The sequence below is a fragment of the Heteronotia binoei genome, chromosome 6 (assembly GCF_032191835.1).
Source record: "Heteronotia binoei isolate CCM8104 ecotype False Entrance Well chromosome 6, APGP_CSIRO_Hbin_v1, whole genome shotgun sequence".
NCBI lineage: Eukaryota > Metazoa > Chordata > Lepidosauria > Squamata > Gekkonidae > Heteronotia > Heteronotia binoei.
The window spans coordinates 101,194,337-101,313,993 of record NC_083228.1 but is presented as its reverse complement, the minus strand read 5'-3'; the positions used below and the strand labels follow the sequence as shown (position 1 = coordinate 101,313,993).

Here is a 119,657-nt window from a genome sequence, read left to right as displayed (position 1 = left end):
CCCCCGGGATGGGGGTTAGCTATTGACTACTAGGAACGTTGAAAACCTGGAAAGTTAGGGCAAAAAGGGTGTGTATGGTGTAGCAAGCCATAGGAAGATATGGGAGACTCAGGTACATATCCTTACTAAGATTGTCAAGTCCTTTCTTCCCACCAGCAGGGGATGGAGTGGGAGGATTTCCAGTTCCAGGCTGGGAAACTCCTGGAGATTTGGGGGTGGAGCCTGGAAGGGCAGGGACCTCAGTAGGGTATGATGCCATAAAGCACCCCCACAAAGCATCCATTTTCTTCAGGAGATCCCATCTTTGTAGATGAGCTGTAATTCTGGAGAATCCCCCGGTCTCACCTGGAGGCTGGCATCCCTAACTTACTCTGCTATGGAAGATTGCTAATGTTAGATGACCTGAGGCCAGTCACACACTCTTAGCCTGACTTACCTAAACAGGGCTTTTGTGATGATACAATGATGAAAGCAATGTCAGCTGTTTTGTGGCCCCCAATGGGGAAGAAGGTAGGAGTATAAATGAAGTACTGTATGTACTTGAAAGAGCCCCATGGTGCAGAGTGGTAAAGCTGCAGCACTGCAGTCGGAGCCCTCTCCTCACGACCTGAGTTCGATCCCAGTGGAAGCTGGTTCAGGTAGCCGGCTCCAGGTTGACTCAACTTTCCATCCTTCCAAGGTCAGTAAAATGAGTGCTCAGCTTGCTGGGGGGAAAGTGTAGATGACTGGGGAAGGCAATGGCAAACCACCCCGTAAAAAGTATGTCATGAAAACGTGAAAGCAACGTCACCCCAGAATCAAAAATGACTGGTGCTTGCACAGGGGACTACCTTTACCTTTTATGTACCTCAAAGATCACACCGAATGTAAGATGACCTCCCCTTTCCATAAATATTTCCCCAAATATTTTTTATTGGACATAATTGTAATTTGAATGCAGGTGTAAGACACCCTCTTCTATTACGGTGCATCTGGAAAAAAAAGTCTTGTATTTGAGTAAATGCAGTAAATAAAAAGAATTTTTTAAAGCTACAAATCAGCTTGCCCAATTAAGTTCCTTTTTTATCCTGTAAAGATCCGCCTCTGTTGCATTCCTACGGAATTTCAACTGTTCAAAGCACTTCTCTTACATTATTTTATAATCCTTAGAACAACTCTGCAAGGTATAAGTTATTACCCCCATATTGCAAATGATGGCTGAGAGATAAGTGTGTCTTGCCTATAAGAGTGTTAGCTTCAGCTGGGGAAATTGCTAGAGATTTGAGGGCAGTGCTTGGGGAAGGTGATGTCATACTATAGAAAGAGTCTACCCTCCAAAGCTCCAGTTTCCTCCAGTGGTCTGTATAGTCCAGGGGTCCCCAACCACTGGGCCTGCTAGCAACTGGCCTGTGGAGCAAGGCAGAGCCACCTCACCACACCCACCCAGGACCTGGGCAGACAAAAGAGGCAGCATGGCTTCACTCCAAGGTAGGGAGGCAGCCTCGAAGCAAGGAAGACGCAGCCCTGCCACCCGTTTCTTCTGCCTGTGTCCTGGACTGGTGAAAAGGGCAGCACTACTGCGACCTTAGCCTACCCCTCATTTATAGACCCCCACCTATCAGCTGGTCGCTGGGAGTCTTTAAATGGGAGGGGGAGGCAGATCAGCCTTCTGCTGCCTGGCCACCTAGTGGGGAGGCAGCAGAAACAGCCTCAGTCTCCTCCCCACCATTTAAAGACTCCCATGGGGGGCAGAGATGGGGCATGGGCTGGGGGGCAGCCTGCGGCAGCAAAAACCCTGGCACTGCCCCCCCCCCCACGGTCCGTGGAAAAATTCTCTTTTATGAAACTGGTCCCTGGTGCCAAAAAGGTTGGGAGCCACTGAGTCTATGGATCCATGTCATTCCAGAACTGCAGACTCGACCTGGACACTGGCAACCCTACCTGCTTTATGTAATCTAATAGGTTCATGGCAGAAGGGAAAATGGAGTTTCTATTTTGTACCTTATAGTCCAATACATGCAGAAGTATGGACAGCTGTGTTCAGTAGAACATACATTTAGTTATATATTTGTTTCAGTCTGGTTTCAGGCTAGGATTGGAACAGAGGGTGCCTTGGTCACCATGGTTGATGACCTGTATTACGAACTAGACAGGGGGGATGTGACCCTGCTAATTCTGCTGGATCTCTCAGAGACCTTTGATAGTATCAACCATAGTATCATCCTGAGCTGCCTCGCAGCATTAGGATGAAGGGCACCATATGATGGTGGTTTGAGTCCTATCGGGGTGTGTGTGTGTGTCTTAGAAGTGTTGGGATATTCATGCCCTGCCCCATGGCCATTGACCTGTGGTGTGTAGCAGAGTTCCATCTTATCTTGTGTGCTATATCTATATGAAACCACTGGGAGAGGTCATCAGGAAGTATGGATGGTGGTGTCACCAATATGTGGATGATACCCAGTTCTTTATTTTCCACATTTCCAAGGATGCTGTTAATGTTCTGAACTGGTACTTGGAATCAGTAATGGGACTATTGAAGATTGCAGTAAGCAAGAGCCCAGAATATTAGAAAAGTACTGCAATAGTGCCAAACTAAATTAAAAGTGTCATTAGTTGTTATTTTCACTAAAAAGAGTGCATAGAACCAGTATCAAACATACATATACAAATTACATACCAGGTTAGGTTCACAAAATAACTGTACAATTTTAACAATTCAATTAGTATCACAAAACAATATCAACACAATTCACTCATTCTTTATCATTACAGTCCAGTAAGTGAATATGAGAATACAGTATCCAAGTTCATTTGTTCAGTTCATTGTTCATACATAAATTCAGTTCCTCAGACCAAGTTCACAAATTCAGCATGTTCAGATGAGAAATCCCAGGTACAAGTCTTGTTCTGGTCATCTTACTCAGTGAACCCATTTGAAGGAGGCTATGGGTCACACCTATTTAGCAGAATTCTGTGTATTAATTCCACAGGTAATAACAATTATTTTCTACATAGGCACCATACAATTGATTTAGAGCACGACTGAAACATTACTTCCCTTCCTAGTATTACGATACGTAGAAAATAATTGCTATTACCTGTGGAACCTTTAAGCGCCTTTATGACCTACAGTTTTATTCAGGATGTGAGCTTTCATGTGCATGCACACTTTGTCAAACAGGATGGCAGAAGTTGAACAACAAATTAGCATACAATATACGGAAATGTTTTAACAGATGCAAACAGAAATAACAAGCTAAGTTCATAAGGTCATTCTGAGAGAAAACATGCAAATAAATGTCTTGGAGTGTTAAGAATGTTGAGTGATTATATAACCCTATTGTCAAGTCTCCTCTCTAGCATGAAGGTAACTGACAGTATCTTTTTCTTAGCTGTGATGTTAGTGTTTGTCTCCTCGGTTGCCAGATCAGAGGAGTGCATTCCAAAATACCATTCTGATTCATTGCATTACAATCAGTATTCTGCTATTCCAAATAAGAAATGCACTAAAATAAAGAGGACGTATAGCCCTTCTTGGTGAGAACACAGATGTAAGGACCGAATGAGTTTAGCATAAGTAGTGAGATTTAAAAAAACTAATATCCCTGGAGTCCTGGAGAGGTTTTTGTTCTAAGTGTTGTGATAATTTGTAATTGGATCTACTTTAATGTTTGTTATGCAATCTGATAACTTTTATTCAAATTGTTTTTCATTTCTCATATGTCTTCGAGGTCTGCAGCATTAAAACAAAACACTGCATGAGAAGAAGATGATGATATTGGATTTATATCCCGCCCTCCACTCCGAAGAGTCTCAGAGCGGCTCACAATCTCCTTTACCTTCCTCCCCCACAACAGACACCCTGTGAGGTGGGTGGGGCTAGAGAGGGCTCTCACAGCAGCTGCCCTTTCAAGGACAACCTCTGCCAGAGCTATGGCTGACCCAAGGCTATGCTAGCAGGTCCAAGTGGAGGAGTGGGGAATCAAACCCGGTTCTCCCAGATAAGAGTCCGCACACTTAACCACTACACCAAGCTGGCTCTCCACAAGAGGAAGAGAGGTGGCCACACGGCTAATGGCATTGCCTAGCCATACTCTGAAAATGGTCAAAGTGCCAGCCAGTCAATGCTGTGGACATCTAGTTTGTTCTGCAAGCCAAAAGAGCAGATTTCTTCTGTGCCCAGTTCAGGAGGCAGCATATGTATCAAAAATGTGATGAGTGCACTTCTAAGTGAGCTTACTGTTGAAATTGTACAGATCTGTATTATCTCATTAAAAACTTTATAAACACTGCAGATCCCTGCAAATAGCAAAAATGTATATAAGCACAGAATTTCCCTCACACCTAAGTTTCAATGAGAAAGATGAACTACAAATGAAGAAAATAAAGTGCAAAATCAAACCTCAAGCAACCACAGTGAAAGCAAACAAGTAGCAATCTGTCAACAATGGGGAAAAGTCTGTGAGTCACCCTCTCCTGCTAGTTATTTTAAGACTATTAACTATGGCAACAGATATCATGTCAATAAACTTATTTAGCTGTTGTTTATTTTTTGCCATCAAGTCACTGTTGATTCATGGTAACTGCATAGGGTTTTCAAGGCAAGAGACAGAGGTGGTTCACCATTGCCTGCCTCCATGTCATGACTCTGATATTTCTTGGAGGTCTTCCATCCAAATACTAGCCAGGGTTGATCCTGCTAAGTTTCTGAGATCGGGCTAGTATGAGCTATCCAGGTCAGAGTGCTGCTGTTTATAGGCATTCCATATTGCTATTTTTTGTTCCAAATTGATGATTTTCTGTAACTTCAGTGTGATTTACTGTAGTCTTAGAAGAGTTGTACTCTTCTAAGCTGATTGACTTCGATAGACTTAAAAGGGTGTAACTTTGCTCAGAATTGCACTGTTGCACAAATATTCCTTGTTGGAATATATGAAGAGGAATATTTGTAGTTGAAGAGGAAGCCCCTATATCATATGCAACTTCACACACTTATCTTCATCTAGTACAAAATGTTTGTGAACTGAGAACTTACCTGTTCTTAGGTCCTGTATAATAAACCAATACTATTTAAAAGAACAAAGCTTATTTTAAGCATGGGCTAAACTGGATTATAGCCTTATTCTTTTTGGATCTTTCTCAGAAGAATATAAACAATTTTAATATATGAAAGAAAGCAATGTATACATTTGTCTGAGGATAACAATGTTATAGCACCACAGTCTATATATATTTTTAGTTGGCATATTGGCTCATAGTAGAAATGTAACATTCCTGCACTAATTTGTCATTGTAGTGGTTGGCAACCCTCCCAGAAGTGCTGATTTTGCCAGTGCAACATGTCTTAGCATCAGTTTGGCAGGAATGCATTACTGGGGTGGGGAACCTTAAGTGAAGAAAAAGTCACTTGGAAATAGAAATTTTATTTTATTTTTTAAAAGCCTTAACTTGCAAAAAATATATACTGGCAACAAAGAAAAACTGGCAGTTTAGTGAATCTGTGAATCCTATATTTATATCATGCATTTGCTCAACTATGCAAGTTAATGAGATTTTAATGGCTAATTATTAAGTCTGGCACTTGTGCAAATATCAAAAGCAGTGGACATGTTAAAAAAAGGTTCATGTGTAGCATTAAAAATACAAAACATTCAGAGCTACACTTTAAAATATATATATTATATTTCTATATAAAGACCCTGATGCACCTGGCAATGTGTTTTGTTGTTTACAGCTACTGGCCCCTTACTGGTGTGTGGATCACCCAGATCCATCAAACAGTGTGAACCAGATTTGCATTTACAACTGGATGCAAATTCATATCAGTGGTGCAGAGGAGGTTTCCTTGCTGAATCCGAAAGACTCTTAACTAAATCCATCTCCACTGAATATTCTAGCATAAATCTTTTTTGAAGATACTATTATTTGAAACTTTGCCAGAATAGTATTCTGGTTGGCTGCTTTGATTTCTCAGGATGAAGTATCATTAAATTCAGCCAGTTCCTTCCACCAATATTTAAGTCACTGAAACCTGAATGCATAGATTATAATTTGTTTAACACAGATTAAATCAGTGCACTGACAGAGGTAAAATGCAGAAGAGAATTAGTCCTGAATCCAGTGCTAGCTCCCAGAGTCTCCAGCAGCTCCTGGCAAAAGGATCAGATAGTAAGTGATGTGAAAAACCTCAACCTGGGATCCTGGAGAGGTGCTGCCCCTCAGAATACTTGACAGATCCATTACTGTGCAATCTATCGCAATGTTATGCACATTTTTTATATTGCATTCCTGCTTTCCAAATAAGTCCACACAATCACAACAAATGTTGCAGGCTCAACTGCACTGTGTTACTTATACTGGTACATCAGCAAACTGGAAGAAAAGAGAACCAATTGTGTCATAGTTTTAAAAAAGCTTTTTCTGTTTGGTCTAACTTGCCACAGCTAACTGGGTGAGGGGGGTCGTTTACAAGCCTGCCATAGTTAGTTTTGTCTCAGTAAAGACAAAAAGACAGCTAGAAATAAAGTTTTCCAACAATTACTTCTCTCAGTATTTTCATCTTAAAGGCCTAGAACAGCAAGACTCAAAAGGCCTAAAGAAGTCAGTAAAAGATCCAAAAATATGCAAACTACACATACTGCACTGGACTTGTGGAACTAAGAACCAAGTTTGTATTGTAAATTTGCATTTCCAGCTTGTCAAGAAGCATGGCTACTTTACTGATACAAAAATGTTACTATTCCCATTTACTAGGGTTGCCAAGTCCAACCCCAGAAATATCTGGGGACTTTGGGGGTGGAGCTAGGGGGAGGGGGGAAACGGTGCCGGGGAGCGTGGCGAATTGCCCCGCAGCTGCCGCCTCTTCTCCGCTCGCCGTGGCTGCTCCTCCAAGATGGGCTCAGCCTGAGCCCATCTTGGAGGAGCAGCCACAGCGAGCAGAGAAGAGGTGGCAGCGGCGCGGTGGCCTCGCCCGCTCCGCCTCTGGGATGGAAGCAGAGGGGGGGGTGGAGGCGGGCCGGGAGCGTGGCGAGCCGCAAGTCCGGGTCGCCATGCTCCTGGCCTGCCTCGCCCTCCCCTGCGCTGCTGCCGCCTCTTGGCTACTCCTCCAAGATGGGCTCAGGCTGGGCCCATCTTGGAGGAGCAACTGTGGTGGGCAGGGAGGGGGCGGCAGCGGCGCGGCGACCTCGCTGGCTCCAGGATCGGGCGGCTCAGCGCCGTTTCCCCCCTCTTCCATTTTTTTGGGAAGCGGGGGAAGAGGGTGGAAATCCTGGGGTCCCCCGCCAGGGCGGGAGGGTTGGGAAGCCTACCATTTACCCAGTTACAGAAAAGATCAACTAGTAAGGATGACATGTGTTTGATAAAATGTCAAAAAGATCATGCAGGGTGGGGTTTTTTTTGTTTTTTTGTTTGGCTGTTTTCAGTATACATGAACAAAGTAATATCTACATTGACAACACTGATGTAAAGTACAGCTATCATGTTTGCTGTGTTCCAGTGGAAAAGCACCATCCCAAGATGGTAGTTCTGTTTTCTGGATAAAAACCTGATGCCCCTTACTTCATAACTGAAATGGCCCCAGGAATTACATAGTTCAGAAAGATAAAACAGTGGTACTGCCAGCACAAACAATTTACTTTAAGAAAGTGCTTTGCATTTCATCTGAAACAAAATAGTTAAAATATTGCACTTTTTCATTACAGCACGACATTGACATTTTCAAGTACAAATACAGTTTAGTTTTCAGTGAAAACATATTATTACAAGTTCAGAAAATATTCTGGGTTTCATTTATTTTTTGCTGTTGTAGGGTGGGCTTGTGCTGCAGCATTTTTAATTGTCCAGTGGCACTTTGTTCAGTTTGATCTCCTCATGCAGACTTGACAGCGGCTGATAATTTCTTCTAGCTCTCCAGCTTTCACAGTTTGTGGCAATGGTTTCCTTATAAAATGAATAAAATCTTTATATAAGGAAAAATCATTTATTTTTAAAAATCAGGGTCATGAACGTTTATTAAAAACTGAGTGAGAGCTCAGTAACAACCAAATTAGTCACAGCAAGTAAACACTTATAATGGTAGGCAGTCAGCAGTGCCCAAATGTGTATGAAATTCTGCACAAACAAGCAGGGGTCCTGCGAAGAGGGCATCTCATTTTACCCACCCACATGATTACCTTTTTCCCTTCCCTGAAAGCCCACAAAGCCTCTCCTGTTTCCCTGCTTCCTTTTTTCTCTTCCCACCCAGCAGCCAATCTCTCCCCCCATCTTCAGCCTTGCCTGCCCCAGTGACCTCTACCTAGGAAAGATATGGCCAAACAGCATGGTGTTGGCCCCTGGATAGGGCACAGTTGCACATTGCCAGTTTTCAGCCAGTCCCAGTTGCAAAGTGCTGGCCACTGAGCTGGGCCCAAGTACACGATGAGAAACCCACAAGGTCTTGGGGCACACCTCACTTTCTCCTGCACTTCCTCCCCAACTCTTTTTCCTCCTGACAGCCTCCCATCTCAACTTTTCCTGCTTCTTTCTTTCCTTCTTACCCACCAAACAACCTACCTTTATCTTTCTCCTATTTTCAGCAACATTTATGATTTATATTACTTACACTCTGTGAGATAGGCTAGGCTGAAAAATACGTAACTGGCAAAAGGCCACTTAGTGAGCTGCCACATCAGACTGGAGATAGTTGCCACAGGGACTGGCCCTGATGAGTCATCCCTCAAAGGCCCAAACAGCCCTACCTTTAATTGACAGAAACTAAAGTTTAAAGGCTGGGCATACTGTTGTGACTGCCTAGCAACCCACATAATGGCCACTATGAGGACATTCATTTCTTAAAACTATTTATTTATTTATCTATCTATCTGAGATTTATATCCCGCCCTTCCCACTAGGTGGCTCAGGGCGGCTTACAACATGTAAAACTAACATAAAATATAAAATTAAGCATTAAAATTAACATTTCATAATTTATAGTTAAAAAATCTAAACAATTATTATATACATAAACATTAAAATCATACAGCGGTCTTAAAGCTACACTCGATTCAAGTTCGATTTCAGATTCAGTATTTCGGTGTTCCGTATTCGATGTTCGATGCCGGTTAGCTGTGGGCCAGCCGGAAGAGGGCTGTCTTACAGGCCCTGCGGAATTGGGTAAGGTCCCGCAGGGCCCTTACCTCTTCCGGCAGCTGGTTCCATCAAGATGGAGCCATTACGGAGAAGGCCCTGTCCCTTGTAGCTTTCAAACGGGCTTCCTTTGGCCCGGGGACAACCAGGAGGTTTTGAGTTCCCGATCTCAGTGCTCGCTGGGGAACGTGTGGGAAGAGACGGTCCCTCAGGTAGGCAGGTCCTAGGCCATATAGGGCTTTAAAGGTAATAACCAGCACCTTGTACTGAACTCGGTAAGGTATTGGTAGCCAGTGCAGAGCCCGAAGTCCCAGCTGAATGTGCTCCCACCTTGGGAGCCCCAATAACAACCGGGCGGCGGCGCTCTGCACCAGCTGCAATTTCCGGGTTCGGCACAGGGGCAGCCCCATGTAGAGGGCATTGCAGTAGTCCAACCTCGAGGTGACCATAGCATGGATCACTGTTGCTAGATCGTCACGCTCCAGGAAGGGAGCCAACTGCCTTGCCCGCCTAAGATGGAAAAATGCGGACTTGGCAGTGGCTGCTATCTGGGCCTCCATTGTTAAGGAAGGCTCCAGAAGTACCCCTAGGCTCTTGACTCTATGCGTTGCAGTCAGCGGCGCACCATCAAAAACCGGGAGGGGTATTTCCCTTCCCGGACCCCGACGGCCCAAGCAAAGGACCTCTTTAGGCACTGCTTGTATTATTTGGCGGTGGGGGGGGGGAGTGTTACCCCCTATTTTTTTTTTTTTTTTTTTTTGCAATCCTGGGGGAGGTTTTAAGGTTTGTAAAATCTGTCTCATCTGTTCATAGCTCCAGTATCTGAACTTAAGTATCCACTGATTTGGCCATGTTGAAAATTAGATATATTGATGTCAGCAGTGGAGTGGATCTAACCATTCCCCAAGTAGCCTTTCTGCAGCCTAAGGAGTCTTTCTTCATCTTTTTCTAATAAAATTTGGATTTAGAAGCAAAGATAGGGTATAAATAATTTACTTAATGAATATTGTTTGCTTAGTGGAATGGTAGGATAGAATTAAGATTCACTCCAGGATGTGAAGCACTCCACACATAATATACAGTACACAGCAGAAGTAATATTCCATAGGGATCTTTTATTCAAAGGTGATACTGATCTAATGGGAATCTATGAAATCAATGGTATGGCTATAATCAATATTATCACAGGATTCAATTTGCTAGAAATATGTCTGTTCGGACCTCAAGGGACATTAGTGAAGTGATATGGGCAATCAAACTAAGGCCCAACACTGTGAGTTAACAGCAGGCAACAGGGTTCCACATAATCCGAGAGGCTGCTTCTTTTCTGTCAATTCTGCCCAGTTATCAGTACTACTGTGCTGGTTCCACTAGACCCCTGTCCCTGCTCAGCTGCCCAAGGAACTTTATGCAGCTATTGACATCCTAGCCTGAGTGAAGAGCAATATGCCCTCTACGCTGTGGAATCTTGAGAGCAAAAATTCTACTTCGTGAGCTACCAGCATTAAAGTTGTGAGCTACTGCATAATGAGTTTGTTCTGAGGCCATTTTTCCTGAGCTAAAACAAAAATGTGTGAGCTAGAGGCTAAAAACCTGTGAGCTAGCTCACACTAACTCAGCTTAGAGGGAGCACTAGTGAGGAGGCAGGGTCACTGCAGGAGATATAATACACATGACATTACCTTTGGTACTAAAAAGCATGAGACATCTTTGCAACAACTGCACTTTGCTTTGCCATAGACAACAGATCTTTGGATCCTTTTTGCAAAACAAACTAGCATACCTGAACATTCTTCTTGAATCTAATGAAGCCAGCCAGAAACTATAGGAGTTCGAGTAATAATTGCACGTTCCTCTGCCATGGCATTCAATAAATGGGATGGCATAAAATTTTTCTAAACATGATCCTGGGGATGCCAGTGCTTGTCCAGATGCTTCCGAGCCTGCACCTGTATACTGTAACAATACATTTCTTCCATGAGAACATGTTCAGTGGTGTTAAGTTATACCTCAGCTGAAACCTTGAGGATAACACAGAGGTTGCTACAGGGTGGTTTTATTGGTGATGCTAGCTAATATTAGGATAATATCATTGTTAATTTCCATCATAAAAATGAAAAGCAGCACACAGATTCCAAAAGGAGTTTAAGAGCATATTACAAGAGGGTTACCATGAGATTCATAGGTGGAATTCATCTCCTGTAGCCCACTGGGCCAGCTATGCACCAACTGGCTGGCTGGCAGCACTGCTGCGACTTCTCCTCCCTATGAGCCTATCTGGTTCATGCAATTACTCCTCCCCACAAACAGTAGGTTTATGTGATATGTGCAAGTGCAGACAATATACCTCTTTTGGGAGGGGAAGGGATTTAAACCCCCACTCCATTTGAGGGTTTAGCTTTCCCTGTAACCTTTGCTACAGGCTGGTGCTTGTCTTGAGTTCTGTGAAGGTCAGGACAACCATCAGGCCACTCTCAAGGGAATATTTATCTCTCATGCTTGTTATCTTCAAGGCCTAAGTTGTTGCCTCTTACCACCAGATGCTAGGTGCAAGATGGCCTGGGATAGCTTGAGTAATGACTTTTTGACTCATAGCCAGCAATGAGGGTATAAGATGCCTAGTGTGAGCCAGCTATGCATCTCTTCTTGGATTCTCGCAAGCTTTGCTATGCATTTGGGTGTTTGAGGCCCTGTAGATGGGAGCTTACCCTGCAATTTCTGTAAGTTTGATTGCTTATTAAAAATCTCCTTGTAAGCAAAACTGGATCTTGCATATAATTTCCCTGGGACTTCTGTGAACCAGGAGCTCCAGGCCAAAGCTCCATACAGTGGTGTAGTCAGCAGGAACTCACAAGAACCAATATACCAAGACTCAGATGGAAGGAGAATGGGAAGGTTATGTTGGCAAGTCAGCTCCCTGGCTGGTCCCAGCAGGGCATGTGGGGCTCAGTCATAAAATACTTGACAGAGGAGGCTGTGTTGGCAAGCCAGCTCCCCAGCTGGGCCCAGCAAGGCATGGACTGGTGGCTTAGTCAGAAGTGGAGAAAAATCGCTCCCTGGCTGATATGTCAGCTGCCATAGAGAAAATGCAGAGTATCAGCCTGCTGGAATGGCTTTTGTTCACAGCTTGGAGAATGGCTGGGCTGTGCAGAAAAAATTGGCATGGAAAGTAGGGCTGCCAATTCCCAGTTGGGGGCAGGGGACCCCCTGGTTTGGAGGCCCTCCCCCTGCTTCAGGGTTTTCAGATAGTGGGGGTGAGGTGGGAAATGTCTGCTGGGTACTCCATTACACCCCATGGAGATCAATTCCCATAGGGTATGATGGAGAATTGATCTGTGGGTATCTGGGGCTCTGGGGGGAACTGTTTTTTGAGGTAGAAGCACAAAATTTTCAGTATAGTATCCGGTGCCTCTCCTTAAAACACCCCTCAAATTTAAAAAAGATTGGACCAGGGGGTCCAATTATACGAGCCCCAAAAGAAGGTGCCCCTATCCTTCATAATTTCCAAATGGAGGGAAGGAATTTAAAAGGTGTGTGGTCCCTTTGTGGCCAGAACTCCCTTAAGAGTTCAGTTGTGCTTGTCACAGCCTTGTCTCTGGCTCCACCCCCAAAGTCCCCAGATATTTCTTGAGTTGGAGCTGGCAACCCTAATAGAAAGAGAAAGTACAAAAACAAGAAGTGGAACTTGGGAATGGAAGGGATTTGGGTGAACTGACATGAGAAACTTTGCAGGATTGTCTCACTTTGAATTAGGCTTGGGAACACAAGGTTGAAGAGCTGGCAGTGCAAGTCATTAGGCAAGTGCATAAGGAGTGCTTCAAGAACCTTCCTAAGCATAAACAAATTTACCCAGGCAATCCAAGAGAGAGTTGCTGCGTCTGGAGCCTCTACTCCTGAGGAGGACAAAACTGAGAAGGGGGAAAGGGAGGGGGGGATTGGGAGGGACTTCCAAATGACCAGGCAGAACTGTTGCATCTTTATTTGTCTCACCTTCCTGGCTAGCCAGGAGTGGAGTTTCCGGCATCCCTTCTGATGGAAAAGCCGGTTCTCCACTGAAACCCAGGTGTGAAAGGCTTGCAGGGGTGGGGAATCGAAGATATAGGTGTTTTTACACTGCCAGTTTGTGACTCTCTATCACTGCATTGGAAATTAACTTTTTACGTTACATAACGTTCTCACAACTGTTTTGCATCGTTGCTGCCCAAAGCATCTACCGGTACATTTGTTTTGGTGAGATGAGTTTTGGAGCTGCTGCTGCAACGTTTTTCTCCACACTAATTTTGATCTGGTCTTTTCTCTACAGGCGTTTCAAACTTGTATTGTAGAAGTTTTCATGCGTTTTAAAAGACTCCTCCAAAAGCCACCACAAGGTGCAGTAACTTGCATGAGAACTGACAGCACTTGAAATTTTTACATATCATTGCTTGCCTCATCTAGTAATTTAAATTTGTATTGCTTTTGCAGTGTTGACACGATTTCCAAGCAATCGTATACATTTAACTAAGCACTGGTATTCCGGCTGCCCTCTCATCAGAGGGTGTTTTTACATTCAGTTTGATCCAGAGTTTTAGAGTCTTCAAATCGCCTGCCACTGTTCTGCTTTAATTATTTTCCTTTACATTTAAGTGTTTCAATTTGTGTGTGTGTGTGTGTGTGTCTGATCAGAGAGCAGCCGGAATACCAGTGCTTAGTTAAATGTATATGATTGCTTGGAAATCGTGTCAACACTGCAAAAACAATACAAATTTATATTACTAGATGAGGCAAGCAATGATATGTAAAAATTTCAAGTGCTGTCAGTTCTCATGCAAGTTACTGCACCTTGTGGTGGCTTTTGGAAGAGCCTTTTAAAACGCATGAAAACTTCTACAATACAAGTTTGAAACGCCTGTAGAGAAAAGACCAGATCAAAACTAGCGTGGAGAAAAATGTTGCAGCAGCAGCTCCAAAACTCATCTCACTGAAACAAATGTAGATGCTTCGGGCAATAACGATGCAAAACAGTTGTGAGAATGTTAGGTAATATAAAAGGTGGGTTTCCAATGCCGTGATAGAGAGTCGCAAACTGCCAGTGTGAAAACACCCAGACACCCCCCCTTAATTGAAATGCTTAAATGTAAAAGGAAAATAAAGTGGAACAGTGGAAGGTCATTTGAAGACTCTAAAACTCTGGATCAAACTGAATGTAAAAACACCCATAGACTTATTACAGGGGTTCACAGCAGAGACTGAGCTGAGAATTTTCTTACTTGGATGAGCCTTCCATAGGCAGCCCTGAGGAAATTGCATCTGTTCCAGCACAGGGAATCCTGGCCTCTAAAAAAAAAGCCAGACCTTGCCCTGGAGAGGTGAGCAAGGACCTTAGCCTTCCGAATCCCTCTCAGACTAGTGGAATCAATCATACGGCAGAAGCCCCCTTTGTACTGGAGAAGAAAGGCAAGGGGCCCAGCCTATTCATATCCTTCCTGGACTACATAGGTTCAGTTGTTTGGCAGGAGCACCCCCTAATGGACCATTGTCTCCATGCAAGATTTGAAAACAGCTGACCCACAAAGAAGCTCCAGATCTGCCTATATTTTCAGCCTGGTAGAACTGTCCTTTGTAGTTACTGTGCCTTATGCATGGTTATTAAAAACACTTTAATAATGATGAATAAGAAAGGAATCAATGCATAAAATGTAATCAAGCCTTGTTGGATATATATTTTGATGCCCACCACTGCAGTATAAAGAGCAGCTGTTTCGCAAACAGATTAGCAGTAGGCATGATCACTGCAGACCAGGATGTTCCAACAAAATTGCAAGAATACTATGTTTATATTCCTGATGCACAGAGTCTAGTTAATCATAGTGAGAGGCCTTATATACTCAGAGTGCCAAAATCCATCATTTAGAGAACCAAACTTTCTTTGATTACATTGCATGATGGTTTGCGGGAATTGGGGGGTGGTAGAAATGGACTTAAGTCATTGGTGTTATGCAGCTTATATGCATGAGCCTATATTGCTGGTGTGTTTTCTGTTTGAATTGTACTAATATAAGAAATCCCAAAAAGCTTTGTTAGAAGTCTACCACTCAGGGGCCAAATAGCAGAGTGTCCTTTGGCTGTCTGAGGTTGATTGTATAACCTTGTTACAAGCTGGTGCTTGCCTTGAGTTGCTCTCAAGGGAATATTTCTTATGCTTATTAGCAGCCCTTATCTTCAAAGACCACGTTGTTGTCTCTCATCACTGGACACCAAGTGCAAGATGGCCTGGCCCATCCTAGATTGATTTCCCACTCACCTTATGCCGCTCTGATGTTCCTCTTCTCAGCGGGGCTTCTGTTAGATTTCACACTATCACACTATCTGCCCCAGGGCTGCAAATAGCGTCAGCTTTTTCACACAGCAAACAGAAACTGGTTTTTAGAGGTTTCTGTTTGCTGCATGAACAAAGCCGAGGCTAGTTGCAGCCCTACAGCAGATAGTATGAAATCGAACAGAAGCTCTGCTGAGAAGGGCAGCGTCAGAGTGGCATGAGGTGATTGGGAAATCAGTCCTAAGCTTGATTAATGACTTTTTAACTCATAGCCAGCAATGAAAGTATAAGATGCCTAGTCTGAGCTATGCCTCTCATCTCAGGTTCTAGTAAGCTTCACTCTGTGTGTGTTTGTGGTCCAGTGGATGGGGCTTAGCCTGCTATTTCTGTTAAGCTTATTAAAATCTTGTTGTAAGCAAACCTGCATTTTGCATATTGTTTCCTTGGGACAGCTGGTTTGCAGAAAAATACCCCTCTCTGAATCAGGTCCCCTTCTCTGGGTCTATCAATCTGAACAGGGGCCAAGTTCAGCATTAGATGTAGGATCCTTTGCTGTTGGGGGTGGGAGGAAACCCTCTTCTGTCATTTACCACCAAAAACACAGCAAGAGCTGTAGGGAAAAAATTAGCTTAGGACTCTAGTAAAAAAAAAAAAAAAGTAGTCCCCTGTGCAAGCACCAGTCGTTTCTGATTCTGGAGTGATGTCGCATCACAACATTTTCATGGCAGACTTTTTACGGGGTGGTTTGCCATTGCCTTCCCCAGTCATCTACACTTTTCCCCTAGCAAGCTGGGTATTCATTTTGCCGACCTCGGAAGGATGGAAGGCTCAGTCAACCTTGAGCCCAACTTAAAATAAATCAATTTTATAGATCAACAGAGCACTTCAACCTTTTTTTGCGATTGTCCAGCTTGCTTGTAAGGTTCCATCCTTTGCCTCCTCTAATACCAGATTATCTAATCACGGGTGTCAAACAAGTGGTCTGCGGGCCACATCAGGCCCACGGATGGCTCCAATCAGGCCTTCCAGCAACTGGCTGTTGTCTGCTTAATTTTTCCTTGCCTGCTTTTTTCGGTGGCCATTTTGTGTTTCTCCCCGGATAAGTCAGAGCAGCAAAGCAACATTTTAGTGAAGGTATGAGCTTTTTGCCTTGCTACAGAGAGAGAGAGAGACAGATTGGTTGAGCTTGTTATGGGGTTTAACTGGGCTCCCCTCCTCTTTTTCACTGTACTCATGCCCTCCAGTCTTAATAGGAAAGCATGTAAACTATTTAGAAGAGAAATATCAGCATTAGGCTGAGAGTGTGTTCCACCCCAGGTTTACGCGGCAAATTTTCCTTAATTTTTCTTTCACATTTCCCTTTGATTGGGGGTCTTGAATGTAGACTTCCCAGATAGTAGGCTGACACTGACCACTGTACATGGCTGTCTCTCTGTTCTTGTAGTTGTTTTGGGGGGGAAGTTCTATTTTTTTTTTAGTTGTAGTCATTTTTCTGGGGAAGATTATCGTTTTGTAGACAAGCACATAGCCCTCAGTCTGTGCCATGGTGCCTTCACATGTTCTTGACCAGCACATGAAGCAACTTGTGTACAAAAGCTTACAATGCCCAGCTGCTTCATGTTCCTCTGGGTCTTAGGCTTAAAGCATTGATATCTGTAATGAATTTCAATGAATCAAAAGTAGGTTTGCAATTTACAGATGTGCACACCTGAACAACACATAATCAAGACTGGTACAGCACAGACATTGTCTGCAGATTTTTATGCAATGATTCATAGCAAGAGGTGACATTTATCAGAGACTGTAAAACAAAATATTGCTAGCATGCTAATATTTTAAGCATATTTTATTTTAAGTTTAAAAAATTATTTGTGTGTCTGTGCCCTTTATAAAGTTTATATATCTGCTACCTGGCATTACATTTTATGATACACATGGCCCAGCCCGGCAAGGTCTCATTTATGTCAAATCCGGCCCTCGTAACAAATGAATTCGACACCCCTGCTCTACATGTTCTAACACAACCCCAGGCCTCAAATTGCTTTCTTGGCTACAAAAAAATTGTTCAGCTTTTGATTATCCTGCTTTCCCAGTCAGCTGTACAGTTCCCACACAGTTACCATCAATCAGCCTGAATCAATAATCTCTAGTGGCCCTGACTTTAACAGAACATAACTTCAGACTTGGTTCCATGTAAGTTTTCTGATAGTCACAGCCTGGCCTTGACAGATGTTTTATGTAATTTGAAAAGGACAAAGCCTCCCTTATTCTGCCTGCAAAAGAAATATGACTAAGGAACATAACCGCTTCAGGGGTTTGCTATGGCTACTGGTAATTGTGCAGTAAGCACAATATGGTATCTCTGTTCTACATGATCCTTTGATTTAAGCACAATTTAAAATTATAATGGTTGATTCTACTCATTAGATGTTTGAATATCCCTGTGGCTGGCCAGTTTCAAACATGATTTTTTGTTGTTGTTGACCACTATGTTACTTTTTCAGACCTGCTGAAATAATTTTTATTTTTCTTACCATTACAAATGAAAATCCTTTCCAAAGAGACTGCCAGCCTTCAGGACATGGTGGGACTGAAGTTGTTTGACTATGGACTGCTATTATCATTGCAGGGCCTTCACAAGTAATGCACCTACAAAGTTACAAAATTATTAGGTTAAATTTACAACAAATTTACAACAAAACATAGTATTTTCCTTTGTAATGAGTATTAAGCCATGTTGGGAATCTGATTGTAGGCTGCTATCCAAAATACATAATTATAATTGCATTTTTATTTTCTACTGTATTTTTAATGGTAAGCTGTCTTGAGCAGGACTGTGAGAAAGCAGCATAGAAATATTCTAAATAAATAAACAGAAAAAATCTTTGTCAAATCACAAGTGTACAGTTATACAGAATGCTGAGATACATACTGTGCACATATAAATACACACACATATATGTAATCTATACACATATACACAATTTATTTGATTTAATTTTTTACTACATATTTTAGAGCAAACATTTTGGTAAAAACATGGCTACACAGAGCACAAAATAGTCCTTGAAAGACCCCAAAAGCTTAACTTAAGAACATAAGAAGAGCCCTGCTTGATCAGACCAGTGGTCCATCTAGTCCAGAATCTTGTCTCACACAGTGGCTAACTGGTTGCTGCATTGGGACAACAGGAGATGGATAGAGAAGGGCACAAACCAGGAAAATGTGGCTGAGTTCAGTTTGTGGTTCATGGTGTGCCTGGCTTGAGAACCATGAGCTTTCACAAACTTTTAGCCACACAATGAACTGGTTCAGGTTGTGAGGTGGTAGAACAGCCCCCGTGGCATGCTAGAGACACCAAACTCACAGGGGATCTCCAGCTGACTCTCCTCTACCTGCCCTTCAAGTATAGTGAGGATTGGGTCTATGGGATTTAGGTTATGGTCACCCCAAAGAAAAGGCCCCCAGGAAAGTGCTTTCTGGGGAAATGACAAAATGTCATTTTGGCAGATGCAGTTCGTGAACCAGTTTGTATAGGTTCATGAACCCTGCTTTCTGCTCCCCACAAAAAGTAGTGGGGAACAGAAAGCAGGGGTTTCCCTGCAAAAATTGTGAGGGAGCAGAAAATGGGGTTAAATGGAGCCTGCTTTCTGCTCTTCATGAATCACCATGAACTGCCTTAAAATTTGTGAAAGTCCATGGTGGCTCTTCAGTTTGCAAACATTGATTTGTGAACCACAAACTGGCCAAACTTGATCATGAACCAGTTTATGCCCATCCTAGCCACCACTTCCTTGTGTTGCTTCAATGATGATGATTGACTCAGCATTTTAAACCGTTTTTTTTTGTTTCAGAACAACCTTTTTTCCTAGTAACAGTGACATGTAGCCAAGGTTGGCTATACTATGATCTTAGACTGATACTAGGAAGAAAAGGGACATTTAAAAAAGTGGTGTTGAAGCAGCAGAAGATAGAGGTTTTTTATAGTCCGCTTTTTTCTTCCTTAAGGAGTCTCAGAGTGGTTTACAGTTGCCTTCCCTTCCCCACAACAGGCACCTTGTGAGGTAGATGGGGCTAAAAGAATTCTGAGAGAACTGTGACAAGTCCAAGGTTACCCAGCAGGCTTCATGTGGAGGAAAGGGGAATCAAACCCAGTTCTCCAGAGTAGAGTTTCTTCAGATTAGGGTCTGCCACTCTTAACCACTACACCAAGCTGGCCTATGAAGAGTTACTCTCTGGAACACTACCGCTTGAATACATGGTACCAGTGAGGTAAGCATCACAAGAGGAAAGCAGCTGAATGTGTGCTGGAGCATCCTGAAGCTGCACAAACTTCACTACAGCCTTTCATGCTCCCTTGAAAAATTTCCCAAGAGGGAACTTTACTTTGTAAGCAGCGAAAAATTCTTTCAGACTTTGAAACCAAATGGATGGATGTACACCAAGTACAAGTATGCAGTTTAAAACAAACAAACAAATATACTTTCTGGCTATGCTCATTCTGTAACCCCTAGCCGTAACTTGACTAAAAATAACAGAAAACAGATAAGTTATTTTATTCAGTCATATTAATTTTTGTCATGTTATAATTTCAATTTAAATTCTCCCTTTATTTAATTTTTATAAACTGAACTAGATATACCACAGGGTTTAGGAACATAAACCATAATCTGTTATATCTTTATCAAAGGAAATATATGTGCTGGCATACAACCAAAGAAGGAACACATCAAGGCATTAAAATATTACCTGCTAATATAGGGCTCCAGAGCTTTTCCAGATATTGGTGCCATATTAGCTGGCATTGGTTCTGCAGTTGACAGCCAGTATGAATAGTCATTGCGAGAAGCAAAACGACACACGTTACTGGGATTACATAATAAAAAGGGCATGGTGCTAAATCTTTGAAGACAGCTGCCTGTTGTTCCTAGAAGATTCAGAAGAGATTATGATGAGTTCTTTTGTGCAGAAATGTTGCAAAACCTTGATAAATGACATGCCTATAGGGAAAGCCACACATTATTGGGAAGCATTAGAAGAGAGTAAAAGTCCAGTAGCTCCTTAAAGACAATTTGCAGTAGGGCATGAGCTTTTGTGAGTCACTGCTCACTTCTTCAGAACAGTGACTCACAAAAGCTCATACCCTACTACAAATTTTGTTAGTTTTGATGGTGCTACTGGAGTTTTACTCTTTTCTGCTGCTACAGACATACTTGATTTACTCTGATCTATCTTCTGGGGAGCAATATAATTAAGGAAGCGTGATTGAACAAGACATGAAAGTTATAGTTTAAAAAGTGAGAGAAAAAGTAAAAAGAGAAGTTTATGATTTAGTAGCATCCCTCACAAACTTTCTGAAACAACTAACACAGATGGGATTAAGATGGAACATAGGGAAGTGAAGATACAAAGTCCAAAAAATAATACTAGTTTCTGCCAGGTGTCATTCCAGGCTGGAGCTTTTGATAAGGTGAAATAATTACAATAGGTTTATTGCACCAAGCTGGTTCTATAGGCATCATCTCCTCTGGTGGGAAAAGTAAAACAGATGTTTAATTGCTTAAATGTTTTGAGGTCTGCTTTTACACAGTAAAGTTGAGGCAGCTGTCATATTCAGCAAAAAAAAGCTCCTCCTCTGCATGAAATGGCCTGCCTAAGGAGGCCATTTTGCACAATGTGTGAAACTAAGTATTCAGGAAGGGATTTCTATAAGCAATTAAAATAGTTATATAATGGAACAACTCAGGAGATGGCTTTTATAAGGGAACTCATGGGAAACTTGTAAGGACCTGGGAAAGGCACCTTATTTTCCCATCTCTATTTTCTATTTCTCTTTCCTGAAAGGAAAAAAAGGAAAGGTCCCCTGTGCAAGCACCAGTTGTTTCCGACTCTGGGGTGACGTTGCTTTCACAACGTTTTCACGGCAGACTTTTTATGGGGTGGTTTGCCATTGCCTTCCCCAGTCATCTACACTCCCCACCCCCAGCAAGCTGGGTACTCATTTTACTGATCTTGGAAGGGTGGAAGGCTGAGTCAACTTTGAGTCGGCTACCTGAAAACCCGGCTTCCACCGGGGATCGAACTCAGGTTGCGAGCACAGCAGAGCAGTACTGCAGCTTTACCACTCTGCAACTTATAGTATCTCCCCTTTTCCTGCTTCCTTCTTTCCCCGCTCAATTTACCATTATCTGCTCTCCTATCTCCAGATTCCCCTCCTTCACTCTTCTTGCAGTTTTCACCCCCTGGGAAGCTCTGTTGTACAGTGCTGGCAACCCAGCTATGCCCAGTTGCACAACCTGCCAGAACTTGCAGAGGTCACCTCATTTCCCCTGTATCCTGTTCTCCATGCTACTCTCTTTTCCCATCCTCTTGGCAACCCCCATATTCTCAAACTTCCCTGCTTCCTTCTTGCCCATCAACCACCTACCTTTTATCTGTCCCCCATCTTCAGCTATATTTATTATTTTATGTATATCCCATCTTTCTCTGTCCTCACTACACCCCTGTGAAGCAAGTTAGTCTGAGAATTTGTAACTGGCCCAAGGTCACCCAGTAAGCTTCCATGGAAGTGTGGGGATTCAAACCCAGATTTCCCAGATCATAACCAAAACAACACAGTGGTTTTCATGGGGTGGCTGCTGTTGAACAATAGCAGCAACTGAGCCTGAGTGAGCTGTGGTAGCAAATTGCACAGCCGTTGCTGCCAGGCCTCTTTCCTCTCCTTCTGCCATTTATTGTCAGAAGCCAAGGCATGAAGACTGGCAATACGGTGGGGGTGTGCAGCAACAGTCACTGAGGGCATTTGTTTCTTAAAACTACAGCTGCTGCTTCTGTTTTTCTGGTGAGTTTTAGCACCCCAGGGTTTTTTTAGATTTTTCTGCAAATATGGGCCATTTTTCAGGTTTGTAGATATATTTCATCTGTCCATGGTCCTAATCTCTGTATTTAAGTAATCACAGATTTGGCCATGTTGAGAATTAGATATATCAATAAGATTGCAGTCTTCGCAATGCTTATTGTATATGTCACTTTGTTTTTTACTGCTCTGTCTTCTAGTTTTGTAACCCATTTTCTGCATTATGATATGTAATGCTTTAGATGAATTTATTGCAATCTTTGAGTTTCACCTAGAAAAGCTGGCTATAAACGAAGTAAATAAATAAATTAAAAATATATTTATAAAAGTACCAAGGTCTTGCCCATGTGCTTGCTCGTTTCCTTGTATAAAAAGAAGAGAATAACCACTATAAATCTGACTTGTCCCAGGTGGGCATAAAGGAATTTTTGCTGACTGGCTGTGCCGTGAAAAGATGAAGCCTCTTTTTACTGTCCCAGGTAAATATATTCCTGGGTATCCAGGTGGTCCCATTATACCAGGTAAACCAAGCAATCCAGGTAAACCTATGAATGAAAAAAAGTTAAAAATAAATCTATTAAAGTATATTTTGCATGTGTGTATGTATGTGCGTATCCTTGAGCAAATATGAGATTGCAATATAAAGACCTTACAATTACATGAGACATATAATTGATAAAGAAGGTGATATTCACATTTTTTGTTAGGTTTGCCACATCAAAACACAATAATTGAATATGGAGGAATCTGGTTTTGTTGCATTATACTGAGTATTCAATAATGTGGTTCACTTTTATAATAAAAGGTCTGAAGTGCCATGATTAATCTAATCAAATATGTATGAAGACTGCAAGGTGCATATAGCATGAAAAAAGTGGTTCATCCCACCTCAAGCAGCTGGCCACTGAAATAAACGTAGAAGGCTTCCTTATGTCTTAATGTTCTTTCCAGTCAGCCCAAAGAATCCCCTAAATATACTTGTATGCTTTCATCTTATCTTTATACATTTGTTATAGTTTGAAAAATGTAACATTTACCAAAAGACTATGAATAAAATAATGGAGTGTATTTTTCCTTTCTTCCCCTTCCTACTGAAACTCTTTACAGGAACACTGTAGAATGCAACAAGAGAAACTGACAACAATGCCCCCTTACTAAATAGATAATGTATTAACTACATCTTACATAAGAGTTCCATTATTAGGATAGCTCACAGAGTTTTAAAAACTTGTTAGCAGCCCTACAAAGTTTTTTTAAGGATTCAGGAAGACTCACTGGGGAGGGAGCTTAACCTTTTCTCCCAATGCTTCTTCTACAGCAGGGGAGGGAAACTCTTTTTCTGCCAAGGGCCATATGGATATTTATAACATCATTCATGGGCCATGAAAAGTTATCAACTTAAAAAACAGTGCTCCATCAAGGGAGAATGATTCAGGGCAGCAAAATTAGTGCAAATAATTGTTTTTCTATTTGAAGTCATGTGGGGAGAGCCTAATCTGGCACACACACACACACCCAGCCCGCCGCCCTAGGCAAATGCATAGGTCTAGGGCTTTTTTGTCGAAAAAGCCCAGCAGGAACTCAGTAGCATATTAGACAACATCCCCTAATGTTAACATACTAGGCAACACCATCTGGGATAATCAAGTGCAAACTGAACTGTGACAGTAACTTTTCCAGGCCCTGCAGCAATTCTGGCCGGCCAGCCAGGCCCCAGTGAGGCTGCCACACAGTACATCTGGGTCCTGTGATCCCTGCTTGGCCCTGGGTAGGCTGCTGCCATATGGCTCGGTTCAGCCCAGCAATCCCTGAGGGCCACACCAAGTGACCTCGAGGGCTGCATACGGCCCTTGGGATAGAGGTTCCCCGCCCCTGTTCTACAGTTTAGATAGCTGCTCTGAATCTGCAATCAGTATGGAGGAGGAGAAAGCCAAGTATAGCACTGTCCTTGTCTGTTTCCTCCTATGGAGCCAACTGCATCTTCAGAGCAGCAACTGTGGAAGACGCATGGAGGAACAGGGTTACATACTTCCTCTCCCTGTGACTCCAAGCATAAGAAACCCATATTACACAGGTCTTACATCTCATCTAGTTTGCCCCCATTCAAAACCTGACAAGAGAATGACTTGAAGACTGAGGGATTCCTTGCTGGGACTGCTGATGGCACTGACATCTTGCATGTTCTATACCATCATCACATACCATTTGAAAATTAGGGAACACACATTCTGATGGGCACTTGTATTATTTACAGTCAGAAGCACAGGATTCTGGCAGTACTTCCATGTCATTCCAATAGCAGCCTATTTGTTATAAACGAGCTATGTTTTAAAATCCTGCAAAAGATCTCTAGAAGAGTTTCAGATCTTGAGTTCTCAAAATAGATAACACTGAAATAATACCAAAGGAATCAGCAGTATTGCTTCAACACAAGTGCTTTATTAGTTGATACCCATATCTTAGGTTTTTTTTTTTTTTTTTTACCTTTTTGTCCTTTAAATCCTTTGTCTCCTTTCAGTCCAGGTGGTCCAGGTCTACCAGATATCCCAAGACTGCCTGGTTTGCCTTTCATGCCTGGAGGCCCTGGATTCAGGTTGGAAAACAAACATTAACAAACAGTGTTTATTAATGTAGACAGAATCTGAATTTTTTAAAAATGCAACCCCTAGAATGCTAGTTCCTCCCCCGCCCCCCATCCTTTACTAGTAGCCATTTTCAAAAGGAAAACTAGGAGCAGGAGAGCAGAAACTGTTTGATTTGAAATACCAAATAATGACAGTGTGGCTGTTATAAAAATGAAAATCAAACCAGTATTTATTTTATTTCTTAAAAAACTGCTGCATTGCTATTCAGTTTTTTCCCCCCCAAATAAAATGGCTTACAAACCACTATAAACCTACATTGTGTTATCTATCTATGCCTTTTCATTTGAAAGCTACATTTAAATACTGGATCAACCACCACTAAGAGAGGGATGTGCAAGCTTTTTAATTACACAGAACTATTCATCAGAAATCAGAATAACTAATATTCAGCTATATAGACACAAACCTTACTTCTCAGCCACTGATACATGTGGCCTTGTACCAGCACGCAAGTGTCTGTGTGGTACAGTAGTCATAATGTCAGACTAGGATATGAAAGAACTAGGTTCAGACCCCCACTCAGATGAAGCTTACTAAAGATTGCTTGTATGAGTTTCATTTGACATCCTCAAGTTACAATGACACGCTACTGATTTGACTTATAGCAAAATGTTTACAATAGAATTGTTCCAAATTCTTAATTATTTCCCTTCTGTTTCTATGTTTCTCTTGGCAGTATCCATGTCTAACGTGAAAATATTATTAAATTTATACCTGGTGGCCCAGGTAACCCTTGAGGACCTTGATCTCCTGGATTTCCTGGGATTCCTGGAGGTCCAGGAGGTCCTGGATTTCCTGGGAAATAGACAGCATGCACAGGAGGTCCAGGCTGTCCTATCAATGGAAGTATGAACAAAGAACTGGTTAGCTTTTATTAAATATCAAATTGGATAAGATGGAACAGTAGAGAGAGGCTATCATTACCAGGTGGTCCCTTTGGCCCTCCAGGCCCTGCCACTCCTGTTGGCCCAGGAGGTCCCCGATTGCCTTTTTCTCCTGAAAAGATGACCAAACACAATTAGGCTATAAATGTCACAGTTTGTTTTGTTATAAATGTGAATAATTTATGCAGTGCTATGCAATGCTATCCTAAGCAAAGTTATGCCCTTTTAAGTCTGCTAAAGTCAATGAGTGTAGAAATGTGTAATTCTGCTTTTTTTTTTTATTTATTTAGAGTCATACTTTAAATTCCTCAATTGCCTAATCCCTGGGTACACAAGGCTCTATGTGATATACAAGAGAAGTTAAAAGCATCATAACATTATTAAAATAAGGAATGCATTTTTAAGCGTTGCTACTAACAGTGCCATCCTAAGAACACCTCTCTAGGAGGAAATTCCATTGAACAGAGATCAGAGTAAGATTCTGTTTAGACCTTTTATGCACATTGAAATTGATTTTATTAATGACAATAATAATGCCTGCTGAAACATTTCTTTCAGTTATCTTGTCTATTTCCGTACGAGTTTTCCTCTTCCTAAATTAAATTCACAATGGAACCACAGTGCTGAAAGAATGGATGTAATGTTTTGCCCTCATGCTGTTTTCCTGATTTAGGTTTAAATTCCTGCCATTTACTTGGGATGTAGCGAAACTATAGATCTTAGCATACAAATGTGTAAATAAAAAACTGCTAAGAGACAGCATAAATTTTAAATGACAAAACAATGTATTGTGAAGGTCAGTGGTGTTCTGACCAGGCTTGCACACAGAACTTCGAATGAACAAAAACATGCTTCAAAAGGATATCCACACAAATCAGTTCAAAAGCAGTTCAGCAAACTTTCCAATCACAAAGGAATATCCATGTTCCAGTATTGAGTTCATAGAGCTAAAGGAAGCCCTTTGTTCTAGATATCAAGACATTTCATCTCTCTTTCTTCAGTTTGGAGGCTTATTTTTCACTGGAACCTAATCTCTTACAATACCTTCATAGAAGACCAACAAGGTTCAAGAAATATCTAATAGATTTCCAGGGAATATCCTTCTGAAGCATGTTTTTGTTCCTTTGAAGTTCTATGTGCAAGCCTGGTCAGAACACCATGACCTTCACATTACATTGTTTTTGTCATTTAAAATTTATGGTGTCTCTTAGCAGTTTTTTATTTACACATTTACTAGGGATGGGCATGAACCAGTGATGAGCCAAAATTGCTAAGCACAGACCCAGTGGGAAGGCGAGAGCAGTGGGGTGGAGCAGTGGCATATGCTTGCACTCCTCAGAGCCTGCCTTCCCTTGCCATGCTGCCCTGCCACTGCAGGGGCAGGGGGCCTAGGGCACCAGAAACCCTGGCACTGGCTCCCCTAACCAGGGACTATTAAGTTTAAAAGACCTGCAACAGACACAAGCATGTATATTCTACTACCGGACTCTTACTCTTTTCTATCCTTTGAACAGTTAGGCCTTAGGTGGGCAGGCACCAAAGAAGACTTCAGGTGCTAGCTATCTGAGTAGTCCTTAGAGGCCAGGGAACAACCTCCATCCTTCAAGTTATGACCCAGATACTCACCAAGATAACCTACTTAACTGTTCTCTTTAACCTCCACAGAAGCACAATTAACAGTCCAAGTATCACATTTCAAATCATACTCCTTGCTTAGCTCATACTGCAATGCATATCAAGCAAGATTTTTTTTTTTTTTAAAAAAACCCTCTTAGACAATTTGGGTGGCACAACAAAGCCAGAGAGCTATTATCACAATGTTGTCTGTGGGGACAAGAGGATGTCACACTGTTCTCAAAGCTCCCACCCTAAATATCTGGCCCTTGCCTCCCTTTCAGTGCACACGGCAGGGGTTTTGGCAGGGTCCTTTATCCTTGATCCTTTCCCAGCAAATGTGTCCATGACTGCCCAGTCCCAACAAGACCATGCTGGTGGGTGAAAGGAACTGTAACAAGAGCTTCTCAGAACTCTGCAGTAGCTCAGAACTATTTTGTTGTTCATTCGAAGAAAATAAATTGCTTTATATAGCTAAGCATCTATTGATATCAATGAAAGCAAGCCAAAAGGCAAATGTATAGTTCAAAGGCACATGATACAGAAACCCATGGAATCCTATCTATGCTGCTTTGGGTTCCATGGTGGAAGAACAGTAGAGTGTTAACATAACAATAACTATAAGAAATTATAACTGAAAAACCAATGCATGTAAGGGAATCAATATAATGTGTTCTGTTCAGTAGTCTAGACACTGACTTTTTAGCTCTAGATGCCATATCAAGGGCAAACCTAAAGAAAGTAGAGAACAAAGTTTGAATTCTGTGGCACTGAATTCAAACTTTGTTCTACTGCTTCAGACCAACATGTCTGCCCACTTGGATCTAAACAAAGTGTGTTTCAGAAATCCATTGTGTGTCATGGATTTAAAATGCCTATAAAGAAAATCGCAGTTCATTCTAGTTTCTTTTCACTACTGGAAAGGAAGCAGCAGTCTAACAATGCCAGGCATGATTGTAATTATAGCTCTTAATCTTGAGCTTATTTCTGTAAATGCCAATAAAATAAAAATACCAATAAGAACACCTGATATCATAAAAAACATAGCTAATTTTTTCCTGTGGATATCAATGACACCATTATTCCACACGCTGACATACTCTTTCCCAGCTCAGTCTCATCATATAGACAGTTTCCCTGCTTGGAGCTAATTGGCCATGGAAAAAACCATGAAGGAATAAAGTGAGGCTGTAACAATTTGGTTTTCGTACAGAATTCTTCCCGGAAACTACCATTCCAGAGCAGCCTTGACTCCATTCCCTATTTTACATGAGACAGTCCAGACATATAACTGTATTCATGAAATGCAGCATACAATATATGAAAATATGATCCTTTTCAAACAATCTAAGGTAGGGAGAAACTACTTTGAAATCCCTTCAGCCTCAGGATTCTTAGTACATAGAAACTGCTACCCAGTCAGTAGGTGGCCCAGTCAGCTTTTGCTATTATTACACAGGGGCAACCACTTTGTTCTTAGAAGGAATTATACCTTTTCTGCCCAGAGGTCCTTGAAATCCTGGCTCACCTCTAGGACCTTGATACCCAGGTATACCATCAATACCCTGCAGGCAAGATAAAAATGGATATATAAGGTAGGTTGTTTTAAGAATCCAGATCCAGCAGATTCTCTGAGAAAGTCAGGGGATGAAGGGAGATAAACACAAGAAAGAGGACTGAGGAAATCACTGTCCCGTGACCAAATATTGGCTGTCATGTGAACACCTGGAAAGCACCTTGACATTACTGGAGTACAGAGTTTAGGAATCGCCTTTCCTTTTTGGTGGATTTTTTTTAGTTGTTACAATAGCAAAGCCTGCTTTTGGGTAGATGATGGAACTAAATGCAGCAAGGAAAATTTATGTATTTTCCTCTTAATGCTAATATGGGACAGTTAGAATTTACAGGGGAGAATCAGCAGGCAGGACCTCCCTCTCCAGTTGATTGAAAGATTTCCCGCCTCTGCCATCTCCAAAACTGGAAGTTCACTATTTGGAGGAAAACACAGCTAGCAGTTGGGTTTTCTATTAAATTTAGTGCAACACGAGAGAGGCAGAGGGCAGGTGGTAGCAACTTCTACCTGCTTCTGCTGACTGCTCATGTGGAAAACAAGCAGTGATGGCTGACAGGAGTGGCATCTACCATCACATATAGAAAGCTCAGGGGAATGAGTGGTAGCAGCTGCTGTTCCTCCTCACAGCCAGTACCATTTACCTGTTTGGCCAACACAGGTGGGAAAATGATTGGTGACAGCAAACAGCAGCAGTCAGTGCCAGCTGCCTTCTCCCTCTGGATGCATCCACCTGCACTTGCATGGCCAGGCAACTGATAAGCAGAACATGCTATCCTCTTCTTAGTTTGGAGGAAGAGGGCAGGGAGCCCAATCTCCCAAATGAAGCTCAGTCCCAGCAGTAGTAGGGGACAACCACAACTACTGCTTGCCTTCTCCCTCTAAGCAGAGGCAGCTACTCCTTATCACCAGGATTGATCCCACTGAGGCCTGCTCTGACTTCACTCATTGCACAGTTACCTATCTTCCCATTTGTGGGCAATGGGTAAGGAAAATTGCAGCTGCCCAGATAGGAGACACTGTTGCTTGGCAAGGTGCAGCATTTGATGACTAGATATGATGCAAGGAAATCTTCAGTTACATATTGTTAGAGCCAAGACATTCATCAATGCTTTGCTAGAACAGGTATTATATATTAAACATTGTATTCCAAAACATATAATTTAAAATAAAGAAATTTCACTTACTGGGGGACCAAACAAACCATCATCACCTCTAGGTCCTGGAAGTCCTGGTGAACCATCTGTTCCCCGAACACCTTTACTGCCTTTAATACTGTAGCTAGGTGACCCAGCAGGCCCTGGAATACCAGGAACACCTATATTTAAAGAGCTGGATTAATAAAGGGAATTAGGAATTATGATGTAAAGAAGGAATCCTATACCAACAGGCGTAAAGAAACCTCAGTGTATCATTTGACATTCTATTGGGTTATTCATTTATTAATTTATTCTATGTTTATTTAAGTGTTCCATTTTGACAATGAGTCCTGAACAAAAGTTAACTCTATTACTGTCCTAACAATGGTCAGGGCAATAAATAATCAATGTCAGTTAAAAATCAATAGTAAGGATTGGGGTATAACAGTACTCATAGTTAACTAATACATTACCAGTCACAGAATTTGTTCTGTGATGCAGAATTTCAGTCGGACTAGAAAATTCATCATAGCCAGCTCTCACCACTGTACAGTAAATCCTAAATTACTTATAGGAAGTAGATGGGATTAAATCTATTGAAATGTTGGAATATTTACATTTTACAGAACTCTCATAGACTTCTAATAAATAAGACATTTCCTCTTGCCTCTTTACAAATAATCAAGCTGCAATGTTGTATCAGTCAAAACATTCATATATTTCTGTGTTTGATTTCAGTACCCAAAATGGGCACACACAAAATGGGAACAAATGTGTGAACTTGTACAACTGCATACAGAGGTCAGTTATAGAGCTTACTGTTTTTAAAAATTGGTCGACAAACCTATTAAATTTTGTGAATACTCTCAAAATGAATATGATTGTAACATTAACTAAAAATAGACTATAACATATTCCTACCTGGTTTTCCAGCTGGGCCAGCAGGGCCTCTATTTCCTTTTGGGCCACTAAGCACTCTCCCTGGTTCCCCTGGAAGTCCTGGTTGTCCAGGTAAACCAGGAGGTCCACTTGGCCCTTGATCCCCTTCAGGACCTTTAACACCTTGCACTCCTGGAAAACCAGCCATTCCCATATCTCCTGTGATACCTAAAGAATATTTAGAAAGCTACATTAGCTTTAAGATGTTTGAGAAAAAATGGCATTAATAGCTAGAATTCTGTCAAAGTAGAATACACTTTAAATGTACTTTGAAATGCAAATCTTGAACAAATATTTTCACAGAAAGGGTATTACAACAAGCCTCTTTGTTACAAGAATGGTTGTATTCTGAATTTGCTACCACACATTTCCTCTTGCCTCTTTGTGGTTTAATTCCCACAGCCTTTCTTGTTGGAATGTTCGTGGTTTCTCAAGAGTATAATTTCCTTTCTTTTATAACACCATCTTAGGGTCAAAAATAACCTTGGGAAATTTCTGTCATTCAACTCTGTACATGCCCTAGATAGTCTTATTCTAAGGCAGGCTCTTTAAGCTTAGAAGCTGCACAATTCTAAAAGCTTCCCATTTCCTTGGAGCAGGCTATTTAAACTTAATCTCAAAAAAAAAAAAGCATTTCCCCATAGTGCTTGACACAAAACAACAATAAAATGCCACCTCACCTTTAGGACCAGGTAGGCCTTGAGAACCTGGAGCTCCTCGGCCTGGGGAACCTGTAGCATAATATTTTTATACTGATTTTTAAAAACCCTTAACAATAGTCATAGTTCAATCAAACACTTCTTAGACTAAGTCTTCAAAACAATTACATACAATAAAATGATAGTAATGATGCAATCATAAGCAGAGTCATATCCTTCAAAGTCCATTGACGTCAACAAGCTCTGTATAATAATAAAAAGTGTAAAAGACAATAAAGTGTTTTCTAAGAACCCTAAAAGCATAGCAAAAAAGATCATAACCAATTTTTAAAGCCTTGGGTGTGAAGGGTATAGACTTAGCCTGGTGCTTAGATGATGGTAGATATGGTAGAAGGTACATATCTTTAGGAAGGGAGCTCCAGAGCACAGGTAGCATGACAAAGAAGGCATTCTTAGCCACAGCTACATACTCAGCAGAGTTTACAGAGAATGGCCTTCAAAGAAGATGTTAGTTTCCGGCAAGTTTATATGAGAGAAATAGTCTGGTTTCAACTGGGGGACGACTGGGGGAGTAATTGGGTCGTGTGTGGTGGGGCGCGGTGGCGGCGGGGCAGCTGGCTTGGGCATGGCGTCCCCCTCGCACAGGGGAGGAACAGTGGCTCAGTGGTAGAGCATCTGCTTGGTAAGCAGAAGGTCCCAGGTTCAATCCCTAGCATCTCCAACTAAAATGGGTCCAGGCAAGTAGGGATGAAAAACCTCAGCTTGAGACTCTGGAGAGCCGCTGCCAGTCTGAGTAGACAATACTGACTTTGATGGATTGAGGGTCTGACTCAGTATAAGGTAGCTTCATGTGTTCGTATGCATAGTAACAACAAGACTTTTAATGGCTGTATAGCTCAAAACAAGCACTTGGATCTGACACCAGAAACAGATGGGTGACCAATGAATATTTTTCCATATTGGTCTGATATAACCCACTTAAATGTTCCTCAGCTAAAACAACCTGGTTTCTATATTCTGGACGAGCTGAAGTTTCTGAATACCTTTCAAGTACAGCCTCATGAACAATGCATTGCAATAATTAATAAACTGATGTGACAAATGCATACAAAATTGTGACTAGATCTTTCATTCCCCGAGGGGGAATGCAATTCCCCAGTAATCAAAGCTGATGAAAGATGCCTCTTCCATATGCAAAGATGGATCTGAAAGTCCCCCAGAATTATGAATCTGATTTTTAAGGGGATAGTTTTCAACATTATTTTGGAAAGGCATCAATTCCATAACAATTCCTGTGACATAATAAAACAGGTTAATAATAAAATGGAAGCTATACCTTGTGCTCCCTTTTCACCCAGGGAACCAGGAATACCATCTCGTCCCTGATCACCTCTCTCACCAACTGGTCCATCATCACCAGGTAATGCAGTTGAACCTGCAGATTGTAAATATTTTTTTTAAAAAATTCCAAGTGTTTCTGAAAGTGCAATAATTGGAAATTGTGCCCATTTGCTAAATTTACACAAACAAAGTTAACATTGGTAAAAAGATTGGTTGGATCCAGTCAGCTATTACACTTCTCCTTGTTCAAGTTCCCTCCTTATTATAGTCCCTGTTCCACATAGCTTTTATCTAGATGTTAACAGTCGGACCCCTCCTCCCACAGAGAGATAGTTTAGCAGTTAGACATAACCCCCCCCCCCCCAAAAAATAAAAATCCTATGGGCAGGGCACTGCCTGGCCTAAAATAAAACAAAATGGATACCAGCTAGGTAAAAGCCTGGGAAAGTATTTTAGAAGCTGAGTCAGAGAGGATGACTGGCTAATAACCCTCTCCACACCTTGGAGATATGCATAATTTAGGACAATGAATTTCCCAGGACCTATTGACTCACACTTGGACTAATCCTATCATTGTCCCACATTGTTAATCAATACATAATTCTATTCACCAAACCCAGTAGCTTTTCCCGTCTTGTACTTGCAGGGTTATTAAACCACATTTACACCTATAGTTCATCTCAGAAAAACCCATCAAGCCTCTCCCATCTTTTTGTCCAACTCTGGAAAAGCCAATTAAGTTATTGTTTTACTGTCAAACATGTCAGCTCGCTGCAGAAAACACACACATTGCACTGAAGGCTTGGTGTTCTTGATATAGAGCACCAAGCCATCAGTGCAATGTATGTGTTCCTTGGCCACACCTTCACTCTGTGGGTTTTCAAAATGCTGGCCATTTTGCTGGTGCTTCCCATACCTCTGCAAGATTGGTAAATATTACCCTTCCCAAAAAAGCTTTCCCTCTTTCCTCCCTGATTTCCTCTTAGTTATGTCTTGGTGTGTGTTTATTGTGTGCATTTTTATTTTCTTTCTTTTTAATAAAAAACCTCTCCAGCTGAACTTCTGCCTGGTTTATTTGAGAGTTCATTTAAGGGAAAAATCCCTGTACACATAGGTGGAGAATCCCAGTTACCTCTCTCACTCTGTTACCATAAAGCCAATTTCCCCAACTACGGTAAGTTCCCTAGAAAGTCAGAGAACCAACAGGTTGAAATTAAATCAGAAAAGTTTCTAGCTAAACATTAGGAAGAATTTCCTGGCAGTCAGAGTGGTTCCTCAGTGGAACAGGCTTTCTTGGGAGGTGGTGGGCTCTCCTTCCTTGGAGGTTTTTAAGCAGAGACGTATTTTTAAAATGGATGCATTAGAGCCTATGGGTTTAAATTCAGCACTAGATTTGCCATGCTTTCTATAATGTTATTCAATTTTGCTTTTGAAATGGTGCAGGGCTTCCAGCTCTTTTTCCTATTTCCGTTTGGTTAAATGTTACTTTAAATGTCACTTTAAATTTTTACCAGCTGTTTTTAATTGTGACAATATAAGTTAGAATGTGCGGGAAAACCCTTTGAGAGTTTCCTCCAGAGCTAGTGCTACGAGAAGTGCTTTCTTTGTGTGTTGGTAAGTTGTTATCTGACTTGGCTACATTGTATTAATTATTGGTAGCATATGTTGGACTGATGTATGTCTTTTATTGCAGATGAGTGGGAAACGTCTCTTAGATGGAGGAAAGTGAAACAGTATTACAGGCAGCTTTACTGTTAGAGGCTGTGAAAACCCACTGAATGTAAAATTGCTTTAAAAAGATGGAAGTTTTAATAGAACACCTGCAACAGAAGAAACATCTTTGAAAAACTAAAATCATCTGCACTTGAAATCTGGTCGGCACTGGCACTTTATTCTTCCCGCGGAGCTGGGTGAATAGTCATTCAGCGATTGAAGTCTGAAACTGACATGATGAACTGAAACTGACATGACGAACTGAAAGGATGATGTAAACTTGTTCTCTTGCACATTTACCTTGTTTTTTTGGAATTTATAGTGTTATTAATGATTACATTGTTTAAGAGTTAGTTGACTAATCACATATATTTTTGAAATAATTTTCAGTCTTTTTCGTTATTTTTGCAGAGTTTTTTGCAGCTTTATATTACAATTCTGTGAATTAGGCAGATCATGAGGAGGGCACAAAGGGTTGCATCAGTGGTTAGTTCTCATGGTCCTTTCCTGCACACCTAGGGAAATGCTGATTGCCATTTTGGAGTCAGTCAGCGATTTTTCTCCAGTCCAGTTTGGCAAGGGCTCCTGGAGGTTTTTGCCATCTTCTATGCATGCAGCAAGGATCACTGGGGATGTATGTATGTGGGGGAAGGTATCTGTGAATTTCCTGCATTGTGCAGGACATTAGACTAGATGACCCTGGAGGTCCCTTCCACTCTTTGATTCTATGAGAATTAGGAGACCGCCTATTTGGATATACAGGATATCATGTAATTAACATTGCTTATGGTAATTAATTACAGCATTCATTCCAAATATTTCTAACATTCTTTATATAAATGTACTTAGGGCAGCTAAAATAAGACTGAAACAACAATTAAATAACAGTTACATATAGAAGAATGCAAACTGAAAAGTAAAATAAAAAACCTCTTAAAAGAGCATCATGATAAAAAAAATAACAGCAGTCTTAAAGAGCATCATGATAAAAATATAACAGCAGTCTTAAAGGTACAGTTTTCCTAAGAGACACAGCCATAAGCATGAAGTCAGGACAAGCATGGTGCCAGACCATCTTCTGTGGAGAGAGAATTCCAGTTTTGCAGCCACCATGGATAAGGCCTCATCTCTGGTGCACACCCACCTTATATCTGTCAGTGGGAGCAGGGCCTCAGAAAATACTCTTAATCAACAGGCAGGGTATTGCAGGATAAGGCAATCCTTTATGTATTCTGGCCACACATCATGTAGAGATTATGCGTAAAAGCCAATAATTTGAACTGTACCCAAAAGCAAATTGGTAGCCAGTGGAGATATTTTAAGATTGACATGATGTGGTTCTTAACATTTATACTTTCTTCCAAAAAGTCTTGAAAGGCAGCCCCGGATCTAGGGAATCAGAACATGGATGACCGTGGCTGAATTACCTGTTGCCAGCTAAAACTAATGAAAGGTGCTATGTGCTGCGGAGGAGATCAGTACCTCCATTAGATGAAGGAGCATCTCCAAGCTATGACTCTAATCTTTAAGGAATATAGCCACCCCAGTCAGAAAAGGTTGATCATGTAAACCCTGACCTCATTATTAATCACCAGCACCTCAGTCTTTTCTGGACTGAACTTCTGTTTACAGGATCTCACCCAGCTTATTATCACTGGCTTAGAACATCCAGTGCCTTATGTAACAACAGAAAAGAAGAAACAGATCTTTGGACAACCGCTCCAGCCTGTCTTTATGTAGCTGGTTATATGGCGCAGGAGACAGAATATAACCTGGTGAGATTCTATGTTTCAGATTTGTTAAACTGTTCTCCCCAGCAGTACCTTTTGGCGCTGGTTCACCAGATAAAATTGGATCTAACAAGAGCATGGTACTTCTGATTCCCACCTCAGCCAGCCAGTGGAGAAGCATATCATGGTAGATGGTATTGAATACTGATGGGAGGTTGAAGGGAATCAATAGGGGCACACACAAGATTTAAAGGTCTGTTCTAGGACCTAACTGTACATTTTGCTTTGCATTGAAAAAATCTGAGAGACCTCATTGGGACTTGAAGAGATAAAAGTAGGTTCTCATTCATTATAAAGTGAAAAGGGCATAAAATTAAAAATACCAACTTAAAAAAAAAGAACAATAAGCCCCACTGCCAATAGGACAACTACTAATTCACAGACCTGGAGGGCCTCTGATGCCATTTTGTCCTGGTAATCCTTTCTTCCCCTTATTACCCTTTTCACCTGCACATCCTGGATGTCCTGTACATAGAAAAAGGTATAAATCATTTGCAGGAGTATTAAAAGAAGGTTCTTTGATTAATGCATCTGTGAATGCTTGCTCATTGCTAAAGAGAAGAATAATTTGAGCTGAATCAGCTCTACTTCCAAGAAAATACATTAATTTATATTATACCCTTCTACAGTGTCCTTTGTGTGATTTAAAGCTGCTCAATAGTCTCAATGACCATAGTGGGCCTTATATATATATGTAAACATTTCTCTATTTGTATTTGTTTATTTAGAATAGTTATTAACCACTTCTCTTCCTTGCAGAGCTCAAGGCAGCTTACAAAAACATATAGGATAAAATACCTTAAAAACATAAAACCAAAATTTAAAATCAGTACTCAGGATGGCTACTAAACTTAAAAGAAATTAGTCCTAATTACAACCATCTTCAACGGCCTGCTAAAAGTTGAAAGTGAGGGGGTCAGCTGCACCTCCCTGGAGAAGTTGTTCCACAATTGTGGAGCTGCCACTGAAAAGGCCCTCTTTTGTGTTCACTCCAAACAAGCTTCTTTGATTTATGGGACAGTCATGAGGGCCTCTCCCTGTGACCGTAATTCCCAGGCAGGAAGAAGATGGTCTTTCAGATAACCTGGTCCCATGGCATGTAGGGTTCTGAGGGTGAAAACCACCTCCTTGAATTGGGCTTGGGAGTTTGTCAGTAGCCAGGGTAATTGCTATAGTATCAGGGTCACATGTTCCTGACAGCAGGCCCCAACCAGAAAGTCTAGCTGCAGCATTCTGTACTAGCTGCAGCTTCTGAACAATCTTCAAGGGTAGGCCTTTGCAACAGTCCAGTTTAGATGTACATAAAGCATGAATCACTGTGGCTAGATCTGATTGAACTAGGAATAGATACAACTGACGCACCAGCCAACCTGGACAAACCTAGGAAAAGCCATGCTGAACCACTACAAGTGACTACCATGTCAAGTAGCACCTCCAAGGTGTGAAAATGACCTTTCAAGGGGAGTATAACCCCATCAAAGACTAAGAAGATTTCAAGTACCAGGTAAGCCTTTCTAATAACGTAAAGAACTTCTGTCTTGTTAGGATTAAGTTTTAGCTTCTTCACCTTCATCTGGCCCATTACTGACTCCAAGCACCAGCTTATAACATCAACAGCATCCTTGGAATTAGGTGGAAGAGGTAACTAGCTAATCCACATATTGGTGATGCTGCAGCCCAAACCTCCTGATGACCTCTCCCAGTGGTTTTAAATAGATATTAAATAGCATGGGGGATAAGATGGAACCCTGAAGCACTTCACAGGTCAATGTCCATGAGGCAGAACAGGAATCCATCCAACACCACCCTCAGAGACTGGTGCCCTAGGTAGAACTTGAACCACTGTAACACAGTGCCCCCACCCAGTGCTGAGAGATGGTTCAGTAGGATTCTGTGCTTGATAGTATCAAAAGCCATTGAGAGATCAAACAAAACTAGCAGAGTTGCATTCCCTTTGCCTAGTAGGGATGGGCACAAACTGGCTCAGGAGTGAAAATTCGGGACAAACTTGGGCCGGTTCAGGGCTTGGAAACCAATGTTAGGGGGAGATGTGCTCCCCAAACTTTGGCCTGTTCAGTTTGGCTGTTCAGCCTTTCTCTGCTGGCTCAGCTTTCTCAGGTTCCCTTGCACAGCCAAGGGACCACTTGAAGGAGCCTGAGACAGCTTGGCCAGAAGAAAGGAGAGTATGAAATGCTCTCTGGAAGGCACTTTATCCCCAAATTTAACCCTCTGGTTTTTCTCCCCCCCCCCACCCTCAAAGTGGCAGGGAGCAAAACCAAAGGGCTAAATTAAGCCCCTTCCTGGGCAATCCTCCCCTTTATCCCAGCCACGGTTTGCCAAGGCTGGGAGAAAGGGGGAAGGGAAGCACCTTCCATGGAATCCACCCTTTCTCCCACACATGGTGTGCCATGGTCAGGAGAAAGGGGGAACTGAACTTGCCAAACCAATTTGGTGTGAGTGTGAGGCTGGTTTGGGGCTTGGTCCGTGGGCTGCCATGGATGCCAAACCACCTTTTTTCAGTCCATACCCATTCCTACTGTCTAGTTCTCAGTAGAGGTCATCAACTAAGGCAGCCAGAATAGTCTCTGTCCCAAACTGTAGCTTGAAGGCAGACTGAAATCGGTCCTGAAAATTAGCCTTTTCCAAGAGCCCCTGGAGCTGAGAAGCAACCACCTCTCAAACATTTTGCCCAAGAATGGAAGACTGGAGTCTGGCTAGAAGTCCTCCAACACAGTAGGGCTTAGGGAGGGTCCCCTGCCCCCAGGTCTATCACTGCCTCCTTGAACATAAGGAATACAACCTCTGCTCTCAAGGAAGCATTTACCACTCCCTTACCCACTCAGCCAGCCTCCCTTTCACAGCTCTTGTCAGCCAGGAAGGGCAAGAACATAGGTGGTAGGTCTCACCTCTCCAAGAAACTTGTCCACATCATCAGGTTCCACAAGCTGAAAGGTATCACAAACTAAAAGGTATCCAAGTAAATGGGACAAGCAGGTACCAAAGGTATATCATCTGGACATACAACCACACTAGCATCTAACCCACAGTGGATCTGGACAATTTTGTCTTCAAAGTAGCAAATTGATCACAGTTAACCATAGTATGGTCAGAATCTAATTCCCTGGGGCTATGATGTAAAAGCCCCCAGACCACACACAACAGCTCAGCTGGATGATAACATGCAGACACAATAGTGGTGAAGAAATATTGCCTTTTCATCACTGTCATCACCCCAGAACAGGCTCTAATATGGGCTCTATGCCAAGTTCAATCAGTCTCTGACTTTTTCACTGGTGGCGCTCTTGAGCATAGGATTGCATTGTAAACTGTACTATCTGCAGCATGGAAAGTTATTGTTTTATTCTATTTAAATATATTTTTCAGCAGGATCTTAAAGAAGAGCACCTGGATCAACTGTATATTAAAATAAGATTTCTCAAAATGGACCAAAACGTATCCCCAAATATTCACAGCTGGATTTCAAGCTGTTATTATGTTCTTGAAGGAATCTTCCACTCATGGAAAAATCTCTTTCTGTAAGCAGAAGGAGTTTATCTGTGAGTTGAAAGATACCTTTGAATTCACCAATCTGAAATCACATGTAAAAGAAGAAATCATTTATTTATTTTGAAAATTTCTAGCTATTCTTTCCCCTAAAAAAGCATTCAAGGCAACTTACAAGTAAAGGATTCAAACACATTTATGTAGCTTTATACTGTTCTTGTTAATGTGCTTCTGTAGAGCAATTTTTAGCATAGGACACATGCCATATAGGGAGGATTATGAGGAAACCAAACAGATCAAGCAAGATCAGTGTGGTCAATCAGTCTGAAAAAAATGCCTTCTCACAAAAATACTCTAATAATTAGTACCTCTTCAAGAGAGAAAATTGCTTTCTGTGTATAATTTTAGAGGAAATTCTTCTCTAGTCCACTGCTCTGCATTGATGAAAAATAGTACTTTACCTGGAATTCCTGGTATACCAGGATCCCCTCTGTTCCCAGGAAATCCAGGTTCTCCTACAAGGCCTGGTAGGCCTGGTGATCCTTTTTCACCTTTTCTTCCTCTTTCTCCTGGGGGACCTGGATCGCCCTATGATGCATCAATGAAATCTGTTTTATTTTAATTGCAGCAAATAATAACTGATCTATGAAGCAGTACATGGTCGCAGCAAAGTTCCTGTTTGCTTTCTATACCTTGGGTCCTGGTTTTCCTGCTGTAACACAAGCTGGTTCTCCTTTATCCCCTGGAGCACCAACAAGGCCAGGTGGCCCTGGTATACCTACAGGTCCAAGAAAACCTGAAGAACCTTGTTCACCCTTAGGACCTGTAATGATAGTATTAGATTATTTGGAAACTGTATGAAGAGATCATAACCACAAAATCAAAGCAAGTCAAAAGAAGTCAGCATGGTGTCATGACTAATTGAATCCTCACTCTGCCATGAAAAGCTACTGGTTGACTATGGGCTAGTCACGTACTCTCAGCCTAACCCCACAGGGTTGTTGTACAGATAAAATGGAGAAGGGGACAATGTTTTAAGCCATTTTGGGTCCCAATGGAGGAGACAAAGGGGTCATAAATGAAGTGAATAAATAGTAAATGATAAAAATAAAATACTGATTGAATAAAGTTCAGAAGCATATATGTTGTAGTCTGATACCCCCTCTTCCAGCACTTTCTTGTTGTGGGCTAATTAGTTGTGGGTTCTCTAACCAAATATCCTTCAACCATCAGAGTTCATTAGCGATCATCAGAGTTCATTAGCTGAATTTATCAACCCCCTTCACTAAGAATATGCCATGTCTCCCACAGATGAATAGCAATTCCCAGAATACAAAAAAAAAACCCCACCCCAAACCCCAAATATCTATGATATTACCATGAGGATAGCAGTTCATAATCTCATTATAACATGAAGTAGGAGAACTAACTCTGTCTTGGATCCATCAATAATTTCTGAAGGTGAAAGGAATCTGCTTCCATGGTGCATGACTTTACCTCCTCCCCTCTCTCACTGTACCTCCAAAAATGCTTTTTGAAACACTTCTCCTGGGAGATGGGGGATTTCCTCAGGAACACATGAGGGAGACTGGCACAAAGCACCCCATTTCTATCCATACAAATCCTTCACTGGATTAAATGTGCTTCAGCACATTTGTTAAAATTATTTACTATATTACATATTTTTATTTTTCCATAATTTAAAACTAGTATAATAATATTTTTCATTTATGTATACATTGCTGCCTTTCAGACCTTAGAAATATGGCCATGAATCCAGCATATTTATTATTCAAGCAGGTATTACAGAAACACCCTCAAGGTGACCATTCAGATACCTGGTACTCCCATGTCCCCTCTGTCTCCTGGGGCTCCTGGCAGTCCTTGTGCCCCAGGAATTCCAGAATGTCCTTTATCACCTTTGGAACCTGAAAATGTAAACAAAGTTGATGCTGCATGCTTTTTTGTGACACCCTTTAGGATTAGCCAGAATATTTTTTATGCAATTTCCTTCATTAGAATATAATCCTAATAAATAGAAAAAAATTTCTGTTTCTTTCTAGCTTCTTCCTTTGCTGCTTCTGCAATGGCTACTTATTCCTTCTGCTCCCAGGATTGCTACTAATAGAATATAGCAAAATTCAGACATCTATAATTCTACAAGTTTGCACTGAAAAATAAAAGCATAGTGCAATGATATCTGTTTTAAATGCCTTTTTACTAGACTAATCTGAGCTGCTCTCTGAAGAGTATTTATTTCTTCGTTCTTTAACCTGGAGAGCCAGCTTGGTGTAGTGGTTAAGTGTGTGGACTCTTATCTGGGAGAACCATGTTTGATTCCCCGCTCCTCCACTTGCACCTGCTAGCATGGCCTTGGGTCAGCCATAGCTCTGGCAGAGGTTGTCCTTGAAAGGGCAGCTGCTGTGAGAGCCCTCTCCAGCCCCACCCACCTCACAGGGTGTCTGTTGTGGAGAAGGAAGGTAAAGGAGATTGTGAGCCGCTCTGAGACTCTTCGGAGTGGAGGGCAGGATATAAATCCAATATCTTCTTCTTCTTCTATATCATATTACAAAAGTCAGTGGCAAGTAACAAGCACACATATATTAAGATGGATACTCATCACACAAAACAAATATCTTTCAAAGTATTCTATTAAATGCAAAAAAAACCCTCTGAAAAAGATCATATGATAAATATTCTTGTACAATTCCCTTTATAAAATACACAGATTTATGTTTTCCAAAAAAATTCATAATATAAATATTATGGCAGCTTTCTTAATTGGTTTTCAGAATAATGTAATTATACAAAAACAGAAAGAAGTCTTGTGATAACTCAAAGGCTAACACATTTACTGTGGTATATGGCTTTATGGATCAGAATCCACTTCATGAGATGCCTTAAGCCATCCTTAGATGTGACAGTGTTCTGGCTACCCTGGAATTCCATTCATGCATACTGTCAAATTTCACACCCTGGCTATATCTACAGATGTAGCCACTGAAATGTGGCAGCAGTTTGCATGACTGGATAGCTGAAAAAACACAGCCTGCTATAGTGAGAATGAACATCAGATCACTATGAGCATATGTAGGGCAGGTTCATCCAACAGTCCATCTAGAGCCAATTTTGTTATAATAAGTGGCGCTTAGCATTAAAAAACGGAGATAAAACTAAAAGATTTATGTGGTTCAGTGTTCTTTCTCATGGTACTGTTTAAGACCCTAAAAGCAGTGCCAGTGGAGTCACAGTAGACGAAGGCAACTCCACCACCACCTCACTGCACCCTTCTTTGCCTGTAGAAATGTAGTCTTGTGTTTCAGTACATCCAAAAGAACAGTGTAGGGTAGGGAATGAGAGAGGTCTACAGGGAACTGATGGAAACTCCTCTCCCCTTCTCCCCAAATGGAAATGCTGTCATCAGAACTCCTGTTCTGCCAAGGGAATGGCAACTTAAGGTCCAGACCGTAACTTATAAGGAAAGCTATATATACCTAATGGACCTGGTGTTCCTGGTGGCCCATGAGTACCCATGCATCCTTGTGCACCTTGCTGTCCTTTTTCTCCTTTGAGTCCCACTCTTCCAGGCATCCCTACAGCAACAGTGACAAGACTTAAATTGGAAAAACAGCAACAGCAGCACACTTTCTTCAACATAACAGGCAAACAAAAACTGTGCAGATTGAAGTTTTATTCCCTAGCTTTGTACAACTATTTGCATTTTTAAAATTTAAAGTATTTATATTCTTGCATTCTACCCGAGGCAGCTCTCCAAGATAGGAAAGAATATGATTGAAAGCAAGCCACAAAAATAACAAAAACTAAGAACACAAACCAATAACTAAACAGAACAAACAAATTAAATGCCACTAAAAGAATGAGCAAACAAGGAAGTTTCCATGAGTACCTAAAATGGATAAGGGCCTTTTTTGTAGCAGGAGCTCCTTTGCATATTAGGTCACACACCCTGATGTAGCCAATCCTCTTGGAGCTTAAGTAGGCCCTGTACTAAGAGCCCTGTAAGCTCTTGGAGGACTGGCTACATCAGGGGTGTGTGGCCTAATATGCAAAGGAGTTCCTGTTACCAAAAAAGCCCTGTAGACATCTAATGAATGAATGCCACAATTTATATCTCACCTTATTTCGAATGATAATATGACATTATATTATAATTCAAATGGCATCACATAGTGCAGTCCTAGAAAGAGTCACATTCTAGCACTAATAGTGTTTAGAAATGGGATATGTGCATCTTTTTATATTTTCATATAAGTAAATATTTACATGTGCTTTTAACAAGTAAGAACATCTTAAAACCAGAAACTTTACCACAAATTTAAAAATTCATCACAAATATAATCCCAATAACAAAACCATAATTGCTTTGAAATATACCAGAAATTGCTATGTACCTTTGGGTCCTTGTTCACCTTTGTCTCCAAAGCTCATTCTGGAATCTGATATTCCAGGAGAACCTTTATCTCCTTGCTCACCTTTCCCCCCAGAAGATCCCATTCTTCCTCTTGGCCCTGGAAGGCCAGGAAAACCTGCAACCACAATAAAAAATAGAATAGAATTAAGAAATTTTTCCATCAGCTATCAAATGTCAAAGGACTGCAATAAATTCCTCTTAAGGAAGCTACAACAACAAAAGCTACTTTTTAGTCTTCTTTCTATTCCTCTTGCTTTTGTTGTATCCAAAGCTTAGAAAGGAACTGGCAGTGTATTTTACCATTATCTGCTTTTCAAAAAGTAGTGACATGATATCTGAAATGCAGACACAGCAAACAAAAGTACTCTGACTGTTTCCTCACTAGCAGCTGCTCCACCCCCAGTCTTCTGTTTTCCCAGGCTCAAGTGATCAGTTCTCCACCAGTTAATGCACAAGTGCATTTTGATCCATGGCTCCCTCCAATTTTCCCTTATGGCTTCCTGCTCTTGTTTTTGTTGGAATTATGTATCTGTTCTGTATGTCCTTTGCAATGTTCTAAAGTTCCAGTCATTATAGGATTAACACTGTGCCTGATTCCCTATTGTCTGCATGACCTAGGAAGAAGATATTGACTGCTGTCAATCAAGATCTAGACGCAGGAAAACTGGTTTGTTTGTTTGGTCAGTTAGTCAGGTGACTTCCTTTGTTCAGGCAGAGAGGTCAAGGAGAAGGAGGAAGTATCCTCCATTAAGCATGTGGTCTTTAATGTGTTAGGATGTAGTTCTTAGAGTTTGTTATTTTCACCTCCCAGCACCCTTTCCCTGTAGTAATAAATATGTTTTTTGCCTTCATGTTAAATGTCTCTCAATGATTATTTGATTCAGCGATCCATTGAACTGTTCGAGATAAAGAAATAGAATTTCAAACAGAATTCCCTACAGTTTTTTGGAGATAAAGAAACTTTGAGGGAAACTGGAGGGAGCCGCAGATCAAAATGCAGCAAATGGTGGGGAATTGATTGCTTGAGCCATCAGCTACTGACCCGCCGCCTTGCCGACATAGGGGTTAGGGGGTTGGCCTTACAATGGCTTTCCTCCTTCCTCAAGGGTCGGGGACAAAGGGTGGCGATCGGGAGCGAGCGGTCCCAGAGGCGCACACTAGACTGTGGGGTGCCCCAGGGAGCAGTTCTCTCCCCAATGTTATTTAACATCTATATGCGCCCCCTTGCCCAGAGGTTTGGGCTGGGTTGCCATCAATATGCAGATGACACCCAGCTCTATCTGCTAATGGACGGCCGACCTGGCTGCGCCCCAGGGAATCTGGATCAGGCACTGCAGGCTGTTGCAACGTGGCTTAGACTGAGTGGGCTGAAGCTGAACCCGACGAAGACAGAGGTCCTTTGCGTGGGCCGCGGTGCTCTGGGGAAGGAAATACCTCTCCTGGTTTTTGACGGTGCGCCATTGAAAGCAGCGCACCAGGTAAAGAGCCTGGGAGTTCTACTGGAGCCTTCATTATTAATGGAGGCCCAGATAGCAGCCACTGCCAAGTCAGTGTTTTTTCATCTGAAGCGGGCAAGGCAGTTGGCCCCTTTCCTAGAGCGTCGGGACCTAGCAACAGTGATTCATGCGACGGTCACCTCAAGATTGGACTACTGTAATGCCCTCTACATGGGGCTGCCTTTGTGCCGAACCCGGAAGCTGCAGCTAGTGCAGAACGCGGCGGCTAGGCTGTTGCTAGGACTCCCGAAGTGGGAGCATATACAGCCAGGGCTGCGCAAACTGCACTGGCTGCCGGTTACATACCGGGTTCGCTACAAAGTGCTGGTTATTACCTTTAAAGCCCTATATGGCCGAGGACTGGCCTACCTGAGGGACCGTCTTTCCCCATATGAGCCCCAGAGAGCACTGAGGTCAGCAGGGAAGAACAAGCTGACTATCCCTGGGCCAAAAGAGGCCAAATTGCAGAACACTCGTGCACGGGCCTTTTCCATCGTGGCTCCATGCCTATGGAACCAGCTCCCGGAGGAGGTGCGGGCCCTGCGGAGTCTTGACCAATTCCGCAGGGCCTGCAAGATCACCCTTTTAAAGCTGGCTTTTATGGACTGCTGATTTATGATCGTTAAATAAATGGATCCGCCAACATGATTTTGTTTTAGGGATCCTCGCTATCATGTAAACTGACAGAAATAGCACCAGGAACATCACTGTCACTGTCAGATTAAGTTAACTGTGAACTGAATTGCTTTTAAATAATGTTAATTTTTAAAGCCTTGTATATTTATTGTACTGTATATTTTATGGATGTTGTTAACCGCCCTGAGCCTGCTTCGGCGGGGAGGGCGGGGTATAAATAAAATTTTATTTTATTATTTTTATTATAAGGAAAGCAGAAGCCCAGGGGCAGAGCAACTGCTAGTGAGGAATCGGTCTCTGTGTAACTCATTGCTTTACCTGCCTCACTACCGTCAACAAATATAAACTGGAAAATAAACAGTCACTTGTGTAATCGAGTATTGGTTCATGTCTACACTTGCTTCAAACTTTATACTGTTATAAGCAATACAAAACACCTTTTGTTACAGCTCTGTCTTACTTTTAACAAGTAATAAAAGACAGCAGCTCAGACTTCCTCAAGCAACTACACAGAGATAAGTGGCTTGCCTTATATTTTGAGAACTGCAGAACATATTAAATCAACACCTGCTCAAGTAATTTATCTACAAGCTACACAAAGTACAAACAAGGCAGATGCTCTATCACTTACCTATGCTTCCAGGGATACCTCGATTTCCAGAGACTCCAGGTAATCCAGGAATACCCACAGGACCTATTAAGCCCCTTTCTCCTCTTGGGCCTGTGGGAAGGAAGCAAAACAAAATAGTGTTCTGAATGGCACTGATAAATAAACTATAAGAGACACAGAAAGCAATTACAACTGATTTAAAAAACAACAACAACCATATGAAGCTGTTTTATGCCAAATCAGATAATTGGCTAACCCAGAATGCTAGCTGGAAGATCTCAGACAAATTTATTTCCCACCCCTGCTGCCTATCTTTACCTGGGTAACCCAAACTGCATCCCTGCTACCCTTCTTTCCTTGACACTCTGGAAGCACAAAAATTCACCCTCACTGGGGATGAGGATAGGAAAGTTTCTCCTCCATACTCCCAGTGGCTATGGCCTTTCAGTGCACCCATTACTCCTTCTGCTTTGAACAAGAATGGAATCAGCCCAAGAGGCTCCAGAGGGCTAAACTGCTAAAGTGGAAATGACAAATGAAATGCCAATCTCCCATGCAGCTTGTTCTTTAGTAAAATATTCATGTTTGGAGTTCCCCCAGGCCATTGGTGGGGGATGGAGGGGTAGGGGTGCCAGATCCAGGTTGGGAAACTCTTTGAGATTTGGCGATGGAGCCTGGGGAGGACAGGGACCTCAGTGGAGTACAATGAAGGGTTGCCATGTCTATGTTGGAAAATACCTGGAGACTCTGTGTGTGGATCCAGAAGATGGTGGGGTTTGGGGAGGGAAGGGCCTCAATATGGTACAATGTCATAGAGTCCACCCTTCAAAGCAGCCATTTTCTCCAGGGGAGCTGATCTTTGCCAGCTGAAGATCAGTTGTAAATGCCAGAGATCTCCAGGTCCCACCTGGAGGCTGGTAATCTTAGTACGTCAGAGAGCCCACCCTCCAAAGCATCCATTTTCTCCAAGGAAACTGATATTTGTAGTCTGGAGATTAACTTTAATTCCATGGGATCCCCCCATACCACCTGGAGGCTGGCATTTCTAAGTTTCCAATCTCCATATGGCAGCTGGAGATCTCCTGCTATTATACCCCACTGAAGTCCCTCCTCTCCCCTAACCCCGCCCTCCTTAGGCTCCACTTCCAAAATCTTCAGGTATTTCTCAGCCTGGAGTTGCAAACCTAGTCTGGGGACTAATGTCATGATCTGTGACAAGGAAATAAAACAAAATAAATGTCAGCAATAAGTATCCCAAGTTGACAGTCAATGCCAACCAAATGTTTGCTTGGCTTGGATGCTGGATGTGGTGTTTCCCCCCCACTGCACATACAGCATTTTTTTTTTGCATCTGCTGAACCTGTTCAGATGAATGATCTATATGTAAAAGGTTATTTTAACATTCAGATCCTTCTTGCTGAATTGGGGGAGGGGGAGATGCCTCATATACAACTCACAGTGCCATTATTCAGTCTTTAGAATGTTATCCCCATTATTTCTATTTACTTCACTTAGGCTGTTTTCGCACTGACCTTAATCAGCAGCGACGCCCCTCTTCACCGCGCAGGATCGGCGCGGATTTCGCACTAATTGCTGCGGAGCACCCGGAAGAGCCGGAAAGTCCCGCGGCTTTTGCGGCGCAAACGGAAACCACCAAAAACCAGTTTCCATTTGCGCTGCAAAAGCCACGGGACTTTCCGGCTCTTCCGGGTGCTCCGCGGCAATTAGTGCGAAATCCGCGCCGATCCTGCGCAGTGAAGAGGGGCGTCGCTGCTGATTAAGGTCAGTGCGAAAACAGCACTTGAGTTTCTCATTGACACTCAATGCAGATTACACACTTTAAAACAATGGAGTAGGAGGAGTTAATACAATTAAAACAATACAGTGTTATGCAAACAACAAACAATACATTGAAAGTCCATTGCAAAGTTAAGAACACACTTCAAACAGTATAGGACAGGGGCCAAATCAGGATCCTATCAGGCCCCCAAGCAACTGACTGTCATCTGCTTCCTTCTCCCCCTCTCTTGCTTCCTTCTGCATCACAACTTGCTTTGCCAGGTTTGCTCAATTGCATGGGAGCTACAGAGCAAAACCTCTATTTTCTCCATTGGCTGAGGCTCCTCCCTTGGGGAGGAAGGGGGGAAGGGGAGAGCTGGCTTTGCCAGGCTCTATCATTTGTACAGCAGAGCTACTGAGCCAAATCTCTCTTCCTTCTATTGGCTGAGGCTCCTCCCCCTCCTGGTCCCCTGAAAGAGGAAAGAGCCAGAGCCCCCTTTGCCCAGCTCCCTGGATTCCATGGGAGAAATACAAAGAAAGCACCTTTAAGACCAACTAGTGCTAATGTTTTAAGTATGTTTTATTTTAAGGTTTTTTTTAAAAAAATCTTTAATTGTGTTTGTCTGTGTCCTTCCTTTATAACATTTATATCTCTGCTACATAATCTTAAATAGGTACACACATTGCCTGGACCAACACAGCCCGGCCCAAAAAGGTCTCATTTATGTCAGATCCAACCCTCATAAGAAATGAGTTCAACACCCTTATATAGGACATAGACATACAATGAACTACACCATGAACTGTCAACACAGACATTTCTTATGCCCTATTGCCTTTACCAAAATGCCCTCAATTTTGTACAGCGCATGGATTGCTAAAAGCATGGGAACCTTCCTGACCTCTTCAGGTTGGCCATTGGCAGGATGGCACCATCAGAAGGCTTCGCTCAAATTAATGAAGCTTCTATAGTGGAGCATATCAAGAGAGATATGTAGGGCCTAAATAATGTACACCAATTGCCAGCACAAGAGTGCCCTTCTGGCAAGAATTAAACACATATACTTTGCTGATAGATCCAGGTGGGCAGCCGTATTGGTCTGAAGCAGTAGAACAAAGTAAGAGTCAAGTATCGCCTTTAAGACCAACAAAGTTTTATTCAGAATGTAAGCTTTCGTATGCATGCATACTTCTTCAGATGAGGGGATGGCCCCTTGCCTTTCCCCATGCATTACACACTGATAATGTCATGCTACTGGCTTCATATTGTTTACAGACTGTATTGGTAATTCCCTATGTAAAAAAAGATGGCAAACAAGTGATACCTGGTGTTCCTGATATTCCTGGCCTGCCTGCCTGGCCTTTGATGCCAGGAAGTCCTTCACTTCCTTGAGGGCCAGGTAATCCTGGTAGTCCAAATTGTCCTTGGGGCCCTGGAATGTCCAATCCTGGAATACCTGGGTCTCCTTTGGGTCCTAGTACACCTTTGGCTCCTAAGGAAAAAAATACATATCATAATGAACTTGAGTGACATGAGTATCCAATCTTAAGCCAGAACCATAAGATTGGAGATGGGCAAATGTTATCCCCATCTTCAAGAAGAGGAAAAAGAATGATCCAGGTAACTACTGACCCATAGCTTGATTGTCTATACATGGAAAAGCTTTAGAACAAATCAACATGGGGGGGGATATGATGGAACCCTGTAGGGCCCCAGAGCATAGATACGATACACCCATCTACTGTATACCTGCTAGTTCTTCTGCAAATAACTTACCTTGTGGGCCTATGATTCCACATGGGCCTGATGGTCCCGGTAAACCAATAAGACAGTCACCCATTTTTCCTGGAGTGCCCTTTTGTCCCGGAATGCCAGCGGTTCCAGGTTCTCCTAAAATATAGTGTTGTATTACAATAGCAGCACATCTCCATTTTTGTCTGACATACACTTACAAACATCATACATGTATCTCAACATCTTGTTCATGCACTTATTTCAGAATCTTGTAATTATCGCCCATGAGTTAGGAAAGATGAATATAAAGCCTGTTGGAAATTGCTAGCCAGATAAAGTCATTTTACAAAAAGGCCTCAGGGGGTTCAAGCACTCAATTCATTCTCCATCTCCCATATCCTCTATTCCCTATTAACATCTCTTCAGATTTCCTGCTCCAGTTAAGCTAGGCTATTCAGGAGATAGTTGGTGATCTTTGCCCTGTTGCCTCAGTGCCATTATTGGTTTACGTACTTTCCTTTTCCTTACATGGCCTGGGACAGACATACCTGCGGGACCGCCTCTCCCCATATGCGCCCTGGAGATCACTGTGATCTGCTTCACATCATCTTTTGATTGTTCCTGGCCCGAAGGACATTTGACTTGTCTCATCCAGGGCTGGGGCCTTTTTGGCCTTGGCCCCGGCCTGGTGGAATCAATTCCTCATGAAGATCCAGGCCCTACCTGACTGGCTGCCATTCTGTAGGGCCTGCAAGACGGAGCTATTCCGTCGGGCCTCTGGTTGAGGCAGCAGATGTCCTTATTCCATCTGCTTGGCCTCCCTCCCTTGCTTGCTATGATGCTATCTTGTTTCTTATTACACCTCGTGCCCAATGGAAATTGCCACCCGTGGTATGTATATTGTTTTGTTTTACTGTATTGTTATGGTTTTAGCTTGTAAGTTTTAACTGCTTTAACCTTCGCTGTTCAATTGTTTAAACCTTGCTGTTATCTGCCCTGAGCCCATTCACAGAAAAGAGTGGAATATAAGTTAACAAAATAAATAAATAAATAAAAAATTAATGCTGGATTCACTCACATTATTAATAACTTCTGATTTTCTTCTATATTTTCAATGTGTAGACATGCTGGAGTGACTCAAAATCAATTTAAACCTCACAATTTCAATTTTCAATTTCATACCTTTATTGGCATAAAAATTTAAACTTCACAGAATAAGTAACAGTCTAACAGTTGATCATCACTGTAGTCTTGCTGCCATCTTGTATCTTAAATTCTTTCCCACAACATATATCCCTTTCTGAATCAAGTCTTTGCAATGATTCTATAACTCCTTACCAGTCAAGTTTATAAGCATTCCAGCATTATCAGCCAGTTTATAAGTATTCCATAAGCATACAATAACTCAGGAACAAACTTGACAAGATGCCAGGAGTTCCATTAATAAAACTCTCAGCAGGCTTGTGGAGCCACAATTCAGATCACAGCAAAAGGGATGGGATAGTTACATGTTTGCACTAGTTGGGTAAATATTCTTGGACTATGCCAGATCAACAGATCCAAGTGGGCAGCCATGTTGGTCTGAAGCAGTTGAACAAAGCAGGAGTCAAGCCGCACCTTTAAGACCAACCAATTTTTATTTCGAATGTGAACTTTCATGTGCTCTTAAGCACACTTCATCAGACGAAGAATCCAGCACAGTGAGCTGGATTCCTTGTCTGATGAAGTGTGCTTAAGAGCACACGAAAGCTTACGTTCTAAATAAAAATTGGTTGGTCTTAAAGGTGAAACTTGACTCCTGCTTTATGCCAGGTCAAGAATATGGTGCAAAGGGAAGGCTTAAACCTCTTCCCCTTGTGACTGCAGTCCATGTCCAAATCAGAGCTTTGCGAGCCTGGTAAGTGATGTAAAAAACAACAACAACCCACCACTGTGAACTATATTCATGGAGCTCCCAGTTTTGTTTTGTTTGGCCATCAGTCAACAGTTACTATCCTCTGACATTAAGGCTTCCAAATGCTTGGCTCTACCTATTATTTCATGCTTCAGTAACAAAGTTGATCAGAGTTGCTTCAAAATAGCTATTCTGTGAGGATTGCAGGATTCCTCAGAAGAGCTGACCCACTATCAGCAAAAGAAGAATAATGAGCTCCTGGACTGAAACACTTACACTACCTTGCCAAAACTAGCCCAGTTGCTAAGCCTCTCTTTGCAGTCAGCTTGTTTCCTGTGAGGCTTCTGGCAATCATGCAACAGAAGTTCCCTTCCTTAGGTGCAAAGGGGAGGACTTCCCACTTACTGTTGGCTTCACTGTCAGCTAAACCAGCTGGAATTGTGATTCTGACTCTTTCCCAACTGTCACTGACTATTTCTATGGCAGGGAGAAAAGAGTGGTAGAATGCTAAAAGCAACAACAACAAAAACACAGACTGGAAGTTGCACAAAACACCTGCTGTGTCAAAGAAGGCAGGACTATAAATGGAGCAGGTATTTTAATTAAAAAGCACTTAGCCTGAAATTATTTGCTTATCCTTGACTCCAAAGCAAGTTGAAGGAATAATCCATTTTCTGGATAACATACCCACTGCAGGAGAAACTTTTGTCAGTAAATGTGCCCAGAGGCAAACAATTTTCTTCAAAAGGTAATTAACCACAAACACCAAAATGCTCTTATGACATGGAATTCAGGCTGCATAGTTCTACCTCTTGACCCATCAGCACCATCATGACCTGGTCGACCTCGTTGACCTGGAAGTCCCGGGAGTCCTCTTTCGCCCTTTTCACCTAACAAGCCCTCTTCTCCTGGTGAGCCTAGTCTACCTTGTTGTCCAGGAATAACTGGACCTGGTTCTCCCTAAAATAAAAAGGAAGAACAATAAATGTTATACTGTAAATTATGTGGAAGAAACATACAATTTTATCGTATCTTTTTCTTACACACACACACACACACACACACATATATATATATATGAAAGCTAAACCCATGTAAGAAAAAGATATGGTAAAATTGTATATAAAGACTATTTAATGTTAGCATACCAGATATCCATAGTCCGGGCGATGTGCTGATTTGCTAATATTGCATATGTAACCTCTTTGCACATATAACAGATCACTTTTAACAAGCATATGCAAACTTATATAAATATCCTATCTTGTACTGCCACTGTCATGTTTAAACTGGCAAAAGTGGAGTATGGCATGTGAATAAAGGTCAAGTTAAACAAGCAGGTGAGGGAAGCCAAAATCTACTTCCTCCCACACCTTACATCACTGTGTTCTGGTTCCTGAAGCATTTTTATTCCATTGCAATGTGGGAGCAGGCAGAATATGCAGCCTGGCTAGCTTCATCCTCTAATTCCAGTGCATGGCAAACAGGTAAACAGTAACAGCTCCAGAACAGAGAACAGAATAGCTATCAAAGAGAGCTCCAAAGCTTTCATAGCGAAGAAAGCTTTCTCCAAGTCAACTGGGACAGTGTGATAGTCTGCAGGAAGTAGAAACACTGAACAGAAACACCTGTCCTCTTTGCAGGAATCCTCTTTGGCAGGAACATTTACTAACTCTTCTGGTTAAAAGACAATCCATTGCTTAAATTATTCGCTATGTTAACTGCCTCTTTGGCTCTGCCTTAACTGCCTCTTTGGCTCTGCTTCTATCCTTTGAGCTATTATGAAAAGTAAACAGTGGGATACCAGAATAATTTTCCATTTTTTCCAGAGATCACCAAATATAGTCTTAAGTGACAGGATTAATGATATTAAAGATACTTAAAAATGTATATTTTGTGCAGACTTTGTTCAGTTAATATCTGACAGCACATCCCTAGGGTGAGAAATGAGTTAGGACAAAGGCGGGTGGGGGGGGAATGAAATGAGTGGTGTTGATGCAAATGCAATCTAAACAGGTACAGCTCTGTCTATTTTTAAAATAATAAAGTCCTTGCTAATGGGCAGACCTTGAACAGGGTGAATGCAAGACATCAAAGATCTCAGATCCAGGACTCTGGAAGCCAGGTCACTTGGGAAGGACTGTGGCTTAGCGGCAGAGCACCTGCTTGGCATGTAGAAGGTCCCAGGTTCAGCCATGGGCATCTCTAGTTAAAAGGATGAGGCAGATAGTAGGTGATGTTTAAGACCATTGCTTGAGATCCTAGAGAGCTGCTACCAACCTGAGTAGACAATACTGATCTTGATGAACCAAAGGTTTGATTCAGTACAAGGCAACATCATGTGTTAGAACCCATCACCTTCCTCACCATTTTACTGAAGCCAGAGGGAAGCCTAAGTTTAAAAGGTAGTAACAATATCATTCTGCCATTGTGGCGTAATGATTAAGAGTGTCTGACAAATATCTGGGAGACTCAGGTTCAAATTCTCATTTGTGCCTTGGAAGCTCTTTGACTGTCCTTGGGCCAGCCATACTTTCTCAACCTAACCTGCCTCACAGAGTTGTTGTGAAGATAAAATGGGTCCCTATGGGGACAAAGGCAGGATACAAATGAAACAAACAAACAAGTGATAATCCCAGGAACTGCAGCCTAGGCCACCGTAGCAGAGGTAGATGACTGATAAGAGAGCTAATCAGGACAGGGCTGAAGCTATATAAGTTCTGACTTGGCTTCTCACTTACAGCAACATTTTCATGTGCATTGTTGCCTGTCAATGATTATGCCTCTTGTCTCTAACCCTTCCACTTGCTCTTGGAGTAAACCTTCTGCCTACCCATGGCCATCCCTCTTGCCATACTGAGTGCTCATCAAATGTGACATCATGTTTGCCAAACAGCCTCACTGCCTGCCTTGACCACAGCTTCTCACCCATGTCTAACTGAACTTTGTTCAAGCAGACTATAACCAAGTAACCGTTTGTCCGACAAACCTTTTCTCCTGGGATTCCAGGTTTTCCAGGTAAACCTGGTGCTCCTAATTTTCCAGGGCATCCTGCTGGTCCTTTAGGTCCTGGAGGTCCTTTGTCTCCTGTAAAGATAAACAATGTTTTTGTAATTATAGTCTCAGTCATGAACAGTAATTAAATTTTCACTGAAATGAGAATAATAATGTGAAGAGAAATACAATTCAGCAAGCAGTTTAAAATCAAAGAAGATTAAATACCCTACAAAGAGGAAAGTGTGAGAAGGAAGGAACAAGATTTTTAAAATGTTAAACCTCCTTTGAAATGAATCAGGACTGCATAGAGGTATAGGATGCCCTTAGTCTGTATGCATTTACCAACTCTGTTTAAATTCAGATTACTTGCTTTCTGAAAAACAGATGATATTGTTTTATATTTGCAGCAGCCCTTTCTAATAAAAACAACTATTCATATACAATAATGCAGATATAATTGGGGTTTCTCCTTCTGATTATTACACCTTTCCCATTTTTATTACTGTTTTAGTACTTATATATTCCTTTAAACTATAAACAATTACATTACCTTTTAGACCAGGTTGCCCAGGAGGTCCAATCCCTGTTAAGCCAGGACTACCTATTGGTCCTGGGAGGCCTGGGTTGCCACGCTGCCCTCTGGATCCAACACTGCCTATCAAAGAATTCAAAATAGTTGTGAAACCTGCATTATGCTGCAACCCCCTGCCCCTCAGCCAGACCTTGAAATCCAAGGGTGGAAGGGGGCTTAGTTCATACTGGGACAAGAGAAGACACAGAACTTTGGTACATCTGGAAATTCCTCTGGTACATCTTAGTCTCTGGTACCTCTTAGCCTCTGATTGGCTCAGAGATATGTTATATATTATAAAAGGATGCCACTAAAAGCTCTCTTATTGACTGGCCAAACTAAACATATATTTTCTTCATATGAAAATTATTAACTCCTTAAAAGCCATTGGATAAACTGCTCTGTACAATTGCTGCTGAATACATTATACGCACTAGACAGACATTTTTAGATGGAAAGGTAGAATAAAAGTAAACCAGCAAAGTCCTGCCTGCATGGTACAGATCATTTGTTCCCCCTTTGGCCTCTCTTTCAGGCTTTGATTGCAACCCTTCTCTTTCTTGTTCTCTCAGGGGGGAAAACTGCATGTTACATTGGAGATCTGTAAACAGATGTTTTGATCCTATAAAATAGCAGTGGAAGGGTCCAGTACTGTGATGATAAACATGGGAATGTTAACTTCCCCATGTAACAGAACTCATGGCAGTCTGGAGGCCTGCTTTCAAATGGGATAATGAACAAGTGAAATGTGCCAACCCTTCCCACTGTTGCTTATCCCCAATCAACTTTTTTCTTTTCCATGGTGGTTGATTTTTAAAGAAAAAAAACATGCTGGGCAGTCTGATCATCAACATAACATGTAGCTTGGTCCTCAGTCTATTCAGCTCATTATGGTTATTTTTATTTAGCTATTTATGCCACACTTTTCTTCCCAGTGGGGACTCAAAGAGGCTTACAGCAACATTCTCCCACCTCCATTTTATCATCATAATCACTCAATGACTGGCTTATGGTCACTCATTCTAATTCCATAGCACAGTATGAATCTGAGCTTGGTTCTCCTAGTCTGACACTCTAACCCAGGAGTCCCCGACATGGTGCCTATCAAAATCTTTCCTGCTGCCCAGCAAGTGTTTCTAGAAAGTGTGTGTGTGTGGGGGGGGAGTACAGGTGGTGCTTTTGTTCAACAAGGCTTCTGATTGGCTACTGGAGACTTGATTAACTTTGCAGATTTAAAAATGTTGATTTGGTAGCAGCAGCCACCTCAGCACAAAGATCTTAATTGTGTGACTGAAGATAAACTGTGGCAGTCATTTTGTGGCTGCACCCACAACACTGTCAGAATTCCAAAGATGCCCTCAATCTTAAAAAAAAAAAAAAAAGGTTGGGGACACATGCTATAATCACCACATTGCACTGGCTCTCATTATTTGTTTGGGTAATGGTTTCTACTTGGTTGACTTGACCATGCCCTTTTGCTTAGTTCTGCAGTAGTGCGGCTTGAAAAGCTACTCTTACCTCTTACTCCTTGTATTCCAGACCTGCCATCTGGCCCCTGAAGTCCAGGAGGTCCAGGAATTGCATTTACTTTACCAGGTTCACCTTGAGGACCTTAAAAGTATATTAAAAAATCAAAAATCAAATATGCTACTTTAAAAAAAAGTCACCAGGAACAACAAGGTTCTTCAAGATACATCTTGTGGGTTCTACTATGGCAGCTACAATACAAGTGAACTGATCAAGGATCACATCCATATGAGGGGGGAAAAATCACAAATTAATGAATTTCATTCTTGAAGGTCAGTAATCAGATGCCCAATAAATTGTTTGCATTGGTTAGTGGGAAAGTACTTCTTCATTAGTTAGGAATGCACTCAGATGCAACTCAGCCCAAGCACAAAATAGATCTTGTTTACATTACTCTATGATTAATCAGATAGCTCCTTTCCTCCCACCTACTTTTTGTTTGCATGCTTGTGAATAATAGAATCCCACTGTAGGTTAATCAGTTTTAAAATGTCATTTGTAGAATTCATCCCTTCCCTCTTAACCCTCACAGCTATATAGCAAATACATCCCTGAGACATTTAAGATCCTGTTGAACACCTGTCATTCCAAAAATCCAAGCAACTGATGTGCCTCTTGTAGCCTTGCCTGCACTCTGAGGAACAGAAAACATCTCATATGTAAGAGAACCATAATTAATATTAGTGTTTACTTGGAAACATTTCAGGACTAGTTGAACACAATTAAAATTTCCTTGATGGGTGATAAATGAGAAATCAACATTTTAAAAGCAAAAGACAATAATGAATTGATATTTGTTCCACAGAATTCTATTAAGTTGTCTAATACATAAAATAAGGACATCTCCTCATTCGGTACTACATCTTTACTGCGCTTGACTTTGAAATCTACCACTGATATCACAATCAAGATGAAAAAAATTGGAATTTACTGACCAGCTATTCCTTGTAACCCAGGCAAACCAGGAACTCCTTGCGATCCTTTAGGGCCTTCCATTCCTTGTAGTCCATATCCTGGTGATCCAGGCAACCCTACATCTCCAAGAAGACCTGGCCTACCAGTTGTTCCTGGAGGACCTCTGTCTCCTTTTGGACTATCAGATCCCTGAGAATAATTTAGAAAATACTGCTTAACATATACTGCTCAAATTCCAGACTAATAGCTATGTTAGGCTGTTTCAGAAGTTGATAATAGCTTGATTCACATGTAACACCAAACCACTCAGACTTGCAGTGCAATCCTAAATAGAGTTAAATCTGTTTAAGCCAACTGAAGTCAATGGGCTTAGATGGGTGTACTCTGCTTAAGACTGCATTGTTGTTCAAGTACTGCCAAATCATGGTTTGCTGTTACATCTGATCTAGCTAAAAATGTCCTGCAGCAATTTAAGGAGTAACTAATGTACGGCAATATGAGTTTTCACACACTGCTCAGATACTCATGTTAGCAAGTACTGCAAAACTGGATACAAAAGATATGTAAATTATTTTCTTCTTGTTACAAAAAACTGCTCTGCTGAATTGGGCTCTCACAAATGCAGTGTAATTCTATGCACACTTATTTGGCAGTAGTCCCTACTAACTCTGTTGTCTAACTCTTTATTAAAAACACTTATATAGTTTTATGTGGGGAAAAGATGTGGTTATGGTTATTACCTCTTAACACAAACTCTTCTTATCCTATATAGAATTGGAGGCTGAGATTCATTTTCCCACCATTTTCCCTAGAAGTCAAAGTTGCAACTTATTATCAACTCTACCCATTGTCTCTAAAATCTGCTGGGTATTTTACACAGGATGCTGATGAAAGACCTCAAGATTCCCCTCCTCTTCCCTTTAACATCCAGCCTGATGTACTCAGGAAGCTTGCACATTGTTTTAGTATTCTGGCTGGTCTTAATTAAAAAGTATCACATTGATTTTGTTTTGAACTACTCTCTATAATAATTGATTTATTATTATTATTATTACTAGTACATGGTACCCCAGGGAAGAAATTCTACTTAGTGCTGGTGATCACAGGAAAGGACTGAAGAAATGTGAAGATATACTTGACTAGCAGAACAGCTCTGCTCGAATAAATACTCTGATGCTCAATGAAGACTTTGCTTTTACTTACGTCACACAACTATGATTGAACAAAGGTATGTGAAGGAAAAAGAAATATCATAACCTTTTATTTGGATCATCACAAGTTACTAAGTATAGCTTTAAAATTCTTTATACCAATGGGGAAAAATCTAAAGTAAAAGGAATAGGTCATTACAGGTACAGTGAACATATCTGATATCTTTATGTATTTTGCAAGACATCTAAAGAAATACAAAATGAATATGGTTATACAAGGTATAACTATTTATGAAAGTGGCATGTACTAACCCGTTCTCCCACAGAACCTCCTGAACCTTTCAATCCAGAGTTTCCAGGTAATCCATCTGAACCTTTTTCTCCTGTGCATCCTCTGTGACCTGGTTCTCCTTTATCTCCACTGGAATCTTCTGATCGTGCATATGCTGGAAGACCTTTCAATCCTTTATGGCCCTTTTCTCCTGGAAGACCAGGAAGACCCTAGGACATGTGTTAACAGTATCTATGTCACTATAATTATAAATCAATACACAAAGACTACAGTGTGATGACACAGCTCTCATGACCTGCAAAGTAGGTTCTCCCAATATTACCTATAGCAAAGAAAAGCCTCCCTGGGTTGCATCCACACTTCATTGGTTATGGCACTACTGTTGCACTATAGCAATCACTTACAGCTGGTTTGGCTTGTCTATACAGGAAAATTCATTTAGCCAGTGAGTGCGATCACGAAACACGCTGTGATATCCAGATATATGGATGTAGCCCATGTTATTCACAAAGCTCCATTTGTCCAGTTGTACAAAGGATTTTGGGATACAAGTTGGCATGGTATAGCCTGAGCAACTCAAATCTTGGAAGCTAAGAAGGGCTGGTACTTGGGAGGGAGACCACCAAGGAAGACTTTGCAGAGGAAGGCAACAGGAAACCATCTGGGGTTGCCATAAGTTGGCTGCATCTTGATGGCACTTTACACACACACATAGAGGGAGTCTAAGTAAAGCCCCGCCTTCCCAACAGAAACCTGCCCCTTGCTTTAAACTAACTGCAAACAAACCATCGGCACAAATATAAATCTTACTTGAATTCCAGGGGACCCCTGACTTCCAGGGGCTCCGTGGGATCCTTTAGGGCCAACTCTACCTCCCACACCTATGATGGAAACAGCATGACTTAGGAGAAGAAATAGGGAAAAAATAATCAGGCTAAAGTAATGGCATATATTATTAGTGTTTATACAGTTTAAGTGCATATTCTTATAGTGACATCAATGGCACAGAAAATTAAAGGCTAATTACTGGAATATTAGTATTTTCTCATTTCGGGGTTCCTAAGAATAAAAATATTGTCTTTTCCATTGTCTTTGGAATGTATTTATCATACTTGGAAAATATTACATCAGCTTTAAAGTATTGCTTCTTGGTATTGCATAAATTATACCAGTATTTCTATGTGAATAGTATACAAGCATAATTTCTTTTCTTTTTTTTAAGCTGTGATAAAATAGGAAATCAGAAATGAGAAATGTATGGGATATATGTTCACCTCCCTGTGAAAATGAAGGATTTGGTACTTGAAGGTCATCATTTGTACTTTGGTGTCTCAAGCTTCAGTGTATTTACTTGAAAATAAATTTTGACTAAATCTAATAAAAGTTTGCTCATAAATGTGGTTATGTACAGACTCCAATCCTGAGGGGGATGTTAAACGGAGGGGGATGGGGTGGGAAGCTGCAGAGTAGATTACAAGTGGCTTGTGATGCCCCAAATGCTACCATCACAAGAAGCAGTGAACAGAACCAAATTGTGATCAAATATACCTAAACAAGGTTCACAGGTTAGACATCAACCAATACTATCTTAAGGAAGAAGAAACTGTTTGTAATTATGAAATGGATAGGGCAGCTGTTCTTAAGACTTTCAGCATCTTTTTGTAGTTCTCAGTATAGTGAGAACAGATTTTTTCTTTATCCACAGCAGTGCTCATTTGGTGCCAGCCTGTAGTCTTTGGGAGGTCAGGATTACTTAAGCTTTCCCTGCTTTTAGTAAAGGTAATAAGGCAATAGTTTCAGAGGCACTACTGATTAATGGCAGCAGTAGTTACATCTGTGGTCTTTGGTGTTATCCGTTATTGTAGTTTCATCTTGTTAGTTTTTTAAATTGGTTATTAATCTTGAGAGCAGTCTTTACCTTCTATCCATAGATTAGAAAGGCTACATAAAGGTATTTTAGAAATAAACTAGAAAGACTAGATAAAGGTATTTTAATAAATTAACAGTTAAGTACATAAGAAAAGCCTCACTGAATTAGATCCAGGATATGCCTATTTCAGCGTCTTATTCAAATACTGGCTTGACAGATGCTTCTGAACCCCTCTTAAAGCAGAGAATGACAACAACAGTCCTCATTATTTGTTCTCAGCAACTGGTACTCAGACAGATCATAGAATTTTTATTTAGCTTTCATAGCTAATTTATTATATCTTGGTATTGTATTATTTCTCCAGTTATACCAGCAGATCTATCAACTACAAATTCATCACATTCCTTTTTAACTAACTTGGGTTTAAGATGGTGCTGTGAATGGCTAAGATGAAATATTCTATAAATTGAAATATATAGTCAATTGAGAAGTTTGTCTCTTCCTTCATATACTAAAAACAGTTCTGCTATAGTTTATCAATGCTGCTGTCATTTACCTTTGACTCCTTGTTGACCTTCTGCACCAGGAACACCACTAGGGCCAGGTGCTCCAATAACATAGGTACACTGGTGACATGGGCCTGCTTTTTCACCTGCAATAAAATTATGTGCCTGTTACTGGTTATACTGGAAAACTGTCTCTGTACAGTTAACACAGAGTGTCTCAGGCAAAGCAACTTATTTAAGAGTAAGGCTGTTGAACTGGAATCATGTTCTAATTCCCTGTTGCAGATGCTTCCTGTATATGCTGGCATAGATGCTCCCGAGAGTAAGTTACTGTGGTAAAATTTTCCCATACTTAATTTTTGTTCATCACCATGGTTTAAAAAGTTGTTAGTGTTATCAGGTAATCTGGCACCACAGTAATTTGCTCCAAGAGTACGTATATCTCAGTATTTTCAACAATGAAAAATAGAAGAGCTTGTATTAGTGACCGTTTAAAACATAATTTACTGTACACTTGGCATGTTAAACTCTTATTATCAACAAACTGTCACTGGGAACTTTAGTCGTCTCTATGGGCTCAGAGTGGAAGTAGACAAATAGCATGACAAATAGGAATAGGAACACATTGGCTGAGTCCAGACCAGCACTTTAAGCCAACACAGGGATGGCCCCTGTATGGCTCAAAAATGCAGGCCACATGCACACATCTGCCCAGTGGCCTGCTCCCATACTCACCTTGTCCCTCACCATCCATAGGGTGCCTTTAAAAGCACTGTGCAGATAGTGAGGTTTTTCCAAGGCACCTTTCCTGGTCATCTGGATGGCTGGGAAAGTGCCCGGGAAGTGTCAGTAAGGCACATGAGCACTGTGGATGCTCCTCCAAGATGCCTGAAGCCTGCCCTTGTTCAAGAGGCAGGCTGCGTACCATTTGGACACCCCAGGGTGCTTCTGTTTGTGCCAGCTTATGCTGTTTGCACCCCAAACCAGTGGTCTGGAGCCTGCCATTCTTTGTCTAATAAATCTTGAGAGAGTCTAAGGGCCAAACTAAATGTGACAACAAACTCATGGATACCACAAGTTCACCAAAGTGATTTTAAAATGGCCTGCAGTGTTGAGATGTTTCCCCCTGTACTTTTTCAAATGCCAAAACTGCTGGAGGATGCCCAACCCTCCATGGCTGTTTTGGCACTTGAAAATGTGCAAGGGGAAGGAAAGAGCTCCCTATAGCAGGCCCTATCAGAGTTATGCCCTTGTGGAATTATAAAATTACTTAAAATAGTGACAGTTTACTATCATGTTTAGTTTGGTCATGGGTAACACCTGTGATTGGTATCTTCATTAGTTTAAATTTGGAAAAATATTTGCTTGTGGAATAACTAGGCTTCCCAATCCCCAGGTCCCAGCGGGGGATCCCCTGTTTTGACAGGCTTTTCCCCGCCCCCAGCCAGCTGGCTGGCGGGGGAAGCCCTGCCCCACAGTCATCCTGTAGTTTTAGAGCTCCTGCAGGTTTAGAAACCTGCAGTTTTTAAAATGTGTGCCTTTAAGACTGAGCAGGAAACAGGAAGGGCTTCATGGGAAAGGATCAGTAACAGTTTCTTCAGAGAACGGCCCCTCCCTTTCTTTTGCTTTCGTTTTCAGAGCAAGTAAAGTTCTGCAGGAACAAGACCCGGTAAGTATTTGTGTGTGTGAGAGAGGGAGGGGGTAGGGGATTCCCTAGTTTGGAGGCCCTCCCCCTGCTTTAGAAAGTGTGAGGAGGGGGGGAAATGTTTACCGGGCACTCTATTATTCCCTATGGAGAATGATTCCCATAGGGAATAATGGGAAATTGATCTGTGGGTATTGGGGGCTCTGGGGGGGGGCTATGTTTTGAGGCAGAGGCACCAAATTTTTAGTATAGCATCTAGTGCCTCTCCCCAAAATACCCCCCCCCCCCAGTTTCAAAATGATTGGACCAGGGGGTCCAATTCTATGAGCCCCAAAAGATGGTGCCCCTATCCTTCATTATTTCCTATGGAAGAAAGGCATTTGAAAAGGTGTGCTGCCCCTTTAAATGTGATGGCCAGAACTCCCTTGGAGTTCAGTTATGCTTGTCACACCCTTGTTCCTGGCTCCACCCCCAATGTCTCCTGGCTCCACCCCCAAAGTCTCCTGGCTCTGCCCCCAAAGTCCCCAGATATTTCTTGAATTGGACTTGGCAACCCTAGGAATAACTAACCTTTAGCTCCACTTTCTCCTGGAAGTCCTGGAGAACCCATGCATCCTGGATTTCCATGTAGTCCTGGTGGTCCTTGTTTAAAAGTTATTATACCTATTTATGGGTGAGATAGACAAAAATATAGTGTTACGCCTTGAAGCAGCTATAAGGCTAGTTTCCATAAAGGTCATATGGATGGAAAAGGAAGCTCAGTTTTAGGCTGCATTCATGCAATATTATTGCATATGGAAGAAAGACAAAGACTAATCCCAAATTATAGGAGCCCCGTGGTGCAGAGTGGTAAGGTGCAGTATTGCAGTCCAAGCTCTGCTCATGACTTGAGATCTATCCTGACAGAAGCTGAGTTCAGGAAGCCAGCTCAAGATTGACTCATCCTTCCATCCTTCTGAGGTTGGTAAAATGAATACCCAGCTTGCTGGGGGTAAGGTGTAGATGACTGAGGAAGGCAATGGCAAATCACCCCATAAAAAGTCTGCCAAGAAAATGTCATCATGTGATATCATCCCATGGGTCGATAACAACTTGATGCTTGCACAGGGGACTAACTTTACCGTTAATCCCAAATTATATGTATGAATAATATAGTAAATGTCAGAAACTCATTGGATGTTGACATTTAGTAGCAATTCTTAGCATTTTGGGAAGATGGAATATCTGACAGCTGAAGCTTTCATTGGTCTACCATCAACGTGCATTTTGATAACTAATGACCAAGTTCCTTTTCTGCAATTGCACATTATACCCGGGGGCAGGGGAGAGTTTATAGCGAGTAAAACAAAGACAATATCTGAACATTAAAAGTTTTGTGTTCCAATATTAAACAAATCTGTTCATTGTTGATTTTCTTATATTATTTTCTGAAACATTATTTACATATTGAAATTATTACACATCAAAAGAATAATCATAATTTTTTTTTTAAAAAAAACACACTACAATATAAGGTTCCCAAATCATTTAAACTTTTGGAAACTTCTGGCCACAAAATGGTGTCTGTCATGGCCAGTGGGGGCAATCAGAAAACTATAAGGCGGTCTTAAGCCATTCCATGATGGAGACAACTGTTTCTGATGACAAAAAAGGTGATGCCTCCTGGACTGCTCTGAAGCACTGCTTACTTCAGTGAGGTAGAGGAAAGCTAGGATTAGCTCTTTGTTCATATCAGGTTGGTACAATTTGGAAAATGTCAACAACACACCTGGGTCTTATTATTGCTTTAAATTTATTTTGTTATTTTTTTATTATGTGAGACTGGACATTGTTCTTTGCTATGAGTCCAGCTGTAGCCAGTACACTAATGCCCGAGTTGTACTGATACAATGACAAAACCATTCTGACCACATACACACACAGGGATACAACTACATTGCTCTACCTGGTTTTCCTGGATAACCGACTGATCCTGCTCGGCCAGGTCTACCTGGAGATCCAGGAGCTCCTGGTGGTCCAATAACATTTGTGCCATGTTTCCCCCTTTCTCCTTTATTTCCTTTGATCCCTGAAGCACCTTGTGGACCTCTTAGACCAGGTCTTGAAGCACCTAGTGACAATTTTTTTAAAATCAGACAATTGTTGAAATGGTTGCAATAAATTAATGCCATATTTTACAACTTCTGTTATTTGTGCATATCAATTTTTGCAGTCACTCAGAAGCATCTATGTAAGCATTTTAAAAAATGATCACTGAATTTCAACTTGAACATATCTAGTTTCAAGGGGTACTCCCATGTTAACAAAGGCCTATCACACACACATCTTGTTGCAGATTTTCAGAGCAGTAAGCTTTTAATCTTGACTTCAGATTCTGTGCCCATCTTACACACTATTATGTGAATTTATTCTGCACCTACAATAAAAAACTTCAACTTCTCTAAATCAGGGTGGAATGCCATTTGTGATGTCTGGGGGATGATGTCCAAAGTCTTTAAATTTACACAATTGCCTTATCGCAGCTGCACAGTAGTGTCCAGGAAGCACCTTCCATTTAAATCCTCATGGTTCATGCATTTTACTGTTAGTTTGTTGAATGAAAGGGAACAGAAAGAAATGCAGGCAAAGGAAGGAAACCAGTGTTGAGATTGATGACTTTTTTTTTTGAAACTGACTGCTTTGAAGGCATCCCAAATGGTTGGGGTGGTGACTTCAGATGATTCATTCTCTTCAAAATAATTTTTGATACCTTGTTCTATGAATTCTAGGCTTAATAAAAGTTTTTTGTTCAGACTCCACTGTGTATTCTTAGTGTTTTGTTCTCCTTGTAATTTTAGGAATCAGTGATCCAGCAGTGATCCATCCATGATTTAAGACCAATGTCAACCTGTGTTAGTGTATCTACTAATGCTTTGGAAATATATATATACACACACACACATATATATCTACACACTGCGGCTAATAGCCACTGATGGACCTCTGCTCCATATTTTTATCTAACCCCTGCTTGAAGCTGTCTATTCTTGTAGCCGCCACCACCTCCTGTGGCAGTGAATTCCACATGTTTTTTTTTTTTTTTTTTTTTTTTTTTTTTTTTTTTTTTTTTTTTGTATTTTATAAATTTTATTCAGCTAGTTTTACCATACAATACAAATACACAAAGAAAAACTTTATGGCATACTGAATCCCTAGCTAATATTGAACATATCAAGCTAACCACAAAATGTTCTTGTCTCTATCATCATGTAGAATTCGAAAGGGGTGAGACAGTGGTATAAACCAGAATCAACTATCGTCATCTTATTATAAACAAAAACATGTACTGTGACAAAAGAAATATCCATGAAGTTATTACATCTCAGTTATCTTTTAACCATAAATAAACCTTTTTCCATCTTTCTGTTGCTTTTTCTTTCGTGTTTCCCTTAATTATATTAGCTAATATATCCATTTCGACTATAGTTAGAATTTTTTGAATTATTGCTTCTCTATCTGGTATGAGATTCATTTTCCAATGCTGGGCAAATAAAATTCTGGCGGCAGTGATTATATATATTGTTATTATTTCGTCCTCTTTTGAAACCACGTCTTTGACTAGTGAAAGCAGCATAAATTCTGGCTTAAGGGGAAAATTGGTCTTCAATATCTCAACTAGGATTTTATGAGTTTCGACCCAATATTTTTTCGATTTATTACACAACCACCATAAATGGAAGTATGTTCCTACTGCTTGACCACACTTCCAACAGATAGGAGAAATTGCTGTGTTGATTTTATTAAGTACCATTGGAGTGATATGCCATCTATAAAAAAGCTTTAGAAAATTTTCCCTCAAACTGACGGGCTTTATAATTTTGAAATTATTCTTCCATAAGGTTTCCCATTGTTCAAGCGAAATATTAAAATCGAAATTTTTAGCCCATTTTACCATAACGTGCTTAACCGTCTCGTCCTCGAGTTTTAAATACAAAAAATAATTATAAACTTTCCTGATCTTCTTACCTGTTCTAGTTGTTATTATTAAATCAAAATCAAAATTGGGTTTTGTAAATCCTTTATGTTTATCGAGGTTATACTTAGCCGCGATTTGGGTCATCATCCACCAATCGATTCTATGCCCACTAACCTCCATGTCCTGCATTTTTCTCATTCTGTCTTCTTCATCTAATATTTCAGTGTATCTTAGTGTTCTATCCGGGTACCATAGCTGTGGATGCATTATGGCCTCCACCGGGGATAACCATCTAGGTGTCTTATCATAAATTTTCTTTCTTATCTTATACCATACTTTTAATAGACCTTTTCGAACTAAGTGTCTTTGAAAATAGGATTGGGGCTTTTGGACATACCATAAATTATTATGCCATCCAGCTTGCAATTCTACGCCCTCAATTAATAACAGACGGGGATCATCTAGCATAATCCATTCCTGCAACCATACTGTTGCACATGCCATGTGGTATATTTCAAAATCCGGGAGGCCGAGGCCACCTTTCTCTTTTACATCTGTTAAATTTTTCCAACTGATTCGGGGTTTTTTCCCCTGCCACACAAACTTTTTACATAGATGATTCAACCTAGAGAAAAAAATATCTTTAACGGCAAAGCTAGCCGTCTGGAACAAGAATAGCACTTTGGGGAGAATTATCATTTTTAACAAAGCTACTCGTCCCATAAATGATAATTTCAAATTTTCCCATTTTTGAAAAAGACTACCAACTTCCTTCAATAAAAATTCAAAATTGTCCTCATAAATTGTACTACATTTTGCCGAGATCGTTAATCCCAAATATCTTATTCTTTTAACTCTCTGAAATCCTGACCTCTTTTCCAACTCTATAATATCTTGTTCTGTCAAGTTCTTAGCCAAAAATTTCGATTTATTAATATTGATCTTTAGTCCGGCTACTTGACCATATTCTTCTAAGTGTTTTAAAGCCTGCTCCATCGAAGCAGCCGGATTTTGCAAGACCAATAACATGTCATCTGCATAACTTAAAACTTTGTAGTTTTCTTTTCTAATTTTTATACCTTCGACCCATTTATCTTGCCTAATCGTTTGGATTAATATTTCCAGCGTAAAGATGAAAAGCAACGGGGACAGGGGACAACCCTGTCTGGTTCCTTTACTTAACGGAATTTTCTCCGTCAGATCGCCATTGACTATAATCTTTGCATATTGTTTATCGTAAATTGCACGGATATTTTTAACGAAATTATCTCCGAAGTTTGATTGTTCTAGTAATTGCAACATAAAACTCCAATCAGCATTATCAAAAGCTTTTTCTGCGTCGAGAAACAAAAAGGCTAGCTTTTTATCATTATATAACTCTGCATATTCTAAGAAATTAAAAAGCATTCTGGTATTTGTTCTTAAATATCTCCCTGGTAGAAACCCTGTTTGATCCGGGTGAATTATATCCTTTAAGATCAATTTCATTCTATTTGCGAGGATTGTGGCATAGATCTTATAATCAATATTTAATAAAGATATAGGACGATAATTTGAGATTTCCTCAGGCTCTTTACCTGGCTTTGGTATAAGAACCACATTACTATTACACCATGAGTCTGGGATAAGAGCTTTGTTCCAAATCTCCTCTAATAAATCCTTGAAGGGATTCATCAAGATCTCCTTAAAGGTTATATAATATTCTGGTAGTATTCCATCAGGACCAGCTGCCTTTTTACTTTTTACTTTGGCCCAGGCTTGTACAACCTCGGCCATAGTTATTGGTGCTGACAATGACTCACTCTGATCAACTGTCAATTTTATCTTATTCTTATTCTGTATATAAACCTTTTGATCTTCTTTGTTTCTCGTCTCCTTGCTGTACAATTCCTTAAAAAACTCTTGAACTATGTCTTTCATTTCCTGTATTTTAAAAGTGTTCTGACCTTTTTTATCTCGTAATGTTTTAATCTGTCTCTTCTCTCTTTCCTTCCTTACCCGGTAGGCTAACCACTTGCCCGGTTTGTTGGCATTTTCATAAAAGAAAGCTCTTGTATATGCTATCTTAGCCTCCATTTGTTCTAAATATACTAGATGTATTTTATGTTGTAGATTTCTTATTTCCAGTCTTAGTTCTTTCAAAGAGGGATTTGCCTTTAATTTTGTTTCATTTCTCTTAATTAAATCTGTCCATCTTAGTACATCGCCCTTCTCCTGACGCCGTTTTTTTGCAGTATAACTGATCACTAATCCTCTAAAAAAAGCTTTACTGGCTTCCCAAGTGATTATCCTGGAAATATCCTTCTGAGTATTTACTTTAAAAAACAACTTCATCTCCTCCTCTATATACCGATTAAAATCTTTATCCTTCACTAAATTTGGATTCATTCTCCAGCCGGAACGCCTTCTTTCTGCACTCAAAACTACCATAATGGGAGAGTGGTCAGCTATTGTTGAGGGGAGAATCTCGGTTTCTTGTACCAGTTTCATTAATCCGATGGAGATCCAAATTGAATCAATCCTGGACCAAGATCCATGTCTGCCTGAAAAAAACGTATAATCTCTTTTCTTAGGGTTAATAGTACGCCAGACATCAGTCAGATGACTGATGTGAATTCCACATGTTAATCACCCTTTGGGTGAAGAAGTACTTCCTTTTATCTGTTTTAACCTGACTGCTCAACATTTTCATCAAATGCCCATGAGTTCTTGTATTGTGAGAAAGGGAGAAAAGTACTTCTTTCTCTACTTTCTCCATCCCATGCATTATCTTGTAAACCTCTATCATGTTACCCCGCAGTCAACATTTCTCCAAGCTAAAGAGCCCCAAGCGTTTTAACCTTTCTTCGTAGGGAAAGTGTTCCAACCCTTTAATCATTCTAGTTGCCCTTTTCTGGACTTTTTCCAATGCTATAATATCCTTTTTGAGGTGCAGTGACCAGAATTGCACACAGTATTCCAAATGAGACCGCACCATCGATTTATACAGGGGCATTATGATACTGGCTGATTTATTTTCAATTCCCTTCCTAATAATTCCCAGCATGGCGTTGGCCTTTTTTATTGCAATTGCACACTGTCTTGACATTTTCAGTGAGTTATCTACCACGACCCCAAGACCTCTCTCTTGGCCAGTTTCTGCCAGTTCACACCCCATCAACTTGTATTTGTAGCTGGGATTCTTGGCCCCAATGTGCATTACTTTGCACTTGGCCACACTGAACCTCATCTGCCATGTTGATGCCCACTCACCCAGCCTCAACAGATCCCTTTGGAGTGCCTCACAATTCTCTCTGGTTCTCACCACCCTTTACAATTTAGTGTCATCTGCAAACTTGGCCACTTCACTGCTCACTCCCAACTCCAAATTATTTATGAACAAGTTAAAGAGCATGGGACCCAGTACTGAGCCCTGTGGCACCCCACTGCTTACCATCCTCCACTGCGAAGACTGCCCATTTATACTAACTCTCTGCTTCCTATTAATTAGCCAGTTTTTGATCCACAAGAGGACCTGTCCTTTTACTCCATGACTCTCAAGCTTTCTAAGGAGCCTTTGATGAGGAACTTTATCAAAAGCTTTCTGGAAGTCAAGGTAAACAACATCTATTGGGTCTCCTTTGTCCACATGTTTGTTCACCCCCTCAAAGAAATGTAACAGGTTAGTGAGGCAAGATCTTCCCTTACAGAACCCATGCTGAGTCTTCCTCAATAACCCGTGTTCATCAATGTGCCTACTCATTCTGTCCTTGATAATGGTTTCTACCAAATTTCCCAGTCTTGAAGTCAGACTGACTGGCCTGTAATTTCCCGGATCTCCTCTGGAACCCTTTTTAAAGATGGGGGTGACATTTGCTACCTTCCAGTCCTCAGGAACGGAGGCAGATTTCAATGAACGATTACATATTTTTGTCAGAAGATCCACAAGTTCAACTTTGAGTTCTTTCAAAACTCTTGGATGTATGCCATCCGGACTTGGTGACTTATTAGTTTTTAATTCGTCTATTAGTTGTAGGACCTCCTCTCTTGTCACCTCAGACAATTGTGATGTGCTGGGTAATAGCTGTAATCAGTTATAATCCGTTGATCTGTTTTTTAAATTAGATTTATATATAGTTAAGATCTCCTATTATCTGTTCTCCTTCCTGAAATTGTTTTAGGAATGTAAATGTATGGGATAAAAATTTAATTTCTTGTTAATTTGGGGCATATAAAGATGCCAGTGTTTTTGATCATCCAATGTTGCTTTTATAAATAAAATATTACTACTAAAATCAGGTTTTTAAGTAAAATTATGCAGCCCCGTGAAATATGTTCATTTCCTCTTATGCAGTTCTGTAATATTTTTTTTTGTGTTTAACAGAAATATCTATAAACTTGTTAGTGTTATTAAGCACATCTTCACAAAATAAACTGACTATGCTGATCTTCCACAAAACCGTTTAGCCCCTCACTCTTTATCTGATGATCCTATTACTATTCAAACAGTTATAATTCCTTAAAAAACTCTCTAATTAGCAGGGCTTTTTTTTGTAGCAGGAACTCCTTTGCACATTAGGCTATATCCCCTTATGTAGTCAATCCTCCAAAAGCTTACAGGGCTCTTCTACCAGGGCCAATTGTGAACTCTTGGAGGATTGGCTTCATCAGGGGTGTGTGGCCTAACATGCAAAGGAGTTCCTGCTACAAAAGCCCTGCTAATTAGGTATTTTAACTATTTGTATTTTATAACACCTCTTCCCTCCCTCCCCTACTTAAATGTTTTACCTTTACGTGCTCTTACACTAGACTATTCAGATATCTAACCCTCCCACCATTGCCCCTTTCCTTTGCCTCTTCAACTGTGAACAAGCACAACAATCAAATAACGTTATTTAACTGTTTCAAAATTATCAGCTAGATACTTATAATATAGTGGGTTCTAAACATTAATGAGGTGAGGTGGTAGTGAACATAGCTCTTTTATTGAATACAGCATGGTATAGCGCTGCCTATGAAGACTGAAAACTAGGGCCGCAGGGCCCACTATATACACACACCCAAAGTTCTCGCACTGCCTGTGACTGGACCATTCAAACCAGTCGGGGGCTCTTGATTGGAGTTCAATTATGCTTGTCACACCCTTGTTCCTGGCTCCACACCCAAAGTCTCCTGGCTCCGCCCCCAAAGTCCCCAGATATTTCTTGAATTGGACGTGGCAACCCTATGCCATGCATGGAGGGATTTCATCTTCATTGAGTGTTCCTGGAGCAGTATAAACTTGTACTAGGTGTGAGTTTGGTTGATTTGTTTTCCTTTTTATCCCTGTGTCACTTTTTTCCCTAGCAGAGTTGCAAGGGTAAAACAGTATATTTTTGCAGAGAGAGACAGAGAAGGTCAGGAGCAAAGAGTTTAGGTATCTGCCATGCCAAGACCACTCATGAAAAAAAGAGGGGAAAAACAGGAAGCAGGTTGTGGCCAGAATAAATGGCAGAACAAGGTGGAAAGTGACTCTATTGTCCTCTCTAATTGGAAAACACACCACAAGCCTGAGAGAAGACAAAATTGGTTGATACTAGTCCTCTTTCCTCTGATTTTGCCCATCCCCCTCCCAATAAGCAGAACAAAACAGGCAAGAGCTAACAGGATTACTGGGATATTAAACTATTTTAGCTACAGTACGTACCTGGCCTACCAGTTCCCCCAGGAGGACCTTGTAGCCCTGCAAAAACAATATATTGAAACCCTGGATTATGCTGGTATTATTTTAGCTTGTTTCACACTAGTCTATTGCAAACGCAACCTGGTGAACATCACTTATACTATATGTTTGTGGATGGGCAGATTATTGAATGACTATGATTCATTGTGCCAGCAGAAAAATGAACCATGGAGAAAAAACAACAGAAAAGAGAAGACAAATCACCGTGGTCGTTTTCGCACTCACCTTCCGCCAGCGCGACCCCCCTTTTCACCGCGCAGGATCTGCGCGGATTTCGCACTAAACGCTGCGGAGCAGCCAGAAAAGCCGGAAGCTCCCGTCACAAAAGCCGCGCAAACGCCAAACTGCTTTTTGGCGGTTTCGGTTTGAGCGGCTTTTGCGCCGGGAGCTTCCGGCTTTTCTGGCTGCTCCGCAGCGTTTAGTGCGAAATCCGCGCAGATCCTGCACGTGAAGAGGGGGGTCGCGCCGGCGGAAGGTGAGTGCGAAAACGACCCGTGAGAATGACTAAAATGAAATAAACTATGAATGAACTATGGTGTTGTGTCCTTTTAATATGTTAAATTCTATTCTATTTATTCATTTATAATATATATATTGTTTTAAGAAATCAGTGATACCACAAAATCATATACATATGAGAAGCCTTTTCTGGCATGACATAGTGGATAACACACATGTAATTATACCAGACACTTAGAATATATTCCAAAAGTCCTCAATGGAAAGAAATACTATCTATAGTCCATTTCAAACATCTGTTCTTTGTCAAGGGTATTTTTGCATGTTTTTTGAGTGTGTCTATACTCCTCCTTGCATTCCTCTGTGCTCCTGAAGAGCTGCAATACTCTGCTAATCTGGACACAACTGATGAGAGATTCAAGCCCAGAGTGGTTAATGTTCTGTCTGGCACGGCACCACGTTGAGATTAGCAGAGTGTTGCAGCTCTTCGAAGCCAGCATTTTGTGGTAGCATTGATTTTAGCTACAGTATGTACCTGGTACCATTTTGTGGTAGCATTGATTTTATACACACACACACAATAAATAAAATATTTTTAACATATTAAGAAGATGCAACACCATAGTTCATTCACAGTTTGTTTCACTGTTAGTTGCACTCATGGTGCGTTATTTATTTATTTTTGTTCATTTCTAGTCCTGCAAGTGGGCTCAGGGTGGATCGCAACAAACTTAAATAATAACAATAGACAACAAAATTAGAAGTAAATAAACAATTAAAACAAGAAAACAATTAAAACAAGAAAATTAGTCCATTTGAGATGGAAGACAAAGGCCATAGTGCAAACAGCTGGAACCAATGTTGTTCCAATAGGCCTGATAGACGATGGAATGCTACGACAGGGAAGCATTCCCTGACTCCATTCCAGACTCGATGTACTATGGACGTCTGCTGCCTCACCTGAAGGCCTGGCAGAACAGCTCTGTTTTACAGGGGTTACAAAAAGGTAGTAAATCAGGTAAGGCCCTAGTCTCCAACGGAAGCATGTTCCACCAAGCCAGAGCCAGGGCAGAAAAAGCCCTGGCTCTAGTCGAGGCAAGACAGACATCCTTGAGGCCAGGGACAACCAGCAGATGGTGATTAGATGAATGTAAAGTCTTTCTGGGCAACTATGGGGAGAGGTGGTTCCTTAGATATGTTGGTCCCAGGCTATGCAGGGCTTTAAATGTCAGTACCAAAACCTTGAAGCGAATCTGGTACTCAATAGGTAGCCAGTGCAATTGCCACAGTGTTGGCTGTATGCTTGCCTGTACAGGCAATGCAGTTAGCAAATGCGCCACTGCGTTTTGCATCAGCTGGAGTTTCCGGATTAGCCTTAATGGCAAGCCCATGTAGAGCAAGTTACAGTAATCCAACCTGGAAGTAACCATTGCATGGGTCACTGTAGCCAAGCCCTGCGGGGAGAGATAGGGTGCCAGCTGCCTGATCTGCTGAAGATGGTAGAAGGCAGATCTGGCAATCATAGTGACCTGGGCCTCCATAGAAAGGGAGGCATCCAAGGTCACTCCCATGCTCTTCACTTTCTGAGCCAGTGTAAGTAATGCACTGTCCAGGGCTGGGAGCCGAATTTGTCTTGACTTTTATGATTCACTGTGCAGCAATGAAAATTGAAAATACTTGAATGCTTTAAGTTACTTTTAGGCCTTTCTAAAGATTAAATTCAGATCCACACGAAGACCACTATGCAGCAGGAATGAGAGATGGCAGAATGAATGTGTTACCATTTCCAGCTGCAGATGAAGGATCACATTTTTCAGTTTTCCCTTACAAAAATAAAAACACCACCCTGTAAACAGAAACTAACTAGTTTCTGTACCTTTCTCCCAGAAGTGCTATGTTTTCCATTTGCAAGTTATATCTTTGAGATGGAGAGCCATGGCTTGCTTTCCAATGAGATGAGGGGACATAATGGCATCAGACAGTGGATTTTAAGAGGTAAGCCTTTGCCTTGCCCTCATCACTTCCATGACTTCTAACTACCCCTAACCTCTATGCCCTATGTTGAAAGATGCCTGGGAAATAAGGAGGGAAGGACCTTTGTCTGATTCAATTTTTAGGCAGTTTCATGTGCTGTGGTGGGAAAAGGAAGGTGACAAAAGGTGGTGGGTGGAGACAGCAGGTCACTGTAAGGAGCATTAAAAATGACTCCCTCCCATCTTCTGAACAGATATAGTAGACCTTTTCATTTGTGGTAGGATTCCATTCCTGGGTGTGAATGGTGAAATCCACCCAGTAGCCTCCCAGTAGCAAAACAACATTTCCCACAAAATTTAATGATGTAATGATAATGAATGATAACAGTGTGGTGGGAGTAAAAACAGGCTGCAGACAAGAACACATGACTGGGCGACCAACAAGTGAAATCACAAGTCACAAATCCACAAACAGCAACTATCTACTGTACAGTCTACTTCTCTACTACCTCAGTCTAACTAGGCCTAACTACAAAGCACGCTGAAAGCCCATCCTCTTTCTCCATTCCCATTTCTTCAACATAAACACTTGATGCAACACGATATCTCCATGCAGATGCTTCTTCCAAGCAGTAACACAGTATAACCAGCCCTTGCTATGTGACTGAAATCTACTGAAGGTTTCTCACCAGGTCTTCCAGGCTGCCCTTTAGGTCCCCGGGATCCTGGGTAGCCATTATTTCCTTTTTCACCAGGCATCTCATTGTAATACTCTGTCTTAAAAAAGAGAGACAGCAAAAGATAGAAGAAAAGGGAGAGAAATAGTAACAATGAAGAAAAAAGGACAGCCACCAGAAACAAGTGCTTGATACTGTTGAATTGTTATTGTGTGACAGCCAGCACCAGCACTAGGGCTTCCAGCACCACAGGCAAGGGGCATGCACCACATGCCCCACTCAGCCTCCTCTGGACTCAGAGTGGGCTGGGCAGGGTGCATAGTGCGTTTGCTCAGCTCACAGGCATTTGGAACTGCTCCAAATGCCTGCAAGCCCAGCAAACATGCCATGCGCCCTGCCCGGCCCCTTGGAGGGAGCTGGGTGGGGTATGAGGCATGTTTGCTCACATTGGAGGTATTTGGAGCTGCTTCAAATGCCTCCTAGGTAAGTGGGGACAGCGCAAGCAGGGAGAGGGAGGGGGCACCTGCCCCCAGCCCATCATCCAGGTGGTGCCCTAGGCGACTGCCTACCTGGTCTACTCCTATGTGCTGGCCCTGTGACAGCTTCCCAATAACTTTCAGAATTCGGCTTACTGCATGTCTTGGAACAACATTCATTGCTTCCGACCCTTTAATTGTTTACAAACCAAACCATAACTTGCCCTTTGCCTGCACTGGACTGTGAATATTGACTCTGCTCTCATGGAAATGAAAGCCAATTATCCTGTATTTTGAAACCTGAGCACTTTGGGCTTGGTCTCTTCTGGACACTCACAGAAGAGTTTCTTGGGCAAGGAAAAGCAAATGAAATATATGCCATCTTTTAAATACATTTTAGCTGTATATGTCTGAAAATGAGGCAGTTATTAACACAATTAATATTGGAGGATATGTTCTCCTAATTTTGAAATATAAGCTGCTATATCAAAGTAGACATAATTTGCACTTACTGGACCTTGAATTCCTTGATGGCCAACTTCACCTTTACTCCCCTGTATTAAAACAACAATAACAACCCCAAAACTGTTCAGAGTGAAATAAATTTTAGTAACAAATTGTTAATCTAAAGCAATAAGAATCAGTAAAGCATATCTGTTTCTCTTCAGATCAGGATTATTAGCACAGGGCTTGTTCATATTGTGGCAAACCATGGGATGGCATTGTATCTGCAATCTATTTATAGACAATGAATTGTTTAGCAAAGCTCATTTAATTGTTAGTGGATATTTTAAACAAACCTGATAAACCTAAAAAATCCAGCTTTCCCAAGGATTTTTCAATTGGGGTGGGCAAAACTTTTAAAAACAATGATTGTAAATTGACTTTTCCCTTTACATTATTGTGAATACAACCAACCCTGTATGTCAGGGATCAGGGAGAAGATTCCACACCAGAGTGTGCACCTTTGCAGCAGGCCTGTGCCACATCTTTATCCGTAATAATTAAGCTAGAGGTCCCCAGTGTAGTGCCCATGGGTGCTACAGCACCTGCTGCCACCTTTCTTGGTTCCCACCAAATGCTTTAGAAGGTGGATGTAGGCAGGTGAGACTTTTATCCAGCAGGACTTCTAACTGGCCAATAAAGATCTGATTGTCTATGAAGATTAAAATAACATTATTTAGCAGCTTCCACCATACTGTTTGTTCTATTCTCTTTTACTCTTCTTTATATTGTATTGTATCTGCCTCTTCTCCTCTGCACTTGGGCTTCCACGGTGTTTGGCTCCATCTCCTGCAGGAGTCATTTTGAGGCTGCACCCACCACTCTGTGTCAGAATTCCAAAGGTGTCCACAGGCTCAAAAAGGTTAGGGATCCCTGAATTAGGCAATGGTAGTCTGTCAGAAACTCTGGTATTCAAACAAGGGTTGGCTAGCACCAAAGCTCGCCATCACTATTGCCATAAAAAAGTTTTTAGCATAAGGTGAATTATACCTCTGCTTTGATTGGCTGCTCACTACATTCCCAGACTGTAACACTCCCTTTGACTGCCTCACATCTATAAGTGACCCTAGGGTGGAGGGGATATTCACAGACTGTCTAAGTGTCTGCTGGGATCCAGTTCTGATCATTTCCTAGATCTGGGATCCAGTTCTGATCATGTCCTCCCTACTGTCTTTGTATTCTCATTCCTTAAACATAGCTACATATCTTTAAACACGATGTCCTTTGTACCATCCTGACAAAGCCATAATCACAATGATTTAGCTCTCTTAGCATAAACATGCATTTGTTTTGGACAGGGATTATTTTGCAGAAAAGTAGGCGGTGGAGCTCATCCAGGGATTGTTATACAGCTGCACATACTATTCAATGGACAAGGAGGTGGAACTCTCAGAAAGGTTCAGGAGCTGTACTCCTGAGAGTTCCCACTGAATCTGAGGCCTGGTTTTGGATGCAGAACTCTGTTTTTATTGTTTCCAGTTTTCTGGTTTCCATTTGTTACCATGTAACTTTTCCAGAACAGCTTGAATAGCCCAATTTAGCCTGAGTTTATCAGAACTTGGAAACTTAGCAGGCCTGGCCATGGTTAGTACTTGGATGAGAGACCATCAAGGAAGGCTTGGGGTTGTTATACAGAGGAAGGCAATGGCTAACCACCTCTGCTTGTCACTTGCCTGGAAAGACCTGGGGGGGGGGTCACCATGAGTTGCTTGCAACTAAAAGCATCTTCAACTATTATAAAGACTCAGTTCTCACAAGTACTTCCCTACATCTATTCTTGTGGCCTTTCTGCCTTTCACAGTTCTTGCAAATTACCTGTTTTATAAACTCTGAAATGAGAAACCATTTCCTTTCATAGGACAAGTATAGAATTTATTAGTAAACCTAACTTTTTGTTGTTACATTGTTTTCTAAAATTCTTGTTGAAGGTCGATGAGCTTTGGAAAACTGAAATATATATTTTTTTAGATAGTTAAATAGGTTATATAATATTGTACTAGAAATATACTCATTGTTAGAATTTGTATTTCCTTTTGTTTATTTACAAGTTACTAGGCAGTGATGTGAACAGATAAGCAAACCATTGCAAGAACAACAGTTTGGGTTTCTTTGTTTTACCTTTAATCCAACCTTTCCAGGCAATCCTGGCGAACCTTGGTCACCTTTTGCTCCCTGCAGAAATATAACTGGTTTAATATTTATTTATTTCATAGACAACTTAAAATACTTGGTATGTGCCATTCAAGGGTTCTGCTTTTATCTGAAACAATACTTAATCTGGAAATGTTACACTGATCATATGCCTACCCTGCTGCCTACTTACTCTTCTCCCACTTGCTCAATTGCAAGCACTCTGGCATCGTTTTCTTTTTTAAGCAAGGAGACATTCAGAGCTAGAATTCATCCCTCACAGTCTGAAGTAGTATAGTCCATTCTATTGCTGCAGAGCTCTGCCACATCATTACATTACATTATACATTTTCACATCCTGGATGTGTGAACTATACTTTGGCTTGTGAGAAGAGGCTTTTCTGCCCTGTACTGCCTCTTTCTCCGACCCTGTATTGAGACACCATCCAGTGATGATGGAGAATAAGATACAGAACTAGCACCCAAAGGTCTTTCCAAGCCTTGAACTGTCATGATCACCACTACACTTTTACTTGTTTGTTTCCTCCGGACTGTCATTCTTCCCTTCTCCATTTTGCCCTCACAATAACCCTTTGACATAGGCTGGGCTGAGATAGTAGGACTGGCCCTAGCTTCACTCATTGAGTTTCATGGGAAACAGGTCTTTGAATCTTGGTCCAGCACTCTAACCATTAAACAACACATCATTAGACAGGACATCACTGAATGATACAAAACAACTTTTAAAAGTTCTGGTTACCAGTATGCCAGGTGGACCAGAGGTGCCATCCTTCCCAGGCTTACCCTAATTTAAAAAATCAAATAAAAAGAATAAGAACAACACCAAAAATACATGCCTATGATAGTTACTACTGAACAAAACAGAAAAATAATGTAAATAGTTCTTCCAATAAACAACGTATAATTATAGTAAAGTATGATTTAATAAAGTTGAATAAAATTAACTATGTATTTGTTTGAGACATTTTATACTGCTGTTCAACCAGTTCTTAAAAGCATATGAAGATGACAACAACAACATGCTATGACATCAAAGCAGTAAGATTAGAATGTTAATCAACAGCTTCATAAGAGGAGAACAGATCAGCAAAGAGTAGGTACAAATTGCCCAGCATCAGCATTCCAGTTTGTCAGCCAGATGAAACAAAACAGCACAATGAAAAAATTAACTCTTTATTCTTCTCCCTAAAGAAGACAGGGTGTGCACCAACCTCTCAGGATAGATGGAATTTCACAAGTTATGAATCACCACTAAAACAAATCATCTAACTCTACCAGCCTTACAAATAGGTATGAACTTTCCCAATATTGCTTTGATAATAATAAATGTATTTAAATGTAAGCTTGACATTTTCTGGGTCTAGTTACATTTCTACAACAATACTGAGTAGCTTTAAAAATAAATAACTCTGTCCACAAAAAAGGTTTACTCACCGTGGAGCCTGAGTCTCCTGTGTCTCCCTTTTCACTTTGAAAATCACCAGGTAAACCCTAAAATTAAGAGCCACCAAATCAATTTCATTCTGCATCAAACACACAACTTGCTCTTCTTGTAATATTTTTACTTCTAAAGTAACACCTTAAAATTGTCATCAGTACACAGTAACTAAAGTTGATGCTGTGTAGTATAAGTCCATAATGCTTCAGGTTCTTGATCCCCCTCCCCCAAATTTAGAGTTTGAATAATTCTGGATTTTAAGTAACAAAGTTTCAGTCTTATAAAACATTCATAAAATGCTTCCCAGCCCAAATTCATTGATGGTCTCTCTTTCTGCACACCCTCCTTTTCAGTTGAGTTCTATACTCTCATCTGTAGTACTACAACTGTCAGGGCCAAACTACATGTTACATTATCTTCAAGTTCTGCCTGGCTGTGTCTTTCAGATATGTGCTGCAGTTTTCATGCTCAGAATTCAATTCCCGGGCATGTGGGGCCTGGTTTGGGGCTGGACTATGGCACACAGGGAGAGAGGACTTAAGCATTTTCCCTGCACCATTTTCCCAACCTGAAAGAGCCCCAGGGTGCTGCTATTCGCCCTGTCAGGGAAATTTACTTGCACTGATGTAGGTTTCCTCAGTGGTGTGAACAGCAGTTCCCAAAACTTAAGTCTTCATTCTCCACACTTCATGGTCCCTATCCTAATCAGGTTCCCCTAAAATTGGGAAGCATGGAATTCCTAGACCTTGCCTATTCACTATACTCTGGATGGTGCTTGTAAACAAGCTGGAGATACAGCGGTGAAATATCAAAGTGACCACTAGAGGGAGTAAAATGGAAAAGGGCCTCCTGCTCCTGCAGTACAGTTACACAAGCAAGGAAATAACATGTGCAGAAAGGCTCTAAACCCTGGAGTGGGCTAGGGCAGTCTAAAACACTAAAAGAACAGAGTTGTCAAAAACACCACACAAACTTACTAATTCTCCTGGTGGTCCAGGAGGTCCCTGAGATCCCTTGTTTCCTTTATCTCCTTTTAATTCCTGTAACAAAAATATTAAAATTGGTGGTAATTTAGTGGATCCAGGAAAAGCAAAACACAGTACACAGTACAAAACACAGTACATAGGCCAAAATGGACCCAATAGTATAATATAAAGGCACAAAGGCATTTTACTTCTTATATTTGCACTAAAGAGCTTCCCATTCCCCAGAAAGAGGGTTGTGTTTTACAACTTCCCTGCTTGTATAGATCAGTTCAGTATACAAAGCGCCAATTTGGAAATTCACAGGAAAAAGTGAATGGTAAGAGCTGGTGTGGTGACATAGTTTGAATGGCATGTTAGATCTTGGGACAAGTGGGTTTGAATCTCTCTTCTGCCCTGAAAGCTCATCGAGGGATCCTGAACCCATCGCATTCTTTCAGTTTAACCTACCTCACAGGGTTGTTGTTATGAGGTTAAAGTGGAAGAAGGGAGAACACTGTGACAAGTTGCTTTGGGTCCCCATTAGGAAAAAGAGTGGATTATAACTTTTAAAAAGACAGTCCTCCATCTTGCTTGCCAACCTGCTAACTGAGAGTTAGTGAGATTAGAGACAACCACTGCTAATCCCAAAATTCACATGAAATACAGAAATAATTTAATGTTGGGAAATCCTATGCTACAGCATTCCTGATTTTCAGGCCTCAGAGCCTTATAACTCTCCCTTCTGTTTCCTGCTGTGCCATGCAGGAATACTGATGGCTTTTTTAAAAAAATCCCAATACCTATTGCAAGTATTTCTGATAAATTACAGTGCAATCCTAAACAGAGCTACATCCTACACCATCATGTTTAAATGGACTTAGAAAGGTATAACTCTGCTCAGGACAGTATTGTTAGTGTTTGTTGTAAATGATTTTTATTGTACTACTACCGTAGTATTTTCAGCTCCAGTAAGTGTTACAATAACAGTTCCTGGTGGTCCAGGGGGCCCCATTAATCCAGTGTCACCCTGTCATTAAAAAGAAAAAAAACTATTGGAGTTAATGAGAACTTCTACTGTATATGATTACAGCAGCTAGAAAGGTATATGCTAAAATAAATAGAGTTTAAGAAAGGTACACATAATAAAACAATGGGAAAATAAGTAGTAAAATACTTTTGGGGGGGCCAAAGCAATAGATAACATGAAAATCAAAGAAGGCTGAAATGAACAAAACAGATTTACTGAAAACTTGTAATTGGTTACAGGAACAGCAGACCACCTCTCCCTCTCTCTGTTCCTGAAGAATTTAATAGAGGATAAAACAGAGGAGGGAAAGGGAAAATGACATATGGGAGGGATAAAAATGTACCAAATAAATAAATTATTATAAGCAACTGATGAACCTGTTCAAGAAACCATGTAACTTTGAAATTTTACAATTAACCCCTTTCACAACATAAGATTGCTTTTGCTCCTTAATAAAGTCCTTGTAGGCAAGTATAACCTAATTTAAACATTCTGTTCAAAATGCTTCTGCAAGATCTAAATATGTACATTGTAACTGTATAATAATGGATTTGCTTAAAATGGAAATGTTCACCATGAGCAGAATTTGGCCATAAACATCTAAAAATGGTTCCTTTATAAATCCAAGAGGGCAGCCGTGCTGGTCCTGCTTTGTTCCCATATAAAGTACATAGGAAAATCTACCATTTTCTAGCACAGAGACTGTTCAGCAGATTTGAATCAGCTGGGTGGTGTTTTAATCTCATTAATGCAAATATATATCAAATGCATTCTTATTTAATTTAAGCAAGGAATGTCCATTGGTCTCAGAATGTAGATTCAAAGGCTTCCTTCTTACTCTAGAACAGCCAGATGTGTAGGCCTTGGTGCTCTTTGAAATCACAGATATCTATGCTCCATCAGCTGAATCAATAATATTATGACATTTAGGCAGTTGATTTGCAAGAAGAACATACTGTGCCATCCTAAGCAGAGTTACACTGTTTTAGGCCCTTGACATCATTGGATTTATATGGGTGTTACTCTGCTTAGGATGGCCCTGAAAAAGACACTGCTGTGATATCAGATGGCCTGCGCAGAATTCAAATGAAATAACTGATTCAGATTTTCAGAGACTAATTTATACCAAATAAAATTTGAATAATGCCACAGAAGAAGCACAATGCCAGAAAGTACCCACCCCACCCACCTCACAGGGTGTCTGTTGTGAGGGAGGAAGGTAAAGGAGATTGTGAGCCACTCTGAGACTCTTCGGAGTGGAGGGCGGGATATAAATCCAGTATCTTCTTCTTCATCATCTACTGCAGGGTATGGCTCAAGCCCATAACAATGGAGGTCTGTGGGGCATTGCCCCTTGACTTCCAGGCAGGGGCACAGCCTGTTTGGGGTTTTTTTGCCATGGCTGAGCAGTAAAGCATCATCAGTGGCAGCCAGAGCTGAGCAGGGCACAGTGCACTGAGGCAGTAAAAGCAGTAGGCAGAGAAGAGGTGTGTGGAATGGGCTGGGAAGGGGGGGATAGATGGAGCTGCTGACTGCAAAGTGCTGGGCTGGGGAAGAGGGAGATGGAAGGAAACCTCCCTGCTTGCATGCAACATGCAGTCGCTTCCTGATGCCAAAGTTTTAGGGTTGGCTGCCTTGACTTGGCCACTTTCAGAGCCTCCAGCTTTTGCCCCCTATCCCAGAAAGCTTCTGAGAGGCTGCAGACTCCACAGTGGATGGGAAAGGGTGCCCCTTGACTTTTTAAAAAGACCCCTGACTTCTAAATTCCTGGTTAAGCCCCCGGTGTGGCTACAACTCATCAACTTGCAAGCTCTCAGTGGCCAGCAAAACAAAAAGAAATCACATTCATATATAGTTACCTTTTTACCTTTCTCTCCAATGACTTTAACACCCATGAGACCCTGCAAAAGAAATACAAATGTGTACTTATTTTCTTTCTCCAAACCACACAACAGAGGTAATTCAAAATTGGTCAATCATATCAAATTAAAAAAAAATACCTTGGGTCCTGGCAATCCTGGTTTTCCTTGTTCTCCCTAAGAAGCAAAAAACAAGCAATAACGCAGATTAAAAGCATTCAGTCCTTTACCTGAACTTTATTATGTTCCATTGGCAGTGAGGTGCTCTACATCTACAATTTACTTCAAGCATGATAATCAGGAGGGATCACTTGCAGATGCAAAACTACATAAAATGTATTTTTAAACACTGATAATAAACAATTTAATAAGCAAATAAAATCTTGTCAGTTATTGCTGTATCATAATCTGGGACTATTTTGTCCTAGTCTTTTCAGCAGTTGACTTTTCAACAGTGCTATGAAGGCTGTCGTGTCATAGAAACTTTTTAAATAATCCCAGTCTTTAATCAACAAATAAATTCAGGTTGTCTTCTTACTAGAAATCCTGGAGGGCCCTCACTTCCAGCTTCACCTGGTAATCCTCGAGGTCCTGGCTCACCCTTCACATCAAATCAAGAAATACAAAATAATTTTAAATTCTTGCACAATTTTGCAAATACAAAACAGAGCTTTACTTGAGTGTGCATCTTGTATTCCTCCCATTTATTTGTATATTTAGGATACTTCTAGTCTTCCTTTTGGCATATACTTATGATTCATAATATAAGACCAATTACTGCATCATAAGACAATGGGCAAAGAATAGTTACTGGGGAATGGCTAGCTCACTACAGAAAATAACTGCCCTGCTTTGTATGCATTGTTCAACTTGCTTTGCTAGTTCATCATTAGATGGGAATGATCCATGTCCACTCGAATGGGATCGTTTACTCTTTTGCATGGACCAATTTTTTTTGCACACATAATAGATATATATTTGATAGCTTGATCATTTAAGGAAGAGAGACAGAGACACCACAAAATCCAACAGTATCCATTGGACACAAGGGTCAAGCCAGCTAGCAGAAAGACCATTAATGGATAGAAAGACCTATCAATGGATTTTGTCACACCTTTAAGATTGGTCCATAGAGGGTTGGGTGCTGGGGATGGAGCAGAGGAGCAGGTGGCAAAGCCCAGGCCAGAGGGACCTGGTTTTGTGGGTCATGTCTAACAATCTGGACATCTTTGTGGGTAACACCACTCTGATTGATGAAGAAGTCTATCAGCTCTGGCAGGATGGGTACTCAGTGAATGACGCTTTGATGGTCTGCCTGCGCAGTGGAATCCTGGAGCAAATGGGAGCTACAGTATCGTGCACCAGGGGGGAAGGTTTCTGTGTTTAAAGAATTGGAAGTCAATTTCAAGAATCTCTTTTGGATGCTGATCAACATTGCTTTGAAGCTTATCCGCAGCGAAGATGTATGGGACCTCTTTTGTCGATCTGGTGGAGAAGTCTGTGAAACCCTTTCAGTCAGACAAGTGGAGCCTGAATGATGTGTGCCTCTTCCTGATGCAGTACACTGTTTGGGCTCACTGGCTAGATGCTTTCAGGCACCAAGCTCTTTGATACATGGGCATATTCAGAGACATACCATGACTGACTAGCTGTGGATAGGTTTTGCTTGCAATTTCCCCTCAGGGAAGAGATGAGTTCTTGGCTAAAGAGTGTACAAGCTCAGCTGGCATGGGTCTCATCGCTGGCTGCATCTCTATCTCTTTCTCTCTCTCCCCCCCACTCAGTCTTCAGAGTAAGGGGCTAAAACGAATTTTTATTAAATAAAAGACTAGTTCTTTTTTTTAATGATTCATAAATTCCCACATGACCAGGTTAGGAAAAGAGCCAATGGGGTATCTGGCCACCATTTTTTCCAGTTATCTGTAAAAAGACACCTAGCCATCATTCGTATTCTATTCTTGACTACTGTTGAAGAATTGAGGGGATGAATCCTGCATTTTCCAGACCTGCAACATGGTATTTTCGACTGATATCCAATTAATTGATTTTAATGCTTTTATTTCAACCCCCCAACCTTCCTACTTCTTGTATCCAACTCAACTTAATTTGATTTTATAGATGTTTCATTTTATATTGAGCTGCCTACACAATCCCTGCAGACTATCCAGCATTGTTAACTCAGGCATGTAAAGGAAGGATTAATTTGATGCCCTTGGTTACTTCTCATTTCCTTTATCCATCTGGCACATTCACAGTTCTCCTGAGTCTTGAATGATCAGGAAACGGTGAAGCAAGGGACACCTTTTGATTTAAGGCACCCTATGATTGGCAGCAGACCTCCTTTATTTCACAAAGTCTTCAAAGTTTCTGTCCCTACATTCCAACCAAGAAATCTCTCCTGAGGTCTCCACTATATTTGTTTAGCCTTTAAGGTATCCCAAGGTTATTTTATTCTTAAGTATTATGTCTGGGGCAACAGCTTACCTGAGAGCCAGGCATTCCTGGAAGTCCAGAATCACCTTTAGCTCTGTCACCCTCATCATATCCATTAGCAGGACATCCCTTGACAATTTAATTAGAAAAAGTGGATTAGTCCAATGTATTATATTTTGTGTTATTCCATGTCTTCGAACAATGGATCATTAGTCCAGCATACTTGGCTACATCTGATGAATGCCCAGACGGTATCAAATAACCCTAATTACACCTGAAAACATAACATAAGTTAACATGATGCATTAATGGTGGCTGCGAAGGAGGGTTAAGAATGGATCTTGCAATAAGAAAAGGAACAATAGAAATTAAAATGAATAATTGAAAGCAACAATAACAGTAGATCAAAATAAACTAGTAAAAACACTAATTGTAGGCTTAGCAGCAATACCACAGACTTTTAGTCACCTTGACTTGCTTGCTACCTAAAGAGCAGATTTGGGGAGTGCAGTGGACTTAGGAGGAAACTCAACAATCCTGGAACCAATGCAAGAGGGCCCTGCAGCCTAATACCATGAGACCTCCAAAGATATTAGAAAAAACTATTTGAAAGCAGTCTTTTAATGTATGTGTGGGGTTTTAAAAGTTGACTAGCACTTTCATCTGGACCTGAAAAAGCACCTGCAAGTGAGTGGTTGTTTATACTTTACAGCAGGCCTTGAATTCAGCAGGAGTTCACATGAGCACAGCTCCTGAACCTTTCTGTCGGTTCCCCCTCCTCCTACCTACCTTGTCCATTGAATAGCAGCTGCATAACAATCCCTGGATGAGCTCCACCACCTATTTACAAAACAACCCCTGTTTTACAGAGTCAGTGCACTGCCTGCTTGGAGCACTGAATCGTCAAACAGAGGTTACATGAGAGGAGGTGAGTGGTTTGCACTCATCACCAATTCTTTGACTTGTATCAGTGCTTTCTGGGTCCTGGGAAGGTTGCAGAGGTGCTGTTTCTGGAGCCCATCCTGAAACCTGCAAGAAAGGGGTCTAGACCCACCCATTCCCACATCCACTCCAGGAAAGCATCAGATGAAGATGTTTATCTAGCAAAAGACTTGAACCAGCCCTGATGCTCCAAATGGCCTGTTCTGGTCAGAACCCCATCAACCCTGTTCTGAATCATTCTGAACTGTTACTGATTTACAAACTTACCCTCTCTCCTTTGATGCCTTTAGGACCCTAGGAGACAAAAAGACAAAAGCCACACTACTATAAATGTATGAAATCTAACAGCAGTAACTTAACAAGGCAGCTTTTAAGGTGGAGAGCCTCATGTGGAAGGAAGGTGTTCAAAACTTCAAAGTACTTATGCTATGGAAGTTAAGTGGACAGTTACAAAAAATGTAGACAAAGAGCAACAGATCTCATTCTTAAAATTGAAATGATCCAAATAAAGAATTATTTGACAATCTGTAACACAATCCCCTGTCTTTTCATCTGTTTAAACCTTGGTGGTATTATAATCAAGACCACACTGTTAAACTTGACCATTAAATATGGAAACTTACTGGTAACCCTGGATGTCCTCCTGGCCCCGGAAGCCCTGGGAATCCCTGTTCACCCTGGAAAATAAAGAGGCAATAAGAGGCAGACTGGCAGAGAAAGGAAGAACAGCAATAGGCCCTTAGAAATTCCTGACTCCACAGGCATGGCTTCTTTTGATTTTACAAGCTCTGGCGCTGGTGTGTCACAGGCTGAGATATTAACAACCATGTGGGTTACCTGAAGGCCACCAAGTGGCTGGTTTTGTTCCTACCTTGGTTCCATTACATCCTGGTATTCCTGGCCATCCTGGCAGACCAATATTTCCCGGTTCACCCTAAAAGCAGTTACAACATTGCCAAATTGACCATTATTGCAAATTAAGAACTCATAAATGACTTTTGATTATTAGCAAAAATACATATCAACAAAACACTGATATCAACAACTGTTTTTAAGTTTTATAAAATTAACAAAGATAAAGTGGTTGATGTAAAAAATAGATTATAAATTTGTTCAACAAAGATTTATTTTACTTACTGGAAGACCTGGAGGACCTGAATAACCTGGTATTCCTGGCATTCCCTAACATTAAGAACAGGGAAGAAAGAGCAGTCACATAGTTGCGCTTAATGAAATAAAACTATTTTAATAACCTAAAATAAAACATTTTTATGAAACTGAAGACAGTGGACTTAGAAAGATTTAACTTTTCTTGGGACTGCATTGTCAGTTGTTCAACATTCCAAAGTACATTGTTTGCTGATTCTAATATGAATGCAGTAATGTCTGGCAAAGCAACATATTCTTAAGATAGATAGCAAATATACAAAACATGAAAACTCTCATCCCAAGAACTTAATGCATCTCCAGTTCAGATTCAGGACACTGTTCAAGCAAGTTTTAGATTTTTATGTAAACCAATGACCAATGTACCCTAGATACATGGGAAAATATTGCATTGTAAATTAACCAAAGGAGATCCCAAAATGACTTTGATTAATATTGAATAAGCTCTATGAGCAATGCCTGTTAAGAGCAGCCATAGAATGAGAGGTGGGTAAATTAGCTTTCTCAAACCACTGGACATCTACTGAATTCTGACAGGGTAGATTTTGGAGTGGGAGTCAGATTTATAAATTGTTTTCCCCACCTGCAATTCCCTTTGGGCCCCCAATATATTGTTAGTATATTATTAAGCAAAATACCAACCCTTGAGCCTTTAGATCCAGGAGAGCCTACTAGCCCTGGAAAACCCTGGGAAGCAAAAGGAGAGCTACAGTCAGCAAAACTAAAACTTAATCTTTCTTCATGGGGTTCAAGAAGGTGATTTCTTTCTTCTTCTGTGGTTCTGTTTCTGTTGCAGTTTAGAGGCTAATCCAGTCAAATTCACTGACATATTGGCTTTCCAAAATGTGTATCTTCTTTTAAGAAAGAGAAATAACAGGTATAACAAAATTACAAAAAAAAAGTAACAAAGAAAACATTTTATTTCCAGTAAAAATCCAAAGCAATAATCTGACACCTACTCACTAGGGCTAAAATATGGCAACAGGAGAAAGATTATACTTCAATGAGAGAATACAGTTTTCACAGAAAAGTGGCAGCCCATATTTTCAACTATGGAATAGCTTTCTAATTATCATTCAATTCTAATTTCTAATTCATTTCATCTCATCCTAATATGTTGAACAGTCAAATATTTAATTAACTCATAAACCAACTCTTCTAAGTCTGGGATTTGAGATATTTGTTGATTTATTAACTGCATCAATTGTAAGACTGCAATACTAGCTGGCATTTACCATGAGGTAATATCCCCTAACCTGCGTGGGGGGAATGCTGGATGTGTTGGTAAATGAACTCTATGAGGCTGAGAAAAATGTAATCCTACAAAGTGCCAAGACTGAAATTTCATTGGAATAGACTACTTAACACAAAGAAAAAAAAATATCCCATACTTAAACATTTCTAATTTTCACTTATTTCACTGGGACAGTAAACTATACTCTTAAAATATAACATGTTGGAAGCAAGTGAGCTTTAAAACGCTTAATTTGTACTGTGCTGTGTTCAGATTTAACTAATATCTTCTTGTTGTTGCTGTTGTTAAATAATAAACAGTACTATTATAAATAGAAAATGGACAATAAAAGTATATGCAGGTTTTGTGAGTCTGACAAAGGCTCAAATTTAAGTTTCTGAAAATAATATGAATCTATCCTAAATATGCTCATTTTACTTTTTTGTTTAATTATACTTTAAACCTAAATATGTTCATTTTACATTAAACTACAAGTTTAGAATGTGTTATTTTTTCAACAAAGTTACTTGTGATTTCATAATTGTAAACACACACACAGTAACACATACAAATATAGATATAAAGTTCTAAGTACCTTAGGTCCTTGTGGCCCTGGGGGGCCTTCTGGGCCAGGGAAACCAATATGGCCAGGTGGACCAAGGAAACCGGGAAAGCCCCTTTCACCCTGTAAAAAGTAATTTGACATATATATATATATATATGCATGCCACGTTTTCTGAAAACTTACTGCAGATGTTGTATCTTGGAATAGAAAGGGTTAAAAGAGATTCCTAAAAAAAAAAATGCAAGCATCCTGCTCCACTACTGTACTACCTTGGTTGTAGCCCCTTGTGATGTGGGTGGGAAGAAAGTAGCAGGAGGATGGCCAGCTGTTAGACTGAAAAACTGAGATCTGAATGTCTGTTAAAATTCTTTTTAGAAAACTTGTCATTGTAATACAATAACAGAAACTATGGTTATGGTGTAAACCAGAGGACTTTTTTTCAGGGTCTGTAAATTAATAACCATACAGTATCAGAACACTGGCTAGTCCTAATAAGCCTTTGCTTTCCCCATATTATGCTATTCCGGCATATGCCACTGGAGGGGGTACAGTACTGTAAATTTTGTTAGCCATTATAATTTCACAGAAGAAAGAAACATGTATGGATTTAAGAGGACGACATCTGTATATTCTGGTGCCTTTCATATACACCTAAGTACACATGGAATTCTGAACTGGGGCCACCATCTAATACACTATAAGCATATATTTCTGAATAAAAACTGTATAAGTGATAGCAGTTTCTGACACATCATGCTTCCCTGGAATTCCTACTGTAACGTACTCAAACAGGAGACGCGAGTAGGGCAACATTCTTTATTCGGAGCATGTTGCAAGAGAGAGAACACGCGGGCCGGGTCCCGCTTATGTACAAATCCCGGTACAGCCTCCTGGACAGGTCAGGCCAATCCTGACCCGTTAAACTTCCCGCCGCAGCTGGTGATAGGCGGGGATTCCGCGCCCCGCGCTGGAGGTGCCTGGGACCGCCCAGTCGCCTCCGCGCATGGCACGTATGGCTGCAGATACACTACACCCCTCCCCCCCTGGTTAATGCACATAGTCCTTAAGGTACGTGGGAGGTCGGCGCTCCCTGGTGGACCTTCTGGGGAGGTCCGGTGGAGGTGGTGCGGCTTCCGCTGCTGGTGCGTCGGTGGGCCGAGATGTGGCCGGGGGCTGCGGATCTGGTTCCAACGGTATCTCGGCCTCAGTCGGTCCCGGTGCTTCGTGCGGCGGTACAGCCGGTGTTGGGGCCGCGTCCTCTGGTCAGCCCTCGGTGGGCTCCTCCCTGGATCTTGCCCCTTCTGTGTCCGCCGGTTCCTCCGGTAGCATTTGGTGGCGTAGCTGGTCTATGTGCCGCCGTAATACCTGGCCCCCCTCGGTAGATATATCGTAGTGGCGGGACCCTGTTACTCGTAGCACTCGGCCCGCCACCCACTCAGGCTTCCTCGCATAGTTTCGGGCGTATACTGGGTCGCCCGCAAAGAACCCTCTGGCCGCGTCCCTGACCTCGGGACTTCCGCGGGTCTCCGAAGCCCTGTCGGGGTGTAGTCTGTCCAGTCGGGTTATGAGCTTGCGCCCCATGAGGAGCTCGGCCAGACTAACCCCGGTGACCGGGTTGGGGGTGACCCTATTATCGAAAAGGAACGCGGCCAACCTGTGGTCCCAGTCGCCCTGCACGATTCGGCTCAGGGCTTGTTTTGTTGTGCGGACCATCCGCTCTGCCTGGCCGTTAGTGGCCGGGTGAAAGGGGGCAGACCTTATGTGCCTAATCAGATATCTCTGGAGGAACGCCTGGAAGTCGGCCGAGGTGAACGCGGTCCCGTTATCAGAGACTATGGTGTCCGGGATACCGTGTGTGCATAAGACCCTGCGCAGCACTCTGATCGCGGCTGCGGACGAGGTGGACCCTACGGGAATGACCTCCAACCATTTGGTGTAGGTGTCCATGATTATCAGAAAGGTCTGCCCCTGGAATGGCCCCGCGAAATGCAGATGGAGTCTCAACCACGGCTTCCTGGTTGACTCCCACCGTGTAGCGGGGGCGCTGGGAGGTTCGGGCCGCGACTCCTGACATATCCGGCACCTCCGGACCCAGCTCTTGATCTCCCCATCCATCCCCGGCCACCAAACGTAGCTCCTGGCTAGAGCCTTCATGTGGACTATGCCGGGGTGAGTCTCATGTAGGGATTCCAGAACACGCTTTTGCAGCGGGGGGGGGGGGACCACCACCCTACTTCCCCATAAAAGACACCCCTTGTGGGCTGCTAGTTCCTCGCTCCCGGTTTTATACGGCTTGAATTCTTCCCCCATGTTCCCTTCTGGCCACCCCCTCACCACCCAGTCGAGCACACGTGCCAGTGTCTTGTGTTTCTGGGTGGCCCTGGCGACCTCCGCTGCGTGGAGGGGCTGCTCCGGGAGGCTCTCCACCAGCATGACCTGGTGCACAGGGGCGGGGTCTGGACCCACTTCGGGTAGCGGCAAACGGCTGAGCGCGTCCGCGTGGCCCATTGATTTGCCTGCGCGGTGGACCAGTGTGTACATGCATGAATTTAGGAACTGGTTCCACCTCAGTACCCTCTGGGACAGAATTTGTGGGGTTTGGCGGTCCGGCGCAAGCAGACCCAAGAGCGGTTTGTGGTCGGCGGCAATCGTGAACCTCCGCCCATAAAGGTAATAGTTGAACTTGTGTACCCCCGCTACTATGGCCAGAGCCTCTTTATCAATCTGAGCGTAATTGCGCTCTGCCGGCGTTAGCGTGCGGGAGTAATAGGCTACTGGTACCTCCCTCCCGTCCGGGAGTTGGTGCCCCAGGACTGCGCCCACCCCATATGGTGATGCGTCGCAAGCCAGTATGACCGGGAGGCGCTCGTCAAAGTGGTGGAGCACCGCATTTGAGACCAGAGTGTCTTTAACCGCCTGGAACGCGGCGACGGCTTACCCAAGGGGCGTGTTTGTCCAGAAGCCGGTGTAGAGGTTCTGCCAGGGCCACCTTGTGTGGGAGGAACGTGTGATAAAAGTTAAGCAACCCCAAGAAACTTTGGAGTTCTGCTTTGCACGTGGGGGCTGGGGCTTGAACGATGGCTCGTGTTTTCTTCTCCGTCGGGTGAATCCCGGCTGCGTCTACGGCGAACCCCAGGAACTCCACTCGTGGGACGCCCAGTAAGCACTTTTCCCGCTTGACTTTGAGCCCCGCAGCCTGGAACTGGCGGAGCACTTCTCGGAGACAGTTGTTGAATTCCCCAGGGTCGGGAGCGGCGATCAAAACGTCATCGAAAAACAGTTGGACTCCGGGGATTCCTTTAAGGAGAGTGTCCATTATGCTTTGGAAGATCCCCGGAGCCACGCTCACCCCAAACTGTAGTCTCCGCACCCTGAAGGCCCTCCTGTGTGTGACAATGGTTTGGGCCTCCACCGTTTTGTCATCTACCGGGAGCTGTTGGTAGGCCTGTGCCAGGTCCAGCTTCCCGAAGATCTTTGACCCCGCTAGTGCTGCCAGAACGTGGCTTACTACCGGTACGGGGTACGGATTGTCTTGAAGTGCCCTGTTTATGGTGCACTTATAGTCAGCACAGATCCGCACCTCTCCGTTGGGCTTGACCGGTGTGACTATTGGGGTTTCCCACGTGGCGTAGTCTACTGGCTCCACCCCTTGGGCCGTTAGGCGGTCCAATTCAGCCTCTATTTTGGGCTTGAGGGCGAATGGGACCCTTCTGGCTTTGAGCCTGATTGGTCGGACCGTGGGGTCCAGCGGTAGGGAGATGGCCGGCCCCTTGTAGCTCCCCAGGGACCCGTCAAACACGTCGGGGAACTCGTGGCAAACATCCCCAACCCCACTGGTGGATAGGATTTGCCCCACCCCTTCCAGCCGTATTCCCAGGGGTTTGAACCACGCCAGTCCTAACAGGGTGGTCAGCTGGCGCTTGACCACCAGAATGTCCAACGGCCCCCGGAAGGACCCCCGCTCAACATGCACCCGGGCCCACCCCGCGATTTGGACCGGGTTCTTCTGGAAGTCCATTAGAACAAAACCCGCCAGTCTTGTCTGCAACGGCCGCCCGGGACGCAGGTTCCTCAGGGTCTCCTCCGATATGATTGAAATGGAGGAACCCAAGTCCACCTCCATTTGACATGGGCCTCCCTCTATAAGGACCGCCATTTTGATTTTGTTCGGGACGCTTATGGGCAAGTTCAGTACCTGTAGTGACGTGGAGGCCGTGGCGTGGAACTCCACCGACTCTTGGTGGGTGGCCGGCCTCTGATGGCTGGTCCTGGCCCTACAGGCCCTCGCGATGTGTCCAGTCTTCCCGCAGCTCCGGCAGTCCCAGGTCCGGTACTGGCAGTCCCGCCTGTCGTGGTGGTTGCCACAGCTGGCACACTTGGTGGCCGGAGCCCTCTCCGCCGCTGGGGGTCGTTCGGGCGCTCGTGGGCGCTGGAATGCTCGGTTGGGTGGCCCGGCTGGCCGGCGCAGCTGGTGGGCTTCTCCCTCCTCCGGGCGGTCGTGGTCCAGCTCCTCATGGTGCACGGCGTCCGACCGGGCCTTGGGGAAGGTCCTCGCGGTCCTCTCAAACGCCACGGCTTCGCTGAAGGCGCTCTGGAGGTTGAGCTCTTCCTTGGCGAAGAGCTTCTGCTGGAGCCTCTCGTCGCGGAGACCCCACGTGAAGCGATCGGCCAGGGTCTCCTCTAGCTGAGGGAAATTGCAGTTCCTGGCAATCCTGCGGAGGGCCGCCAGGTAATCGGCGGCTGATTCTCCCGCCGCCTGGTCCCTTCTGTGGAACAGGAACCTGCGGGCCACCCGCGAAGGCTGCGGCAAGAAGTGGCTGGTGAGGAGTCTGCTCACTTCCGTGAAGGACTTCTCCGTGAGGCGAGCGGGGGCCGAGAGACCCTTAGCGATCTCGAAGGTGGCCGCCCCACAGACGCTCAGGAGAACGTCCCTCTTCATACTGTCCTTCATGACTTTGTTGGCCCTCAGGTAGCATTCGACCCATTCCAAGTAGGACTCCCAGGCCTCTGGATTCGTGGGGTCGAACTGCTCGTGACCGGTGTTTCCGCCCTGGGTGGCCATGGTGGCGTCGGCGTCGGTCGTGGCCTGGTGGTGCCCTTGGTCTCCGATGTAGCCGATGAGGCTAGAATCCCATCCTCGTCGCCAGTGTAACGTACTCAAACAGGAGACGCGAGTAGGGCAACATTCTTTATTCGGAGTACATTGCAAGAGAGAGAACACGCGGGCCGGGTCCCGCTTATGTACAAATCCTGGTACAGCCTCCTGGACAGGTCAGGCCAATCCTGACCCGTTAAACTTCTCGCCGCAGCTGGTGATAGGCGGGGATTCCACGCCCCGCGCTGGAGGTGCCTGGGACCGCCCAGTCGCCTCCGCGCATGGCGCGTATGGCTGCAGATACACTACACCTACTCTTTCTTTTTCCCTTAGAAATCATTCTCTCCTTCGATTTACAACAAACCAAGTTTGTAAATACTCTTCCAAAGTCCATTTTTATGGGCAGACAAGTTCAGAAATTAAAGAAATTTTCTATTGCAAGTGAAATTTATTTTATTTTAGGGATGTTTTATCTGTGGTAATTAAAAATAAAGCTTTATTTGACAAGGTCTACTGCAAAGAACATAAAAAGTGAGTTAATTTGCCTACCAAACTGTACTTATGAATGCACAAATTAGATTCTTAATTAGACACTTAATTAGATGTTATCTAATAGCTACTTTGGATGGTGGATTCTACGGCATTATATCTTGCTGAGGCATCTCCTCTCTTCATACCCTGTTCTCACCAAGCTCCAACTCCAAATCTACAGGAATTTCCAAACTCAGCACTGGCAACTCTATATATGATCAAGAATATCTATAATGTCCAAGGAAATATTTAAGTATTGATACTGATGGACACTATAGCTGTTCTTCTTATGTACTTTAATTGGATACTTTAACACAGGCCTCGGATTCAGCAGGAGCACAGGAGCACAGCTCCTGTACGTTTCTGAGGGTTCCCCCTCCTCCTCCCCATCTTGTCCATTGAATAGTAGGTGCAGCTGCATAATAATTCCTGGATGAGCTCCACCACCTATTTTTCTACAAAATGACCCCTGCTTTAACACACACACACACACACACACACACACACACACACACACACACACACACACACACATATATATATATATATATATATATATATATATATATATATATATATATATATATATATAAAAAAAACTTTGGGATAAATAAGATGGAAAAGACATTTATAGACCCTTACCTTACCGCCTTTTGTTCCATCACAATAGCAGTAGCTTTTAGAGTTACAGGCACAGTTCTGAAAAGAAGAAAATAGAATATTTACAAAAAATCTGGGTTATTGTATTATTTTTATTTTTAATGTTCTGATGACATTTTCAAATTGGTTACTTTATTACAGTCATGACCATTGTTACCTGCAGAACGAATAGTTTTTCAATGTACTTTTTCCAATCACATTGTAGCCAACAATCAATATAGAATATTGAACAATAATATATACACACAATACAGTATGAATTATATACTCTACTGTATTTGTAGCAGTGAACACAAGCACACCTATCACATGCCATTTACAGAGTCCTTGAACCCACACCTGACTGTAGTAAGCTAAAACTGAATTTGCACAAGATGGAAGTAATATTAATTGGGAAGGTCAAGACCTTGAAAAACATGCTCCTTGCTTTTGATGGGGTCCAATTGTTTTTCATCTCCTTCCCCTCCCCCTCCCCACAACAGCCTACATGTGATTCTGGATCCAGTTTTATGGCTGGAAAAGCAGCAGCAAAAATGATGTTCTGCCAACTACACTTAGCTTGAAAGATGCCTCCATTTTGACTTGGTAGACAAGATGGTGAGGGGTCTGGAGACCAAGTCCTATGAAGAAAGGTTGAAGGAGCCGGGTATGTTTAGCTTCGAGAGGAGGCGACTGAGAGGTGATATAATCACCATCTTCAAGTACCTGAAGGGCTGTCATATAGAAGATTGTGTGGAATTGTTTTCTATTGCTCCATAAGGTAGGACCAGAGCCATTGGGTTGCAATTAAATTGCAAAAGTTTCCAGCTCAACATTAGTAAGAACTTCCTGACAGAGTGGTTCCTCAGTGGAACAAACTTGCTTTGCACGTGGTGGGCTCTCTTTCCATGGAGGTTTTTAAACAGAGGCTAGATAGCCATCTGACAGCAATGCTGATCCTGTGAATTTAGGGAGAGGTATTTGTGAATTTCCTCCATTGTGCACGGAGTTGGACTAGATGACTTGGGGGGGCCCCTTCAAACTCTATGATTGTATGACTTGGCCACATGGATCCAATCTATGGTTACCTCTGAGAACTTTCTCAAGCCCAGCTACCTCACAAGGTGCCTGTTATGGCCAGAGGAAGGGAAGGCAATTGTAGGTTGCTTTGAGATCCTTACGGTAAAGAAAAGCTGGGTATAAAAAATAATCATTTTTCTCCTCAAGGCTAGCCTCTTGTAATGCAGTCTACATGAGACTGCCATTAAAGATAACTCATAAACTCTCATTGGTACAGAACACCACAGCCCAGCTGCTATTGGATGCTGTGTGGAATCTTCATGTCACTCCCACTCTCCAGACACTTCATTGGTCAGGTACTGGGCTCAATTCAAAGTTTTAACTATCACTTAAAAACCCTTCATGGCATTGGACCCAAGTATCTGTAGGACTACCTCTCCTGCTATGGTCAACTGTGACAATTTCACTCATCATTGCAAAGCCTTCTGAAGGTGCAAACAGATAAAATCAGCAACTGCTTGTTCATGAAGGTTCTCTGTGGAAGTTATGGAATAATCTGACAGGCTATTAGGAAGGCTAATTCCTAATAGAGTTGTTCAGGAGGACATTCTTGCAGAGGAGCAGAGCTATGAGCTGCGATGCAAAGGGACAGTTGGACATGCAATGTCTATTAGGAATAAGAGGAAACAACCAGAAGTAGGTACATATAGGCAGAAAGATAAACAGAAAGAGAAGGAATGGCATCATGAGAGAGAATCAGTCAACAAGAAAGTAAGAGAGATGGGACATGTGTGTAAGGGAAATAACAATGGAAGGTATATGTAAGACCAGGCAGTAAGCATGCATAACTAAGAAACACAAGAAAGATTACAAAAGGTGTGGAAGATGCAGAGATGGCTAACATTAAGAGCATGCAATGTTGGGGGCGGAGGTGAGAAAAAGAGTTTCTCCCACAGCTTGTTGTATGTTGACATTTACCAGCCAAAACATTGGCTTCAGGCCTCTAATCTTATGCACAGTACAGGATTGTTGGAACATAGCTTGGGATTTAAATTGGATACACTCTGGGTGGTCCTTTGATCTAACAGCTCCTTCTCATGACAAGGGCTTCATGCATGTTAGGGTAGCAATGCCAAGTTACAATGAATCTAAATGAAATACTGCTATGATTTATGAATGATTTCCTAAAGAGATCAACTAAGAAGAAGAAGATATTGGATTTATACCCTGCCCTTCACTTGGGAGTCTCAGAGCAGTTTATAATTTCCTTTCCCTTCCCCTCTCCACAGCAGACACCCTATGAGGCAAGTGGAGCTGAGAGAGCTCTGACAGCAACTGCTCTTGAAAAAATAGCTTTGAGAGAGTTGAGACTGCCCCAAGATCACTCCAACAGTTACATGTGGAGGAATGGGGAATCAAATCCTGTTCTCCCAGATAACTTAGCCACTACACCAAACTGTAGTATCTTATCTTTGCTTGCAGCTCATGTTTTGACAAATAAGTCACGCTTACATCCACAAATTCCTCAAGAGGGGAAAAAATAAATCTTGGTAAGGAGCAGGGCTTTTTTCGTAGCAGGAGTGTTATATACTGAGGGTGATTCCACACTCACATTGGTCTGGGGCAGGCTTTGCCCCGCACAAAATGCCGGCGCGGAGCAACTGGTGCAAAATCGCCAGCTTGCTCCACTCCAAAAGAGAAGCCCGCCCCGGACCAACGTGAGTGCGGAATCACCCTGAATTCGATGCACTGGAGTTAAAATAGGAACATGCTTTATTGGTAACTACATACTAAGATGAAAATGGTAGGGCAGTGGCCCTGATTATATGCATACAAAAGAACCACCCCCTAGATCCCCATCCTAAATCACGGCAGTCAAGTTTTGTGCCAAGACTGCTCATTGGTTACTGCTTAGCATCCAGATCTTGAAATGTATCATTTCATCTCTAGCGTTCCCACTGCTGTCTGGGCGCGCACAAAAGCTTCCCGCCAAACATAAACCCTTTGCATATTAGGCCCCACCCCTGATGTAGTCAATCCTTCAAGAGTTTACAGGGCTCTTAGTACAGGGCATACTGTAAGCTCTTTGAGGATTGGCTACATCAGGGGTGTGGCATAATATGCAAAGAAATTCCTGCTACAAAAAAGCCTTGGTAATAAGTGTACTTTTATTCCATATATTAGTCCCTAAAGCAGAACAAGGTGCATCATTATCTCAAATGTATCTTCAAAATAGTTCTGGATGATTCATTATGAATATATGAACATATGAAACTGCCTTGCCCATTGTCATCATTAAGCAATATCCCCTTGTTCACTGCTTGGCCAGACCATTCCCATCATATTTCATGAACCCATTATCTCACTTAGAAGTAGGACTGCCAACTATGGTTAAGAAATTCCCAGAGATTTGGGATGGTGCCTGGGAAAGGGTAAAGTTTGGAGACGGTAAGGAGCTCAGCTAGGATGTCACTTCCACAGAGTCCATTCTCCAATGCCACCATTTCTTCCAGGGTAGCTGATATCTTAAATCTGGAGATAAGTTGTAATTCCAGGAGAACAGGTCTTATCTGGAGATTGGCAATGCTATAAAGGGTTACCAGATGATCTTTTTAAAAGGACATGTCCTCTTTGTGTGTGTGTGTCCTCTTTTGGGCTCTTTTTAAAAAAAAACTGATGAAAGTTAGTAATATTCCGAGTTAGTAGCAATTATCACAGTGTAAATATTTAAAATTAATTTGTCATAGTGATCACTTGTTTGAAGTAGTCAGTCAGGAAATATGTCCTTTTTTGTTTTTCATAATATGGTAACCCTGATATAGAAGTTGTGCCGATATATTGACCCACCACTTCCCCACCTCTACTAAGACAAATTTGCTTTCTGGTTTGAATTTGCTTCTGGTTTGCTCCCACCTCTACTAAGACAAATACATTGTATTTTACTAGCACATCTTGGACCAACATCTACCTTTCTTTGCTTCCAAATCCTTTCTTGGTAGGCTGCCAAGTCCAATTCAAGAAATATCTGGGTTTGGGGGTGGAGCTGGAGACTTTGGGGGTGGAGCCAGGAGACACTGGGGGTGGAACCAGGAGCAAAGGTGTGACAAGTATAATTGAACTCCAAAGGAGTTCTGGCCATCACATTTAAAGGGACAGCACACCTTTTTAAATGCCTTTCTTCCATAGGAAATAATGAAGGATAGGGGCACCTTCTTTTGCGGCTCATAGAATTGGACCCCCTGGTCCAATTGTTTTGAAACTCGGGGTGGGGGATTTTGGGGAGAGGCACTAGATGCTATACTGAAAATTTGGTGCCTCTACATCAAAAAACAGGCCCCCAAGAGCCCCCGATACCTCCAGATCAATTCCCCATTATACCCTATGAGAACCAATCTTCACATAGGGAACAATGAAAACACAGACACACCATTCCAAGAGGAAGCCTTTCCAATCAGAGACTGAAGCTTCCGAAGGTGGAAAGTCACATGGTGGCTGTGGGGGCAGGGCTTTCCCCCCCCCCCCGCCGGCCAGCTGACTGGGGGCAGGAAGGAGCCTGGGAAAGTGGAAGAACCCCCACTGGGACCTGGGGATTGGCAAGCCTATTTCTTGGGGTGGCTGAGCCTGTTGTCTCGTAACCTAGGGAGATAATTTTTTTCTCAAAATTTGTTTCTTTGGGTCCTTAGACCACTCTTATCCTGAAAGCTGCTTGAGCCTCCATCATCTATTTTTAAAATCTGAGGAAGCAGATCTAAGGAGCTGCAGAATATCCTTTCTCTACACAGGGTTTCTGAGGTAATTTTTGTGAACCTTATTTGAGAAGTAGGATCATTTTCATAAAGACATGTGCTTTTGGTTCATGTGTGCCTGACTACATGCAGTAACAGATAAGTGACCCAGAAATTACAGCATTCTCTATTAGAATCAGCATTAGATTTCACTGTCCCAAATGGTATAGAACACTATTGTAAAATCAGTAGTTTTTGAGATGAATGGAACTAGCATTCCAGAATGAAACAAAGCAGATTATAAAGGTAAACTGATTACTCTTAAATTCAGAAAAAGAATGTAAATAGTAGCAGCAGCAGCAGCAGCAACAATATTGATCTGGTGCACAGAACAAAATATAAAACTTACGCAACAGGTTTTAGCAGATGCCAGTGCAAGTTGCATTTGCACACCTTCCTGTTTGTAAAAACTATAATTATCCCATTTGCTTTTCTATGTATAATCTAGTTATTTCTAATTCAGACATTGTTCAGTGACACACTCAGGCCATATAATGGGATGGAAGCAGACTGGAGAGAACGAAAGATGGGTCAGAACACTTGATAGCTTTTCCCAAACCCATTCTAAAACAGAGGTGGTTTCGTTCTTTCAACAGAAAACTGGAGCTCCATTGAATGAATTTATTTACTTTATAAAGGCCTATTATTAGTGTCCTTGCTATTTAGCCAGTCTTGCCACTGGGCTGAATTAGAACTGTCAGTGAGAGGGCAAAGTTAGCTGACACAGCACAGTACGAGAAGGAGAGGAGGAAAACAGTGATGTCAGTGTGACAGGACATATAATTTGTTTTTAATTAAAGTTTGAAAAGTTTAGAATGATGAGATGGGAAAATTAAATAAGAATCAAACAAGTAGGCTTGCACTGTAGTTAGATCTACAAAGTAAAAAAAAATGTCATGAAGTCTTTTAGGATGATTTCATGGCCCAATCATGCCGCACTATGAGAAGATTCAGGGACAGGTTCATGCTTTCCCTGGGAAGTGAGTCAGCCATTGGACCTCCTTGTTTATAGCTCATTTATAGACTAACAAAAATTAATATGCTGTGTTTGAGCAATTAAAAATTAAGATGTTGTGGTTTGGATGTTTAGGGAGACACAAAGACATTTGCTCAATCAAAATGCTGAAGACATTTCCTGGATATAATTTCCTCACTTGTATAAACTACTCGGTGTCAAAAGTCAGCTAATTCTCAGACAGGATCACTTTTAATTAAAACATAAAACAGCATATTCTACAGTGCTGAGTTTGCTTAGAAGGTGAGCCTTGATGAAGAAGGGAGCTAGCCTAATAAAAGCAGCAATTAAAACAATTTCAATGTTCCTGTCTTCCGTTCCAACAATTTATGAGACTCCCATATTTACTCTAAGAATTTTGTTTTAAAATTTCATGAATACATAAAAAGCAGGTGATAGAAACCAATGGCCATGCATTGTGAGGCCTTCACTTCTGCGTTCATGAGCAAACCACACCTGCTAATTTAGATGACTTTAGAATTTCTGAAGGGAAGATGGAACTAATGAAGCAGACAGACTCAATGAGGAAGCATGGGCCTATACTATAAAGAAAAGATCCATAGTATATTTTACTGTCAGTAGCTTGGATCCAGCACGATGTTTTCATGAATGAAATGTTTTCTGCCTACAGAGTGCAATTTTTTTGCCTTCCTCCTTGCTAGGGTTGCCAAGTCCAATTCAAGAAATATCTGGGGACTTTGGGGGTGGAGCCAGGAGACATTAGGGGTGGAGCCAAGATCAAGGTTGTGACAACCCTGAAGGGGGGGAGGGCCTCCAAACCGGGGGATCCCCTGCCCCCACCTGGGGATTGGCAACCCTACCGGCCAGCAGGGAAGGCGAGGAGGGCCTCTCCCTCCAGCTACCAGCGCAGCTCCCCTCCCGCCTTCCGCATCGCCCCTGGCCTTACCCAGTCCTTGGCTCAGAAGGCCAGCGCGCCTCCGCTGCAGCCATGCCGCCTCCTCCTCCTCCCGCCACGGCTCAGCTCAGCGCCGCCGCCGCCTTCTTCTCCTCCGAGGCTGGCCCAGCATGCCCCTTGCCACCCGCGCAGCCATAGGCCCAGCAGAGGGGCTGGGCGGAGAAGTGAAGCACGCCCCCTTGCCCACACAGGCCGCCTGTGCCCCTGCAGGGAGTGGAGGGGCAGGGCACAAGTCCGGTTTGCTCTCGCTCCTCCAGCGTTGCTGCTCGGGGTCCTAGAAGGACCCAGATTCGGGGCTCGCCATGCTTCTCCATAGCTGCTCCTCCGAGATGGGCTCAGCCTGAGCCCATCTCGGAGGAGCAGCTACGGAGAAGAGGTGGCAGCAGCGCAGCGGCGTCACCCGCTCCTTGGCGCCGTTTCCCCCCCCTCCCCCCAGTTCCGTTTTTTTGGGGAGTGGGGGAAGAAGCTGGAAATTCTGGGGTCCCCCGCCAGGGCGGGAGGGTTGGGAAGCCTACTCCTTGCCCTAGCCCTAAATGCCACTCTTGGGGAAGACGGGAACCTCCAGGAGTAGCATTGCAGGATACAACAGGAGGTAAGAAAGTTTAAGATCATTTCCACCTTTGAAAACTCTGCACTAGACCCAAGTCATTGTTTGGAGAGTTTTAAGAACAATTCCCACACTGTCATCCCTAAAATACTACCTTGGAACAAAGAGAGGGTTGAGAATTATCCACTACTTGGGGTAGCACTGACTAAAGCCTGGGCCTTTTCCATCATGCTTCTGGTTCTATGGAAGGCTCCACCTCCAAATCTCCAGGAATTCCCAACCTGGATTTAGCAACCTTGTCAGGACTTCCCTTTTAAAGTATGTAATGCTGCCAGCCAGGAATTTAACTCCAACACACTTTATTTAACGTTCCCCACAGAATTATGCCCAAATGCTAAGGCTTTTTCATTGGATTATGTAGCCCTTTGGATGAGATTTATATCTTAAAATCATGGGACTCCAGGTTAATACAAAACAAAATAAAACCTTATTTGTACTATAAGCATACTGGTTTTAAGATGTTTATAGCTTAATTCTTCAGTGAATAATAACTTCTGACTGAGGTGTCACTCTTTCACTTCATTACACCTCCTTCTCAAATCCTCCTTTCTCTTCCTGACAACTTTCTGACAGTTTCTGTTTCTCACACTCCTCTAACACACTGACAATATTAAGTTCTGGCTTTCTATCTAGCCCCTAATATGCCCTCTAAAGTATTCTACTTTTCTTCCCTGGAATCTTAATGCCTTTCACAGCACTAGTATGGGATTCTAATCAGAAGACTGCTTGTCAGACTCTGTAGACTGCTGACAGACCACAACTGACTACTCTCACTCTGCTGAGAGTTTACTTGCTGACTGGCTTCTCTCTCTCTCTGTCCTCCACATATATTTCTGTGCTCTACCCATAATCTCTCAGCCACCAACCAATCACCTCACTCACTTACTCATCCTCTTTCTGTATTGCAACTTACTAACAATTAAAGCAACACACACATATAAATTCAAATCATTGTAAATCTTATGGAATAGAAGGTACTGAGAATTGTGCCCTCACTGTGCCTTACCCAGCTACCCCTCCATTTAGTTCCTGTTTGGAGTTTAGCCTGACTGGATTATAGTTAACCTGCAGCAAACCTGTTTGGCTGCAATATAAAGTGCTTCTTGTGTGAATGGAAGGTATTTTCACAAGTGCTATAGGGCGAGGGGTAGGGATGGGAAGTGAATTCTCAGGAAATATGTGTGGCTGCAAGGGGAAGGAGGAGCAGAACTCCACTTACTAATCTTTACATCCAAGCCTTTGTTTGCCTTAATTTTTTCCAGAAATGTTCTTTTCTGCAAAATTAATCTGCACATCTCTCTCCTTAGTCTGGGGCAAGGCATTCCTGGGGTTTCAGGAACCAGAAACAGTACTGTGAGCCTTTTTGGTGAAACAAATGCTGGGCTGACGATGGTATTATTCAGTGAGAAGGATGAAGCCACAGAACAGGCAAATGGCAAACATGGACATAAAGCTCTCCCTGTTTAATTCTATTTTGAACATTTCTTTTCTGTTTCATAGATAATGGAAATTTTAAAAAAATATTTTGCATTTGGTTTCTCTGAATCATGAGTAAAATTAATTCACATCATTTATTTATAATAGCCCTTAGTCATCCTTCTAGTAGTTGAGTTCTCAAAGTATTGTACAAACATCTAAAATCTCTTACAGAAAATATCTCCCTAAATAAATTAAAGGGTACAGCAGCTAAACAAGAACCATCAGTCTCAATAAACTCCAACAGTAACATTGGCAAATAGGTTTTCACAAGGCAGCAGAAAAGCTATGAGGAATAATAAGTCAATACAATCAACAGGGCATCTGATGGACATTTCAATAGGATTTGATTTGTAGGAATCTGAAAACCGAACAGAGGTGAAGCACTGCACAAGCATTATCATGACATGTTAAATAAACGTAAAAATTACACAGCAATAACCAAACCAACCTACTACTCCCTGACCTGGAAAGCATGGGCTAACCTGATCTCATTAGATCTTGGAAGCTAAGCTGGGTCAGCCACCAAGGAAGTCCAGGGTCATGAAACAGTCAACAGAGTCAGCCAGTGGCAAACCACATCTGATAGTCTCTTGCCTTGAAAACTCTACAGATTCGGCATGTCAGCTGTGACCTTACAGCACTTCCTACCAACAACCTACTTAACAGCAACAGGTGGTATGAACTATACAGAGTGGTATAGTCTACAGTCTCTAGTACCCATTTACCCCAAGCTTGTTAGAGAGTAGCTCTATTTCCTATGCAAAAAACTACCTTGAAAAATTTAGTTATTATTGTGTTCTTTTGAATGACATAGACTTAATTACAGTTAATAGTGCAGTCTTCCTTTACGCATGGAGAGAGAACTACTGTAGAAATAACAAGCCCCATGAGCTGGTTCTGCATGTACAATAGAATGTTTGTACAAGAGTCATATATGTGGATGCATATGCAAATATAAATGCAAAATGTAGTGTACAGATGTAAATGGAATCTTTATTATGCATACCCATATAGGCTCCTGTATATTGCACAGGCTTGGCACATGTGGAAAAGGCAGGGTGCGCTGCTGTTACCACAGTTCCCTCTCTGCTCATATACTGAATGGGGGCTAAGAGCCAGGGCTAGGATATAGCTTTGTGTTGAGTTCTTGTTTCTCCCTTTGCTCTTGCCTGTCTTTTAACCTTTCATCTCACTGATTTCTTTAGCTGTTTTATTGCCAGTTTACTGATGATTTTGCTGCTGTCCTTTGTAGTTTGATAATTTCATATATTTTTTAAAAAAATATTTTTTAAAATTATTTAATAAAATATTTAAAAAATATTTTATCATTTTGATAGATTGTTGGAAGCTCCTTTGGAAACATAAACACTAAGTATTGTGATATACATCTGTAACTAAATAAATAATGCAAGTATACAGAAGGGGTTAGAGCATCTAAACTGGGAGACCGTTTCTCATCTCAGCTATGAAGCTTACAAGGTGACCTTGGGTCAATAAACCAGACCTAACATGCATGGTTTTTGTGAGAATGAAAGGGGTGGTGGTAGGAACCATGTATGGCTCCTTGGAGGTAGGCTGGATTAAAAAAAAATGTAACAAATAAATCATAAATCACATTAAGTGTCATTGTGTCAGTTATTGTGCAAGCACCAGACAAAAATGTGGTTATTAAAATAGATGGTGTTCTTCCAAAGAATGTGTTCTGTGAGCAGCAAATATTTTTTTCTGAAGCACTTTCATACCTTTTGTATGTGATAAACCTCACCTTCATTAGCTACTTAAGAGGATAAGAGATACTTCAGCCAAGACGGTAGACAAAGCAATCTGTTTCTGCTATTTATGTCTGCACAAATGATTGGCAATGGATGCCAAAAGCCAAACTGTTATTTTCACTGATAAAACTTAAAGTATTAAGCTGATTGCAACTTTTACCCCAACAACTGCAATCATAAGTAAAACAAATCGGTGAAACAATTTTCACTGTGAATAAGGAGATAGAACAGAGTATGGGTCTTGGACTAGAAGACCTGGATACACATTCCCTCTCAGCAATAATTCTCATTGGAAGTTCTTGAGTTCACACTCCATGCATACATCTCAGATACTGAAGAATTCCTGGTTCCAAACCACAGCTTGTCGCTATGTGCAGTTTACAGGTTTAGGCTTGCCAACCCCCAGGTGGGGCCTGCAGATCTCGCAGAATTACAACTCATCTCCAGACTACACTAAACAATTCCCCAACAATGGCTGCTTTGGAGGGTCAACTCTGTGGCATTACACCTACCCAAGGTCCTTCCCCTCCCCAAACCTTATCCTCTCCGAAGTCTATCTGGGGATTTCCCAGCCCAGCACAGGCAACTCTGCTATGGTTTATTTCTCACCTACAAACCAAGATTTCAAACTAGGGCTGAATCCTGGTTTGTTATGCTTTTATAACAGAAAATTAGTGTTTGTTTCAGCAGAGCAAGAAAGAACTATACAAGTTCAATGCCTTCCAAAGCTTGTTTGTATGAGAACAATCATCATGGCAGTGAGCCATCACATCTGGATGCAGCCACTCTCTCGCGCCGTAGGGTAGTTTACCCTAGATCTTTGCAAGGATAAAAAGGATATACCCATATGTCCTTCATATATAGGGTTGCCAAGTCCAATTCAAGAAATATCTGGGGACTTTGGGGGTGGGGCCAGGAGACTTTGGGGGTGGAGCCAGGAGACATTGGGGCGGAGCCAGGAGCATGGGTGTGACAAGCAGAATTGAACTCCAAGGGAGTTCTGGCCATCACATTTAAAGGGACAGCACACCTTTTAAAATGCCTTCCTTCCATAGAAAATAATGAAGGATAGGTGCACCTTCTTTTGGGGCTTGTAGTCCAATACTTTTGAAACTTGGGGAGCATTTTGGGAAGAGGCACTGGATGCTATACTGAAAATTTGGCACCTCTACCTCAAAAAAACAGCCCCCCCCAGAGCCCCCGATACCCGCGGATCAATTCCCCTTCATTCCTTATAGGAATTGTTCATGGAGGTGCATACTGGCTGTGGGGGTGGGCCTTCCCCCGCCGGCCAGCTGGCTGGGGGAGGGGGGAAGCCTGTAAAACTGGGGGATCCCCCGCTGGGACCTGGGGATTGGGAAGCCTATTCATAGAGAAAAATATAACTGCATGGGTAAATGAAGCACAGGCAGACACTCTAGCTGCTACTGGAAGTTCCAGTTCCAGTAGCAGTCTGATTGAAATATGTGAAGAGGGTTCTGACCTTTCACAGCCCAACATTCCATCCGAATGTGTGGCTTGGCTTGCTACGATCTGGAATGTTGACCTGTGTTTTGAGATAATTTTGTTTCCCACGTTTTGACTGTTAGAAGTGAAAGTATTTCTTCGGTCAGATTGTTTTGTACTACATATTTGCCAAATGTCAGTTTTCTGGGTGGCCTTGAAAAACTTTAAACACACTTTGAATCCCCTGATTTAAGGGAGATATGTAAAAAAAAGGTAAAATGTTAAAAAAGGAATGAATTACTTAGATTCTGTGTACAGCAAATCACAAAGCTCTAGTGCAACACAAAGTACTCTATATTTTTGTCATACTTCAGCACATGAATATCAGTCTGTAAGGTTCAAATAACAACTTTTGCTACTGAGTGGAAGATTTGGTCTCCCAAATCCAAATTAACAACTTCACCACACTAATGTATCTATTTGTAACCCATTCTGACCATATGAATGTGGAACAACCTTTCCCTATAGTGTTTTAAGGACCAAGCCTAATGCTTTTGATGTAGAAACAAGGTTCCTATAGCAACAGAATGAAAACTTTGTCTTCAGAGCTGTACTTTATGCTACTCCTCCTCCCCCAAACACTTTGTGCTAGGCTTCCCAAGTTCCTGCTGGGGGTGGGGCTTCCCCCAGTTTCAGGGGCCCCAACCCGCCAGCATGAAGCGAGCCACTGGGGGGATCTCTGCCCCCAAAGAGCTCCATCGTGCGTAGCATGTGCAGCGCAATGATGTCACCCAGAAGTGACATTGTTACGCCAAGCACATTGTGTGGGGACACTCTAGCAATTCAGGAAAAACTCTATGGTTTCACATGGGAACGCTCTAGCAATTTTGGGGAGGGGGCTCTGAATTGCTAGAGTGTTCCTGCACAACGTGCCTGGCATAACAATGTCACTTCAGGGTGACATCATTGCGCTGCATGCACTGCATATGGATGAAAAAAGTCCCCCACTGGCAGCCAGGGGGGACTTGGCAACCCTACTCTGTGCCGATGTGACTCACATTCTGCCCCAAGAAAGCTGAATTTTGAAACATGTATACATCATGCAAGTCAATTTGCGTATGTATATTTTGTATAATTGAGGTGCAAACATCAACAGATATGGTTGCAACCTCTGTTTTTAGAAACTCCTGAAGATCTGAGAATGGAACCTGCGTGCATGTCTGTATAACAGAAGGATCTCAGCAGGGTCTAATGCCATAGAGTCCACCATTCAAATCAGTCATTTTCTCCAGGGGAATTGAATTTATTTATTTAATTAATTTACTTAAATATATACACTATCTTTCTTCCCACTGGGACTGAAAGTGGCTTACATTGTTCTCCTCATTTCCATTTTATCTTCATAGCAACTCTGTGACTATGAAGTGAGAGGATGTGACTGGTCACCTAGGTTGGGTCTAGGGTGAATGGATAAAGCAGGGGGCTTGGGAGACCAAAGTGACAAAAACTAACCCTCTCAACCTTGGAACTAAGGGTATAGAAGGCCAAGATCTGTATGTGAAGATGGAATAAATCAACTGGTTTTCCAGTGTCAGTGATGTCCTTTGCAGAATGCCAGCCCCTTCAGTCTGCTGTGTCCCCCGCCCCTGCACATGGTGTGGGTTGCTGTTAGGTATATTCTTAAGCAGAGTTAAGCAACAGGAAAAAATGAATAAATAGCCAGCACATTTGTATTACCTTAAAAGTAATCTTTACTGATCTAGTGAGGAAAAGGACAATTTGGAATGTCTACAAAACAAAGAAAGGATTAACATCCTATCTGACTTCTCTAATTACATGTTTACTCTCTGAGATCTAAAATTCATGTTTTAGACTAGAGTTTCAGACATAACGTTAAAATCCAATGTGTTCTCTGTAACGTGTCTCCAATATATTAATTACACAATTAGAGCATTCCAATACTAGTTAATTACGCATATTGACAACTAGCTTCTGGCAGCAAAAGCATGCCGAGGATACCACTAGCTGTAACCCTAAACTAAGCTAAGACATCAGCATGCATAAACAAAAAATTACCTCATGACTTCAGGAAGTGAAATTGCCAAAACCCAACAGATGCCCTGATGATGCCCACAAGGCAAAATCACAAAATGGTTGTCATGTGGGGAGGGGGACAGGGGACTGCAAAATGACTTGTGGCTGATGGGACTAATCAGACAATGTAAGGAGGTCCAAAGCCAAATATCATCCCATGATGGAGACAGCTGTTCCTGAATAGGAGCTGCTTGAAGACAGAAAGGACATGGCTCCCAAGCTATTCTGAAGCACATCTTGCTTCATGAAGTGAAGGAATGCTAGGCCTGGCTCTGCTTTGAGGAAGAGACACTTTTAGGATCATTAAGGGATGTTAAAGTCTATGCCTAATATCAAATTCTTGGTTTACTTGGTGCAGTCATAGTGCAATGATGATGCATTTATTGTACATTGTTTGCCTGGTTTCACCCTACAAGATTCAGGTGGTGAAAAACTTCTGATAAGAACAATATCCATAATCACTACTTAACTTGGTGGCCCAATTTAGAAGATCTGTCACAAAAGTTTAAGAAAGAAATAGGAACCTGCTTGATGATATCATCACTGATGTATGCATGGAACTTCTTTTCACAATGTCAAATGCATACTGGGTCAACATAACAAAAGGCATAAAAGACAAAATGATGGCTTTATTTGGACCAACTACAGCTACTTAGTCAATCAAACTATCAACTTGGAAAGAACCAGTCAAAAAGCATTAGAATGCAAGCAATAATCATCACAGTAATTTAACAGCAATGCTTTTTATCACGGCAGTGCCTATCTCCCTCAAGTAAACCTGATGCATTTCCAAATTTCAGGCAAGATAACAGGTGGAAATATGCTTCAAAACACATCCACCAGTGAGCATCCTGTTCTTCAGACCCTGGATTCTACTCTCTTTGTATTTATTTTAATAAACTTAATATTTCCCTGACTTATCCCTAACAACAAAGTGAATTCCAGTTATAAGAACTAGCTGAAGTAAGAGGAGATTTTGCTTAAGCAGCAGTTTGCAAAAGGAGGGAACTGGCTGGAAATGCAAGGATGAGTCAGGTCTAGTAATTTCAGAATACTGCCAGCAAAGCAAAACCAATATATTAAAATTGTTTCATGCATTGTGAGCATCAAACATGAATTCACTAAAGTTATCAAAGCTATTAAGAGCGTTATATGTTTTGCTGGTGGTTGCTGGAACCAGTATGACAAAATCCAATTATTAAGCCTTCAATAAGTTTAGCCTACACAGACTAAATTATGGGACGAAGAGATGCAGAAAAATGGGTTGGTTCCCAAATATACTGTGCAGCCACTTGTGAACTGGATTTTCATCTGGAAGACAGCCAAGCCAACAATAAGGGAAAATCAATTTAGCACACCTGTGACAACACCCTAGCATCTTAGCACTCATTTCATTTTTCCCAGTTAAGAAATAAAATATTAATTGATTGATTTTCAATTGTTTTCCTGAATGTGATTTCTTTAGATTTCATTAATTAATGAGCCAGTTCAGAACAGAACATAACATCAGCTTACAGTAAAGCTTTTGATTGTGTGGATCATGGAAAGCTACAGTTGGTTCTAAAAGAAATGGGTGTGTCACAACATCTGATTGCTTGGATGTGCAACCTGTACTCTGGACAAGAGCAGGAAAAAATATGAAGAAAAATATGCTTAGTTTTAGGCTTCCCAAATCTCCTGCCTGGCCTGGGGACCCCTGATTTGGAGCCTGCTCCCCCTGCTGGCCAACAATCTGGAAAGCGGGAGGAGGGGGAGGGGGGGGTGGAATGGCCGCCCTTCCCACCCAGCTCCGATCCCAGCAGCTTCTCTCCTTGCCCTTCCCTTCCCACCCAGCCCGATCGCAGCAGCCTTTCTTCTGTTTTCCCAGGCTGCTTCCGGCCCCAATCAGCTGGCTGGCGGGGGGGGGGAGGGGAAGCCCCAGGACCATGTGCCTTTGCACCTCCGGTGGCAGCAACTGGTGAGTGGGAGGCCAATCCCCTCTTCAGAGCCGACTAGCCAGAAATGGGGGGGGAGGAGGGGAAGCCCCAGGACCATGTGCTTTTGCACCTCCTGTGGCAGCAACTCCTGAGTAGGGAGGCCAATCCCCCCTTCAGAGCCGACTAGCCAGAAACGGGGAGGAGGGGAAGCCCCAGGACCATGTGCTTTTGCACCTCCTGTGGCAGCAACTCGTGAATAGGGAGGCCAATCCCCTCTTCAGAGCCAACTAGCCAGAAACGGGGGGGGGGGGGGGCGGAGAGAGGGAAACATCTTCATTATTCCCTATGTAGAGATCGATTCTCATAGGGTATAATGGGAAATTGTTCTGAAGGTTTCAGGGGCTCTGGGGGAGCTGTTTTTTGAGGTAGAGGCACCAAATTTTCAATATAGTATCTAGTGCCTCTCCCCAAAGTACTCCCCAAGTTTCAAAACGATTGGACTAGGGGGTCCAATTCTATGAGCCCCAAAAGAAGGTGCCCCTATCCATTATTTCCTATGAAAGGAAGACATTTTAAAAAGGTGTGCTGTCCCTTTAAATGTGATGGCCAGAACTCTCTTGGAGTTCAATTATGCTTGTCACACCCTTGTTCCTGGCTCCGCCCCCAATGTCTCCTGGCTCCACCCCCAAAGTCCCCAGATATTTCTTGAATTGGACTTGGCAACCCTACTTAGTTTTGATATGCCTCATTTACTGTTATTGTAATGTTTTAATGTTGTAAGCTGGCTCGAGCCCACTTGTGGGATAGGGCGGGGTTTAATCACAAATTAAATTAAATTAAATTAAGGTAGAGTGAAAATTGGTGAAAGGAGCATTAACAGTTTGAGATACGCGGACGGTATCATATTATTGGTAGAAATGGTGAAGGCTGGAAACAACTCCTGATGAAGGTTAAAGCAGAAAATGCCAAAGCAAGATTTCAGCAGAACAAGACGGAAATAATGGAAGAATTGCATATAACTTTTAAAGTTGATGATGGAGAAATTGAAATTGCTCAAGATTATCTGCTTTTTGGATCCATCATCAACCAAAAGGGAGCTATATCTAGTCACTAACATCCGAGGTGTGCTGTATATGGAAGGGGGAAGTGAGCAATCATCTATCTTTATGGGTAGAAACAACCCACATTTATTTTAAATATTTGCATGCCACCCTTCTACCAAGTAAGGTTCTCCCAAGGCAGCGAACAATTCAGCATGAAAGCAATACAATGCTAAAACAGAGACATTAAAGCAGCATTTATAATATAAGAGTATCCTATAGTATATAGATATAAAAGCCTAGTTGTATTGGGGACAACTTACCTACCTTCCCTTTGGCTGAGCCATGTGTTGCTCAAAGAGCAAACCCACCCTCCAGCCCCAGGACAGATAAGGATTGGACCACTGAGGAAGCTGCTAGGCAGGGGCTGTTGCTAAGCAACCAAGCTTGGCTCTGTCAGTAAAAGTTGGGGGGGGAGGCCCATTCCAGGCCTGTTTTGGCCTTTGAAGAAGAACTCATTGAGGCCAGTCCTGACTAGGGTTGCCAGCTCTAGGTTGGTGGGAAATTCTTGGAAATTTTGTGGTGGAGTCTATGGAAGCCAGAGTTTGGGGAGGGAAAAGGTCTCAGTTGAATATAATGCAATGAAGTCCACACTCCAAAGCAGGTAGGTTGATGGTTGACTGGGAAGGAGATAGAGTTGCCAACTCCAGGTTGGGAAATTTCTAGAGATCTGAGGGGTGAAGTCTGTAGAGGGTAAGGTTTGATGAGGGGTGGGATCTCAGACTGGTACAATGCCATAGACTCTACCCTCCAAATCAGTCATTTCCTCCTGGGGAACCATTTTTGTCAATCTCCAGGTTAGGGCTGGAGATCACTTAGAATTACAACTGCTTTCCAGATGGTGGAGATCAGCTCCCCTGGAGAAAATGGTGGACTCTGTCATTATACCCTGCTGAGGTAGCTTCCCTCCTGCTTTGGTCCACAATGTGGAGAAAGACTGTACTTCTCCTAGGTTGAGGCTGCAGGGAGGGGGGAGGAGATGGAAAGATTAAGTCAGATCCATTCCCCTACAGAAAACAGCCGCCTTGAGGTGCATATTCTATGGTATGCCGTAACACAACCATGCCAGGCAAAAAAGAGACAGAGAGGTCATACCACAAGCCCATGCTGATGCTAAATGCTGCAAGGCTGAATATGACAGGAAAAGGTGGAAACAATGCACCACAAACAAAAGTTATGCTGAGCTTCAGCATCTGTGGGACCATCATCATGCCCCCTCCCAATAATTATTCTTCCTTATCTCAATTCTGGGCCTATTTTAGGGCGTTGAGCCACCACAGGCATAGGGGTTCACACACACACAATGGGGGGGGAGCTGGCATCTGTTTCAGCTGTGGGGTGGGTGGGAAGGCAGCAGGGGGGGTGAGTGAAAGAGGTTGGGTGTGGGTGGGAAGACAGCAAATGTGGGGGGTGAGTGAAGGCCGAGAGTTGAGGGGAGACAGCAAGGATGGGGGGTGAGTGACTGTCACTGGTGCAGGGAGTAGTGGAGTGCAAGGGTCTGAAGTTGAGAGGAAGAAGGGGAGTGGGAAAACACCAAGGGTGGGGAGAGTGAATGCCTTCACTTTAGTGAGTGGTGGGAAGACAGCAATGGTGGGGGAACACTCACCCAGAGCCTTTTTCTAGAGCCCATTGTATTTTCCCCTACAACAAGCCTTATATAAACACACACAAAAATACATAAAACCACAACCATGGATTTTTCTCCTCTCTCAGTTTTTGGGAAGGGACTGGAATTGCAACTACTCTTAAAAAAACAAAACAGTGTTAGTCTACAGACAGCCATGACATTCCACTTAGTATGTGCAAAGCAAGTTGTGACTTTTACTGTATTTACACCTTAGAGGAATGTATAAATAACATCCATAGACATAATAAGAAAGATCTTCAGAATATGCTTGCCAGCCGTTGCAAATGAAAATCTCCACCTTTTTCATTATTCCATACCCATCATACCAAGTTTTCAGATAAAGATAAAAGTGCAAATACTTCTCTTCCAACTATTCAACTACCACAAGTGAAAGAGCATCCATGCCTTGGGAGCCTCAGGCTGCAGGGAAGGACTGCAGATCTAAACACTGTCTACATATTTTTTTTTCATGTTTGTTCTAGAAGTTCTGAGTGGCATACATGCTTCTCCCCTTGCCCATTCATGCCCCCTAAAAATCCAGCTCTGCAAATGGGGGGGGGAGGGGTGTCGAGGAGAAGTCATATTTTAAATATACAGGAGAGGCTTGGAGAACTCCCAGGACTAAGTTTCCCCCAAGGTGTGCATACCAGACAACTTCTGAATTTCATACTGCTCTTAGGCTGTTTATTTCACATCAAGAGGCAAAGGGGTCTTGTCTTTAAAGAAAGGTTGTGCCAAATGTTAAAGCTCTGATTAGACAACAATTTTCTTTGTTTAGAAAGTCATAATTAGGCTGAATAGCACCTTAGTGCTAGGTATGATTATTCAGCCTTGATCTCTGTTATTAAGCTCTAATTAACACTGAGTACAGCAGTAGAGGAATAATTCTAGCACCAGTTTGCAGATTGTGACAGTAAGTTCAGGATGTTCTGTACTGGACACAGGATGTTTGAAATAAGGCAGGAAAGAAGAAATCTCCATCCTGTCCACATTGCTCCGGAGAATGATATACACCTCTATAAATGGATGTGAGGAATGAAAGCTGACCTTCTAAACCTATGATGAAAGCCCTTTGGCCACCACACCTTTAGATCAGACAGCAATACCACTGTGATTGACACCCTTGAGCTGGGTCTGACTAGTTAATCCTGGCTTCTATTTTGAAATTTTGTTTGTAACTCTGAGGAGAAGCTGTAGAAGCACAATCTAGTTCCAGATTAGCAGACCCACTGGGAAGTTCATCTGCCTGTGTAAATGACATTGGAATGAATGTGTGCAATTCAACAGCACAATAGTTTGATTGTTCATTAAGCCCATACTATGAACAAATGCAAAGCAGAACACTCAACTACATAACAGAAAAATCTCACAGATGGTGTGTTTGTAAAATGTATTACCACTACTAAAATAACAGCAATAATAACAACTCTACTACTATGGTGAAATGTTAGAATCACAAGGAATAAGAGAACTGGTTTCTTGAGGAAACTACAGTCACAATTAGGAGACTAGCGTGTAAACGTATCCTTCTTAATTGCTAAAAAATGCTGAGTAATTAACTGAGACCCTATTGTTATGCTACATTCATCTCCACTCAAGAATGGAAGTTCACCCTGGGACTTCCGGGGAAGGAAAATGCCGAGCTGAGCTGCATCTCATAAAGGGAGCAGGCTGGAATTTCTGTTCGGAGTAGTTGAAGGCAAATTAATGCCTACTGCCTACTTTTCTCAGTCAGAGATTAGTCCAAGATATGCACAGGAAACTTTGAGGAGATTTACCTTGGCTAAAAGGGAGTCCCGGGGGGGGGCTCCTTTGAGGGGTCTCTGGGAAGAGTTGCATTTTCATCATCTGCAGAAATTTCCAGAGTCATTTCTTTGACATAAGCTCGACAGAATCCTAACCTTCTTGGACATTACTAAACATCTAAAGACCGGTGTGGATCTGGATAATTTGCAGAAAAGGTAAAGATTACTATCTTTCATTCCAGGACTATTTAAAGTTAAACAGAATAAATTCAAAAAAGTAGGAAATGGAAATCTAGAAAGCTTGGAAGAAGAAGGGATGAAGAGGTGAAATTTGGACTTTTTAAACTTAAAGGACAGTGCAAAAAAAGTGAGAAGGAATTTATTGTTTGGTCTACTTGCAGTTTTGAAAAAAAGAACACCATTGTCACAGACCTGCAGCATACACAATCAAAACAGGAAGTACGTCAAGTATTGTGAGATCTCTCTACCAGCAAAAACGGGATTTGGTGGCAAGTAAAGCAGGAAGTATTAGATGAAAAGCCTACTCTAGGACTGTAATACCATGGAAAAACATCAGCGGCCATTGCAAGGAGGTCAAAATTAAAATAATAATTTCAAGGTATTCGGGACATTAATAATTATTGGAAATAATTGAGATGGTGATGAAAGGATAAATACTATTGGACATTATTGTCAATATTGGATTTTAGAAGCTTTTACAGGAATTTTTTTTAAAGGGAAGTAAAAAGTCGTGACCGCCATTTGGAAAGAAATAAAAATTTTAAACATTAATATCTCAGCCTAGGAGGCTCTGAGGACGGCGAAATTGGGCTTGTTGGAAAAAGCAAGCTCTAATCTTTTGAATTTGATAGTTAAATTTTAAATTGGTGAGAACAAAATTTTTGGTGTTTTTTCAGAGCAAAGCAAACCCGTACAAGGGTGACCTCTCTGGAGAAAATGCAGGAACAATTAGAGGCAATGGAGGCTAGAATGATGAAGTATGAAGGACATGATAACTGCCTCTAAGAAAGAAATCATAGAAGAGGCTAGAATGATGAAAGGTAGAGGAAGAAAAAGCCCAGGATTTTAAGGCTTTGTTTCAGTTGTTGATTTTAGACCAGTTCTACTTCAGACTTCCCAAAGAGTTGAAATGCCTGGTAAAAGATAGGAAACCTAAAACCATTACAGAGGCCTCAGAACTGGCGGACGAGCTGGTGCAGAACAGAGAGGGGTT

General features: G+C 42.0%; 1 protein-coding gene across 1 annotated transcript; it reads right to left on the bottom strand.

Moving 5' to 3' along the window:
* Positions 1-7,522: 7,522 nt before the first annotated feature.
* On the bottom strand, positions 7,523-98,073 carry LOC132574336 (collagen alpha-3(IV) chain-like). The gene is made up of 50 exons (XM_060242698.1): positions 98,054-98,073; positions 97,910-97,961; positions 89,808-89,852; positions 89,542-89,604; positions 89,294-89,347; positions 88,938-88,964; positions 87,780-87,857; positions 85,834-85,896; positions 85,437-85,472; positions 85,296-85,337; positions 83,359-83,436; positions 82,422-82,484; positions 81,441-81,497; positions 80,746-80,790; positions 79,974-80,027; positions 77,864-77,905; positions 76,888-76,975; positions 73,731-73,766; positions 66,056-66,220; positions 64,681-64,773; positions 62,516-62,611; positions 60,900-60,970; positions 60,110-60,298; positions 58,667-58,835; positions 57,723-57,815; positions 56,184-56,288; positions 55,626-55,723; positions 53,446-53,596; positions 50,785-50,898; positions 50,333-50,500; positions 47,250-47,339; positions 44,467-44,601; positions 43,549-43,647; positions 41,893-41,982; positions 40,747-40,877; positions 40,516-40,642; positions 36,935-37,015; positions 33,043-33,141; positions 31,728-31,778; positions 31,030-31,215; positions 30,157-30,287; positions 28,892-28,964; positions 25,826-25,897; positions 25,616-25,735; positions 24,741-24,839; positions 22,589-22,801; positions 20,150-20,327; positions 17,935-18,049; positions 10,886-11,058; positions 7,523-7,917 (listed from the first exon to the last, which is right to left on the bottom strand). Exons 1-50 carry the CDS (start codon positions 98,071-98,073, stop codon positions 7,833-7,835), a joined length of 4,803 nt encoding a protein of 1,600 aa, XP_060098681.1. The 3' UTR covers positions 7,523-7,832.
* Positions 98,074-119,657: the final 21,584 nt, after the last annotated feature.

Bases quoted from the DNA above. Each gene is read 5' to 3' on its own strand.
- LOC132574336 (XM_060242698.1), bottom strand. From the start codon at position 98,073: ATGGTCATGACTGTAATAAA. The intron at 50,501-50,784 runs GTAAGTTATTTG...TTTTTTCCTTAG, and splicing joins TGGAATCATAGGCCCACAAG to GAGCCAAAGGTGTACTAGGA. The intron at 11,059-17,934 runs GTAAGAAAAATA...GTATTGTTACAG, and splicing joins AAGGATTTTCATTTGTAATG to TATACAGGTGCAGGCTCGGA.